We start from the raw sequence: 116,815 nt of genomic DNA on the forward strand, positions 1-116,815 counted from the left end.
TGTATCCAATGATTTCGATGTTCCAAGGCTAACAAAGGCCATCATTGAGTCTCTTACTCTAAGTTCATGTAATCTTACACAACTAAGCACACTTCAAGGTACTCTTAAGAAAGTGGCGAGGGTGCAGAGAGTGTTGCTCGTGCTCGACGACGTCTGGAATGATCAGCAAAGCCGTTGGGAGTCCCTAAGAAGCCCCTTCGTTGGTGCAAAAATGGTGAGAATTATCATGACCTGTAGGAATGATTCGATCGCTGAGATCATGCAGACAGTGTGTCCTTATCATCCTGGCTGCTTGTCTCCAGAGCAGTCTTGGTCATTATTCAGACATTATGCATTCGGTGGTCGAGACCCTGAAGAACAACCACGCTTGGCGGATATGGGTAAGCAGATTGTCAGGAAGTGTTCCGGTTTACCATTGGCTGTGAAGACAATAGGAAGCCTTCTGAGATACACGGCAGATGAAGATAGCTGGATGGATGTCATACAAAGTGATATATGGGAAGTCGACGAGAATATTAATGAGATTTTGCCAGCTCTTAGATTAAGCTATAGCCGCATGCCAGCACATCTAAAACCTTGTTTCGTTTATTGTTCTATGTTTCCAAAGGATTATGAGTTTGACAAAGATGAATTAGTCCGATTGTGGATGGCGCAAGGTTACATCCAAACATCTCGAGGTACAAGAAGACTGGAAGACATTGGCAATGAATACTTCATTGACTTACAGAGAAGATCGTTCTTCGATTCTCATTGGTCTAATTTTAAGATGCATGATATGATACATGATCTAGCGAAATCTATTGCAGGAAATGAGTGCTGGGCAATTGTGGATAAGAAGCTACCTGGTGTCCCCGATGAGGTTCGCCATTTATTCACGAATGATGCAGAGGAATTTGTGAAATCACTACACTCGTATAATTTCAGCACCTTACGGAGCTTGTTAATATGGCATCCTTCGTCTGGATTTCCAACAGCAATTTCAGAAATAATCAAGAATCTGCCGCTACTACGGACTCTACAGTTTTGTTGGGAAAGAAAAGATGAGATCCCAGATTTACTCGATAATCTGAAGCACCTGTGCTACTTACGAATCACATCCAACGAAATTGAGAAGCTCTCTAAATCAATATGCCTCCTTTATCACCCACAGATATTGGTACTTGATTGCGAGAATCTTGCAGAGTTACCAAATGGCCTAGGCAACCTTACCAACCTACGAAACTTACATATCACATCCAAGAAAATTGACAAGTTGCCTAAATCAATATACCTCCTTTATCACCTACAGACATTGGTACTTGATGGTTGGAATCTTGCAGAGTTACCAGATAGCCTAGGCAACCTTACCAACCTACGATACTTACGTATCACATCCGACAATATTAGAAAGGTCCCTGAATCAGTATGCCTCCTTTATCATCTACAGACATTGGTACTTGATGGTTGGAATCTTGCAGAGTTACCAGATAGCCTAGGCAACCTTACCAACCTATGATACTTTGAACTACACACATATTGTATTAAAAGGCTGCCTGGAACAGTTTGTCAGCTCCGCAATCTGCAGATGTTGGTTATTGAAGGGTGCACAAGGCTTCAAGAGTTTCCCAGTGGCATAGGAAGCCTTACTAGCCTCCACCACCTACAAATTGCGAACCGGCAAATTCTCTGCTTGCCAGCTGGGATCGGAAAACTAACAAATCTTCGGAGCTTTCTTGGATGTTATAAGGTGCAAGGTGGGATAGGAGGAGTGCTAAAGGGCTTGGTGAACCTCCAAACTCTCATCATCTCAGGGCTCAGGAACGTGGTCAACATAGAGGATGCCAGGGATGCCGGTCTTAAACATAAGCATAAACTTAAGGAGTTGTTTCTATATTGGAATGCGATCGATTGCAAAAATGATCCACATCATGACAAATTACTACATCTAGAAGCTTTTTCAGAGAAAAATAAGGATGTCCCAATGGATGAAAAAAGGGAGGAAGCCATGCTCGAGTATCTCCAACCTCACGCCAACCTCCAAATTTTGTCTATACAAGGGTATGGTGGTTCCAAGTTTCCAGAATGGGTGGAAGATCCTTTCTCCTTTGCATCACTTAAAGAAATCACTGTAAGGAATTGTGAAAAAATAAGATCTCTTGCTCTATACATTCATGAATCTTTTGGACATCTGGACACACCCATATCAAAATCCATGCTTAAGAGGGTGCACATTTCTGGTTGTCGGCAACTCACATCCATAGCAGGGCTGCATCATCTCCACTCGCTTAAAGATCTGAAGATATACAATTGTCCTCAACTCCGGCTCTTATCAGAGGAAGGACTACTAACCCAATGTTCGATATGTGCATATTGAGGAGTGCCAGCAGTTGACATCATTGAGGGGGATGCAATACCTTGCTTCTCTCAATAAATTAAGTATAAGAGATTGTGCTAGACTTCAGATCATGGCAGAAGATCCGCTCTCATCAATGCCTGACGAAGTGGAAATTGTTGATTGCCCTCGATTGAGTAACTGGTGCCAAATACAAAGAATCAACTGCATTGAGGTACCCTCCATCCTAAATTTGAAGTGCTCCAATTGATCACTTGAAGACTTAAACAATCGCACATTCTCAAATTGTTTGTTTTAAATCTTCTATATAAAACTCATGCACCAACAGAGTTCTCTTATTCTCTTTTGCTAATGTACCAGGTTGCTTCAGGCAACAAGCTCACTACATCGAACACATGGGAGAACGTAATGCATGGGTTTGACGATTTGACATCCATTGAGCATCTTTATTTCGGTAATCATTGGAGATTCTTTCTGCGAAGAGACTCCATACCCATACTTGAAGAGCTGACCATATGGGGTTGCACGGACATCCCACCACTAATTTCCCTGCCACGGCTCACATCTCTTCGAAGCTTGGTCATAAAGGACTGTCCTAGAATCCATTGTCTGCCATCTTATCTGCTCCCATCCACGCTCAAGTCTTTGGTGGTTGATAATTGTGAGGATCTAACATTTTTGCGATTGGCACAGGAGAACCTAGATGCATTTGAGGAGCTGCAGCTTATGAATTGCCCTAAGCTCGAACGGGTGGAAGGGGTGAATTGCCTTTTCTTCACAAAAATCTTAAGAATAGAACGATGCCCTCAACTCCAGCTTCCACAAGATGATCGACAGCCATCTATTTCTCCACATGTTGAAATTGCAGGTAGCTATACTTGCATTTTGGCTAATTGCCAAATTAATAATTGTACTGGCACCGACCGCTTTATTTCTTTATCTGTCTTTGCAGAGGAAGTAGAGAACAAAGAGACAATTGATGATGGAACCCAGGAGAAACAAGTGCCAAACTTATACTCTCTCTTCCTTTCCGTAAGAAGCCCTCCTCAATTGGTCAATCTTGTGAGCAATCCACCTCGGCAATTCAAAGATCGATATAAGGTGGGAAGGCAATGCCAAGAGCACCACATTAATCAAAGCGATCCATCCAGCCCAAGAGGGTAGTTTTCCTTTCCAAGTTGCAAGCCTAGTACTCAATTTTTCGAGTAACGGCATCCAACAGTGCTTAGGTAGCTTTTTATCAAACAAAGAAAAGCCCAAATAGGTGAACGGAAGAGAACAAATCTTGCAGTTCATTATCAAAGCAAAATTAGTAGCCTCCTCATCTCCCATATTAAGACAAAGGATCATGCTTTTGCTGAAATTAACTTTCAACCCCGAAGCTCTTTCAAACGCCAGAAGTATAGCTTTAACCGCAAGAAGGCTTGCCAACCATCCAGAGCAAAATGGAAGCTGATGAGATCAAGGAAGATCGGCCTCCGGCCCGCGCATCCAGCACTACGGGGAGATCGGCCGCCCTCCGACCTCGTCCCCACCGGTCTCAGACAGCGGAGAACACAGCTTCTCCTCAGAGGTATTGTCCGCTTTGAAGGGGGTTTCATAGTTTCTTCCCAACGCACGGTTTTGCCCCACAAAAGGCACCTTTAAGGCTTTTCGACCATCTAGAGCAAAATAGAAGCGTATCATCAGCACAATCGAGGCTTTTGATACCACTGAAGCAAGGCTTGCCACCAATACCTTCAATAAGGCTCAAACTGCCCCCTTGTTCAAGAGCCTATACATTGTCCATCTCCTAGCTGAAATCTTGTGCAATTCCAAAACTCAGATTGATTTTTGCCAATGTCTCTCCAAATTATAGCGTGTCAACATTTCGTGTGCGAAGAGGAAGTTCTCAATTATGGATCGGCCTTTAACAAAAGTTGACTGGGACTCATCGATCAGAAGGGGGAGAAAAGGTGCAAGCCTTCTTGCAAGCATCTTAGAAATGAGTTTATACAGGCTGTTTAGGAGGCTGATAGGTCTATAGTCTCTTTCCATGAGAGTGAGTGCCTTCTTTCTTCGAAACAAGGGTGATAAAGGCAGAGGTCAAGTTTCTTATTGTGAAAATCCTGGAGAAGGACCAGTTCTTGATTTGGAATGATAAAACTTGCTGCCAAAGAGCTACCTTGTGGAAGTGTGCAGTGTTACGATCACCCTACTTGAGCCAGTGCACCTTGGATCTCCTGATACCAGAAAATCTCTTCCTTTTCATATAAGTCATCAAGACAAGATCTCAGATATCTCCTAGAATCTATTTGACTGGGGTGAGGTCAACATATTCTTCTTTCCTGTTCAGAATCAGAACATCAAGTTCATAAAGCAGCTTCAATGTCAATTCTCGATTCCTGATTTTTTTTTGAAGAAGCCGCCCACTTTGAGTGCAGCTCTCATCCTCCGTAAGTTCTCCACCTATTTTGCCGCAGGAGGCGTTTGCAACAATCTCCCAGCTGCAAGAAACCACATCATCCAAATCCATTTCTTTCAGCCACCAATTCTTGAATCTAAAAAATTCTTGATGGACTGAACTGTAAGAGGCAGTTAAAAGTAATGGGAAGTAAGTGCATTCTGCATGGTGGCTGGGAACAAATCTTCCCACTCCTGAGACATCAGAAAACGGTCCTGTCAGGCAAGCGCCGGCTGTTCTCTACCATTACTCCAGCTAAAATTTCTACCCTTCAACTCGAGATCGATGAGCTCGAAGGAAATCCAAAAAGGATAATCCGTATCTAACACTTTTGAGTTTTTTCTTAAAAAAAAGAAATAGTCAAAGAAAAGATTGTTTAGATAAGTGATAGAGCTAAATGAAAGTTTGACACAACAAGATAAATTGGATATGTTAAGGGGGAGACCATGTAGAGAATTTCCAATGTACTTCCCCACCAGTGTCATACTTGTAAGTTCTAATACGCTGAGTTCCTCTTCCTTAAAAACCGTGTCGTTTCTTTCTAATCAAGCAATCAGAGGAATGCCAGCAACAGCCAAGAAGGGAAACGGACGAAACCACCGACTCTATTGCGATAACTTCCATACCAATCAAGCCAGAGGCAAAGCGGAGGCCATCACCGAAGTCGAATCGGGATTGGGCAATATTAGCTTATCAGCATGGTTAAACGGTTCAGACGCTTTCAATTAAATTTAACGGATCCGATTTTTTTTAACAGATATAACTCAATAAACAGGCTACGGGCTCAAATCCACCTGTCCTCGCTGGATCTCAAGATTCAAGAAAAGCGACGGCCGAATCCAATGATTTTGTTAAATCAAAAGAATTTAATGGCTCGGATTTCATCTTGATAAAAGTTATTGGTGCTTTTGTATATAAAATAGATAATGGAAACTCCATTTCTTTTTTTTTCCAATATATAAAGAGAGAGGGAGGTCAAGCCCCAGGAAAAAAACAGAGGCCTAATAAAAGTTGAACCGGCTACAATCAGCCATCAAGAAAAATTTTGTGCATTTTAAAAATGGCAACAATGATTTTATATTCCATATCCATCATCTGTTTTATAACAATTTTTAAGATATTTAGTTGGTCATTCATTGTTTTATTATTTGTGGCAAAGAGGCTATGCCATCCAAAGCTGCAACTCAAAGGATTGCGCCTTATTATTTGGCATGTGGTGCATTGCCAAGCATGTCATAAATTTACAATAACTAGAAGTTCAAATCCACATCAGTTCTAGAATGTCAACTTAGGATATTAGTTCAAATCTACGTCAGCTTAGGACACCAATTATATATTAATTTAAGCTGATTATTGTAGAAATACTAGTTTAACTCTAAATCAGTTTATTCTGTTATATATATTTTTTGTAACCCCATGGGAAGATAGCAATTGGGCATCCTAGAAATCGAGTGAATTGGGAATTAGAGTTTGTAAGGTAATCTTGTACTATATAATCTCCATTTTTATGTTTTTATAGTGAAGCTTTTATATTCTCTATCTATGGATATAGGTCAAAAGATTGAACCACATAAATATTGTGTGCTCTCGTTATTTTTTTCTTTTTTTTTATTTTGTTATTCTTCCTACTTATTACGGGATGCATTACTTGAGCAAAAAAGATATTTGATGGTAAGGATGTTTGACAATACTATGTGAATCTCATTAAGCCTCACCTTTGAAATTGTGTTATAGGAGTAAAAATGTGAGGAGAACTTTCAGTATGAAGAGAAAAAGATTGTAGATCCTCTGATAAGTATGTTTTTTCTTTTTCCAAAAGAAAAGAAGAGACCTAATTACACTATAATTATCTAAGTCAAGATTAGCAAAGATGCATCTCCTAAGAATCAATGCAAGAACTTCTAGTTGCTAAGCAAAAGATGTTACCAATAAGACAGGCTTCAGTTCACTTGCATTAGTAAATATTTTAGTTGGTTGTTATTGATGATATTGGTATCAATAGCTTAGCAACATGGCCTCTTCTTCAAAACCTTCCATCTTAATAACAAGAATGGACTTCTAATAATACCTTATTCATAAGAGAAGTACTAGATTCCAACTGGTAGGTTTTGCTTTTACATATGATGCATGATCCCAAAAGGGCAGAGTCTCCATGTAGTTTGCAAGGGTCCTTGGATTTCATGAAGTTTAGTAGATTTTTGGATCTTTTAGGAAGATGCTAAGTAATCTTGAAGGAAACTAATCCATCCTCAAACACTACAAATTTGAAATTATTAAACCAAGCCAATATGCAACTTCATTAATCCATTGTGAAATTTTAATCTTCAAAAAAAAGACTTTCATAGGCACCTAATTTGCCTCCTATTTAACTAACAACTACACTAATTTCACAAAATAGAAAAATTACAAAATCATTAAAACATTATCACACTATACCTTAATCACATAACTAAACTGGCCCAACTTGATTTAAATGAATAAACTGGTTATTAAACCAGTTCAAAGTGGATCGGGTCCGACGGATTAGCTTTATCAAATTGGCCACGGAGGCTCATTGTGCCAAACGTACTGCATTCGTGTAGTAGCTTGAAAAGAGGAGAAACTTGAGAGAGAGAGAGAGAGAGAGAGAGAGAGAGAGAGAGAGAGAGAGAGAGAGAGAGAGAGGAAAATTATCCTAAATTTTGACAAATTTCCTCGTATCCTTCCCCAATCGCCCCTAAATCTTCCCACTAAATTCTGATCCCGTTTTTTTCCCTCGATTTCAAAGCATTGTAACACTAATCTAGAATTCCGAAATGCTAATCATCTATCTAGGGTTTTCTAGGGTCTCTCGAGGTTCGGATCTATGGCTATGGCCATTGCCACTGAGGGTGGCAATCGGGTCGGGTCAGATATAAATGAGTCAGGTCAGATGTTAAACGGGTCAGAAAAGTATAAACCTGAACCTGACCTGTTTATTAAACTGGTAATCCGACCTGACTCATTTAAATTGTTTAAGAAACAGGTGGATGAAACAGGTCGGGTTTGCTTTTCTGACCCGTTTAACCAAATGGAGAGAGAGGTTCCTTCCGGTAAGAGAGAGAGATGGGATCATGGGAGGGTGGGATTCCTTCTAGCAAGAGAGAGAGAGAGGTGGGGGGTTCGACGGAGAGAGAGAGAAGTGGGGGGGTTGGGGACCTTGGGGTTTCTTTCGGCAAGAGAGAAATGTGGAGAGGTTGGGAGAATTCGATGGAGAGAGAGAGAGGTGGGAGGGTTCAATGGAGAGAGAGAGAGAGAGAGGTGGGAGGGTTCGACGGAGAGAGAGAGAGGTGGGGGGTTAGGGACCTTGGGTTCCTTTCGGCAAAAGAGAGATGTCGAGAGGTTGGGGCTTTGGCAAGAGAGAGAGAGGGTGCCTGCTTCGATAGATTAGGCCTGGCTCAAGGCTTAAGGCTTGAGGGGGATGGACTAGTAGTGGTGGCGCTGGAGGAGGGTTTGGTGGTGGGGTTTGTGGGGTGGGAAAGGATAGAGGGAGTGAGGCATACCGATTGAGAGGGCGCCTCTGAAGTCAACAACGACGAGGTCAGGGGCGGCAATCCTTGGATCTCAGTGGAGAGGGTGAGGCCGAGATCAACGACAGCGGAGATGGAAAGATCGAGTTCGGCAAGGAAGTGATTCGAGAGCAAGATCGGCTGCCGCCACCGCTGGAGCCATGGCCTTTTTTTCCTGTCTCTTTTTCTCTCCACTCCCTTGACATGCGGTCCCTAACCTTCCGAGGACCTAAGTGAGGCTGCGAGGGTCTTGAATCTCTTGATGTAGCCGTCGATGATCTCGTCCCGGGTGAGACTGGGATCGGGAGGCTCAATGACGATAGCCAGTGCTCGAAGTCACATTGAGGGAAGAGAGCTCGGGCGGCGCCAGGCGAAGAATCCGAAGGAGAGCTAGAGAGGAGAGGGGAGAGGGACACTGAGGGAAGCCCTAAGGAGTAAGGACAAGTCGCTCGTGCCCTCGAGGTGAAATCAGGCCAAGGGGCCGAGGCGAAGTGCGATGCGGGATGCGGTGGGGAGTTGGGCCGGCCCTGGGCCTTGTCTTGTAAGCCTTGTTTTGTGGCACTTATCTATCAGCCCAACAGTTAAACAGGTTATACGGGTTAAACGGATCAGACATCTAAAATATGTATCCGACTCAATTAATAAATAGGTTAAACGGGCCAACCTGTTTATGACCCAAATCTGTTTAGGCCAAACCCAAACCTGTTTATGCCGGGTCGAACATAAGTCGGGTTGGCGGGTCGGGTCATATTTTGCTACCCCTAATTGCCATAGTGGCCATGTCAATAGAGAGTAGCAACAATGCTGAGGGTGAAAGTGGGACCCACCACCACCACCCTATCTTGCTGATTGCACCGTGACAATTGCACAAATCTCAAAGCACAATGGGGATGATCCAACGGCCGCAAGCATGTAGGAAGATATATTCTTCTTCTGGGCAAAGATACAACCAAGCTCCTTGGAGAAGATGAGATTGGATCAGGGTTAGGTTTGTATTCAGATTATCATTTTGGGCTTTCCCTATCAACTAAAACTTTACTGGGTGATCAATTAAAACCTTTTTCTTTTTTTTTTTTCTTGCAGGCCAATGGAACCAACTTATATAAAAGAGATTCGGCAGCTGTCTTTATTTTTTTTCTTTTATATTTTTTTTAATATTTAAAAGGCTTATCTGTAGCTGTATTTTTTTTCTTCTTTTTATCGCACTATGTGCGGGATCTAAATGATCTTTTAATCTGCCAAAAAAGGCAAGGGTCCGAGTTCCAACTCGAGCGAAGAAAGTCCGAAAGTTTAGGCCCGCGGCCACGCCATTACCATCGAGAGTGCGAGTACTGGTTCGCTTACGTTGTGGCCTTGGGTGGAATTTGAACCGCTGTCCTACAAATTGAATGCGGATGAAGCAAACCCACCAAATGGTATTGGGAATTTGTAACACTATTTTGGCACGATGATCGGACCAAGACGGCTAATACGAGCTGTCAAAAGGACGGAATCGTCGAAAGCGAACTTGGTCTCTGCTATCCTCCCCGTTTGACTTGACTCCGGTTCGCTCTTTCTGAGAAGGGGACGAGAAGAAAAGCCAAAGCCCTCTTTCCTCTTTGCCGTGTCTTATCCGAGCAGAGCAAGGAGGAAACCGAGGTTGTGCGATGGCGAGCGCTTTCCTCTCTTCCATCCTATCAAAAACCAGCCAAGTGTTCGGCTGTGTTCGCAGTTGGGCAGTCTCGCCGTCTTCATCATCGGATCCACGCAGCAGTGTCTTGGAAGATCTGAAGGAACTGGGGAGAACATTGAGGAGGATCAAGGCAGTGCTCCATGACGCGGAGGAGAGGGAGATACGAGACGAATCCGTCAAGATCTGGCTGAAGGAGCTTAAAGAAGTCGCTTATGAAGCAGACGACGTGCTGGACGAGTACCAGTACGAGGTACTGCGAGCCCAAGTGGAAGGCCGAGCTTCCCGCAAGAGGAAGCGAGAGGAAGGGGACGATGAGGAAGAGGTAAGTGGTTCTCTTTCCACCATAGTGGTTTCAATTCCGGACGGCATGGGGGATAGAAGCGTCTGAAAAAATAAATATTTTAAAGTATTTAAATCATCTAAAATTCAGGGGGTAGGGCTGATTTATTTTTTAAAACAAAATTAAATCGTTTTATAAATTTAAAACTCCAACAGGTTTCAATTCCGGACGGCATGGGGGATAGAATCAGGAAGATCAGGGAGAGGTTTGATTATATCTCGGAGGATCGGGATCGCCTCCGTTTAAGAGAGGAAGATGGAGAGCGACGGGTTCTCGAAGCTCCGTGCCCAGCACCAACCAGCCACATGGTGGATGAGTTGAGTATTTATGGAAGGGAACGCGACAAGCAGGAGGTAATTAATTTGCTGTTTTCCGAGGGTGTGGGAAATGGTGTTTCTGTCATTCCGATTGTCGGCAAGGGGGGACTGGGAAAAACCACCATCGCCCAGCTGGTCTACAATGACCCCAAGGTAAAAGAATATTTCAATCTAACTGGATGGATTTGTGTATCCGATGATTTCGATGTTCCAAGGCTAACAAAGGCCATCCTTGAGTCTCTTACTCGAAGTTCTTGTGATCTTGCACAACTAAGCACACTTCAAGATACTCTCAAGGAAAAGCTGAAGAGGAAGAGAGTGTTGCTCGTGCTCGACGACGTCTGGAATGATCAGCAAAGCTGTTGGGAATGCTTAAGAAAACCCTTCGTTGGCGCAGAAACAGTAAGAATTATCGTGACCTGTAGGAATGATTCGGTTGCCGAGATCATGCAGACAGTTCGTCCTTATCATCCTGGCTACTTGTCTCCAGAGCAGTCTTGGTCATTATTCAGACATTATGCATTCGGTGGTCGAGACCCTGAAGAACAACCACGCTTGGCAGATATCGGTAAGCAGATTGTCAAGAAATGTTCCGGTTTACCATTGGCTGTGAAGTCAATAGGAAGCCTTCTAAGATACATGGCAGATGAAGATAGCTGGATGGATGTCATACAAAGTGATGTATGGGAAGTCGACGAGAATGTTAATGAGATTTTGCCAGCTCTTAGATTAAGCTATAGCCGCATGCCAGCACGTCTAAAACCTTGTCTCATTTATTGTTCCATGTTTCCGAAGGATTATGAGTTTGACAAAGATGAATTAGTCCGATTGTGGATGGCACAAGGTTACATCCAAACATCTGGAGGTAGAAGAAGAATGGCAGACATTGGCAATGAATACTTCAATGACTTGGAAAGAAGATCATTCTTTGATTCCTATTGGTCTAAGTTTAAGATGCATGATATGATACATGATCTAGCAAAATCTATTGCAGGAAATGAGTGTTGGGCAATTGTGGATAAGAAGCTACCCAGTCTCTCCGATGAGGTTCGCCATTTATATGTGGAAGATGAAAAGGAATTTGGGAAATCACTGTGCTCGTATAATCTTAGGGCCTTACGGACCTTGTTAATACAACATCAGTTTAGATTTCCAACAGCAATCCAAAAATTAATCAAGTTTCTGCTGCTACTAAGATGTTTACGGGCTCTAGAATTTTGTTGGGAAAGGGAAGATGAGATCCCAGATTTACTCGGTAACCTGAAGCACTTGCGCTACTTACATATTACATCCAACAAAATTGAGAAGCTCCCTGAATCAATATGTCCCCTTTATCACCTACAGACGTTGGTACTTGAGTGCCCGCATCTTGCAGAGTTACCAGATGGTCTAGGCAACCTTGCTAACCTCCACCACCTACAAATTGTGAGCAGAGTAATTCTCTACCTGCCAGCTAGGATCGGAAAACTAACAAATCTTCAGAGCTTGCTTGGATGTTATAAAGTGCAGGGTGGGATAGGAGGAGTGCTGAAGGATTTGGTGAACCTCGAAACTCTCATCATCTCAGGGCTTATGAACATGGTCAACATAGAGGATGCCAGAGATGCCGGTCTTAAATATAAGCATGAACTCGAGGGGTTGATGCTAGCTTGGAATGCGGTCGACTGCAAAAATGATCCGTATCATGAGGAAAATAAGGATTACTACGGATTACTACATCTAGAAGCTTTTTCAGAGGAACATAAGGATGTCCCAGCCGATGAAAAAAGGGAGGAAGCCATGCTTGAGTATCTCCAACCTCACGCCAACCTCGAAAAGTTGCTTATAGAAGGATATGGTGGTTCCAAGTTTCCAAAATGGGTGGGAGATCCTTTCTCCTTTGCATCACTTCAAGAAATCCGTATAATTAATTGTAAAAAAATACGGTCTCTTCCTCTATACATTCATGAGACTCTTGGAAAATTGGATGCACCCATATCAAAATCCATGCTTGAGAGGGTGTCCATTTTTGGTTGCTGGCAACTCACATCCATAACAGGGCTGCATTATCTCCACTCGCTTAAAGTACTGGAGATATCCTTTTGTCCTCAACTCCTGATATTATCAGAGGAAGGACTGCCTTCCAATCTTCAAGATCTACATATTGAGGAGTGCCAGCAGTTGACATCCCTACCGGGGATGCAAAAAATTATTTCTCTTGAAAAATTAACTATAAAAAATTGTCCTCAACTCCAACTCTTATCAGAGGAAAGACTGCCATCCAAGCTTAAATGTCTGCATATTGAGGAGTGCCAGCAATTGACATCACTGTCAGGGATGCAAAATCTTACTTCTCTCAAAGCATTATTTATACAAAATTGTCCTAAACTTCAGATCATGGCAGAAGATCAGCTCTCATCTATGCCTGACGAAGTGAAAATTGCTGATTGCCCTGGATCGATTAACTGGTGTCAAATACAAAATATCAACTGCATTCAGGTACCCTCCATCCTAAATTTGAAGTGCTCCAATTGATTACTCGAAGACTTACACAATCGTACATTCTCTAATTGTTTGTTTTAAAGCTTCTGTATGAAACTCATGCACCAACAGAGTTCTTTGATTCTCTTTTGCTAATATACCAGGTCACTTCGGGCAACAAACTGACTATATCGAACAAATGGGAGAACATAATGCATGGATTTGGTGATTTGACATCCATTGAGCATCTTTATTTCAGTAGTTCTTGGAAATTCTTTCGGAAAACAAACTCCATATCTGTACTTGAAGAGCTGACAATATGGAGTTGCACGCACATCCTACCACTAGAGTACCTGCCCGAGCTCACATCTCTTCGAAGCTTGGTTATAAAGGACTGTCCTGGTGTCCGACTCCTGCGAGATGAACTGCTCCCATCCATGCTCAAGACCTTGGTAGTTGATAGTTGTGAGAACCTAAGGTGTTTGCAGTTGGTGCAGCAGAATCGAGATGCACTTGAGGAGCTGCAGATTGTGAATTGCCCAAAGATCACTATGGTGCAAGGGCTGAATCGCCCTTTCTTCCCAAAATTCTTAACAATAGAACAATGCCCTCAACTTCCGCTTTCACAAGATGATCGGCGGCCATTTATTCCTCCACGTGTCAAAATTGCAGGAGTATTGGAGACAAAATTCTATCCTCCACATTCAGGTAGTACATATGGGTACAAGAGTATTAGAGATGAAATTGCTACTTTGGTTCTCTTTTAAGTGAGCTATATTTGCATTTTAGCTAATTGCCCAATTAATAATTGTACTGGCACCAACTGCTCTGTTTCTTTCTCTCTCTTTGCGGAAACAGAGAACAAAGAAACAATTGATGATGGAACCCAGGAGAAACAAGTGTTGGATTGTGTGAAGATTGAGCATGCTAACAGTGCTGTATCTTCAATATTTGATGCAGCAGATGATTGTAACATGGGTCAATTCCTACAGCTCGGGCTTCCTTCTAGTTGCAGCTCACAGTCCCCGGTACAATCATTGCAAAACCATCGGTATGGATCAGCACAGCCCTATTAAATCTATTCTTAATTTTTTATCCAAAGAAAATTTTAATTTTTTTATTTCTTTTTTGCTTCGAAACAAAATTAAAAATGTGCTGGCATGGCACACAGACATAATGTGTCAGCAGGTGTTTGGCATGAGTATGGGATATTTAAATCCTTGGTCAACATTAACCAAGTTTGATTGCTGTCATCTTCCTTGGATGTATAATCTATTAAATATAAAAATCAGTTTCTTGTCCACTTTGATTGTTTATTTGTTGGCGTTATCCTGGCATCTTCTTTTTTATTTTTCGGGAAATGATCTTGGCATCAATTCCTAAATGATCTTAACTGGTAGCACCATGCAAAGGGAGTGGTTTCACAAACAGTCAACAGTATCACAATGGGTGCAGGTTGTGGTTGTGTTTGCTGAGAACTAAGGTTTATAAAAAAGCACTTGTACCTTCTGATTTCTGCTTGCATTGTTTTATAGCTTGCAATTGATGATACCACAGGCGATCTGTTTTTTTGGGTCATGACACACATATATAAGGCATGAGTAGGCCTAGATTTTTACATGCTTATATAAAGGTCAGAAATTTTAAGCATTCTTTTGAACCCATTCATGAGGAACTATTAGTAGTTTAAGCACAACTGGCACCAAATCCAATTTGAGCAGCTAGTTGTTCATAGTAAGTGACAGAATCTACCAATCAGTAATTGGATTCTAAGTTATGGGTAGTTCATGTGCCTGGCAAGAAATGGAGAAACTTGGAATAACTTCAGAGATAGTCCTAAATTAGGATATCCTAAATTAGAGATATTCTAAATTAGGATATGAATGAGGATCCATAAAGCCAACTCTAAATAGTTGGGAAAAGGCTTGATGATTTTAATGATTATGACATCTGGATGTTTGCAATAATCAATGCTACATGTATCTAGAACCTATCAAAATTTGTTAACAGACATCTACAAGTATACATTTGACAAGCATGGATTTTAGGATTGGTCTTAGAATAACTGACATTATAGGTGTCAACATGTCATGTGTGTGCATTGATCTTTTCTTTTCTTTTCTTTTTCCCCAGCATTTTGCACACCAAATACAACGGTCAGGAGAGGTGAGACTTGTCTTATACTTATATTGACTAAACTTATGTGAGTACCAAACCTCTCTTCAAGATTCCTTATAAACACCGGAAGAACTTAGGTTAAAAGAAGAAATCAACATTGATACCAAGGACTACTACCTTCTCTGAAATCCATGAAAAACAAGATAGAAAGGCAGGCATATGATGCCAACTTTGAATTGGCAAAAGATGCACTGCCAATTACATTCTAGGCAGAATATCACAGATAATGTTTTCCAATCTTGAACCCATCCATGGTTTCCTGCAAATCATTTTGCTCTAGGGAGGATGATTGACTCCTCAAGGATAGGGGCGAACAGCAACATTATGCTGCTTCTCTTCTGAACATGGAAGATGTATACTTTCTTGTCCCATTCTGTAACAATATGTATATTTTTCCTATGACATAATAACATGCACCACTCATCCTAACTTAGTTAAATACATGCCATAGATTAACTGGCCCAGTTGCATAGCAAATCTCAAGTTGATAAGACAAGGCATTCTATTTGCAGGAAGAAGTCTCTTTTCTTTTGGAAGAAATTTCAAAAACAGGAATCCATTTTTCAAGGACAGGTAGACTTAGCAAGACTTGTCCAAGTCACATGGACAAGAGAAACGAGAAACAACTTATAGCCCTTTTAGCCATTTCATAATGTTAGCTTCAGCTTGACCTCTCAATAAGTGATGTAATAGGACCTAACGCATCAACAGTACTACTAATTTTTTTCGCTGAGCAAAAGAGTACTACTAAATTCTTTTTCTGCATTTGCTCAAACTATCGTATTTTCTTCTTTAGAAATTAACCCAAATCTTTTCTAGTTGCTATACCTGAGACACAAGATGTGATCAGAAAAACTTATTTTGATAATATGAGGCAGTCCAGTTTTTTATATAATCTATGGTGTTTAACCATAACATTGTACAGACAATCTCCAGAAATAAAGATGAGGATTTACACATGACATGTGGTCAAATAAAAGGTTGCATAGCCTACTGATTTAGCTAACTGGCCTTTTGATATAGCATTGTCACAATTTTTTATTACTCAAATATCCAATATGGTCACTGAAAAAATAGATTATATTTGATCAGCAGGGTTGTAATGAAAATATGAATTGATGCTTCATGTCTTATATCCTAGGATTAAGAACCAATGCAAATAAGATGAGCATCACTTCGAGGAAAAAATGTTGATATGGATGCATGTTAAATAGTAGAATAATATGACTTGAATTGTTTGCAGTGTTGGGTACGAAGATTTATCAAATGAGAAACATTGTTGGAGTATATGCTTAAACAATGTAGAGCGCATAATAAAATTTTGAGAATAGCATGGTAACAAGAGGAGGTGAGGCAACTTTGAGAGATCAACTACTAAAGAGTCGTATGACGGAGCGCTTTCTTTGATGGCATCACATCTTGCAACTTGAGCTTGAGGTCAAGGGTTTGATTTCAGTTGGAGATATCCCCCAAGATGGGGTGGGTATATGTTAGGAAAGGTGGGAGTTAGGCCCTCCTAGTGTCAAAAAAAAAACAATCATGCCATCTTAGCAAACATATATGAAAGGCTCCAATAATGTAAAAGATCAAAATGTTTGTCTCCTCTTAAGAAAGAAAAAATATATGTATAAGATACACTGTAATGTAGGGCTGAAAATGAATGAGGTACGGATCGGATATTGGTATATCCATATTTGTATCCATATTTTTCGATGAATATGTATACGGATATTAAATGGATTCCAAAATTAGTATCCATATTTCTTCTAAATAGATACGGATACAATTTAGAGTTAAGTGTATATATAGTCATTCTGAACAGATATGGATATATGTCGGATATTATTCGTATCCATGTTTTGATATCTAAATATAAATGTAAGTCAAATAATATTTGGTTGTAAGTCAAATTTGTAGCAGAATTCAGTGATTAAAAGTAATATTAATTTGTATAATCATAAGGACACGAATAGAATTTACGATGTAGATTGCAACGATACATAGGTAAACAAGGATTTAAGGCATGGTTATCTATAAACATGCACGGTGACCAGCCTTATTAAGTGTTTGGATCATGAATTATCTATTTTTAAAGAGCTTGTGACAAATATTATATATAGATATAGAAAATATATTAAAGTTATTAATATTGACATTTTAAACAAATTAGCTTTGAAAATATCATAAAAATAAAATATATTTATTTTTTATTTTTTATCAAAGAGAAGGGTTTTTATAAAAAAATAGAGAATATATATCAAATGATACTTAAGGATAGAAAAATAAACTACTTATATAAAGCAAGAATCATGTTGTAGACTAGTGGTTGAAAGCATAGTCTGTTGTGTCGGTACCGGGCACCAGACCAGTTGCCCAACGGCACAAGTCGGTACAGGCCCGCGCCATGCCGTGCCAGGCTTGTACCGACATGGCAGAGGAGGTGGGAGAGGAAAAGAGAAGGGGCAGAGGGAGGGAGAGAGGGTGGCGGAGGCCGGCGGAGGCCGGCGGAGGTCGGCAGAGGGTCGTCGAAGGCCAGCGACCGGGCAGGAGTCCGAGGAAGGTTTCGCGGTTAGGTCTCCTATTTCGTTTGAAACAGGGATCCGACCGCTTTTTAATTTCATGATTTTTAAGTAAAGTTTTGTCCTCCGCGCAGCTCGCCGGCCTCCACCTTCCTATCTCTTCCTTCCTTTCCCTCTCCCTCCCTCCCCCGCTCGCTCTCTTTTCTTCTCTTTCCTTCTCCTCCAGTAATAGAGTTCGTTTCCATTGTCGGATCCGTCCCAGTCCGTCACCGGGATGGCTCGATACGACCGGAACTGCCCGGTTCGGGACGGTTCCGCTGATCCTGGTTGAAGGCTTACCATTCAAACCAAAGAACGTTGGCTTGAATCTTTGGTTATACAATTTATTTTATTATATTTTTTGCCAAATACTTGGATCTAGATTGGAAAAATATTTAAAATCAAAATCTATAAATAGATTTCCAAATTTGGATCTGGATATGTTTTGATCTCAGAATTTCTAATCTGATCTAATTTGGATACGGAAATGGTTGCTGTCAGGTTATATCGGACCTGCTTTCTGCCCTACTCTAAAGCTTGTGTCCGGGATATTGCTTCTTGAAGAAGGAAGTCTAGTCTCACTGCTCTTTTCCTAACTTCCTGGGCAACCTTGAAATGGTTCTCTAACTTTTTATTAATTTTTTCCCTTGTATGAAGTTTTTTTTTCTAGGTGTTAGAAATTTTTTCTAGCTGCTTATTTTGAGTAAGAGCATATAATTAGTCATATACAGAGTTAAGCACATAAAAAGAAAGAGAAACCAATGAAGGGCTTATACCTGTGGTTCTAATTCTACAATCTTACTATTCTAGAGGGCAGACAACGGTGCTGTATCGCCAATATTTGATGTTGCAACTGATTGCAGCATGGGTCGATTCCTAAAGCTTGGGCTCCCTTCTGGTTGCAGCTTGCAGTCTCTGGTACATAACAATGCAGACCCATTAGTATAGATTGGCACAACCCTATTAAATCTATTTTTAATTTTTTAACTAAGAAAGAATTTTAAGTTTTATATTCTTTTTAGTTTTGATACGGAATTGAACATGTGCTGGCGGTAGGTGTCTGGCAAGGGTATGGGCACTGATATCTAAATCCCTGTCAACATTAACCAAATTATTGTCATCTTTTTAGAATGTATAATGTGTTAAATACAAAATTAGTTTCTTCTCCAACTTGATTGTTCATTTATTGGAATTATCTTGGAATTAATTTTTTTTTTTTTTTGGGAAAATGGTCTTGGCATCAATTCCTAAATGATCTTACTAAGCAGCACCTGTAATGCAAGCGGGTTCAGACCAGAAGCATCTTCAGGTACAGTTTTTCCACTATTGTGGCTGTTTTTGTTGAAAAGTAAGGTTTATAAGGTAAGAGTGGTAGCTTCTGATTGCTACTTGCTATGTTTTATAGCTTGCAAATTGATGATAATGCAAGCAATCTGTTTTTTCGGTCATGACACATACAATCGTATGCATAGACCTTAATTTTAACATGCTTATATAAAGGACTGGAATTTTAAGCGATCTTTGAACCCATTCATGAGGAACTAGTAGTAGTTCAAAACACCGCAAGCACCTAATCCAATCTGAGCAGCTAGTTGTTCATGGTAAGTGATAGAATCTACCAATCATTAATGTGATATGATATATTGATTTAGCCGAGTTTCACTGGCTTAAGAACATTGTACAACCATGGTGAGGATTCTCAATTATGGGCAAGACATGAGTTTATTAGGATGCGGAGAAACTTCTAATCTTAACCACACATTGAATTGAAAAAAGATGCAATGGCAATTATATTCTAGGCAAAACGTCACAGATGAATGCTTTCTAATCTTAACCCCATCTAATGATTCCTGCAGATCATGCTGTTCTAGGGAGGACATAATGTGATTATTCTGCTTCTCTTATGAACTTGCAGGATCTTTACTTAGCGGGTCCAATTCTGTAGCAAAATTTGTATTCTTCTTAGAACATAATGAGATGCACCATTCATCCTAACATGATTACATAGATGCCATGAAGCTATTGGCTCAGTTGCATATTGGATCTCAAGTTGATTGGACAAGGCATTCTGTTTGTAAGAAGGAGCCATTTTACTTCTGGAACAATTTTCAGAAACAAAATCCGATTTTTGAAGGACATAGATTTAGCCAGACTTATCCAATGTAGATGGACAAGAGATAAGAGAAACAACTTATTTCCCTTTTATCCATTTCATAATTTTTTCTTCAGCTTGACCTTTCAATAAGTTATATAATAGGACCTAACGCATCAAGAGCTGCTAATTTTTTCCTAGGCAATTGAGCACTACTAAATTCTTTTAAGTATTTGCTCAAACTACTATATTTTTGGCTTTAGAAGCCAACCCGAATCTTTTATAGTAGCTGTAGCTGAGACACAAGATGTGATCACAAAAACTTATTTTGATAATATAAGGATCCAGTTTCTCATATATTCTATGATGTTTAAGCAGAACAATGAACCGGCAAACTCCAGAAATAAAGATAAGAGGATATAAACATGTGGTCAAATAAAAGGTTCTATATATAGCCAACTGATTTAGCTAAGTGGCTGTTTGATATATCATGGTTTCAATTTTTGGTTACCCATATATTAGATACAGTCACTACAAAATAGATCATATTTGATCAGGAGGGTCATAACCAAAATATGACATGATGCTTCATGTCCTATACCACAGGACAAAGAGCCAAAGGAAATAAGATGAGCATCTCTTAGGGAAAAAATGTGAAATGGATGGATGTTAAATTGTAGAATAACATGAACTGTATGCAGTGTTGGGTATATAATTTAAGAGAAACATTGTTAGAGTTTCTGCATAAACAATGCAAAGGAGCATTAAAAAAATTTGAGGATAGCATGGTAAGAAGAAGAGCTGACACAAGTTTGAAGGATCAATTACTAAACAATCGTACTGCCGAGTAGTTACTCGGATAGCATCATCTCTTGCCATTTGCGCAAGAAGTCGGCAGTTCGGTTCTGGTTAGAGTGAGCCCCTAAGGTTGTATAGAGTAGAAAAGGTGGGGTGTTAGCCCCTACTTGTCTTGGGGGAAAATAATAAATAAATAATCATGCCATCTAAACAAAAATAAATGGAAGGCTCCAGTGATGTAAATGACAAAAATGAATGCCTTCTCTCTCTCAAAAAAAAAAAGATACAAATAAATGTATGAGATACCCTTGAAAGTTTGTGTCCGGGATATTGCTTCTTGAAGATGAAATTCTAGTCTCCATACCCTTTTCCCTGCCAGTTATGCAAGAAATGGTTGGCAATTTCCTTACAGTCGTGTTATTGTTATGTTAGTTGTGTTGGATATTTGCATGCACTCTGGAGTTTTTATTAAGTAAATCTAAATCCCTAGGAGTCTATATATTCTATGATCTTCCAAATGTAACTGCTGCACTTTATGATCTTAGAATACTAGAGTATGGCATCCATGATGCATGTGGTCTCGCATATGCAGAGACATGGAGCTTCATAATTGCACTCCAACTATGGAGCTTGCAAAACTACTCAATGAGATCCTTTTATCATTCCATTAACAGTGGTGGTGTTCTCTGCCCATGTTATAGTGCCATGTGGAAAGTGAATGCACCTGAAAAATCAAAATCTTCTCTTGGTTGGCGCTAAAAAATTGATACATACAGTAGACTTTCTGAGAAGAAAGGGATGGCAAGTTTTTTACTTGTGATCCCTCTATGGTGTAGCTGATGAGTCAGGGAGCCATTTGTTCTTGCATTGCTCTTACAGCAAGAGTATCTGGTTCGTGGTCAAGATTTGTCTGAAAATTAAAGATCACCCTCCATCCCTACTTTTTTTGTGGATGTCATGTAGATGGATGAGAATCAAAAAAGATGCTTCAGGAGAGGATGGATCTTGACCATTTAGTGGAATTTATGGAATGAACAAAATGCAAGAATTTTTCTGAAGAGAAGCCATCCTGTGACTCAGGTGCTCAGGAATGTAGTGGTGGATTCATGGATTGGGTCGCCTTATGTTCCTCTAGATCTCAGCAGGCGCATGATTTGGTGTGAAGAAAGTTCTCTTCTCTGCTTCAGCACCCTATTTAAGTCCCTTTTCTTCCATGTATTTCTTGTTTATTCCTTGTGCTTTATACTCTCTTCTCTCCCTGTAATTGAATGGTGGGAGGGAACTTATGTGATTGAATAAGAGTTCCTTATCAACAGATGTTATATGGCTGCTAGAGCGCTCTTATATGTATTATATGCAGAAACAACCAAGAAATTGATTCCAGACAATATTCGGGCAATGCAGATATCTATAGCTTCTATTTGGCAAACTGAAATATGTACAACAATGGAAAGGCCGAATATAAAATGTAGCAAACATGGAGAAACTCAATTCAAATGAATCCAAGGCAGCCTTTATCCAGAATAAAGGCAGGATATGTCAATGGAAATTCTGATAATCTTGATGCAGAACCCAAACACAGTGTGCAACAGCCAAATCAGATGTCTCTGCCAAGTATTTCAAGTTGTGAAGCACAGGGCAATACCCAGTTGAATCATACAGGGGCCTGATCCTCCTTCCCCGACACAACGCCTCACAAAAAACACCGAGTGGAGCCTGATAGGCTTTGGAAATGTGCCAACATTATGGATGGTAATGTCAAGCATCCAAAAGCTACATGTGATGCAGTTCAGAAATGTCTATCTTCAAGTGAGGGACGTTCTGCAATAATGGCATCCCAGTGCAGGCACAAACTGCTGCTCAGTGGTGTGTATTCTGCTGTTACCATTTGTTGTTAATGCCGCTTATTGCTTGTTTACAGGTATCAAGCTGCAATTATATTAAAGAAATCATGTTCGAATCATCTTGGTCTGGATGATATACTTTAGATTTTGCTTGCAGTAATAAATGTGAAGAAGTGGATTGTCGTGCCATTATCTTCTGGTTGGCAGCCATAATCTTTTAAAGCATCATCTTTTCTCCACTTCTATGATGTGAAATTCACTCATAATTTTTAGTTAGCAAGAAGTCATAGGCTTGGTCGTTTCCTTATTTCCTATATCTGTATCTACTGGGAGTTCCTTGACAAGTAAACTTTATGCTACATGGATACATGCGGTGGAAACTGGAACCGAAATCAGTAATGATCCATTTTGATTTTGGCCCTCGATGTTCTAGCTGTCATCACCATTCACCTCTTAGAGGGACTGCAGCTTTTTTTCTTCCTCTCTGTAAATACCTGTTGTCTTCTGAGTCGGCCAATTTTACAGTATATGGTGCATGCTGTGTCAAGTAATTAAATTATTACCATCTCTGTTTTAAGTAATGACCTTTCTCAAAGTAGATGATATATTAGCGACCTTTTATCTTCAACATACAGCAAACACACTGAAAGTTGGGTTATGAAGATGCTACCTATAGGCTCAATTTTGAGGTCAAAGCACACAAGGAGGATGTGCTAAGAGCGGTGAAGCTGCAATATCTCCCAATTGACCATCTAAAACAGAAAAAGATACGAAGACAGTGACAGGCACAGATACTTCAATTTATTTTGATGAATATTTTACTTTTTTACTCACAAATTACATGACAAATTACATCAGCGGACTCATTTGCAGAACAATTAAAACAAGCAAAAACTGGTTCCTCGAAGCTTTTCTTCTAAGACAATTAATTTACAACTAATAACTGGTTACTGTGAAGCTCCTTTTCTAAGACAATTCATTTAGAAGTAATGAGCCAAAAACATTGACTAATCACTCAAATCATCCTCCAGGAAATCAAGATCAGCATCATCTTCATCAGCTGTAGCACCCATAGTGGCAGGATGAACCTCTAATGGCTCAACTATTTTGGTTAATGCTGCAATTTCTGTATGAGCTTTCCTTGACGCTATATCTGACTCCTCATTCTCATTCACCTCATTTTCATATGCCTCTCCTTGCTCCGCCTCATTATAAAGAATCTCCTATATTCACAAGAGAGCAACTTGATTCAGTTAATAATCAAGCGAAAAAAATAAGCACAGCAAAAGGTAAAAGATAAATATAACTGGTACCTCATCTTCTTGCAAAGATGGCTTCTCAGACTCAACAACCCAATTATCTAGTAAGCTCTCTAGCATGCCGCTGTCAAGAGATATGGAGTCATCAGTAGTTCTCTTTAATTGCCGCTCTCGAAGACGCAAGTTGTAATGGACATAAGCAAAATCATTTAATCTTTTCTGAGCCAAGCGGTTATGCCTTGTACTATGAATTTGATCAAATATACTCCAATGGTGCTCACAACCAAAGGACGTGCATGTCTGGCTCAATATCCGAATGGCAATTCGTTGCAATTCAAGACAATTTATCCCATGTTGTTGCCACCATGCAGCTGTCAATAAAAGGAAGAAAAAGAACAAAGAAGCAATGGTTCAACACTCCATTCTACCATCAACAATAAGACAACAGCGGCATCTGACAAAGCATGCACAAGGCTATACAGTTTATAAGCCATATAGTTTCGGGTGCTGATCATAGGAATTATCACCTGGATGCAGCTCCATTCTTGTACTCAAAGCCAGTTCAGTTCCAAAATCAACTTTAGCAAAATCAAAATCAGAAATCTAGGATGAACAACATGAGATCACAGGAAATATTAAGAAAAGAATATGTTAGAAAATTTACAGGTTATCATGATATAACGATTAAAAACTGATTTAAGTCGGACAGAGAGTACCTGCGAAGCAGCAGAAACTCTTCTTCCATTATCTGGTTCCAGTCGAGTAATGCATTCATTTAGACCTCGGATCACCTCTGGTTGCTACAATTAGAAAATAACAATTCAAAATTAGAATACAAACATTGTACTCATAGGATTTAAACATGCAATGCTACAATCTTACCGCCATGAAATCTGGACGATAATGGTATGATGGATTAAGGAAGTAAGCTGCAACATATAGAGGATGGTGAAAAACAGCACTCCAGTGGTTGTCTATTACACTCCAGAAGGGACCATATTTTCGTTCATCATCACCATGGATGGCTTTAATAGCAAGCTTAGCTCGGTAGATGTCATTATAAATAGATGGCATGGACAAGCCTTCATTGCTATCAACTTTTTTAAGCATCTGTACAACAGGATCAACAGATTTTTTTACATATTGCATCTTCTTCCAGAATGTGGAGTTGAAGACAATTTTTTCAACTTCTTTGCCCTCATCTGATTTTCCTAATTGGGACGAAATCCATTTATTCGATTGGAACATTCTTCTGAGAGCAGCCCTATGATCCAGCAAGCTTTGTAAAGTAAGAAAGCTGGTTGCGAACTTTGTAACAGCTGGTCTAAGAAGTTCCTTTCCAGCTGTAAATTCCTTTTTCATGAGGTTCAACAACCACATGCGGTTATAAATAAATTTAGCAATTTGTTGGGCTTTGTCAATGCACTCTCTGACCCATTTTATCTCCACAAAATCCTCAAGAATTTGATCAATGCAGTAGGCAGCACAGGGCGTCCAAAATAAACTTCTCTTCTTCTCCTCTAGCATCTTCCCAGCAGCTTTATAGTTTGCAGTATTTTCTGTGATTACCTGCAACATACATGCTACCAAGTAATTACCATCAAAGTTTAATGAATTATTCAAAAAAAAAAGCTCAAATTTGGAATAAAGATTTCACTCTATAATGTACGTGATCGGCCAAAAACTTAAGAAATTGAAAGAAAACGAGTTGAGTACCTGTACAACATTGCCCTCGCCTACCTCCCCCACAACTTTGTCCAAGAGGCTAAAAAGACTTGTAACATCTTTGATTATATCAGATGCATCAATCGAGGAAATGAAGTATGTCCCTCTAGGGCAAGATACCAAGAAATTGATTATTGTCTTTCCGTGCACATCTTTCCAACTATCTGCGATAATTGTACACCCAGTTGTAGCCCAAGAAGCCTTGATTTCTACAAGATATTCTTTAATACTTCCAACTTCATCCTGCAGGCATCGACCAGAAATTAATCTGGTTGTAGGGCTTTTTAATCCATGTCCATATTGACCAACCAAATCGAGCATCTTGTGAAAGTATGGAGAATCTGCGACATTGAAAGGTATTGCAGCATAATAGAAAAATTTGCAGATTGCGGAGATTACTTCTTTACGGCTCTTTTTTTCAGACCCTGCCTTTTGTTTTGATTGCTTGTACAATAATGGGACCTGGCTTTTCTGTGTCTTTGCAATTACAGCATCCAAATTCATCTGTTTCTGTTGTCGCTCAGTATCACTTGTACCACTTTCCAGTGACCTCCCTTTAGATCTTTTTCTTATGGTTTTACTACAAGAAACATCTTGATCACCAATCATACGATTTGCTTTGTTTTTACCATTTGCAATCCCTTCTTCCACATCATTGTCTGGATGCATATAGAACACCGCAAGTTCTTTGGCTTCAGGCCTTCTTCTCCTTCCTGTGCGATGCCATTTCATATTTTCTTTCATTTTAAGATATACTTCCTCAGGAGCCATCTTACAGTATGCAACTTCCCCAGGAATTCTAGCTAAATGCTGTTTGAACCGGTTTATACCCCCACTAACTATTTTCTCACAATAATTGCATTTTACCTTCTTTTTCTTCTCATCTTGAGCAACACCATGTTCCCATCCTGGGTCAACATACCCTAATGACCGTAGTGGGGTTATAAATGTGACCAAGCTTTGATCATTTCCGATCTGCCTTCCCTTGCGTCTATAACCAACAGGTTCTTCATCCTGTTCGTTGTTATCATTTGAATGTAAATCAAAAGATTGCTCTTCATCCTCTGATTGTCGTTTTTTGCTAGCCCTGTATCCTTCAAGATTTTCTTTCATTTTCATATACACCTCTTCAGGAGCCTTTTTACAGTATGTAACTTCACCAGAAATTCTAGCCAAATGCTGCTTCAATCTGTATATTCCCCCGCTTACTATTTTCCCACAGTAATTGCACTTTACCTTTTTCTTCCTCTCATCTTGAGCAACACCATGTTCCCATCCAGGGTCGGTAAGCCCTGTTGAACGAAGCGGAACCATCTCTTCAACCATTAAGCATGTAGCACAACAGCTTCAGCCTTTTGCACCCTATGATCTAGCTTCTACAAAATTGGAAAAAAGAGTACATCTACGATAAAACTTGAATCAAGAAGAGATGTTTTCCTGACATCACTAGTAATGTTTGAGAAATTTGTCATTAACAGCATCCTCATAAAGATCTTGGCAGCAAGCCAGGAGAAAAAAGAATAGAAAACATTTTTCCTACTCATGAGTTATTGTAAGACTAAAAAGAAGGAAGAAGAATGTTGAGACATTGTGTATTCGGGCCAGCACACACACATATATAGTATTAAGTACCATGAAATATATATGTTTTGATTATGTGAAACATCCATCCACGACTCTCACTGTAACTCTTCTGATGCTACTAACATTTAATTCATGTATGGTTTGTCAAGGAATATGCAACTGTGTATACTGAAAAGTATCTGGATTGCTAAACAGAGAGGAAAGAGCTATACTACATGGACTCGGGTTCATGTGCTGGGTGCGGCTGCATGTTCGTGTCTGATCCTTTCAATACCTATGAATTTCTCCTCGTGGAGCCATATCTGAGTGTCATACCAGTGTCCATCTCCATGTCTGAGCGTCATACCAGTGTTCATGTGTTGGGTATTACATTGGGGACTAGAAATAAAACTTAGATATTATGATTTTTGGTTTATAAATGTCATTTGCATCCTAAAAGTGAGAAGCAAAACATGAAACAGAAGTAAGAGAAGAAGCTCCATTGCTTGATGTACAAATTTAGCCACCTTTAATTGGTTGGTTAAATTCTGCATATCATAATTAGTGAAAGTAAATTTATGCAAGAAAACATGATACAAAAGTTTACCTGCTCCAGTTCATGCCAACTTTCTGCCAGATTAATCCATCACAAATATTATGTAGTGTTGTGGAGATTTTAAGATGAGCGTAATATTGTTTTGACATTGACTTCACAAGTGAAATGTCCAGGTGAACCATGCCCTGACCTGAAGCCATCCAGCAATATATATACTAAGATCTCTAAGGTGGAGATATCCACAAAAAGACCTCAATATAGTGGAAGTTGAAAAAAATTCATACAGCCTGAAAAATCACCAGTTCCTTGCTTCTTGTGTATTGTACTTTGCTTGGTTGATATTCTGGTATTTCTACTATTGCAGATTCCTTGATGAATAACACCTCCACTTTGCAAATCCGGGAGCCAAGAAACAGGTATATTCTCCAAACAAAACCCTTGAGCAAAGCTGAAAACTCTCACTTAAACCTGCTTTAACTGACAAACATAATCAATCCAAAATGTGCCAAAAGAAACACAAGTCCTCGGCAGAAACAACGGAAGATAACAAAGGATAAAAATGGAACATGTTGAACAGCATGGAAATTTACAGCCTCCTGACAAACTGCAATTTCAAAAAAGTCAAAAACTAAATTAATATAGTCCATTAATGTTCTTATATTCACTGCTTCAGGTCAGTAATTCATATGCGATCGATTTTCTATTAAGCATGTATAAAACATAAAGGAACCAAAGAACCTTATTAAGTCCATTTGAGTGTAACTTAAAAACAGAAGAACGTAAAGTAACTATTGCAGATACCTACCAACAAGAATATTTCTGTGCAAGTACATAACTAGCTGACATTGTATAATCATTATACAGCTGAACTGGAATTTATTTATATTTTGATTGGAAGCGGACTAAGTGAAACATTCTTACAAAGCTGAAAACCCTTGAGCAAAGCTGAAAACTCTCACTTAAACCTGTTTTAACTGACAGACATAATCAATGTGAAATGTGCCAAAAGAAACACAAGTCCTCAGTAGAAACAATGGAAGATAACAAAGGATAAAAATGGAACATGTTGAACAGCATGGAAATTTACAGCCTTCTGACAAACTGCAATTTCAAAAAAGTCGAAAACTAAATTAATATAGTCCATTAATGTTCTTATGTTCACTGCTTCAGGTCAGTAATTCAGATGTGATCGATTTTCTATTAAGCATGCATAAAACACAAAGGAACCAAAGAGCCTTATTAAGTCCATTTGAGTGTAACTTAAAAACTCAGAGGAACGTAAAGTAACTATTGTAGATACCTACCAACAAGAATATTTCTGTGCAAGTACATAACTAGCTGACATTGTATAATCATTATACAGCTGAACTGGAATTTATTTATTTTTTTATTGGAAGCAGACTGAGTGAAACATTCTTACAAAAGACTGCTGCCAATTATGACCATTATGAAGAACGCACCATTCATTGAGTGAGATGATGATGGAGGCAAACCAAATTACACTCAAGACATTAATATGATCAACAAATACAGTTATTAAAATTGATAATGCAAATCTGGAAAAGAATGATCATGCACCGGTAAACCATTAGCATCATATAGCTTTGCTTTCAAAGGCTTCAGCTATTTTCGGAGGACAAATATTGATGAGTTAACGTGCAAATCTCTTTCCAAGGGAGTGTATCCCTCTTAACTATTCTTCCTAGGGCAAATTGTGGTGGTAGTTCAGTTTAATGGAGAAGCATACACTTTGGAGAATGGTGGTTGCAAATATCATAACTTTTCAATTTGTTCATGCATTAAGGTCTAATTTACATAGCATGATCTTTACCGGTCGTCCATTAAATTCTTAAATTTCCAGGCCCATCCACTTTCCTACTCTAGCACTCCATAAAATATGTTTTTGGTCCAAAAAAGAATTTAAAAAAGGCCATCCCGATGGACAAGGCTCCTTCCTCTGCCGAGTTTGAGGAGAGTTAAATGTATGAAGCCTTGCATCCCTTCTGCCCCCCCACCCCCCGGCCGCGCGCAAATAGGCTATTTTTGTGCCTTGAACCCATGACACATAGGTCACAATGGCGTAACCTTACCATTATGCCAATGCCCACCCTAGTTTCATCCAAATAAGAATTTGTGAACCTTTATTCTCTAAAATTCTATTCATAATTCAAGTCCATATGCACTTCTTCCAATACTCTCATCAACCAATAGTAAATCATTCTCAAATAACCTTAACCAAAGAGTCTCCTCTAGCATTTGAGCTGTTAGTGCACTGAAAAAGTCAAAAATTATATGGATTTAAAGTTTATCACTAGCAGAGGCTTGTTCCCATGACAAAGTCCCTATCCTAGGTATCCTGTATGATTATTGTCACTCCTATTCACGTATCTTTAACTCTGGCAATATGTATCCATTTGAAATTTGTCATTCCATGACCCACCAAACAAGACATCCACATCTTGTATAAGTATAAATTCCATTACATGGTGATCTTATCCTGCAAGCTTGAGCTCAAGCTCTCGTCATATACTCCTTTATCTAGCTACACTGTTACAACTCAACTGCAGCTAGATATTAAAAGTGTTGCTTTATTCTTATAAATTGAATATCTGGATTTCCCAAATTCTGACCCACAAGAGCTGATTGGGCCAGGTAGGTGTTCTCCCAACACTGAATACAGTTATTTCGATAACACTATAAGAAGACCCAGTCATGTGCTCCAATTTGCAGCAGGTCTTAAATCCCCAATTTGTACTATGATCTGCACAACCCTTTATTTATATGAATTGGACTCTAAGAGAAGCTTTAAATTATACATTTCCCTTAAAATTTAAACCTTTGAGAAAATTTTCGTTACGGAATTCAGAACAACAAAACCCTAATCGCAAATCCGACTAAACTGTGATCGAATCTATGGTGATGACAGTCCACAAAGCCACTTGCAAGCCCCGATCTTTAATAGACAAATCCTCAACTGGTGCTACCAACAAAATCCCACTGCAACTCTCCACCCATGCCATCTAGATCCACTAGCACCAAAAGTAGCTTCCAATCCTTCAAATCTCTCCCAGAAATCCAAACCTCCGACAAAACCATCATTCCTAAATTCCAAAACTGGAGACCCCTGATCCCCAATTCAACGAAAGCAAAACCTAAACCAAGAACATCAAGTAAAACGAAACCCTAGAAGAAAAAAGAGATGGAAACTACTCCCAAAACCGAACCAAATTAAACGAAAGGAAGAAGAAGCGGACTACTCAAAGATCATAGAAATTCTCAAAAAGATGAGATTTTTGTAACTACCTGAGAGAAGATTTGGCTCAGAATCGGAGGTTTTCTTGCCCTACCGCGCTCCATCCCCTCGGGGGGCCTCCATCTCGATCGCCGCTGATTCTCGTTCTCGCGCGTTGACTCGGAAGGGGATATAGGCTGAGTCAATACTAGAGATTGTGGACTCGGATCTCATCCGAACCCGGTCCAAGACTGGACCATCCGGTTCGACCCGCCCGATTTAATAACGAGTTAGCGAGTTTAGCGTTGCCTCTAGCCCATGGCTAATAATTTAACAGAAAGAAGTATATATAAGAGAATTGGTTCAAAAAAAACAGATGGAGTCGCGTTGAACTTGATTGGTTGACCGGAAATAGAATACATATCCAATGCTTTTGGATGATTTTTACTGTTTAAATCATGTGTTCTTGTTGTTCTTTTTTATAGGTTTTTGCTAGATGAATATTTTTGGATGGATTTCTTTCATCCTTTCCATATTAAAATAAAAAATTAATTAAAAAAACCCAAACAACCTATGAAGATAGCAACAAGGAAAAAGAGCAAACCCAAACCCAAACCTATAAAGATCAAAACAATCATGAAGAGAACTAGTGCATATTTATGGCAGCAATTTTAGAAATGTCTCTTTAAACAGACACAAATGATAGTTATCTGAAAAGACATGATTCTTCAAGCTAAAAGGAGGTGACTTTACCGTCTGAAAAGTGATGACTATTCCAACAAGTATTGTGACTGTTTGAAGAGACACCAAGAACCCTAAAAAAGGGCCTCTTTACTGCAAAAAATGGATGGCAACACATTCATTCTTTCTTTCTCAAATTTTGTCTCTTTTTAGTCTTGTCATCATAGCCAAATTCTTAGAGTTTTCTGGTTTGATATTGATAGTGCAAGATGCTATCAAACAAACAAATTTTTCTGAGCTCCATCGTATCCTGGAGACAAATTTGCTGTTCCCTTTTACACACAAGTCGTGGGAGTAAATATTGTCTTAAGAAAAATGACTGTCATATTCCTTCCTTACTTTTTCATTCTCTAGTTCCTACAATCTTAAGACAATATTTTGAGCAATGACACCACAAACTTTGAAGGAGTTGACTGTGGATTTCGTAAAATTGGTGATTTTTTTTATGATTATGATTTTAAGATGATTGTTCAGAATTGCAATACAAGAAACAAAGGAAGGAAATGAAGAAGAAATGCAGGCATCAAGAAATGATCATTTTGGTGGCAATGCACAATTTTTTTATGCCCATGTAGTTGGAGCACCAATACACCATTTACAGTAAAGAAAAGCAAGTGAAGCTGGAGACTCTGAAGAGAGGATCTGCATGGAAAATGAGCGGTCCAGTTCAGCTTTCAACTCTAGCCCCTTTTTCTCATCCATACTCTCTCATTTCGATGAGAGAAGCTCACCGAGATGGCTTCAAAGATCCCACCTTTCGTCTTCTCTACAGGGCATATTTTTGGTGTTTTGTGATATTGAACAATCTTAGGATATAAATAAAGATTATTTTTTGAGAAGCTATTCAAATTTTACATCTTTTTTAGTTCCAGGATGATCAAGGTCACAAATTTTACTCTTCTTCGATCTATATGTGCCTCATATGCTCGATCTTTTGATATCTGAAATTAATAGAATGAGCAACAAGCTGTTCTTCTTTAAATAGGGATCTATCTCATGTTGGGTGTCGAATGGCCATTTAGTTTTGTTGTAAACTCAAATAATTTTTCCATTCCTATTAGTAAACTAGCATACCAAATATCCAGTGAGACAAATATTGGAAGAGTTGCAACTTGAGATGCACGGAAAGCTTTACATCAATGGAGATGGAAATCCAATTTCTATTTTCTATTACCTTCATTCCTTTATTTGTGGTGTTATTTTGTTTTTCCTGAATCAACTGACTAGTCTTGGTCACCTAGTATATATACTGGTTTTCTTGGCAGTATTCTTAGCTTCCTTGGCTTCTTGGCTCCTTGGTTCTACGGATGGGAGTAATCACTAATTATTGAAGTCGATTCTAGGGCTATAACAGGATTGGATACAGATCAGATATCATTATATCTATATCAATATCCATTTTGTTTGATGAATATGGATACGGATATGATGTTAATTAAATACAAAAATTTATATTTATATTTGCTTTAAATGAATAAGGATACAAATCAGATATTTAGAAATACAGTTATAACTTGAATAGTTAAAAGATTTATGAATACCAAATCAAAAATATCACTGGGTGGAAGGTAAATTAAGTTCATATCATATTAATATAGTCAATTATTTTCTTTAAAAGTTTATAAGTGCTCTACATACAAATAGAATCAGGTATTCAAATTGGATAAGTATCTACCTATATTTATATCTATTTATCTTTGATATATATAAAAATATGGATATTAAGCAGATGTTTAAATTTATATCCGTATCAACATTGATTTGAATATAAAAATAGATTCAAATGGATCTGGTTGATTTAATTGCTAATAAGTGGATTTAGTCCCATGAAGAGGCCTTGGGCTTACAAATAAAGCGGGTGAGCTTGCAGCCCTTATTGCTGTTGGGGAATGAATGGACATCATAATTTGTGGCAGCCCCCAAAAAAAATGAAGATAAAAACTTTACATGCATACTTGACAAAGTATATAATAAACCATTTTCAGTTTTTTTTTAAGAAAATCATATAGGACATTCTATCAAATTTGTATGAGGATTTTTCCTTGGCCATATGCATACATGGATTCACTTTTGACACTTTTAAAAGTTTTATATCAGATATCTCATACATCCTTCACTTCTGGAAGTATCTAAAACACCCATTATTTACAGGATTTAACTCCAATCCACTCACAAATGCACGGGAATCATATCAAGGTTCAAATATCAGCTAAAAATCATCAAGTTGGGTATTTTGAATAGTTGACCTAATTTGTATATTTAATTTGAAATGCCAATTGATATAAATCAATCAATTTATGGTACAGCTTAATAATATTAAAAGGTGGCATAGTATAAATTTCACTAATTCCTAAATATAGTAAATTTCTAATATCAGTCCACCTAAATTTGCTTCCATATTATATATTTAATTTATTAAATTATATAATATATACACACACACACACACAAACACATATAAAGGAAGAGAAAGGGAGGGAGGTCAAGCCACATGAGGATAAAACATAGGCCTAATAAAACTTAGGGTCGCTACTATCAACCATCACGTATGAGTAACATTGTAAACATTTCAAGACAAGATTTTGACTAATCTTCTAGATTGGATGGTTGCTAAAGCTTTGGATGAAATTCTTGCAGCGGATGCTTATGGAGTTGTATTTACTCAAGCTTAGGCTTAGTTTTCTCTCTTCGATATCCATCATCTATTCGATAACAATTTTGAAAAATATTTAGTTTGTCATTCAATCTATCTTATTATTCATGGCTGTCCTGCCCAAAGTTGCAACTCAAATGATTGTACCTTTTTATTATTTGGCATATGGGGTGCATTGTGACCTACTCAAGCAAAGAATATTTGATAGTCTGACAATAATATATGAAATTCGTTGAGCCTCATTCTTTTGAATTTGTGTTATATAGCAAAAATGATAGGAGACCTTTGAGTCTGAAAAGAAAAAGATAGTGTACTCTCGATCCTTTGATGAGTATTTTTTTTTCCAAAAAAGAGAGGAGACCTATTTAAACTATAATTATCCACATCTATATATTTAGAAGAGATACATCTCTTAAGTGTCAACACCGAAACTTCTATTTGATAAGCAAAAAAGTATCACCAAAAAGACATGCTTTCATCCAAGCCATGACTAGTCACAGTGTGGTGTTTCAGTCCAAGCATATTTATAGAGAGGCTAGCAGGACTACAGACTGAGTAGCCTCGTATGTGGTTAATCATTTTGGGGGTGCCCTGTGAGTTTGAAAAAGAAAGTTGCCTGAAGTACTCCATGATTTGCCATTTTCTAACTTTTTTTTAGATATGTCCGTACTAGAATGGCATGAATCATTCGTTTTGGCAAAAAAAAAAAAAGGCATGCTTCCATGCACCTACATTAGTACATTTTTGTCTTGGCTGTTATGATATAGGTATTGGCAGCTTCGCAATATAGTTATTACTCAAAACATGATATCTTTGGATAACAAGATGTGACTCTAAAAACTCCTTGTTCTTATGATAAGTACTAGATTCCACTTTATAGGTTTTGCTTTTTCGTATGATCGCTGATCTCAAAAGGGCAAAGTCCCCAAATAGTTTGCAAGATCCTTGGACCTCATTAATTTTAGAGATTTTTGCATCCTTATAGAAGATTAATTGTTTGATTTTGAAGGAAACCTATAAAAAAAAACAGCTGCTTGCTACTTTTGTAAACTAGAGTTGAGCTTATGCAATGTATGTGAGTAGTAGATTGGATGGTTATGACATCCTTATGGCACGAGATTTTCATATTAGATTGTGGATCTATTACCAATTTTCAGGGGTAGAACCTCCCCTGTTTGTCTCAAGAAAAAGTCCTAAGTTGGAAGAGAGCTTAAGTAATGTATGTTCATAAGAATTCATGTGAAAAAAACACATGCATATGAGAGGAGATGAGCATAAGATTTTTGACTGATATCATGATAATTTGTCCTCAAACACCACAAATTTGAAACAATTAAACCAATCCAACAAGTAACTTCATTGATCCATTTTGAAAATTTTAATCTCCAAAAAAAAAAAAAAACATTCATAGGCACCTAATCTGCTATTTGTAAACTAACACCTACATTAATTTCACAGGACTGGAATATTACAGAATCATTGCGGAAGAATTAAAATATTATCACTCTAGACCCCACTTAGCTAACTGAACCGGCCCAACCAGTTTCAAATAAATAAACCGGTTATTAAAATTTCAAAGTGGACGGATCCGACGGACCAGCTTTATCATATCGGCCGCGGAGGCCCACCGTACCAAACCCTCCGCATTCGAGCGGCAGATCGCATAGAGGACAAACCCGAGAGAGAGAGAGAGGCGTTTGAGACGAGAAAACCCAAACCCTAAAAGGACGATTTTTTTCTTGGAGGGAAAGGGAAAAAGAGAGAGGAAATCTCCCAAATTTCGACAAATTCCCCCCATTTCTTTCCCCCCATCGCCCCTCCAAATCTTCCCACTAGCTCCCGATCCCGCTTCTTTCTCTCGATTTCGAATCCTTATAACACTGATCTCGAATTTCGAAACGCTAATCGTCCATCTAGGGTTTTCTAGGGTTGCCCAAGGTCCGGCTCCACGGCTTCGGCCAATGCCGCGGCGGCCATGACGACGGAGGTGGCAGCAACGACGCTGAGGCTGGATCCACCGCCGCCGCCGCCCCGCCCCGCCGGTTGCGGCGGCGACCGCTGCGACGCCCAGGGCCCCTGGCCGCTCCACCATGTCCGCCACCGCACCGTGTTCTGCCGCCTCTGCACCTCCTGCGTCCTCAAGTACCACGCTGGATCCTTCTGCGTCGCCTGCTTCGAGCTCCTCGACGCCCTCCCACCGCCGCCGGCGGCGGCTCCGCCCGCCCTTGTCCGCTGCTCTAGGTGCCCGTCCATCGCCCACTCCGCCTGCCTCCCGGAAGCCGAGCGCGCATCCACCTACCTCTGCCCTAGCTGCGCCGACCCCGACGGCTTCTCTTACTTTCGCGTCAGCAAGGATGGACGGCAGCGATCGTTTGATCTCACGTCGGCGAAGGTGCTCCTCGCCGCCACCCGGCTGTCTGTGGCCTCCATGAGCAGGGCAGCGGTGGCTGCGAGGGCCGAAGCAGAGAGGAAGGTCAGGGAGGCGGCACTGTCGAGGAAGAGAGCGAGGGAGATGCTGGAGAGGGTCTTCACGCTCTCGAAGATGGAGAAGGAGAAGAAGATGAAGGAAGCTAATGAGGCCGTGGTGGTTCCCGTGCCGGAGGTGACGGAGCCAAAGAAGAAGATGCCAAAATTGAGCAGCACGGTGTTCACCATGGTGGGGCAGAAGAGCGTGCAGAACAGGGATACTGATAGGTGGATGAAGTTCCAGGAGCCTGTGGCAATGGCACCGAAGCCAGTTCAATGTCTTGTAGATGATAAAAGCAAGGTGGCTTCTTTAACTGGGATGCACAACCATGCTAATAATGGTGACATGAAAGGCAATTCAGGGAGTGTGCCGCATGCTGGAAATAATGTTGGCCAAATGGAGAGCAAGGAAAGGGGAGTTCTTTCTGGTACTCAGGGTGCTTTTGTTAAGGAGGAGGATGGTGCTGTGGGTAGATGCTGATAGTGGTCCTAGGTTCCCTCAACCAACTCAAGGTGAAGACTTTGGCATCTTATATTGCACTATTTTGTGCTTCAAATATTAGTATCTTGTGAATACTAAGAAATAGTATAATTATTATTTCATTGTTAGTTTACTAGTTCATTATTATTGGGGGAAAAATGTGTTCTTCTCCTTTACAAAGCTCTTGTTTGTGTCTATGCAAGTAATTGGTATGTTTTGCAAATATGTGAAGTCATATAGAAGTTTGACTTCGTGTCAGCATCATTTTTTTTTATTGATTATCTGAGAGATTGTTCAATTTTTAATTGTTTACACTTGCTGCAGATGCATCAATCTCTTGGACCAACTTCAGAGATATATTCATGGGTTCGCCGAACAACGTGACTCTGCATTCATGAGTGGGTTTTGTGGGTCTTTATATGTTTTGATTTTAGTCCCTGATGGATGCCTGCAATCGTTTGGAGATTGGTGAGAACATTTTGTATGTACTCCATTTTTTCTTTTTCGTAGTCAAGTGTCAAAATTTGATCCAATTGCATCTTTCAATTGAACTAGAGTTTCCTAATTGTGCTGCCATTTTTCATTAGTTAATGCTTTGAACTTCAAAATATATTTCTTATGTTTGGTAGTTCGTTAAAATCATTTTCTTTTTCCATGTTTTAGTTTCTTTTTTCATACTAGGGCATGGATTTAGTATCATGAATTCTAAAACAAAGGGACTCATTTTATTGTTACTTCTATGAGTCTCCCCATGCCCTATTCTCTTTTCTGTACTTGATGGCCGCATCTATAAAACTATTCTGGTGCAATAATGCAGGAGCATTTATGTACATAGCTGGAAGTGATTTATTCTCTTAGGATTATTATTTTTTCTTTTCTATTTTCTATATCATTTTGTAATGCACTACTGAAATGAACTAGAGCACTGTTCCTAGGAAACATCAATTTTGTAATTGTATCTCTCTAATGTTTGTGACAGTTTATAATATTTTTGGAATCATGTTGGTTTCTATGATTGAAAACTAGTATTCTCTAACATCTACCAATATTTTGTTAATCATCTCTAACTATAATCTTACGAATATTAACACCCATTTTTATTGTCAGAGATGGTTGATGAATGTGTTTACTTGTTGCAATGCATCCCACTGTATCTGTATGGATCGTATTCTGTTTTAATATAGGTATGCACTATGTTAGCCGGGCCCAATTAGTTTGGGATAATGTTTAGTTATGTACCATGTATACACTATATAGGCTTGTAGCATAGATTAATATGCAGCATGGACATGAGATTTATCCTGATTCTTTATCTTTACTGTAAAACACTAAGAATAGTCTCAAAGAGGGAACCTCAGTAGTAGAAGTCTTCACGTAGGATACTGCACCTGCTTCTTGATATCCTTTGGAAACTTGTCCCTCCATCTTCTTATCATTTTTTTTATAAAAGACCTGCTTCCCCACATTTGAACCTGAATCTGCTCCCACACCTGCACTTTTGGTAAGTAAAGAGGGAATTGAATCCTAACATTTTAACCTCTCTCCCTTGGCTTCACTACTCATAGGAGTGGTCAAGAGTATTCCTAGGAACTTAACGCAAGATTTGTTGCCTATGTATGGCCCACCTAGTTTGCTTAGTTATATATTAAGTGATGTGATATGAGTATATTAATATTCACTTAAAGGCCAAGGTTTTACCCAATATCATTACCATCACAAGGTTGGCCATAAAGCACAACTATAAATTGTGAAGGTTCTACATAGAAATACTAGGCAGATCCTATGATTAACTGTCAATTTGATGCCCAACCTCTAGAAATTGGTGCTAAGTTCCTAACAAGGGGCAAGATTAGACCAGAAAGGCCAGATGGTAGGGAAGGAGATTTACCTGTTTGTTCACAGTTAAATCTCATGCCACCAAGGAACAACCGTCTGAAATTCGCCTAGATTTGAGAATCTGCAAAACAGGGAAGAGTGATGAATCTTGATTAAAAAAAAAGGGATATTTTTCACATTTCTGAGACACTCTCATCAGAAGTCAGTGTTGACAGGTTCGATGGCATTTGAGTATTTACTTCTGTTTCCATATGCAGATTTTGTGATTTTTCTTTAATGTAATGAAGACGTATTATGGTTCCTCCTTGAGATAGAATTCTTCCTTATCCTTCTGTACGTACATATGATAAGAAAATATAAAGAATAAGATATAATTGGGCTTGAAGATTATGCTGCAGTAATTTTCTTACGGATTAAAATAGAAATGCAGTAGATTGCATAATCTGTGAAGACAGAATTTGCATACAGCTTAAATTTCCCAATTGCTCAGCTGAACATCATCAAATCTTCAAATCCTTCATTCTGACATAGCATGAAGCACTATACGTACTGTCAATGATTAGATACTATATAGTTACTGTTGCTGGAAATTGGACCCGGGGGTGGTCGTCGGTCGAGGAGGGGGAGCGGCAGGGGGACACAGGGGAGTGGCGGTCCGTCGGCGGGCGGCGTCCTCCGTCGGGGTGCCTGCAGAAAAACCGGTGGCCGGGTTTTCCGGCGCCGGCCCTCCGATGCTTAAGTCAGAGGAGGGCAATCTGTGTTTAAAGGAGAAAGAGGAGAACAGTGTCTCTTGAGTTTTCTGTGTCCAACCCCCCTTTGAGAAGCAAGAGTTCCCTTTTATAGGGGGGTCGGTTTACCTGCGATGTGATGGGGCGAGACCGTCGTACGGCTCAGCATGTTGCTTGGACCGGCACACGATCAGGTGAATCATTACATTGATGTCGGAGATGAAGCCGTCGTACGACCCGAGCTGGCACGTGATCAGGTGAATCATTGCATTGATGTCGGAGGTAAGGCCGAGATCAGAGACTTATCACGGTTGACTGGACTCCGCTGAGTTGATTTGCCGTGGAGAGCCGTGGGTTCGTAGATACCATGCGCATTAATTGTTGAGTAGGCCGGAGGTGCGCATTAATTGTTGAGTGGGCCGGAGATTCATATTAATTGTTGAGTGGGCCGGAGATTCATATTAATTGTTGAGTGAACCGGGGTTTGCAGAGGTCATGCGCAATAAATGCTGGGACAGTGGCAGGATATGGCCCTCGGCCGGACCTCGGAGGGGTACGGCCGTAGTAGGTGGTCGACAAGGACAGACCTTTGGGGTCGGAAATTTTTCAGGTCGGAGGTTCTGAGGTCGGACGTTCCGAGGTCGGACGCCGACCTCAGTCGTCCAAGGTCGGCGGCTATGCGGCTTCTTAGGGGCAGGGTTACTATATTGCTGGGGAAAAACCGTATTCCCCCAACAGTTACCATTCTGCATGTTGCCGGAACTTTTGGTAAGTTTTAATAGATGATTGATGGGTTCACCAGGCTCGTTTTTCTTCGATGTTGATTGAAGCATTTCTGTTCCCCAAGGACGAGCGTACGCTTGCTATTCCTTTTTGTGATCAGTATTTCAACGTTTTTAATCTTATTTGGGAAGGGATTCCAATCTTTATTTTGTACAGCAGGAGTTGAATCCTGGAGCACCCTGTTATTTGTTTGGACATGGCAAATGTTATCATAGTAATAAATCCAAGTCGTGCAGTGCCAAGCAAATTCTGAAGGGAGAGACTTGGTGAACAGCTTAACCGGTTAAGCTTTTTCATATCAGGATAACATCAATTTGTGGGCTCAATGCATGAGCTCATTGTGTGCTCCATAATGCAGCCGATCGCAGCGGAAAAAAAAAAAGAAAAAGAAAAATGTACAAGCTCAGATGATATCATACTGATGGACATATGAGCTGTCTCTTTGACATGGGCTGCAGTTGATGTTCCACCATCCCCAATTAATCGCCATATTAAATGGTCTATATGCCCTAATCTACTCTATCTATGGGAAAACTGTTGTGCCTCTTGTTAGTGCACAAAGTTTCTGCCGCTGCAGGATTTTGAAAGCGTAGATGTACAAAGCTTTATCCCTGTTTCATTGGATCGACTTCTTTGTGCAAAATAAAAGAAAAAAAAAAAAGCAACCAAAGAGTCCAATATGTGCATACGCATCTCTTGATTTTCACGGTATTGATTTTATTTCTTACTTTTATTTTTAAGAATAAAAATATGAAAATCAAGGCAAAAATATTTACGTGTAGTGTGAGGAGCCGGTGTACTAAAAAAAAAAAAGATAAATATATATTTTGTGCTATTATTTTTATTTTTATATTTTTAAAAGACATTTTTATTATTTTTAGAAAAATAAAAGTAAATTTTTTTTTTCTTTTTATTATTTTTAAAATAAGAAATTTATCTTTTATCACTATTAATGACACCAGCACTATCATCGTTATCATTCTTCACCACCATTATTGCTGTAACTATTATTGTCTATACTATCATAACTATTGTCATTGCCATTTTGGTTTTTGTAACATCATTATTATCATTACCACTGTCACCATATTATTGGTGCCCTTCTGCTATTGCCATCACCATATTGCTAGTATATCCTCCTAACATATTCTCTTCACCATCATTGCCACAACCATCATTATAGCCTCTACTATTATATCTAAAGTAATTGACTGTGCTAAATATATTTATATTTTTAAAAGTATAAAATAAAATTGAATTAAAATTTTAATTTTATTTGTAAAAATAAAAATAGAAAATGGTACCAAATAGCCATGATCTGTGAGTATGTGCACGGGCATGCGTGCAGGGTGTTAGAGACAGGTACTAGAGAAGAAATATATATATATATATATCCTAAGAAAGTGATTTTAATGTCTAGAATGATAAAAAGGATACTAAATAGTGCTTCAATTATTTAATTTTTTATGCCATTAAAAATTATTATTGTAATGTATTCTTAATGAATATTTTTATTTAATATCTAATTTAAATAATATAATACATAATAGTTGTTAAATTTATTATGAATATAATTATATTTTATAATAGAATTATAAAATATAGTAATATGATATTACTTTTTAGTTTATTATGGAAGTACTGTATCATAATATTATTATGGTATAATAGTGTTGTATTATTATAATATGATTATTATAATATAATAGTGATGACGATAATAATACTTACATTATTATAATATAATATATATTATTTGATTATTACATTATTGTATTAAAAATTATTATTATTAAGTATTGTTAATTTATTTTTTTAAATTATTTTTTTTTAAAAAAAATTATTGCCAGGATTCAAACTCAATTTTCCATATGAGAAAAAAAGTTTTGCAGCATTCCTCCAATTGAGCTTTTATCTGCACAACGCAAGATTTTCCTAGCAGATTTTTTTTTAATTTTTGGAAGAGCCAAAATGTTGTTTTAGAATACTTATTAAACATTTTAAAATTATCCAAAAAAATTCTAATCCTCCAAAATATATTTTTTAATCCTCCAAATGCAATGCCCAATAAAGCCTTCCAAACTTCAAAAAGACATGCTTCCATAGAGTGGAACCTGGCCAAATGAATTTACTTGTAACTCATATGAGTTAAATTATCTTGGTTTAAAGAAAATATAAAGTTGGTTAACAAAAGATTCTACCCACCAACGATTAGAATAGGTAGAAAAGAATATATCAGAAGTTGACACAGAAATTAGTAGCAAGAGATTCGTCTAACCACCATGCTGCTACCCATTAAAGCCTCTTTCCTAGCATTAGCAGCAACTGCTGCTATACAATGGACACCCTCTTTTTAAATAGCATCTCAGTTTTATAATGATTCATAACCAAGCCTCAAAAGACAAATACTTAGTACAAGGAGACACAGGAGAAAATCGGGCCAACGTTGCTACATCTTTGAGAGCATCTAAAACACCTTCCATGAGCATCACTGGCTGGTCACGAGATCTTTCTCGAGAGATTCTTCATTCCAGATCCAACACATTTGAGTATGACGGTGTCTGTGGTTGGGTCGGGCTTGATTACAAACTTGACACCAAGAAAATCTCTAATATTTCTAAGTGTTTCTATACCGTATGGTGTGAGCTTTCCCACACGAACCTTGGATACATCCGGTGGGCATAGTGCGCAAAGAAGAAATAGCAAGCCCTGCAAACAAGATCAAAACACACATTAATTAAAAAGAAAATTTCCAATGCTTTATGTCCAAACATACATGCCTTCTGATAAACTTTAACCTTGGTAACCAGATCTCACATAAAGCTCAGGCTAATCAAGCAATATAATCAGAGATAATAACTATTTGTTATTAGGTAAACCTGACAAAGACGAATGTCTAAATATGAAACCACTAACAGACTATGAACTTCGTGTCTGCACTTTTTTCAGATTGTACTTTCATTTCTCAATTTAATCATGAGACGCCTTAAACATCATTTTTATATTTGACTTCCTATTACTGAACACAATCTAAAAGGATATCATCCATCAGACCGTGTATAGAATATCATGTTTGCATTCCTGAATTTCTGATGAACTGTTGATTCCCTAATCATGAAAAGTTTCACTACATGAAAAAATCGTTGGAACTTTATGCAACAATATGATGCTTATTACAAGGGGCAGAAGAGCATATTGCAGACCTGGTGTGTTGAATCTACCACCCCTCCTTGCTCTATCGCCCCAAGCAGCATTGAAGCAACTTGAACGCCAACATCTTCTGGCGGCATCAGCTCTGGTTTCTCATCAGAATCTTCAAATTCTTCCATTTCATCAGCTTTTGGATAACTTACTGTAGTATCTGCAGAGATCAAGCAGCCTGAAGTAGTCTCCGCAACTACAGATATGCCATAGCCTGGAGACCTGTCATATAATGGAGCTACTTGTCAACGTTGAATTAATTTAAGAACCAAGCAAGCATGGGGCATAGATAAATTTACATTTCAACTAAAACTGGAGATTTCACTCTAAGGTTAAACAACAAATAATTAGTATCAAATAATCAGCTGGCGTGAAGGGCAGAAACAGTGATAGTTACTTGGATCAATTTATGTGGGGGAAAGATTTACTTGTCTGGCATATCTTATTTGTTAGTGAAGCATCATGAATAATGATAACATTGACCTCAAACAGGCGTAAAATGTTGTGAACTCAAACCTCATTTTTCAGATGCTGTATCAATGCCATAATCGGATAGTCATTAGACCAAAAAATCCAACAAAAATGTTGTGAGGTCAAGACAAACAGCCATTTATTTGGTGATGGAACTTTAACAACTCACATGATATTCATTCCCCTTAGAAAAGATCCATCTAAATTGCTCTTAAAGGGATACACAACATCAACATCTTTTCTCTACCTTCAATATCATGCTTTTACACATTATTATAGCAATTAAACAAATACCAGAGCTACTTGAAACTAAAACAGTAATAAAAAATATATAATATAAATCACATTGGGAGGAAATGACAAAACAAGCCTTCTTTTCCATATAGGAAGAATATTGGCCAAAAAGCAGGGCATTAACCTCAAGTAATATTAGCCATAACCTTCTAGCAAGATGGCGAATCTTCAAACCCACCTCCAAAAGGAAACCCTTGGGCTAAAGAAATGGGGATCATGATATGCATTTGCAAAATGAGTTGCTAAGAGAGAGACGGAGAGGGTGGCGAGACGTATATGTGGAAAATACTCAATGCCATTTAGGTAAGAAATATCGAAGGCTAAGCCAATATATGATAAGCTAAGCTCTCCACCATGAGTTAAAGTTTGACATAGTCCCTTGACTGTTTAATTTGGGATGGTGTTAGTCACAAAGTTATCTCGTGACTTTTAGGTGGAGAATACTTGCACGAATTTAGGTGATCTGATTTATCAAGAAAGGTTTGTTTATGACCACTTCTCCAAATGGTTGGATAAGGTTCCAAATAACAAATTTTGCAGGCATTTGGAATACAGTAAGGAAATGGACCCTGATTTATTTAGGTTGCCAATACAAAGTTATCAGGGGAAAATCAGATGGACAGACAAACAACACAGACACAGACTCATATAGATATATGTCAGGAAGCTTCAAAGGGCTTTTGTATTATGGTGAGCCATGCACCCAGTGGTCCTGCCCTTGGTTGTCATGTCCTTGCAGCAGGAGGCTCAGATTCAAGACTAGTGGATGACAAGCATTCCTAAAAACCTCTATAGCCCGATACAATAGCCTAAGAATGCTCTTAATGATACACGTGTCAAAGAAAGCTTATGTGGTGAGGGAGAACTATTAAGTACCCCACTATACCCTTTCTTGTAGAAAGAAGGACCAAACTAGAGAAGAAGAAAGAATTAGTATGAAAGAAACTCAAGCATTACGTATTTACTGAAAGCATGAAATATATCAAATTATCAATACATGAACTACTTATGCATAATAAACATAAAACTGATATTTTGTTTCCAAAATATGTTGGTGAATCATGAATCTAATGATTTGGCAATCACCTTAACCTTTTGAATATTGAAATCTTGTCTCTTTTGGTAATGGCAACTATAGGTACAACTACACATATTGAACATAATGTTAATAACTATAAACATATTTATGAATTCTGATGCCTTTTCAGCTCTATCTAAATTTTTCCTGCTTATGACAAGTGATTGTTATTACACCATGCATATTCAGGTGCCATCTGATTGATGAGCTAGACATATAAAAACTTCAGTATGAAAATAATGATGAGGGAAATTTTTGATTCATAATTGGTATTTATATCTCATCATCATGATGTAACAACAAGTTAGACCTGGATGTTATACCACTTTTCTAAGAGAACTTTAACACGTGTTAATAAAAGAACATAGCTGAATTGGTTATCATTCTCAAAGTATATATAGATGAAAAAATGCTATTTGTCATGTAATTCCAAGAATTATAGGACCATCCAGTAACTTAAAAGACATTTAAATTGGCATCAGCTATGTTAAATGAAAAGGTTAACAGACAGGGGACTTGCTGGGACGTTCTCAAAGTATATTTAGATGAAAAAATGCTTTTTGTCATGTAATTCCAAGAATTATAGGACCATCCAGTAACTTAAGAGACATTTAAATTGGCATCAGCTATGATAAATGAAAAGGTTAACAGACAGGGGACTTGCTGGTATAGGACACGAACCTCCCTGCAGATGGACCAGATCTATGGTCAGTAAATATATGAACATCTGGAATAAAGCGATTAAAGACTCCACGAGCAGCATATATCATACGATTCCCAATCTGAGGAGACACCCTGGTAGAGAATGTTACTCCCCTAATGCTCTTTACCATTCCTTCATCTACCCAATGGGCTGCCTGTCAGCAGTTCATTTGAAAGCAAACAATAAATCAAAAGAACAAACAAAACAACTTTTAACATATGTTTAAACAGAGACTATACTCACCGATAGAGTATTAGGTACAATAGGAACTCCAAGAATAACCTCTCCACCACCAAGAGGAGGAGCACCCCGGCTTTCAATTTTCAACTCCAATCCTTCTAAAGGAACACCAAAACGCTTGAGCATGTGCAATGTGGTTGTCCTAAAAGTATCAACACTTGGATCCTTTGAATCATTTGTAATTCCTGCAAGTAAAGCATAATGTTTCAGTTTTTCTCTCTCTTTTTTTTTGAAAAATCGGCAACACTGGTAGTTACTGGTAGAAAATAAATCATATGCATTAGGCAGAAGTAAACTATCTACAAAAATAGATTCACCAATATTCCAATTTTCATGACTGGTGATGTATGAGGCAGTTAAATAGTAGGAGAAACCAGAAGTGAAAATTTAATTTCCTCAACTTTTAATTCCAGAATTACAGGATGCACTACAACCTGGTTGCTATTAAACAAAACCACTACCACTCAAAAGTAAACTGTTTATATTGGTGAATAATTGATCAAATAAACACGGGAAGTGAAAAAGATTCAGATAAGTCTTTGAATCCAACAATTTACCGCAGATTGGGGAGAAAAGCTGACATTTTTGAGACTCATGATATATTTAGATAACATTAAACTTAGCTATAAACACATTCCAAGAAGAGATTACTTGGATATTCTGCGGTAAGTAATCAACTAGCCAGGCACATGTAGTAATCCAGGACTGAAATAACTTGATGAATTCAATTTTTTGTGATATGAAAGCAAAAATTTGGAGGAAAAAATGTGTTCCAACCTTTGAGCCTTATGGAAAGGGGCTTCTTCCCGAACAAGCCCAGCAGAATCAGTGGCTCGAGAAAGTACCCAATGGAACGGCTCAGGCCGCAGTCATGCACCAAATGTTTTCCTCCAATCAAAACTCCCGGCTTGTACCTAAGCTTCGTTCCTGGTGCACCCAGAGATCCCCAAGACAATTTAGATATTGAAAAATCTTTATAGAGGGAAAGAGGTTTTATTACGGACCGGTCTCGTTAATCTCGACGGTGCAGTCGTCGGAGACCATCTCAACGAGGCGGAGGAGGGAGACCTCGTGCGAGCGGAGCCCCGGCGAGGAGTCGTCGGCCCGGATCTCCTCGACAACGATCGGGGTGGCGGAAAGCGTAGCCAGGACCAGCCGCTGCCGGAGGTGCTGGCTCCCCTTCAATCTCATATACACCGTCTTCCCCATCTCTTCTTCTTCGTCGTCTCTCTCTCTCTCCCTTTCTCGTCTTTAAACCCTAATAAGAAAAACCCTAACTTCGATAGAGCCATCGAAGCTTATTTAACGCTAACGCGTGCAAGCACGTGATTCTCGATTCGGGCTAATTGAACGGTCGAGATTGATGGATCTTCTGGGATGATGATATTTTGACGCCATTTTAGATAATAATCACGCTATCAGTATTAGAATGGAAGAGGGACTCTTTGGGTTTTCCGTCTCTTTCCCTCCTCTCTCTCTTCCCCGGCGAAAAAGGCAGGAAGGCCTCCGCGAGGACCGGCCATGTCGACGCTGGAGATCGAAGCTCGGGAGTAAGTCCTCCTCCTCCTGCTGCTTTTCGTATCTTCAACCCTAAGCCCATATCTACTTTCTCTCTCTCTTTCTATCTCTGTCCGTCTTGATGGATGATAGTTTGGGGTCGAATGAAGCTTGGTATTTGGTCGTTTAAGAGAGAAGATTCTTTAATTTTACCGTTGGTGGAGGTGTATTGCGTGGATTTGGAGTTGGGTGGAAAGAACGATGGATGAGATGTGGGAAAGCTAGGGTTTTAATTGCATTATGGAATAGGATTTGGCATTAACTCTGGGGCGGAGAGTGGTTGTTTCTAAGAGGTGACTGAAGCGACGGATTTGGAAAAGAGAACTGGTTTTTCAATTCTACTTTTAGTGAAGAGTATAAGGTGTGAAATGTGGACTCGGAGTTGGTTAGAGGGAAAATGTCGGCTTGATGCGGAAAAGCTAGGGTTTTTATTGCAGTGGAGAATAGAATTCAGAGAAAAAAACTCTATGGGAACGAGGGAAGGTTTCAGCCAGCGGTTACATTTCTAAATAATCTTGAATTCTCAGATAGACAAAAATGGGCTATTTGTTTTGATTATTTTATCAATCATATGCTTTTGTTTATCTGACATGTTTTTCTTTTTCTGTGCTGGTTATGAGCTAAAAATTTGACATGAGTTAATTTACCTAGGATCCTTGGGAATGCTTTTGTTTTTCTTTTTTTACTCAAATTGTTGGATTAAAGTAAATTGTCTAATCATATATTTCATTTGCAGCGTTATCAAAATAGTCCTGCAGTTCTGCAAAGAGAACTCATTGCACCAGACCTTCCAGACGCTACAGAGTGAGTGCCAAGTCTCATTGAATACAGTGGACAGCCTTGAAACGTTTGTTGCAGATATCAACAGTGGAAGGTGGGATGCAATATTGCCTCAAGTGGCGCAGCTTAAGCTTCCTAGGAAGAAATTAGAAGACCTATACGAACAGGTCTGTAGCACAAATTTCATATACTGCATGCTTCTTTCTGCCTGATTATGTTAAGCAGTGAATTCTTTGCTTTCTTGTAGATTAGGTTCTTTTAGAGTGCTTACTTAATTTTATCACATTTTAACAAAAGTTTCCTGAATTGACTATTACTGATTAAATTCTGCACCCCCCCCCCCCCCCCCCCCCCAACCCACCCCAAACAATATATTTTTAATCGGGTCTCCTACATCATAAAAAATCATGCACTGTTGCTTGGACTATATAGGCTAGAATACTGGTTTCTTTTCTGCCTTTCGACTGTATTCATTGTTTGCAAAATTGAACTACTTAAGTTGTTGGCTTTTATTAAACACCCATTCCATTCTTCCTCGTTTTCCTTTTGATGGGTTTGAGTGACGATTGATTATATATATCTTTTATGGCAGATTGTTTTAGAAATGATTGAGCTTCGTGAGCTAGACACAGCACGTGCTATTCTTAGACAAACTCAGGTCATGGGTGTTATGAAACAAGAGCAACCTGAGAGATATTTACGTCTTGAGCATCTCTTGGTCCGAACATACTTTGACCCCAATGAGGTGTGCATATCTATTCTTATTATTAGCTGTTCTCTGTTCTATGCTGACCTTTCACATGTTTTATATACTGTTTCTTTCCCATATAGATTACCTGGATCTGGAACTTCCAGAATTGTACATATGCTGATTTTTTGAACCTTGGATTTCACTGAATGCATTATATATAATATATATAACTTCTCATGATGCTCTTGACTACTCAGTCCTCTAATGTTTATTCTCTCATCTAGTTATCTGAAATCCATGTATATATTAGTGCATAATTACACTTGCCAGGTTACTTTTGCCCAGATACTTTTGACTTCTGCTAAATTGCTATTTTATGATGGTAACATACATAACATTGTGCAGAAGTTTGCATACTAGCAGGGATATACAAAATGTTTTGTCAATATGCCTAACTTGTCCAATTCATGTTGAGTAGAGGAAATAGTTCATCTATTAGGGATTAACTATTACAAGCCATGGATTGTCAATACAGTATACATGACTTCTACAATTGATGAGAATATAGAATCTGGTTAGTATTGATGAAGTACATGATGCCTGTGGCATGTGCATGATAGTTGCTTGCCTCTGTTAAATATATATAAATATATATTCATGGTAAGCGTCTATGTTTAATGTGGATTGATATATTGTTTAAAGAAGATGATTTTGTTGTAAAATCATGAAGCATATTGTTAGAGATGACTATATTAAGTGTACAAAACACCCCAAGTAATAGTATAATGGAAAGTCTATTAAGCTGTCATGTGGATGTGCAACAGAGATCAGAAAAGACTGCTATAAGGAAAGGGACTAGATTTGTCGTTTTAAAGATCTAAGAAGACAAATGGACATGCTAAGTGACCTAGTTAGATGTTGGGTGGATATATTGTTCCAGGAAATGTGCTAGCCATTAGTAGGCATAGATGGCAACAGAGGCTTCAATAAGTCAATGCCATTTTGTTCACGGTGACATGTCATGGTAATATCTATGGTTATAATATGAAATTTCTGTTTTAATTCTTCAAAGCCGGATAATCAGTAGTATTCCTCTCGCTAGCTATCCTGAGTAAGAGGGGGAGGATCTAAACAGGTCCTCAACTTCTTTGGTTTAATATTCAGCAGTATATTTGTCTGATATAGTTTGGCTCTTGTGCTGGTTTCCAGTTTCTGTCAATTGTTCTAGCTACCTAAACTTCCTATTTATGATAAATTTTATCCAACTTTATTGCATCTTCTTTTGGTTAATAGAAACGATTGATTAAACCGTAAATGAAATTATCTATACTAATTTATTTTTTAAAAAACTTTTTTGGGAATAACTTTTTTCTAAGTATCCTTCTGTCATCATGCAATGGCACATGACAGGCATACCAAGAGTCAACTAAGGAGAAGCGGCGGGCACAAATTGCTCAAGGTTTGTTTTGAATCAAACCTCCTATATACTTGTGGAACTGCTTCCTCAATAAACATGCATTTGCTATGTTTTTGATTGTTGAATTGCTTTCTCTACTTTACTTTTTTGTTAACTGTGTTTGCCGTAATTATGTAGAGGGGCTGGCTATTACTGATTCATCTACTAATCTAACCAGAAATTTGTCAACCAGGATTTATTTGGCTAGCAGTTAAAAGGGCAACAGTGGCCTCTTTCTTCCTTGCTTAAAAAGTGAATCTTGACTATTAGTTGCTTCTGGACAAGCACAAGATGATGAGGCAATTTTGGAAAAATAATTTTTGATCTAAATGTTCTATTTCTCTTCAATCTCATGTTTTATCTATAAGCCATACTTTTGCCCGTCATCAAATTTTGCTGTTATAATATATCATACTCCACCGACATGCTTATGGTCATTGAAATCAATAGTCATAGTTTGTCGTATATGCTTCTTCCATCTAAATCCTTTATGCTTCCTCAACCAAATTTGATTTTTTGTTCACTCATGTTCCAGCTATTGCTGCTGAAGTTTCTGTGGTACCGCCATCTCGACTAATGGCATTGATTGGTCAGGCTCTGAAGTGGCAGCAACACCAAGGTTATTGGACTTTGATAACCACCTTTGCCTGATTGAATATTATCATAATGACCTGGGGCTAAGTTGTACCCACTCTCATTGCTGACGTGTGCTTTTTTCTTATCTTTTACTGTTTTTAGGATTGCTGCCCCCAGGCACACAATTTGATTTGTTTCGAGGAACAGCTGCAATGAAGCAAGATGAAGATGATATGTACCCGACAACCCTAGCGCATCAAATAAAGGTAAAGTTCAACCTAATATCTTCTTTTCCTTGCCAGTTAGTCTGAATAGGTGCAACTATTTGTATTTTTTTCAGGGTTGCATTATTCTTTCTAGGGCTTTACTTTGTTATCTGGCTTGTTGCAGTTTGGAAAGAGAAGTCACCCAGAATGTTCTCGATTCTCTCCAGATGGTCAGTACTTAGTTTCATGTTCGGTTGATGGATTTGTAGAGGTGAGGTGTCTAATGAATATTTTAGTTTTTGATAAGGTCATACAAGAGGATATGTGGACCTTTTCTGAATTAGGGACTCTTTTGCAGGTTTGGGATTACATAAGTGGGAAGCTTAAGAAGGATCTGCAGTATCAGGCTGATGTAACTTTTTAAACTTGTCAACTGTCACAGCTTAGAAGAACATAACTCTTCGATTCACATATAGTTGTTGTGTGCATTCATGAATAGCAAATTAGCCCTAATAAGATTTCATCAAGTGTCTGAGTGCTGGAATTGTGAGATTATTGACGTACACATACCATTATATTAGCTACATCAAAAGAAGCAATGTTTTAATATAGTAAAATAATTTAGTTGTACCAGATCCAATATGTTATTGTAGGTTCAAGCAAGTGGGTGTTGTCTTGACCGGCGCCTTACATTTATTGTTCTGTATACCACATCCAAGGCATGTAAAAATGGATGCTGGCAATCTTTTTTTCTTTCATCATTTGTTCATATATGTCAATGATAGTAAAATTTTTAAATAGTTTCAAAATTTTATATCATGGTTATGCGATACATAATGATGCTTTTTTTCACCTGGCTTTCTTAAAACCATGCAGGATGCTTTCATGATGCATGATGATGCTGTGCTTTGTGTTGATTTTAGCAGAGACTCGGAGATGCTGGCATCTGGATCACAAGATGGAAAGATTAAGGTATCATCTATGTTGATTTTGTTAGATGTATGCCCTAGAAGCCAATTTGGCTGACACATTGTTGATTCTAGGAACATAATTTTGTACTTGACTATTTATTATTGAATAAATAAAAGGCATCTTTTCATTCATATTGTTTATGTGTCTATGAATCGTCCAAGAAATTAATAAGATGATGATACATATTCTCAAGAGTTGAGAATTTGAGCCATGTATCATTGGTGATTAATTTCTAAATGCTCCTGATCAATGGATCATCACGAGGACGGTGATCGATCCGATCAGTGCACAGATCACTTTCCTTCTGGATGGAGGAGACTTGAGTCCACAGTGTAGGGACACTGAAGTGATAGTGCAGGTGCTTGTTAGAGAACAAGGGTACTGAGCGTGACCAAGACAAGAAGTCACTTGGATGTCTATCCACTCGTCAGTGACTTGCTTGATGTTGCAGTAGTGTGACTGGTCCTTTGACCTGCGGTGCTTCGGCTGCTCACAGTGAGGTTATTGTAGTTTGACTGCACACATACATGGTCTCTAGCCATATGGGTCCATGCAGTGTAGATTGGCTGCAGTAAGTTCACTGTAGGAGTAGGGTATGCGCCTATAAGGAATCTATCGACCTTGATAGAAGAGGAGTGATCCTATGTGATTTGTTAGACTGAGTTCTAAGACCTTGGCCAGGGCAGTAATATAAAGTGGAAAAAGAGTTTTCCACTATCGAACTCAAGTCGAATGAATCTTGACATATGACAGACGATGGGGTTTGACGAGTTGTCCATGACCTCTGTCCTGTAGGGATCCACGATAGTAGGACTGTATCACATGTTAACTGCACCTAGAGGTTCATCATTCCATTCTGCTGGGTAGCCACTACATGCTGCTAGGTGTCACTGGTGGATGGTGGGACTCATAGGGATTATCTTGATGATCGATAAACCCTAACCAGTTGAGTTGGAATCGTTCCAACCCATTGAAAGGAGTTTTCAATGATATTGAGATAGAGATCACAATATATCTCACTACCAGTCAGAATAGAACCTATGGGGTCACACACACTAGAAGTATTGACCGATCCGATGGTTGAATAGTGATTATGAATCACGAGTAATCAATTCGATTGATATTCGGTTGAAGAAGGAACAAAGGGAATTAATCAATTGGACTTAAACACAAATCCTACTTCGGGTAGAATTTCTAGAGTCCTAATTGGATTAGGACTGGGAATCCTAGTTGGAGTAGGACTGGGATTCCTACTTGGAATAGGATTCCTACAATCCTAATGAGATTAGGAATTTTGAATTAAAATAGGATTCCTACTTGGAGTAGGATTCCTAGAAATCCTAATTGGATTAGGACTTCGGATTCAAATAGAGTCCTAATTGGATTAGGACTAAAATTAAATACATCCTAATTGGATTAGGATTCCTTAAGTTAAAATTAATTATTAATCTAATGAATCAACATGACTCCTAATTGGATTAGGATTGAAGAGTTCAATTGAGTCATGGTTCATTCAAGTCCTAATTGGATTAGGACTAGCATAGATTGAACCCAATTTGGCTAATCCTAATTAGATTAGGATTAAACCATGAGAGAGGCACCTAATCCTCTTTGGAAGAGGATTAGGTTAACCAAGTAAGAGGGGCATCAGCCCCTCTCCACATGGCTAGGGCGACATGAAGAGAGGGGGCCGGCGCCCCCTCTTTGGTAAGTTATCATGGAGCTCCTAATTGTTAGGAGCTCCACTCCCTTTAAAAGGAGGACTAGGGCCGGCCCCCCTTAAGGTAGAATCCCTCTTCCTCCAAGCCGTGGCCCTCTCCTTTCCCTTGGGGTTCAGCCGCAAGCAAGGTGCAAGCAAAGGAGAGCTTGGCGACATCCCTTCTTCCTCCTTTTGGCTTCAACGTGTGTGAAGAGAAGAAGGCTGCGAAGGGCTTTGATCTTCTTCCTCTTCTTCATCCTTCTTCTTCCTCCTCTCAAGTGCAATCAAGAGTTGATTGAAAGAGAGGACATCAGCCATCAAAGCTATCTCTGCAAGGGAGCTAGCACCCCGGTGAGATAGAGAGCTTGGATCGGATCCTGCTTCGTGTGGATACCCGTAGAGGCCGGACGTTTGAACGGCTTCAAGCGAACCCTCTTCCAAAAACCACGAATTCAGATTTGCGGTGATCATCTACCCGCGCAAGGTGAAGATCTGATCTTCCTAATAGTTTTAAAAGTTTTAATTCTTACCTAATTACGAAAGGTCTCGAAACAACGTTCATGCGATGAACGTCGAACCCGCACATGCCCCCCTTTCCGCTGCCATCTGATTTTTGTTTTGAAATATCAGCGGCATGGGCGGGTTCCCAACAGTGGTATCAGAGCCTAGGCTTCGTAGATTAAGGTAGGAATTAAATATCTAAAGGCTTATTAGATCTGAAAATTGAATGATCATGCATGCTGAAAAATTCTGCATGCAGATTTTTCAGGGGTGCTGATTTTTTTTTCATGCTGATTTTTATGTGATAAAAAGATGATTCTAATTGTATTGTTAATGGGATTACAAAGTTTAAAATCATGATTAGCATGATCAGCGACCTATGTCATGATATAATCAGTTAGTTTTCAGATCTGAAATTTATAATTGTTGCATACGGTGATGATCATAGGATTCAAACCCTTTTGGTATCAAATGTAATGACCTGCGATGTGATCTGCGATGTCATGTAATTTTTCAGATGCTTGCATGCATCTTATTTGATGTTTTGAGAGGCCTGCGTGCCTCCTAAAAGGAGATGTAATTTATTTTTATTTTTATTATACATCTCGTTGTATTTCTGTGATGTGATGTACATCAACGATCAAGTTGAAGCAAAGGCATGAGATGAAAGGTGATCTAAGCGGTTGATGGCGATGGGATCAAGAGTTGATCAAGGATCGAATTAAGGAGGCTTAGAACCAATTCAAGAGTTGAAGACCACTTGATCGATTGATGTGCATGTGCTGGTAATATGACCTAATTAGAATCCATGATCATCACCTAGTTAAAGTTTAGCTTTATTAGATGCTGCGATTATAACTACCTGTGATGTGCCGTTTGCATGTGATGTGAATGCGAGTTGGGTAGATAGATTTACATGTGATGTAGCAAACCCAATTGAGACCTAAATTAAAACCTCCTCAATCAAGTCGAGAGTGAACCGACATGAGCAAGTCATATTAGATTAATTGATCTAATTGGTGTCTAGGAAAGCATGAAAGGTGGTTACTTAATTAGGACCTTACTCTCTGAGTAAGGGGAGCCTCCCACCTGCTTACCTGGCCAATTGTTCGATTACCTCTTATGAAGGGCTCAAGTTGCAAACACTAAGACCTGATTAACCAATATTAAGTCAATAGGTCTTCCACTATAGTAGAGCTGCTAAGACCTTTCTGATGTTGATTTGTCTCGGCTGGACACAGTGGTCAAGTTGCATCGGGGGGCTGGACCTCTCTATAGACATGAGATGTTGTAGGGTAAAGGTGGGGTTGGGCACCAATAACTGTTAGGTGAGGACCCAATGACGACTTTATTCCTACGGTTATACGGTGGGTCTGACTTAACTAAGAAATGGGACCAATAACTGTTAGGTGAGGTCTTCATGGCTTAGAGACCAAGTTACACTGCAACATGCTTGAGAAGCATTGTACAAGAGTTGTACACTCATCCATCTATGTGTCACCAATAACTGTTAGGTGAGGTGGCATGTAAATCGGTGGGACCGCAGTACCCACTAGAAACCCTAGTCGTGTGGAATTTTCGTTTCCCTACCAGGGGAGTGTGAGGGATTCGAGAAAATAGTGGGAGTTACATTTGTTCTAAAAGACCTTAGAACAGATTAGGATCAAGTACAAAAGTCTAACTAGAATCTTTACTCTCTGCAGATACAATGTCGGCTTCAAACCCTTTGACCCGTATTCTTGAGACCAACCGACTGACCGGAACCAATTACAAAGACTGGCTTAGAAATCTCAAAGGGCTCGTTTGGTTCGCGGGAAGCATTTTTCTTTCTAGGAATATGATTCCTGGAAAACAAATTCCTAGGAAGAGGATGCCTAGGAAAGTACTTTTGGCATGTTTGGTTGACCATGGGAAAGTGACAAATTTCCAAGGTGCTTATGTTTGGTTGGCCATCCACTTTCCTAGGAAAGTTATATATAATTCCTATTATGCCCTTAATAAAAATTAGGTTTTTAATGCCTCTTTAATGCTTCTTTAATGCTGAATGGACTTTTTGGGGAAAAAGTAAAAATGGAGTGATTCCCGCCTCATGGGAAAGTAACTTTCCCATGTTTCTCATGGGAAAGACTTTCCCATAAAATGTGGGAATCACATTCCCATGGGAATACAACTTTCCCTTCTCTCTCCTTTGAAAACTCCAACCAAACAAGAGGCATCTCATTACTTTTCCGTTGACCATACTTTCCCCCCTTCTTTTCCCGCGAACCAAACGAGCCCAAAATTGTTTTGGACTGTGAGAAAATAGGCTACATACTCGATTCAGATATCCCCACACTACCAGCACGTCCTACTGACGTTCAGCGTGAGATGCATAAAAAGTAGTTGGATGATGACATTAGAGTAAAGTGCTATATGATGGCATCCATGTCTAATGAACTCCAATGCCAGCATGAGAATCTCAAGACTGCCAGGGACATACTAGCACACCTGCAAGAGTTGTATGGTGAGCAGAGTCGCACAGCTCGTTTTGAAGTGTCCAAGAGGCTCTTCAAGACAAAGATGCGCGAAGGGCAGTCTGTCCATGATCACGGTCTGACCATGATCAAGGACCTAGAGGAGCTTGAGAAGCTCGGTATGGACATGCACAAGGAATTGCAAGTAGATCTGATCCTTCAATCCCTTCCTGATTCATTTGGTCAGTTTATAGTAAACTACCACATGAATAAGATTGAATGCACTAAGACTGAACTCATAAACATGTTGGTAACTGCTGAGGGAGCCTTGAAAGGTTCAAGGGGCAATGTCCTTGCTGCTGAGTTGACTTCTGGTTCCAAGAGAAAGTCTACTTGGAAGAAAAAGAAGCCTGCTAAGAAGCAGAAGAAAGACAAGAAGCCAAAGAAGAAAGTTCAAAAGAAAAAGGCTGACGACAAAGAAAAATGTTTCCACTGCAATGTCGAAGGCCACTGGAAGAGAAACTGTCCTTCATACCTCGAGAGCCTGAAGAACAAGAAAGGTGACACACCTTCAGAAGGTATAGACTTGCTCATAATTGAAACTAATCTAACGGTTTCTTCTACTTCTAGTTGGATTATAGATTCTGGTTCTAGTGCTCATTTGTGGACTACCATGCAGGGTCTAAAGGAAAGTAGAAGGCTGGCGGAAGGTGCAGTAACCCTTAGGGTTGGCAACGGAGCAAAAGTTGCTGCTGTGGCTGTGGGCACCTACCATCTGCGACTACCGTCTGGATTTAGTTTAATACTTAGAGACTGCTATTATGTACCTGTTGCTAGCAGAAATTTGATTTCTGTTTCATGTCTAGCACAGGAAGGTCATGTTTTTACATTTGACAAAGACTGCTGTTCTATTTATTTAAGAAATAAAATAGTCGCACGTGGTTTTATGATTGACAGTCTCTATCATTTACATATGGATGTATCTGTGAATGTTACCGAGCAAGAAGTGAATGCCAAAGGATCCAAAAGATCCAGAGATGAGATAAACCAAAGATATATGTGGCACCTCAGACTTGGCCATATTGGAGAAGACAGAATGAACAAAATGGATAAAGATGGGCTTCTCGGCTCATTGACTTCCGAGTCATATCCAACTTGCGAGTCCTGTCTTCAAGGAAAAATGGCTAGACTGCCCTTTGTAGGACATGGGGAGAGGACCACTGAAATACTTACCCTAATACATACAGATGTATGTGGCCCATTCGATGTGCTAGCCAGGGGACGTTATTCTTACTTCATTACCTTTACCGATGATTATTCACGGTATGGGTATGTGTATCTTATGAGACACAAGTCTGAGTCTTTTGAAAAGTTCAAAGAGTTCAAGAATGAAGTAGAAAAACAAACTGGAAAACCTCTTAAGGCTCTTCGATCAGATCGAGGAGGAGAATACCTTAGTGGGGAATTTCGGGACTATCTCAAAGAAAACGGCATAGTCTCACAATGGACACCTCCGGGTACACCTCAACTCAACGGGGTGTCAGAGAGGAGGAATCGGACCCTATTGGATATGGTCAGGTCCATGATGAGCTTCACTGATTTACCTGTGTTCCTTTGGGGAGATGCCTTACTCACAGTGATTTATTTATTGAATAGAGTTTCCTCTAAATCCGTTTCCACCACACCATATAAGATATGGCATGGTAAGAAACCAAGTCTTGGTCATCTCAAGATTTGGGGGTGTCCGGCCCACGTCAAGAGACTACAGGCAGACAAGTTAGAGGCTAGGACCATAAGTGCTCGTTTTATAGGATATCCTAAAGAGTCATTAGGATACAATTTTTACGTCTCAGAGGATCACAATGTGTTTGTGAGCCGTCATGCCATCTTCTTGGAAAATCAGTTTATCCTTGATAGAGGCAGTGGGAGGAAAATTGAGCTTGAAGAGAAAGTCTCTGAAAAGCAACGAGTCATGGATCCTATAGAACCCATTCATAAAGAGCCAGTACACGATGTCCCTCGACCACCTCGTAGATCTAGTAGGGTCTCCCATCCTCCCGATAGATACTTAGGTATACTAGAAGAGGATACCGAGAAAATGTTCCTAATGGGAGATAGGGATCACATACAGGATCCCAAAACCTACAACGAGGCGATATCTGATATCGATTCCGAGAAATGGCTGGAAGCTATGAAGTCAGAGTTAGACTCCATGCATTCCAACCAAGTCTGGACCTTAGTAGACCCACCAGAAGGTATTGTACCTATTGGATGCAAATGGATCTACAAAAGGAAGATAGGTTCAGATGGAAAGGTAGAGACCTATAAGGCAAGGCTTGTGGCGAAAGGATATAGTCAGCGCGAAGGCATTGACTATCAGAAGACCTTTTCACCTGTAGCCATGCTAAAATCCATCCGAACACTGCTTGCCATTGCAGCATTTCATGATTATGAAATCTGGCAGATGGATGTGAAAACTGCTTTCCTGAATGGATATCTTAATGAAGACATCTATATGGAACAGCCTTTGGGTTTCACTTCCAGTGATGGAGATCATAAGGTCTGCAAGCTGCAAAGGTCCATCTATGGACTTAAGCAAGCATCTCGGAGTTGGAACACTCGTTTCGATGACGCAATCAAAACGTTTGATTTCATCAAAAATGAAGAGGAATCGTGTGTTTACAAAAAGGTTAGTGGGAGTGCTGTCGTTTTTCTCGTACTGTACGTAGATGACATTCTCCTGATAGGGAATGATATTCCCATGCTAACCTCGGTCAAGGTCTGGTTGTCAAAAGAATTCTCCATGAAAGACCTTGGGGAAGCATCCTAAATTTTGGGAATAAAGATCTATAGAGATAGATCTAAAAGGATGCTTGGCATTTCACAGAAGATGTGCATAGAGGAGGTGCTGAAAAGGTTCAGCATGGAAAACTCCAAGAGGGGTCTCTTACCCCTAAGGCATGGAATTCATCTCTCCAAGAAGATGTGCCCCAACACATCTGAAGAGATTCAACGCATGAGCAAGATTCCCTATGCATCGGCAATAGGAAGCCTCATGTATGCCATGCTGTGTACACGACCTGATATAGCTCTTGCTGTGAGTGTCACAAGCAGATATCAGTCGGATCCAGGCAAGAAGCACTGGATAGCTGTGAAGAACAGTCTTAAGTACTTGAGAAGAACTAAGGACATGTTCTTGGTCTTTGGGAGAAGATCAGAGTTGAAGGTAGAAGGATGCACACATATTGATGATAGAAAGTCTACATCAGAATATGTGCAATTGTGATTCAGTAAATTGGAAGAGTTCCAAACAACCGATCATTATAGATTTTACCTTAGAAGCTGAATGTTAAGCCGTATCTAAGGGTGCAGTAGAAACCTTCTGATTAAAAGTTAATTGCAGAGTTAGGTGTAATGTCATCAGATGCCATAACACTTTACTGCGATAACATTGGCACCATAGCACTAGCTATGGAGCCATGGTCTCATCAGAAGTCCAAGCACATAGAGCGGCGCTTCCATTTCATACGCGACTATGATGTAGAGGTGCAGAGAGTAGACTCCGCGGATAACGTGGCAGACCCGTTCACTAAGCAGCTGAGTCAGCAAAAGACTGAAGCCCACCTTGAGAAGATGGGCCTAAGATATATGACCAATTGGCTTTAGTGCAAGTGGGAGATTGTTAGATGTATGCCCTAGAAGCCAATTTGGCTGACACATTGTTGATTCTAGGAACATAATTTTGTACTTGACTATTTATTATTGAATAAATAAAAGGCATCTTTTCATTCATATTGTTTATGTGTCTATGAATCGTCCAAGAAATTAATAAGATGATGATACATATTCTCAAGAGTTGAGAATTTGAGCCATGTATCATTGGTGATTAATTTCTAAATGCTCCTGATCAATGGATCATCACGAGGACGGTGATCGATCCGATCAGTGCACAGATCACTTTCCTTCTGGATGGAGGAGACTTGAGTCCACAGTGTAGGGACACTGAAGTGATAGTGCAGGTGCTTGTTAGAGAACAAGGGTACTGAGCGTGACCAAGACAAGAAGTCACTTGGATGTCTATCCACTCGTCAGTGACTTGCTTGATGTTGCAGTAGTGTGACTGGTCCTTTGACCTGCGGTGCTTCGGCTGCTCACAGTGAGGTTATTGTAGTTTGACTGCACACATACATGGTCTCTAGCCATATGGGTCCATGCAGTGTAGATTGGCTGCAGTAAGTTCACTGTAGGAGTAGGGTATGCGCCTATAAGGAATCTATCGACCTTGATAGAAGAGGAGTGATCCTATGTGATTTGTTAGACTGAGTTCTAAGACCTTGGCCAGGGCAGTAATATAAAGTGGAAAAAGAGTTTTCCACTATCGAACTCAAGTCGAATGAATCTTGACATATGACAGACGATGGGGTTTGACGAGTTGTCCATGACCTCCGTCCTGTAGGGATCCACGATAGTAGGACTGTATCACATGTTAACTGCACCTAGAGGTTCATCATTCCATTCTGCTGGGTAGCCACTACATGCTGCTAGGTGTCACTGGTGGATGGTGGGACTCATAGGGATTATCTTGATGATCGATAAACCCTAACCAGTTGAGTTGGAATCGTTCCAACCCATTGAAAGGAGTTTTCAAAGATATTGAGATAGAGATCACAATATATCTCACTACCAGTCAGAATAGAACCTATGGGGTCACACACACTAGAAGTATTGACCGATCTGATGGTTGAATAGTGATTATGAATCACGAGTAATCAATTCGATTGATATTCGGTTGAAGAAGGAACAAAGGGAATTAATCAATTGGACTTAAACACAAATCCTACTTCGGGTAGAATTTCTAGAGTCCTAATTGGATTAGGACTGGGAATCCTAGTTGGAGTAGGACTGGGATTCCTACTTGGAATAGGATTCCTACAATCCTAATGAGATTAGGAATTTTGAATTAAAATAGAATTCCTACTTGGAGTAGGATTCCTAGAAATCCTAATTGGATTAGGACTTCGGATTCAAATAGAGTCCTAATTGGATTAGGACTAAAATTAAATACATCCTAATTGGATTAGAATTCCTTAAGTTAAAATTAATTATTAATCTAATGAATCAACATGACTCCTAATTGGATTAGGATTGAAGAGTTCAATTGAGTCATGGTTCATTCAAGTCCTAATTGGATTAGGACTAGCATAGATTGAATCCAATTTGGCTAATCCTAATTAGATTAGGATTAAACCATGAGAGAGGAACCTAATCCTCTTTGGAAGAGGATTAGGTTAACCAAGTAAGAGGGGCATCAGCCCCTCTCCACATGGCTAGGGCGACATGAAGAGAGGGGGCCGGCGCCCCCTCTTTGGTAAGTTATCATGGAGCTCCTAATTGTTAGGAGCTCCACTCCCTTTAAAAGGAGGACTAGGGCCGGCCCCCCTTAAGGTAGAATCCCTCTTCCTCCAAGCCGTGGCCCTCTCCTTTCCCTTGGGGTTCAGCCGCAAGCAAGGTGCAAGCAAAGGAGAGCTTGGCGACATCCCTTCTTCCTCCTTTTGGCTTCAACGCGTGTGAAGAGAAGAAGGCTGCGAAGGGCTTTGATCTTCTTCCTCTTCTTCATCCTTCTTCTTCCTCCTCTCAAGTGCAATCAAGAGTTGATTGAAAGAGAGGACATCAGCCATCAAAGCTATCTCTGCAAGGGAGCTAGCACCCCGGTGAGATAGAGAGCTTGGATCGGATCCTGCTTCGTGTGGATATCCGTAGAGGCCGGACGTTTGAACGGCTTCAAGCGAACCCTCTTCCAAAAACCACGAATTCAGATTTGTGGTGATCATCTACCCGCGCAAGGTGAAGATCTGATCTTCCTAATAGTTTTAAAAGTTTTAATTCTTACCTAATTACGAAAGGTCTCGAAACAACGTTCATGCGATGAACGTCGAACCCACACATGCCCCCCTTTCCGCTGCCATCTGATTTTTGTTTTGAAATATCAGCGGCATGGGCGGGTTCCCAACAGATTTGTGTATGCCTGTGTGAGTCAATTATTATCTTGTGCTTCCAGCACTACTATTCATGTTGTTTTCGACAGGTTAGGCTCATAACATTGCTGCCTGCAATTAGTTATGGAGTCAATAACCGTCATCTTCCTATCATTGTTTTCTCTCTATTGTCGGAATTTCTTGTTGTTAGTCTTCTTTTTTCATAGACTCAAACTCTGCAGTTTAGTATCAAATTACTTATTTATTTTGGTTTCTGAATACAGAGATCCTTCTTTATGATTATGCTATGCTCAGATGCAAGTGGGCAATGCATCTTCCTAGATGCAGTCAAGTGAATGGTACCGTATAAGTGATTAAAAAGCTATAATAATTTGAGATTTTTTTGAAAACAAAGCGTCGGTGCAAGTACTGCTGTTTTATTGATTAGCTTGAATCCTGTTACTCTAGGTGTGAGATCAATACCAAGATGAAACAAGGTGTTGGTTTATCACAGTTGAGTTTGAATGCTGGACATCTTTTAAATCGACTGCAATCTCTGATAATTAAAGCAATATACAAGGCCCCAGACTTTGGGAAGACATATTATTGGTCGTTTTTTTTCTCCTCCTCCATGGGACCTTTTTACTCTTCCTTCAGTTTCCCCTTCTCTTCCCCCTTTTCCAAAACAACCTTCCATCCCATCAACCAGCCATGGGGACTTGCAGTCCTTTATCACCACAGCTGTTGGTATCCTACCTATCTTCACCTTTTCATCACCTTCAAACCTTCCCTTCCCTCCAGCCATAATGTTTTCCTTCGCTGACACCACAACGCTGTCCACCAACCACCATGTCTACTTTATCCTCTTTAAGGGTAGTCTTCTCCTCGACCACCTACATAGTAGTGGTCGTCCCTCCACCATCTATCCTCCTTATCCACCTCACATTCCGAAGGCATCGCTAGATCTGACCATTGGCTTCCCAGATCCTAATGCCCAATTATATTCACTGGTGCTTCAACGAAGAGAATGTCATCTTCAAGCTCTCTATTTTTGCCAGTTCCCTTTAGCCTCAACCTGCTCATTTCTGATGGCTCTGAAGCCATCCTTAGGGAGCACTTAGTCTTTGTGATGATCATTAGAAAATATCACCCCATATGTGAGCATATGTCCATACATTGTATTAGTAGAAATTTTGGGATATCTCTTTTGCTAATAGCTGAGATTGTGAGGGCTGATATTTTAAGTATCTTGGCTCTGAGTGCCTGATATCAAGACAAAAACTGATATCTTGGCCAAGGCAAAAGTTTTGATCTAGGTGCACTAAATATGACAGGTGCAAGTAAGGTAAGCCTTGAAAAATATTCCAGCCACTTTTATCGAACAAGGAAAATGTTCTGGCAACTCAAACTATCACTTTGACCAATTATTCTGGATAATTTCGCATCTAAGTAATGGGGGTGAGGTAGTTCAGAAATAGTACCTTATAGTATCTATCAGCTTGTACTTTGCTTTGTGTTTTCATTTACCAAGAGAATAGCATAGTTTCAGTTTGTTTCACATGAAACAAGAAGGGTAATGAAATGTTTGGTCATTCATTATCAGGTTCATAACATACAGTTGACTGATCCCATGACATTCTTTTGTTATTACTTTTTAAGTGCTTGGCATCGAACCTCTTGAGTGATGGAGTAACTTAAAAATAAGTAGCTTAGAAAGGTTTAGAAAATTTGCTATTTTACTCAGAATATGTGTGCATTGAAGATATTGCATATGGCTGAAACTTTGAGCTCAAGGCGAAAAGTGATTTTTGCCTTCTGGTTAGATATTTTTCTTGTCATTGCTGCATAAGGATTTAGTGTCTCTATATAATAATATGCTTGATGTATTTTCTTTAATTTGGGGCTCGTTTGGTTCGCGGGAAGCATTTTCCTTCCTAGGAATATGATTCCTGGGAAACAAATTCCTAGGAAGAGGATGCCTAGGAAAGTACTTTTGGCATGTTTGGTTGACCATGGGAAAGTGACAAATTTCCAAGATACTTATGTTTGGTTGGCCATCCACTTTCCTAGGAAAGTTATATATAATTCCTATTATGCCCTTAATAAAAATTAGGTTTTTAATGCCTCTTTAATGCTTCTTTAATGCTGAAGGGACTTTTTGAGAAAAAGTAAAAATGGAGTGATTCCCGCCTCATGGGAAAGTAACTTTCCCATGTTTCTCATGGGAAAGACTTTCCCATGAAATGTGGGAATTACATTCCCATGGGAATACAACTTTCCCTTCTCTCTCCTTTGAAAACTCCAACCAAACAAGAGGCATCTCATTACTTTCCCGTTGACCACACTTTCCCCCCCTTCTTTTCCCGCGAACCAAACGAGCCCTTGGTGTTCTCTTGCCTAATCTAACCTCTTGAAAGGCCACTTAAATAACTCTAGAGTCGTGAAGAGAGGTATTACACTATATGTTGTGATGGTCAAACATTCTTTTGGATGGTTTTCTTTGGCTCCTGATCATACTATGCTTACTATCTAACTGTTTTTAATCAATTTGGTTGTAAATACACATAATTTCCTGGGAGATAATTTGTTAACCATTTATCAAAAGCTTTTTGGTTCGCTTTGGTTTATATATCTTGACCTGGTTAATGTTGTAGCTTCTGGAAATTTTTGTTGTTCTGATTTTGAACTTCCCTTCGTTTACAATCCATAATTTTGTTATTTATTTCCAGGTTTGGCGTATTAGAACAGGTCAATGCTTGCGACGTCTTGAGCGAGCGCATTCTCAAGGTGTTACTAGTCTTACATTTTCTCGTGATGGAAGCCAGCTATTAAGTACATCCTTTGACAGTACTGCCAGGTTTTCTTTTAATCAAGAGCACTCTTCAGTAGTTCTTATTAACTTGGCACAGCAATGGTGCCAAGTGTCAGCAGTTCATATTACCATATGACTTCAATGGAATATACTTTGAATTTGTTTTTTAATTTTCTGCTAAAAACCAATTTGGATCTAAGCCAAAGGTAAACCATGTTCCTTTCTTAGACAATTTTGGAAAGAAAGGAACCTATAAACCATTTCTATTTTCTTATGGACCCTTGAGAAGACAAATGATAGTGTCATGGGTATTTTTTTTGATGGGGGTATCAAGGAATGAAGTTTAATGAGCAATACTTTGAAATTAAGGACAAGCATTAATCATTGCGGATAGAATTATGAGTTTAAGCATGCACAAGTGTCAGGCTGTCTCTCGTTATGTTAGTGGTGGATTGATGAGTGCAAACTTAGTATTGCTTACATCAGTATATTCATAATGTCTTACAATTTCGTTTTATCATAAATGGCAGAATCCATGGCCTCAAGTCGGGAAAACTACTGAAAGAGTTTCGAGGACACACTTCTTATGTTAATGATGCGATCTTTACAAATGATGGTAGCCGTGTTATTACTGCTTCCAGTGACTGTACTGTAAAGGTATAAACCTTCTTATTCCTTTTAAAATTTGTTTTTTCTCTTACATTATATCTGACTGCTGTCACAATCTCTTCCATACTTTATTGCTTGCTTTAGGTGTGGGATATGAAAACTACAGATTGTCTACAGACTTTCAAGCCACCACCTCCTTTGAGGGTATTGTTTTGTATCTCATACGTGCACCTTGTTTTCTGCTACTCTGCTTTCTATCCAAATATGTATTTTCCTATTTCTGTTTTCCTTGATCGGTATAACTGATTCTTATCTGTAACTTGTTCGATCTTCTTTTTCAGGGGGGTGATGCATCTGTGAACTCTGTCCATTTGTTTCCAAAAAATACTGAGCACATAATAGTGTGCAACAAAACATCATCAATATACATCATGACTCTCCAAGGACAGGTATTTGATGCTCTTAAAACAATGGAATGTGACTAATCTAAGAATGCACTTTCCCTTTGTTTGCATGCTACGCATCATTTGTTGACGTATGGGAAACTTTTGCTGGAATTTTTATAGTTATGAGCTTTCCTGCCACAAAATGGTTTCTTTGGTGGTCACTAGATGGTATTAGGGCAGTATAATTACTTGAAGAATTAATGCTTACAAAATAAACACACTTAACTTAATGAATACTGTAAAAATTTACGTTATAAATAGATTTATATGATCTTTGCAAATATACAATGCAAACTTGGAAGTTTGTGTGTGGTCAGCTGAATGAAACTGGTGCAATGTCTACAAGGAAAAAAACTGATAGGAAACTGCTTGAAGGGCATGATATTCTCTTCACCAATAACATGGAGAATAGTTTGTGTTTAGAGAGCCTGTCCTAATCCTCTAACTTCTTGTGCTTAGATAGTCAAAGAAAGAGTATAACCGAACCAGCTGACCATTCGTTGTGGGTACAGGATTCCACAGGGTGGTGGTAATTTTAGCAATAACCCCTTCTGTTTATTTTCTGTGCATTCTAAACAAGTTCACTTCCTCCTTTAATTCTTCTTGACCACTTACAAATCACACCATACCTATAGAAGCTCCTGTGTTAGTTCATCTGAAAATTACAAACTTACCTATTGAACAAGGGTAGGCGACTGAAGGATGCTACCTGTCTTAGCCTTAGCAATTTAACTTGTGATTGGTCACTTTGGTGCTATACATGTTAATTGGAGGTTCAACTAGTGTAAAGAAATTTGCTTAACTGTGTTATGTATGGGAAAGTGCATTGGCTTCCCTTTTTTTATCTGTGTTCACTAACCTATCCGATACTTTTGTGCTCTATAGATGAAAAGATTTGGCACATGTATATAAGCTTTTATTTTGCTATTTGGATTAAACATGGTTTTTCATTTATTGTTATTTTGAACCTAATTATGGATTCAGCAAAATCAATGGAGATAATTGCTTGCAGGTATTTGTATGTTTTTTATTTTACAAAGCTATACAGAGATGTGGTCATGTTCTATTGGCCAATTTCTATTTTGAAGTGGATATCTTCTTTTTCCAATTTTATGTAACAACATAATCTGTTCTCTGTTTTATATTTATTTCTTTTTATTTTAATTTTGGTTTTTATTGTCTATATTAATACATAAGAAGGAGATTTTTTTCCTTAATTCTAATTTCTCAAAGAGAGAAATTCACTTTTTCATCCTTTTGTAAGAGGGTTTGTGATTACTAATCATGAATAGAGGTAGGATAGAAAAATAGATCTGGAGGAAAAAATAATAAGTAACTACCTGAACCTTCTAAACAAGCATGTGTTGGAATGAATGCTTTATTTTTATCAAGACAAATCAAATATAAAAGGAATTGCACAAAGTCAACAAACCATGACGCATTGAGTGTTTGATATTTACCAGCTCAGTATACGTAACGGCATTTTAGCATGACAAAACCGTCATGGCTAAATCAACTAAATCGATTTAAAAAATATGACTTTATCTTTCAATGAGTGTTCGGCTTCGTTCAGCACCATTACCTTGTTCTGGGGGCAGGAAGATTGCTGTCACGTAACGATTTGACACGGAAACAGAATCTAGAGCATATACTACAATGATGTTTAAACAGTAGGTGGCTATTTTACTGTCTGAAACAACTCACATCGTTCTCACAAATAAATATTTCTCCGACATAGAATTCTTGTAATCATTTTCTTAGTGGATTGAAGGCTCGTATGTCATTATGTCATGCTTCTTAAAATAAAAATATGATGCAGGTTGTAAAGAGTTTCTCCTCTGGTAAGCGGGAGGGAGGAGATTTTGTTGCAGCCTGTGTATCTCCTAAAGGAGAATGGATCTACTGCGTTGGTGAAGATATGTATGACGCTGACACTGCCTCGTTCTCTTTGGTCAATTCAGAGTTTGCAGTCATGCATAAGATTATTGTTTACATTTATTCTACATGTATTTTATGTATATCATTATAGATGTTATTCTGCGAGATGATTTCCCAGGCAGATTTGTATGATAGACATTTGGTGATCTCTGTTTCAATTGTTTTTCACCTCTCTCTCTCTCCCCCCCGCAACACCACAACCCCCCCCCCCCCCCCCCCCCCCAGCTCCCTGTATGTGTTTGTCTTTTTAGTCTTGGTTCATGCATTGATCTATTTGGGGCATGAGTTATTTTTGCTTACTAAATTTCTTTCAATAATGTGCAGGAATTTGTATTGTTTTAGCCATCAGTCTGGTAAGCTGGAACATCTTATGAAGGTATGCATCGTCTATCTGATTTTTCCAGTTGATTGGGATCTTAATTTTGTTGCTGTCACTTACTTGCATACCTTGAAGTCTGTTTTTTCACTATTAAATGTATTTATTCATGTGAAAACAACTTGAAAAGTGATGTTTTTGCAGCCAAATTCCTAGTCACGGCCACTTTTTTTAGTCTGTTCACTTTAGAAAAGAATTTTTTCAGAAATTTTTATACGTTTGTTGGACATAGCTACCTTCTTTAGAAAGATAACATAGAATCCAATTAGTTGTACAGAATAGGTTGACTGTTCCAAATACTTCTTGGTACTGACAGACAGCAGGCCAATCTTTGAGACAACCAATTTTTTCCTATACAGCAAATTGATCTGTGATTATGCCAAAACATTTTTTGCACCATTCCATGTATGTTAGTCCTCAAACAGAGTTAGGCTAGAGGTCATGTTTTACTGCAATTATATGGTATATGGTGATAGATGTTAAATTCACGATCCCTTGCCTGATTTCTCTCTCTTTTGGTGTTCTGTGTAGGTTCATGACAAAGATGTGATTGGTGTTACCCATCATCCTCATAGAAATATGGTTGTTACATATGGTGAAGACTGTGCCATGAAAATATGGAAGCCTTGAGTGTTGACGGCAATTCTATGCCTATGCAGTCTGAAAAGTTCACCTAATTTGTATCTGTAATTGTATGAAATTTTGCTAGTCTCTTTCACTTGGTAGGGTCACCCGAATTTGCAGCATCCTGTGAATCATTTAGGTGTTCTTGATGCACTCTATTCATTGCCCTCCTGTAATGGAAAGGAACGTCTAGATGATTTGTGAGACACATTGGAGAAGATAGAGCTCATGTAAAACATGATACTCCATAAATTTAAAAAGCTGGGGGGCAAATTGTTGGGACAATTTGTTATTAAAATGAGCAATCATATGCTATTCATGGTCTGTCTTGCTCCTGGGGCTTTATCATATCCTAACAGAGGATGAATAGATCGGAAAAATTCGTCTGATGGGAATTTGCCTCGTCTTATTGGTTTATGTCGATCCTATATCATGTATCTACAAATCATTAGTCTATGGGGCCGACAGCAAAAACAAAGAAAATCTATGGAATCATATGGGATTAAGATACAAGAAGGAAATACAACATAATTGTTCAATTTCTTAGGAGTGGCTGTGTTATTAACTTTTGTTGAGAAATATACATCAAAAATTCTACTGCTTTATTTGTTCAATGTTACAAAGATGAATCTTAATGTCGTTTGCCTCCCAAAAAAGTTGGTAAGCAGATTGTCGTATTAAATTACGGTGTGACATGTACAAATTTTGGAAAGGATGAATTGTTTTGTTCTGCCCCAGAATTTATTATATATCTAAATATTTTTGTGAGAATGTCCATCTGCTTCAGTGAGGATCAGATGAAGCAAAGTGAGCAATGTATCTCATGAACTTGTAGATAGCGATTGGCATCACTCTGATACTCAAAGGACGACCCACCTGTTGATCCTGCAGTTCAGTCGTTTGTATATGTAGCACAGGTAACGTTGCTTTTATCTGATAAAAAACAATGCACTTGTTGAGCGAAAGAAGGGCTTATGCAACAAGATGCTAAGTATAAACTTGATGTCTGTCCCATCTTAAATATAAGCATTTGTACAAGATTGCTGTGCTTGTACCGAAGTCTGTATCGGTTGGCCAATGGCATGGTTTGGTATAGCTCTGTGCTGTTTCATGCCATACTAACATAGCAGAGAGGGCGAGAGAGAGGGAGAATGGAAAAGAGGAAAAGAGAGAGAGGAGGGAGAGAAAAGAATGGAGGAAGAGAGAGTTTCTCAAGACTCCGAAGGGTGCCGGAGGACTGTAGAGGGTTAGAGGAGGAGTTCTGCCCTTTGGACCTTTTTTTTGTTTGCAGCTCTTTTTAATATTTTGGCAGCCCTCCCTCCCTCTTCCTTCCCTACCCCTCCCTCTCTCTCTCTCTCTCTCTCTTTCCTTCTCTCTCTTCTCCGTTCATCAGTCAAAACGCCGGAACTGTCCTGATCTACCACCGATATAATTTGGTATGCTCCGAATCAGACGGTTTGGGATGGTTTTGCATTTCTTACATTTGTACGCTGCCATTTTCTGAAGATTTTATGGTCAAGTTATATACAAATTCCTCCATATTGAGAGTTCTAAACTTAAGGTCACACCAAGCTAGCATGTTGTTTTACTTGGAGGGTCTCAACTTCTTAGGTTTGTAACCTGCAATTTGCTTCCAATGAATTGGGTTAACTAGGGACAAATTTAGAAAATCTAACATTGAATTTTCATCTAGTATTGAAATTTATTTTAATAAGATAATTCCTTGTATGACTTCCTAATTCACTCATCTTGTCATATTATTACAAACCATTGCTCACCAGTTCAACTCCTACCAATCTTTCAGTGGCTTACAATTCAACAAATTAGGCAACATGCTCAACAACTAGATATGGTTGGATAGTTCTATTGCTGCTAGGTTTTGGCAAGCACTGTAAACATTTCAGGCACCAGTTGGAAGGGATCTTCATCATCGAAAACTGAAACAAGTATTAAACAATGCGTGGTTTAACTTTTAGATGTGTACATTTATTTATACTTTGATATTTGAATCCACCTCAACCTGATGGATGAATTTCACAATTTACATGTTAGTATATCAGTGTTGCCTAAACAAGTGTCAAGGATATGTAATGAATGAAGTGCCAAGCTTGAGCTTTGAGCAAAATTACTTGTATACAGTAAATCAGTGATCGGCTTTTGCAATTGAGAAGAGCAGCAAAGTTGAGTTTCTGGCTGCAGTTGATCATTTTATATTCAGTTGAGCAAGCATCCTGCAGGAAAAAACCAGTGATATATCAGCCTGATAGTTGAGGAAGACCGTCGAAATAAGGGAAGATGATGCAACATTCAATAGGAACTTAGGATCATCTTAGATTTTTAAGAAACAAATGTTAAGATGTGTTTGATTGGCATTAGATTTTTTTGGGTGCAGATCTTAATTTAATAAGCGGTAGGTATTATTTGATCTGCTTTTATATAATAAATACTACCTTCTCTGATTGTCCACTTACGCACATTATCAAATGGGAGGGGAAAAGAGTTTTCTCCTCTCTCTTTTATCTTTAAGAACAAACTGGAGATAGTGCAGGTCTCCTCGAAGGATAAATGTCTAGTTTCTTAACTTATATAGAGCTATGTGCCATTGTCCAAATGTAAGTCTACCAGATAAATAAGTGGAACATATATCCTGCTAAATATAACAAATTAAAAAAAAAAATATTTTACTTGACATCCGTCCTAATTAGTGGTCTTGGTGAAACAAGCATTATGAGTTCATACATAGGTTGCATGAGACACTTTATAGAGGCTACCGTGATTTATTAAAAGGACACTGATGATGAACTTGTTTTGAAAACATAGAAGTCCAAAAAACTACAATGATTTTTACAAGATATGGACAAAAAAGTTCTCTTTTCTTTGGACAGAAAAGATTTCAGTTTGACAGGTGAAGTGCATATGTAGACATGGTTTCGTAACACATAAGAATGTTAAGTGTGAAACAAGTTCGATGAGAAACACAAACTAGTCTCACATGAAGGAATGAATGGGATATAGGCAGGCATTAGAGGAGGAGGTCAAACCTCACGCTGAGGTCATTGAGAAATTTTTTCAGAGCCACGAATGCTCATACTGCCATTTCCATGCGCCTCTAAAAACAGTTTGTCTTAACACAGAAACTGAGAAGTATTTGAAGAAACAGGAACAGCATACAGAGGATGCCTCTACATGACAAGAATACATGTTATACGCTTGCTCATAAAACTGTGAGTAAATCTTGATAAAGAGATTTTTGAAAGCACATCCTAGAAATGGCTCACAAGGCTGACAAACCTGGGGGTTTAGGATAGTGAGTCACACATAAGGAAAAGAATAGAAGTATTTGAGAAATAGAATGAGTCTTTGCTGATCAAACTAGAATTTAGTACACTGTTGATAGCATCATTGCATATAGAGCTTTTTTTCATGACAAACAAAGAGGTGAATCATGTAGATGTTAGATGGCAATTACATATTATTTCAAGTTCAGAATAGGATACGAGCCTGCCCATGACTGAATTATGAAGCAAAGCAAATTAAAGTGGAAAATCATGATAAGGATGAAGTAAAGGTTATGAATGGAAGAAGAACATAGAGAACTGAGTCAACTGATGTCGTCATTCTCGAGATACGAGAAAGCAGTCGGCGAAGGCTAAGCAATAGATAATGTAAGATCAATTCGTACCATTTTGGATAACTTCATCAAGGATCTAGTGAGAAAATAATGCTCAAGAGAAGATGTATGACGGAACTTATAAAGAATAAACATATATCTAGATGGAATAAGGAGCTGCCACAAATGAAAATGGCTTGTTAAAGATGCATAGCAAAATAAAGGATATAGAGCAGCAGTTAGCACATTCTAGGAGGGTACCTCTTCATAATCCCAGCCTTACATGAAAGGAAGGGCAGTTCCTATAGGACATATCAAGTGAAGAACTATCAGGTACTCTTAGAAGAATTGCAATCAGAGGTAGTGCATAGAGAATTATTCTTGGGGGAGAACAAGAACAATACAGGGGATAACAAAGAGATATGCTATAACTGAAGCAACACCATGCAGACTATGACGATAAATTTTTGTTTTTGCACCTTTCCTAATAAGAAGTACTACAAATGTTACTACAAGCTTTTCCCAGATTCGTGAAAATCTGAAGTATGAAATTGTTATGCGATGCTCTAGCAATAAAGAAGCATCAAGCTTACGAGTGGCTGAGAACATGAAAAGCAGAAAACTTCCAATTCAAGTATTTAACCTATATTTAAGGCAGATATTCTGTTAGATACATGCTGGGGCATAGGTTAAGAGAACGAGGTCCAAAGTAGCAAGGCAGCGACAAAGTGTTGACAGCAAGAATAACTTATGTGCATATGTACCATCCAACATAAAAATTGTTCAGTGCATGAATCTTGAATTCCATAAGAGAAAATTTTGTTTTGTTGGAAGCCTGATTAGATGCATGACATAGTCAAAAAAGGGCAAAGGGCATACGAAAAGCAAAAAAGAATAATTCGTGATCTTCTTCTTGAAATCGCTTGGATCGTCATCAAGACAACCAAGCAAATTATAGCTTGAAAGGTAGTTTCAGTTATGATTGTCAGAAAGAGGATTAACACAAAATGAATGGTGGAAAAGTATATGTAAAGAGGAATAACTAAAAAGGGCATATTATGGTGGCCAGGATACTGCAGAGCAGAATCGAAGTTCTTTTGATTTATTTAGATGAAATAAGAAAAACCAGCCAACAAATCATGCAAACATGCTTAAGCTTTGAATTTGACAAAAAATACAGCAACTAAATTAATGCTCAGTTTCTTTCCTTTTTTTTCCCTTGAAGTGTAGTACTTACTCTTGGTCTTCATCTGTCCAACAGGCATCTTGTGTGTCATTGAGCACTGCACTGACTGCATGATCCAATCTACCAGATTCAATGATATCCAAATCCTCTACAAGGACCTCATAATGCCTCTTCACCTCCTCTGCACTCTTCCTGCCTCCAATAATGGATGCAACTGCCTCCCACCTATCAGGATTTCCTTCATCGACCGCCGCCAGCGCTAACTCAAACAACTTGTTGTCTTCCCAACTCCAGCTAGAAGGAACATTCCCACTTTCATCAGTATCTTCCATAGCCAACTTCCTTAGCTTTCTCCAGTAGGAAACTATATATAAAAAATAACAAGAAAAGAAAGAACAAAAGGATTAAATTTCGAAACCCATATTTAAATTGGATTGAAGGAGAACACTGAGGAACTATGAATAGAAATCAAGAGAGCTTCCTTTCAGCACAGCAAAGAACTTTTCCCTTTCTGTATTTACATACAAATTTTTGTGGGTGAGATTGCTCTTGTTATCACCTTCAAACCATAAGTCCACACATAAAAAACACAATGATACACAAACTGCTGTATGTAGGAAAAAATATCTCATCTTATGCAACACCATAAATGTTAGAACTTGTTTTTCTATTTGTCTCACATCACAAACATGAAGGCAAAGGGAATAAGATAACCCCAATGGATAACTACCAGTATCAAACGCCCCTGGCTGGGTCAAAACTAGTACAGTTAAACGACACTAGATGCATCATTCACTAATTATATCCAGGCTTATTGATCCCAATTCCATGTGGCCAAGACCACACAAACGAAGCAAAAAGCATCAACACTCAACACCATGTATCTCACCTACTCCATTATATTAAAACAATACGATTTGTGACAAGAAATAGTATGATTCCGAGATACCCGTTACATCATATACTAATTCAAAGACCAAGTATCCCATTTATTTATGTAATTTTAAAGCGTATCAAATTAGCTAGAATCCTAACACTAAGAGCTTAGCCACTTGGATTCCGATTCGAATATGACAAAGACTTCAAACAGCCTCCTTTCCTCGATGATAACGTGGAGAAGCTGCTTTTCTTGATGTTGACTGAATATTCTAGAGAGAGGATTGGAGATTCTCTTCTCCTATTGGTGCGATATATATAGAGAAGAATATTTCATCTATTTGGGCTTGGAACCTCACAAGGTTCGTTTTCTATGTGAAGATGAATATTTCTAATTCAGGACTTCTGGAGTCATTTTTTTTTCCTCTGACGTAAGACCTCTTTGTTCTATTGCTTCTTTAAAGAATAAACAAAAGGGACGAGGTCCTTAAAATAGTATTCGGAGAGTAAGATATTGAGGACTCTAGATGTAAGTTTATTATCTTACTTAAAAGTAATTCGTAGTCAATTTAGGGGGTTTCGGTGATAAGGTAGGCCTAGCGATTACTTTTTGGGTACTGGTTCGACTTCACAATATCTGGTTTGATTGGTGGACCAAACAATAATTTATGTGCACTTAGGGATGCTTTGTAATTTAATCCTTGCAAAACCAGTCCCGTCAACCTGATTGCCGGAACTAGTTTAACTTTTGTGGCAGTTGCTTGGTTACTATACTTAGCTGCAATTTAAGTTAAAAGAAGGAGGTTATTTGTAATTTTTCCCTGTGATAAAAATGAATTGACCTGGCCATCTGGTGTGCTGAAACTAGTTCAACCCTTAGCCAGGCAGTTTGGTACCGGACTTCAAAATAGTTTGAGGTCCATTTTTTGACTTGAAAGTTTAACCCCGCAAGAAAGATAAACCAATCTCGGCACCGTCACTGACAAGACTAGTTCTTATTTTAACGCAAACCGGCGAGTTGGTAGGGACAAACATAGCCAAGAAGTTGCATGTAATTTTATTGCAACTAGTCCATATTACTGAACTCCAGAAAAGGCTCGTGGAATAGAAAGTTCAACCATAGTGGATTAGGGTTAGGGTTAGGGTTTACTCTATTGAAAAGAAGATGGATTCTCAAGTATTGGAGCTGTATGCCTTGTGCGAACTGACCATTGTTGCTTCAATCTTCGTGCACTGAGTGGAGTGTTTCATCGAACAACTTCTAGCCGTCGGCGATGGCGAGCGGGATGGAAGCGAGGGCTAAAGAGGAGGCCGGCGAGGGTCGGGATGAGCGGGCAAGCAAGAGGCCGCTTGGTAGCGGAGCAAGGCTGGTGCCGAGAGTGGCCGAGACCACCCCTTTATGGTCGAACATGGCGCAGGCCCCTCCTCTGCTATCGGTTTGGACCAGCCATCGCATCTCGAAGGAGGAACTTGAGGTGCTCCAGCGCCACTTCACCGAGGTGCTGGAGCTGCCGTCGGAGCGTGTGAAGAGGGCCCGGAGCGCTTGGGCGACGATGACAGTGGTGATCCGGAGCTTGGGGCAGAGGGTGCCGGCGGACTAGGTGGCCCGAGAGCTATGGGCCAAGGGGAAGTTGGAGTACGAAGTGATGTCTTCCCAATAGCAACGAAGCTTCCTACCGTTCACTTCAGGTGTCGGGAGGATTGGGATGCCGCTCTCCGGAATGGGCCATGGCTGGTGGTGGGCCAGCTGCTGGCCATAGAAGAGTCGAAGGCCGATTTTATGACAGGGGTCAACACAATCAGTAATGGTCTGGATCCGGGTGTCATGTTTTGCTTCCAGAATACTGAGAGCTGAAGTCCATCTTGGACATTGCGGGCCAGCCGCTGCCCATCGACGACTGCACCGCCCAACTCAGAAAGTTGGGATACACCCGAGTGAAGGTCAAGATCAACGCACTCGACCCTCTAAAGCCGTAGATTTTCATCCAAGGGGAGGAGCAACGGTTTTGGCAGGTGTTTGTGTATGAAAACTTGTCGGCCTTCTGCTTCTCCTGTGCTTGGATTGACCACTTGGAGAGTAGTTGCCAACAGCCCGCCCTACTGCCGGAGGCAAGGGAGGAAGCAGATCTGTCCCCTCCGGCCAATGATAAAGGAGGCACCAATTGGAGAATTGGCGTAACCGGAGGGAGGGTGGGAGCTGAGCGAGGGCAACGGGCGGTATTTGGCCCCTAGCTAGCCACCAACCATTTCCGCCAGCCGAGGATGGTCAACGTCATGGCAAAGTTGAGGAAGGAGGCGGCCCCCTCCTCCCAGTCGACCTCGGGGCTGGCCTTCTCCCAGTCGAAACCAAGTTCCTTGAGGAATCAACCAAGCTCCCCCGAGTCACCGCCGGATTCTGACGGCTGGAAGAAGCCGAAGAAAGTGGCTCGGAGGAGCTCGTCGGAGAAAGGGTTTTTAGTCGGTGAGTCGAGGTCGTCTATAGAGGAGACGAGTCAGGCCCATCCAAACTCGGAGTCCCATCCAAGTTAGCTGAGTAGGGAGGCCGTCGCAAGTTGGGCCACAGGCGAGCAAGCACTGGGCCAAGCTGAGCTAAGGTGGGTTGACGAGGTTATGGCGGATGCTATTGCAGGCTGGGGCCCATGGAAGCAAGCCAGAAGCCCACCGAAGGAACAACGAGCTTGTGGGCTAGTGGGATCGGGATTGAGCCCACAGAGGCCCGCATCCTCCGAGCCGAGAGAGAGGACAAGGGCACTTGGGGACGATCGGCCTCGTCTTTGGAGCCAAAGCCCCTGACGGTAAGCCAAGGGGTGGACCGCGAGAAGCGAGGGGAGAGGCGACTAGTGGCATGAACGTCAAGCAAGGCGAGAAGGCTAGCCTCCCTCCTCAGCCTCAGTCAAAGAAATTTAGGACGGACACCGAGGGGGCTCCTCCCCTGGAGGGTGTGATTGGCCTCGGTCCCGAACTAGGGGGGGTCAGCTGCTGTGGAGAGCCGGTGCGCATCAGCCTAGTTGAAACCAGCCACCGAGGGGACCCTTGAAGGCGGGTGCTCGTTGTAGGGACCCATGGTTGTGTATGGGGACCCTATTCATCCTCGAGCCGAAATGGGCCCAAGTGGGCCTAGTTATGAACAGGTGGTTCAGGTGCTACAGTGGGCCCTACAGGGGCCAACCAAGAGCTTGGGACCGCAGAGGTGCGACGAAGGCTGCAGAGCAGTTGGGGCCGAAGGACAAGGTGCAACACCCCCTTACCACCTACTCTGAATGAAGATCTTACTTTGGAATTGTCAAAGAGCTAGAAAACCTTCTTTCAGCCCAGCCTTTAGAAGACTGGTCCAATTGCGTGATCCTGAGGTATGTGTGTTGTTTGAGACCCGCCTATCCGAGGGTAGTCTCCAATGTGCGAGGCAGGTCATTCCTAGATCCTGGGGGTTCTATGCTTTGGAGTTCCAGTGATTATCTGGTGGCATAATCGTAACGTGGAGAGTGGGCTCCTGTAACCTTGATGCCTTCCACAACTGCAACCAGCAGGTCACATTGGTCATTTTTGAAGGATGTGAGCCCCCGTGGGTCCTGTCTGCTGTCTACGCTAGCATGGACTACAGGGAGAGGAGGGTGTTGTGGGTTGAGGTAACAAATTTGATCCAGCAGGGGTACCCATCCTTGGTCGTTGGGGATTTCAACTGCATTGACGGCCTTGAGGAGAACGTGGGTGAAGGCCTTCTCCAACAAAGCTGAAGTCAGGGAGTTCCAAGACTTTCTCCTATGGTGTGGGTTGGCCGACCTTGGCTTCTTTGGACCGCAATTCACCTGGTGCAACAACATGGCCGGTCGAGCACGCATTTGGGAGAGGATCAATCGGTCCTTTGCCACGACTAGTTGGGTTTAGTGCTACCCGAATTTTTGGGTGAGTCACCTATTCCGAATTGCATCGGACCACTGTCCAATCTTGGTGAGTACCTTAACCCCTACTATGCATCATAGTCCTTTTTGTTTTGAAAAGATTTGGCTCTCCTATTGTCGATCGTGGGATGTCGTTCGGGAGGTCTAGAAGCTGCCTCTGTGGGGTGATCCTATGCATAGAGTGACCTGCAAGTTAGCTATGACCAGGCATAGGCTGCATAGGTAGAGCCGAGAGGAGGTGAGCAATATTTTTAGGAGGGTGGAGGAGATAGAAGCTTCCATTGCATATCTCCAGGTTCATGAAGAACGCAGGGGGGCCTAACCGAGGGAGAGCAAAGGGAGCTCAGGATGCAGTTGGCCAGGCACCACTCTCTTCTCATGCAGCAGGAGGTACTGTGGAGGCAAAAGTCCAAGATACAATGGATTGTGGAGGAGGATTAGAACACTAGATTCTTCCACCAGTTGACTATCATCTGAAGACAAAGGAACAAAATCAGCAGCATTAGGGATGCTAGCAGTCAAGTGATAAAGGATTCGGACGCCATTAGGAGGATACTAGAATAGTTCTTTAGATCCACGTGGACAGATCAGAAGGGTGATGGAGGAGTAATGAGTGAGCCGGCACCTGTGGTGGAAATTTCGGAGGAGAATGAAGCCTTGGTCAGAGCATTGGAAGTCCAGGAGGCTCTCTAGTCCCTGGGTGAGGATAAAGCCCTGGGGCCAGATAGTTTTCTCCCTATCTTTTTTAGAAGGTATTGGCACATAATCAGGCAGGATGTGACGGCGGCAGTTCTGCATCTCTTCACCACCTCCAAGATGCCTCGGGACTAAAAGCAAACATTCATCAGTCTGATCTTGAAGAGACAGGGTCCTATAGAGCCGAGCCACTTTCGTCTGATTAGTTTTTGTAATACTCTGTATAAGGCCATTGGGAAGTTCCTGGTGCACAGGCTGAGGGGTATCCTACCCAGAATCATCAACCCTCAACAAGGGGCCTTTGTTGGGGGGCACTGCATCTCCGACAATGTGATGATTGCCCACGAGTTTGTGGTCGACCTCCAACGAGCCCCGAGGGAAGGAGTCTGATGGGAGTCAAGCTGGATGTGGATAAAGCTTATGACAGGATAAGATGGAGCTTTGTGGTCCACTCTCTAGAGTCCTTCAGTTTTTATCCGGTGTGGATCAAATAGATCTTAGGCTGCATCCAGCTCTCATCTTTTGCCATCCTTGTGAAGGGCTCCCCCATCCTTGAGATAGGGGTGCCCGCTTTCACCACTACTATTTTTTATCTGTACAAATGCACTATCGAGAGTGCTCTGGTATGCTATGGAGACTCAGACAATGGAGGCGTATAGCCCAGCACCAAGATCGACTCAGATCTCACACTTACTCTTTGTTGATGGCTGCATGCTGCTGGCCCGTGCGACGAGATGCTCGGCGCAGGCGATTCGGAGGATTCTTGTGGAGTATTGTGCGGCATCTGGAAAGCAGGTCAACTTGGCCAAGTCGCCTATTTGCTTCAGCTCCAAGAGCAAGCCAAAGGTGAAGTCTTCCATTATGGAGATCCTGGGGCTAGGGGAGTAGGAGGTCACCTTGGTGTATTTTGGGGTGCCGATTACTGAGCGTTGATTTTGCAGGAGAGAGTGTGCCTCCTGAGAGCAGGGCATTAGGCACGGGTTGGAGGGGTGGCAGGAAAGCTCCCTGTCTATGATGGTCAGAGTTACCTTGGTGCGGTCGGTCCTCAATTTGATCTCGATATATCTCCTCTCCAACACTATTGTACCTCTTGCACCACTGAGGGCCATGGAGCGGCTATTTAGAAGCTTCATCTGAAGTCGTCGAGGGGAAGGGAGAGGTGTTCATTTGCTAGCTTGGGACATGATCTGTCTATCAACCAGTGGTGGTGGTCTGGGGTTCACTCGTTGTTGGAGTAGCGGGAGGTTATTGCTACCAAACATGTGCCCAGGTTCCTCCTTGAGCTTGACAGCCTTTGGGGTTCTTTGAAGAGGGCCAAGTACGAGACTCCAGTCGAAGCATCCACCTTCCGCATTGGGCGCTATAGCTCGTTTATCTGGAGAGAGATTTGTGCTTGGGGCCCTTCTATCCTCGTTGCGATCAGGTGGGAGATTGGAGACGGGCTGGCGATTGATATTCTTGAGGACAGTTGGTTAGTTGAGATGCCGCTAAGTGGTTGGCCCACTTTTTTTGATCCGGGGTGTTTGGCAGGGCGTAGAGTCTGTGATCTCTTCGTTCCAGAAGAGCGGAGGTAGGATGAGGGTCTCATTCGGCAAGCCTTTAGGGAGGCCCTGGCTGAGAGAGTCTTGGCTCTATCGATAGCGGTGGAGATGAGAGCGGATAGGAGGGTCTAGAGTGGCTCTGGAAGGTCAAGAGTAAACGCTCTAGACCTCCAGGGCTTGGTGGCTAGGGCCCCAACTTGATAGTTAGAGGGGACCTAAATCTAGAGGCTGTGCATCCACCCCCGTGTAGCCATGTTCATCTGGAAGGTAGCTTGGAGATGTCTGCCGACCAGGAGTGTATTGGCCAGTGAAGGGGTAAGGGTCTCCCCAGCCTATGAAGCCTGTCTGAAGGTGGAGGAGTCCATTCAGTCATGTCCTTTTTTGTTGCTTGCAAGCGACCTAGATTTGGCGGTACGTGGGGATCGCACCGAACTTCGGGCACTTCTTGGCTTTGTTGACGGCATCTTTGAGGAGGCCAAGCAAGGTGGAGTGGGGGGTCAGATGTACCTATCTGGCCTGTCATACATGGCTGGATAGGAACATCCGAATCTTCGAGAACAGGTGGGTCCATTCGAGGGTTGTGGCGGATAGAGCTCTTATTCACGTGTCCGAGGTCATCAGTACTGCATCATTTTGTTCCTTTAAGACAGCTAGGGATATCTGGGTCTCCCACTCAGCTGAGTCAGCGACCAGGTTTGTCTTTATTTCTTGGGAGCTCTCACCTCCTAGCTTTTTTAAAGTAAATTTCGACGACAATGTTGCTGAGAGAGGAGAAAGTAGGGGTGTGGGCTTTATTATTAGAGACTACCACTCCAGACTTGTGGTGGCCGGTGGACGACGAATCTATAACACCTCTATCATTGGAGCTAAGCTGAGAGCGGCATGCAAGGCATACTCTGGGTGTGGATTGCATCCACCACGAAAAGGATTCAGCTACGGTGATCGAGTGGGTTCGAGGTCGGCATACTGCATCGGACGGGCAGCTTCTGCTCCACGACATCCAGAGGCTCGCAGGAGACTATGGCTCCTTTTGGGTGACCCATATTTATCGAAAGGAGAACAATGCAGCTGGCTGGGTAGCCTCCTATATGACGCATCACTCTGGTGGGTTCCTCTGGGTGAACCAAGCAGATGTTCTTTATTCTCTTTCCGAGCTTCTTTTTTCTGATTTTTCTTAGCTGCTCTCATATGTGTGTCGTGTGAAGCGTTGGTGTACCCAAAAAAAAGAGAAGAAAGTATTGGAGATGCAGTCTACCCCTAATCCTTCTTCCTTCCACTAGGTGTTCATAAAATTTGAGAGAGTTGTTCAGATAATTGCAGTGTTATTTAGGAAAGGTTTCATCTTTTCATCTTTTTATTCCAATCCATTCTTTCCCCCTATCTTGTAGAATTCTTTTGGGATCTGTCTGACACGGTCTTATTTCATATTTAATTGTAAAAATTTTTCATGATAGCATCATGCCAGAGGTCAGATTTTGGAAATTCCACAAAAATGTCTAGTTTCTTATAATCATTCAGAAGATGAAATTTTGTGTTATGATCCATCACTCAGAAGAAATTGTATTATAATGATTTTAGGTAGCTGCAGTCTTTTGATCTTTCCACCACAACATCAGCAAAAGCAACTGAGATTTAATTGTATAATTCCTTATACCAAATGCTTGCAATGAATCATGATGAAGTGAAAAGGTGAAATTTTACATGGGGATGAATTATAATTCAGCATATAGTTGACATGTTTTTTTTCTCTGAGTAGCTTCCAGTTCAGCATCAATCCCAAATAATTTGCAACAAGAATTGATGGCTATATGTATGATAGAAAAAAGGGATGGAGTATCTGATGTGGTACAATAAGAGCAGAATATCTCTTAAATGTTCAGAATCAAACTGACGGCAGGTGCATGAGCATCTTTTAATCAAATACATTGCCAAATTGGAGCTTTAAACAAGCAGAAAGCTTAAAGAAAAGATCAGGAATGTTAGGTAAAGTAGCCCCAAAATGCAAAAGAGATCAAAAGGGGTCACAGTACGCTCTTTCAATCCAATAGAATGAATAACTTATGGAAGTTTACAAATGACAGCTCTGTATATAATCTATCGCCTTGAGGCAGTCTCCCAAGCTCCATTCAGACTTGCTTTCAGTTCTTGAAATCAATGCTTGTCCCCCCAGCATCTTCTCATTCTACTTTTGGAAGAAGAGAACTGTTAGAAAGAACATATTCAGCTGAATTATTGCCTTGATCTGCTCAAGCAATCAGGTATGGGTTTTCTGGTTCTAACATGCATCAATTAACAATGTATGATCCATTGCTTGTTCTTCATTGAGCTCAATGAACTGCCTTATTTTGTAAGTTGCTTCAATACAAATTACTGTTACCACAATGGAGGAAAACTTTTAAGAGTTTTCAATTGTGACTGTATATTTGACCTCATATTAAACATACTATGATCTCTGATACATTTAATTATTGGGGTAATAACATTATTCAAGAGATTTGGATTACCTTATTGAAGAAGACCTGATCTGCATGTTCTAATGGTTCAATGCAGCTGAGCCTTTAGGTTCCTCTCTTCAGTAAAAGATTAAAGAAGGATAGAAACACAAAATAAACCCTTCTTCCTGCAACTATTCAAGATGGCTGCTCTGCAATTTCACTGTCATTTCAACTGTCATAAATTTGTAAGCAGGATATAGCAGCATCAATGATAAAATTAACATGGGCTAGTCTTACAGCCAGAAGCTCTGTTTTTTTCTGAAAGAAGTCTAAGCTCCTAAAATCCACATGAGGATTTGCGAGTTTCAAACAACAACAACAACAACAAAAAAAAAACTTGTGTAAAATAGATCCCAAAATTTATGGGAAAACTTTCTTTTTTCAAGTTCTTTTGACTTGTCTGAAAAGCTACCTAATGGGCACTAAAAAGAGTTCTATTTGTACCAACCAAACAACCAAGAAATCACGAAGTTAGTAAACTCAGACACAACAACATATGAAAACAAACATAGTGAAGAGAGAGAGAGAGAGAGAGAGAGAGAGAGAGAGAGAGAGAGAGAGAGCCAGGGAAGAGGCAGTGCATGGGAAGAGCAGCAACAACCAAAGATCTCTCTCGCTCTCCTCCTCCTCTCCTGAATGCTTGATGCTTTGAGTTGGGAGTGTATGTGTGTGTGTTGATGACCCCATCCCATGCTCCACCTCGTCCCTGTCTTTTGCCCTCCCTGCTCTCTCTACTGACCTCAACACCTATTCATACACGTACATCTCTCTCCATCTTTCTCTCTCTCTTTTGCAAGCTTCGTTTTTGGCTCCATTACTGCCTCTTTCTTCTGCAGTCAAGAACCATGCGACCTTGGAGCTTATATAAATTTACCCATATCGAAAGATAGAGATGCAGCTCAAAGCGATGGAAGGGGCTGTCGTACTTTCTCCCACCAGTTTGGTGGTCACGTACCGGTTGGAACTTTGGAAGTACAAAGTGACGCCATTTCAAACTCGTTAGACTAGTACGCCAAACGCACCTGCAGTACATCGAATTGCTCTGTTTTGTACTACGTTTCTTCGTTGATGGTGCTGAATTGTCCTACGAGTACTACGTATATAAAATTAGAGGAAATCATATGATAGGGAGCTGCTATAGTGATTGATCACATTTGTGGGAATATTTTTCTTTTCTTTTGGTAGACTTTGACTATTTTTTCTTAGGGGAATGCATATGCCTGGAATATCAACCGTGTTTTCTTTATTTTTTCTAAAAACCATTAGGCACAGGGACTGATAAATTATTATTATGGATAATTGCTAATTTGTCATTTCGTTTTTTTTCTCTTTACTTAAATAGTATTTGCAGCAAAAAAAAAAAATTACGGCCCACCAAACTTTTTGAGACTTTACTTTTGAATCTAAAAAGCAGGTTGAACCAGTGGTACCGATTCGATACTAGTTTGAACCGGTCCGAACCAATACCGAATCGGTTTAGTGGCCGAAGGCGATCCTTGATTTATACATTAATTAGATTGTGAGGTAACTATTGCAAAACCTCTGCATCCCAGATAGATTCAAATCCTTTTTCCTTTGTTTAGCCATTACTGGTGTGATCCTCCGCTTCTTTAGAAACTTCAACAAGATAGAAACCGAAATGGAGCTCCAAGCTTCAGCTAAGCAAGAAGCCTTTCTTTTGGGTACTATTCATTTGAATGCTTTAAAATTCACGCCTCCTGCTCTTATACCAGAAATTGCATTTTCCAAATCTAAGCATGAATAAAACTTCAGCAAGTCTCTTTTATGCCACAAGAAGGGGAAGATATTCATCCAGGTTTTTTTATGCGAGATGTCGAATGGTTGAAGCTTGGTGTGCCGCAAAATGATAATAGTTTAATGAGGGCAAACAATGTATGTTATCATAATTTTAAACACATCTAACATGGGGATTACAGCTTTTTTTCTCCCCATAAATCCACCTTGACTCAAAATGATACGCATTCACATTGCAACAACGGGCATTTCCTTTTCAAATCCAGTGAGCTCTGGCATCAAGGACTGCTTTGTCAAGAATTGTTGGCTGCTGCTACTACAAACCCCCAAATCATCTGATAACTTTGCACACAGCTGCAAGAACATAGGAGAATGAAGTATAATTTTACAGAAAACATTTAAAGATAAATAAACGTTTACACGATTGGCAACAAAAGATGGAGTTCTACCTGTCTATATAATGAAGAATCTCCATATGATTTTCTCAATTCCACAACATACAATGATGGGCTAAGCTCGAAAACCTGAAATTTTTAGATATCAAGCAATATTCTCAAGGCAGGCAGGCTTGTAAAATACCAGAACATGGGGCATAGTGATAGGCAGGAAATTTACCTCTGCAGCAGCTGAAAGGGACTGCGGGGTCATTGAGCCCTTGCATTGTTGCATAACTTTCAACTGCAAACAGGCATGATAGAACTTCAATGTCTCTTAGAAACAGATAAACATTCATGTAAAAAAGTTAAGAAAAAAATTCTTTCCATTGGCAACCTTGTATGATAAAACAAAGAAGATTTGCAATGAAGCACATATCCAACATTGAAATTTGAGGAATTGGTTCGGACATGCTAACCTTGCCATGGCATTTGTGAACTTGAAATCCCATTCCAGTGACAATGTCCTCAATCCTCTCAAACAAATCCTTCGGTGAGTAAGTTGAGGTGAATCTGATCTTCCTTTCGGAAACATCCTAAATTTGCAAGGCAGTTATGAGAAAAATAGTTATAATCATCTGAACCTTTTCGCATCTCTATGAATTATAGCAGAATTGGTTGTAAGACTGAGAGGTTATAAAAGAAACATCAAAGAACTTCCAAAGGATTTGTGACGTTAAAAAAAATGAACAGATCCACTCTCTCTCTCTCTCTTGAAAGGAGGGCAAAAGGAGCTATGCAGTCTTACTTTTCCAAGATCTAGAAAGATCTAGGCAGCTTTTTTATGCCTTTAAGCAAGCAAGAATTTTACATTGTCTAATTGAGTATCTAAACATGTCAACTGATATATTATACTGGGAATACAAACAAAGTGAAAAAACATGCCTAGGAGAGGAAAAATGAACAAGAGTTTACCTCTTTCTCAAAAAACCCAGAAAGATCAAGGGATGAAGACATTCCAATTAGCTCAAAAGCATTGATGTGAGTGTATATATTTCCATGTTCGTTGGTCTCCGCAACCTTCAGCAATAGCCAATCATTTATTCAGTTTCAATGACAAACTGCAGTTAATATTAAAGGAACTAGAACCAGAGGTTTTTGGCCTTTTCCTCTCTTTTGAAACAAAGAACTGCATGCGTGCATGTGTCCGTGCATGCATGCATGTGTGTGTGTGTGCGCGCGCGTGTGTTAGCATCATCCATGCTACCTCTTTGATTGAGAAGGCTTCATCATCAGAGCTTTTATCCTCTTCTTCCTCTTCCTCTTCAGGCATGGCAGGAACATAATCTTGCTTGAACCAACCATCTTCCTTGATTTGAGCCACATTAATCCGGGTATGCGGATTTGGATCAAGTATCCTCCTTATCATATTTCGAGCTCCAGGGGAAAGCCATTTAGGAATTTGAAATTCACCCTTGAATATCTAAATCAATCGAGGAAATTAGGGTAAAAAAAACTAATCTATATTGATATAAGCGTTGGATCAAAGCACACAAACTTAAATCTAAATAATATCAAAACTTGGCACATTTTCCAGTTGAAGTTTGCTAAGCATAAAATATTCATCACAAATAGCTCTGCGATAGGAAAGAATTTTTTCTTTTTTTTTTTTGTCATTGGTGGGGGTGTAGGTGGGGTGGTAAAATTCTTTGTTACCTTTTGATAAAGGACAGCAAGGTTTCTATCATCAAAGGGAAGATATCCAGTAAGAATAACATATAAGATGACGCCGCAAGACCATATGTCTGACTTAGCACCATCATATCCTCGGTTGGCAAGAACCTATATACATAATCACACGAAGTCATTTGCCTGCAGCTTGGTAGAAACAAATGGGAATTTCAAATCAGAGATAAAATACACATAATTTCTCACCTCAGGGGCAACATAGTTGGGACTGCCACAGGTCGTATGCAATAACCCATCATTCTGACACAGAAGATAGAAAAGATAAAGCATAAAGACTTGCAACACCTAAAGTATATTTACAGAGAAGCTGACTCTGGAACAAGCTTGTGAAGACATACCCCAAATTGTTGAGGTAAAGCACTAAGGCCAAAATCAGATATCTTAATGTTCCCTTCTGCATCAAGAAGCACATTCTCTGGCTGTAACCAAAGCAAGCAACATTAACATCTACAATCAAATTTTATCATCTTTGGATTTAAAGGAAATAAGTTTAACAGTAAAACAAATAACATGACACTGTCATTTAATTCAGTGTAGAATAATGGTCATATACAGCATGTAGAATTTTCATGATTTTTAATACTTAAAGTTCAATGAGTACTATTTACCTTCAAGTCCCTGTGGAAGACACCTTTGTCATGACAATAGCTCACAGCATCAATCAGCTGCTGGAAAAGCTTTCGTCCTTCACGTTCTGGAAGTCTCCCCTTCAATGCCTTCAATATCAATGGTTCATTACCATATTGCAATGGAAGGCATTCTCTAGCCGATATAAGAGGACAGTAATAGAGACAAAATTAATGGCCATAGATATAGGAAGCGAAGCTGCTTACAATTTTGTCAAATAGCTCACCCCCAGTTACGTATTCAAGGACCATGTAAATCTTGGTTTTGCTTGCCAAGACCTGCCAAAATGGAGATAAGGATATGCAAAAATGTCAGGATCTACGCCAAGGATTTCAAACAGATTAGATTTCATCAACAAAGAAAACTTTTTAAGCAAATCTGCAACTTAAGCGCTTCAAACTTCAAAAATAAAGCATGATAATTAGCCATTGGCATATGTAGAAATAATTGTGAGATAGACAGAAAAATTTTAAAAGAACTAGAATGGTTTGCATGAAATGGAGGGTGTTTCTAGGTTGTTGAGTCACGAGTGATTGTTCCTTTTTTTTGATAAGAATATGTTTAGCCCATATTAACTGAAGAGAAATGCAACAATGGTTACGGATAAGGAATCAGCATTATTATGTCACAAAATGGTAAATGGTGAAGAGTCTCCAAGCACATAAATTTGAATGTCACTAAGATGAGTATATCGAGGGGGTTTTGTGAAAACCCAACAAGACTAAAATCAGAAAAATGAGAACATGGGAGATAGCGGAACTATCAAATGGTAACCGTGAAGGAGAACTCGGTACAAGACAAAGTGATATGTCTTAAAAGGGCAAGAAAACCACGAGTAGGAAAACAGGTTAGGTTCAGAGTTGGAAAAGTGCATGAAACACCTAATACAACACGGTTGAAAGCTATGAGATAAGAGTGCAGCATTGTTTTGGCTTAACTAGCTGGTAAAATAATTAATGCAAACCACCAAGTTAAATAAACTTATCAATGAATAACGGCACGCAATATCATCAAATGACCCTAAACAAAAGCAATCATCTGAATGCACTATCTTCAAATGCATCTACAGAGAGCTCATATCTGTACACATAAAAGATTTAACCATTTGGTATCTTCAAATAGACTCCAGCTACCTTGCACTACGCTTCAATCAGCTAGTGCATGCCTAATCCTTAGAACCATGTTAACCAACGGCAAATGGTCTTGATGGGTCTCAGAACCGACCACAGCTCAAGACGAAAGACCGGCCAAAGCTCACCACAAAGCCTCCGGATTCCAATAAAAAGCCTACCATGTGGCAAGCCCAAAAGTGCGCGGCTGATTTTAAATTTCAAAGACCCCCTATAGTTGGCGACACCTCGGCTAAAATCTCGAACGGCCTTTGAGATCGCGCCAGCTAAACGGGCAGGATGCGATCCGCGTATGAAACCCCCGCGTTTGATTCTTGGAACGTGCGAGAGCCTGCCAATCCCCGCCGACCCGTATGTCCGAATTCTAAGGCGCCAGGCTCCTGCCTCCGCTTATACAATCCACTCCCAAAAGACCTTTCAGGTAAGTGCTCACATGCCGTGATAGACCACCGAGAACCTCCTCTGTTCTCTGAGCATCATCTTGATTTAGGCATCGGAGGGTCCTCCGTCGGATGCACTCTAGCAAAAGAAATTTCTTTATCTTTGTTATTTCATGTTGGAGCTTGAAGCCAAGATCCTGACAACTCTCCACCCCAATTGCATCCTTGCACGACAGAAATAGCCCGTCACCTGCAATAGGTTCAATCCATCTGCTACCTTGGAAAAGTGAATGAGAGCTATAATTTGAAAGGATAGGTATGGCAAAGGGGAATTATTATTGGCCGGATCACATGGCACTGGGCCTACACCACATGGTCCAGACCAGACGCAACCAAACAAAACAAGGGCCCACCATACTGCACCACACCTTTAGTCACCTTTAAAACTAGAATCCTGATTCCTGTATCAAAAAGTCCAATCCCGAACAACGAATTACGGCCAAGAGTATTGATTTCGCTTTGAACCGTTGGAAGTAGGCGCCCAAAAGAAACAGCAACAGTTAAATGGACGCCAGAGATTGGTCTAACCAAAGACCGAGCTGATCCACGCACTCGTAGCGGGCCCATGCGCGCGGGGACCAACCGAGAGCCACTTGCAGGGAGGACAAATGCAACGCGTCGCGCGTGGCAGCACGCACGGGAGGAGTCGGACCACCCTCTCCATATAAGGTGTAGACGGGCCCCACTAATCTGACGGCCGACGTTGATGACTGTGGCGACGCTAATCATAAAAGAAGGCAAAAAGACGAATGCCTCCGTCCAAAATTTCAGCATCAATATATACGTTTTAATTATTATTATATATTAAGAAGGCAAAAAAATCGCTATCATCGTTGATTTACGTCAGCTAACATATCCAACGGCCGAAAGTGCAAGATGAAACGAGTGGCCACCTTCGGCGATGAAAATTCCCTAACCAGGCCTCCAAAGGGGAGGTTGTATAAATGTAGTTATGACATCATTATTTTATATTATTTTTTTTGGTACATCGATTGTTCACACTATTCTCGTATGAGCACTACCATCTAAATTAAAAAAAAAGATACGATACAAAGATGGAGGAACGAATACAAGATACTAATCTTTCTAAAATGGTGAACAGCGAATGAGGCAATCCAATCAACAAGTCTGCTCACCTCTTAGTGTATATGCACAAGGAAGGCACCATACTTTCTCAATTGCCTTCATATGTCTAGAAACAGGATATTTGATATTATCACTGTTCAGATAACACACTATTTTAAATTATTTAAAAATTTTATCTATATAAAAAAAAAAAGGCCTACTTATCTTATGCACTGCAACACAGTAAATGTTAAAACTGATAACAGTGAAAATAACGGCGTCAATAAGATGAGGATAATAGCCAATGATTGTTTTATCAGGGAAAGAAAAAAGGAAAACCAAATATGGTAAACGTTAATTAAACCTTGTCGCAGAGAGCAAGGATGCCTAACGTCGCATATAATACATACTTACGGTTACTTACGGTGTTCCCAAAATAGCCCTCCCACACAAAAGTTCCCAAACTAACCTCCACAGAGAGAGAGAGAGAGAGAGAGAGAGAGAGAGAGAGAGAGAGAGAACGGACCTCGTATAAGCGGACAACGTTTGGATGCCGGAGAAGCTTCAGCGTACCGATTTCTCTCTTAATCTGCCACATTCGCAACCGAATTTACTACCCAAAGGCCCCCAGTTTCGAAGAGGAGAGAGAAGAAAATGGACGAAATTGGTGTCCGGAAAGGGCCTGCATGATACCTGGTCGCGAATCTGGAGGTCGATGACCCGCTTCCGTTCGAGAATCTTAACGGCGTAGCTCTGGCCGGAGTCGATCCTCCGCGCGTGCTTCACCTTCCCAAAATTGCCCTCCCCCAGCGTCCGCCCGATCTCGTACTTCCCCAGCCGTACAATCTCCCCGCCCTTCGTCATCCGCCGGGCGCCGGTCTCCGGACACCGATTACCGTCGGCTGCGGAGGACGAGAACACCCTTCTGAGCTTCGAAAGCCGGAGGCCGGTGGAGACACCGGGGACTTCCTCTGCGAGAGAGAAATAGAGGGAGGTGCAGGAGAGCCCAGAGTGACGTTTATAGCGTTGGGAATTGGGATGCTAAAGTCGAGAGTCCCGTCACCGCTTGTTGTTATGACTGAGAAAGATTCGTTTGGCGACGCGGGCAGCTGGCCACAAGGAGCGGTTGGGTTAGCCAGCTTGGGGAGTGGATCCCGACCGGGGGGTGACGAGATCTTGAAAAGTATAAAATAAGGGTGGGGGCCTCGGTTTCTGCTTCAAGTGTGTAATTACTGAAATAACCTTTTAGTGTAGAGAAAAGACCGTTGCTGTTACGTATAACCGCGGGAACAGCTCACCGGGAAGACCGTATGAGAGTGGTGGCAGCGCGCCATGTTGTCACCGTATCATTACGAGGTTATGAGATCTTATTATTGGCATATAAAAATAGTTATTCTACTCATTACAGAATACAGTGTTTATTGTTATAGCATATGGATAGCATTTGTACTCATTACAGTGTTTGGTATGGCTTGATCCATCCTAGATGAATCATGACCTGGGTGAAGAAGATGAGATTATTGTGCTTAGTTTCGCCCCAGTGATTATACATACAATGATCTTAGATTATCCTCACTTCTCAAATTACCACCCAACCTGGTGATGAAAAAATAGTCCTTGAAGACGAGTGTCCATGATCACCCAATTATGGTGATCTTGGGATAACATTTTGGGACAATCATGCCCCTCGATCTAACGGTTGAGTATTGTCCAATTTTGAGCATTGGACATGAGAGACTTCAAGAAAAAGTTGCTTGAGAAAGAGCATCCGCGAAGAATTTGGATTCCCATCTTGTTTTCTTCCTCTCCCCTTTCTTTTAGCTGTAATGATTTTTTGATTTTGTGAGGTATTAATTTCTTTATTTTTTGATTTCTTAATATTTTAATTCTTTGATTTCTTATGTTTGATTGAGTCCCTCTTGTTTATCTAAATATTGGTATCCATGCCAAATGTTTTTTGTCCTATAGATCTGTCTGTATATTTAAGATGCATAGATTTTTTTTTTGTATAGGATCTGAGATACATAGATTTTTTTCTATAAATCTATGTTGCAGATCTATATGTTTCCTAAGATGCTTGATCATAATTTTTTGAGAACAAATTTCTTGGAGCTATGTCTACGCACGGGATGTTGGCATGGAGTATAATAGGATAAAAAATATTTTCAAAAAAAAGAAGAGCAAGGATGCCTTAGTTCAATCTACACACATGTCATGTCTTTGTACGATATATAACGCAATTAAAATATTTACCTTATGCTCAATGTGAAATATTTTTTCTTCTATTCTTTTTTTTTTTTTTTGGTACAACGGTGGCTCACACACAATAGGTGTGAGTACAGCCCATGAAATCAGAAAAAAGAAAATAATGCAAGGAAGATGGGATAGACACATGGTTCTCTCAAATAAGTTCTTCAAAGTACTGAGCTGCATAGGCTGCTACCCAATCCGCAGCATTGTTTGTCTACAGACATGGATAGCTCGGTAGGAGGCACACTCACCCGAAAGGTTACAGATCTCATGGAGCAGGCGCATCTCACCGGTAGCACATTCGATCACCGTGGCTGTGTCCTCCTCAAAGAGGATACGGCCCGCGCCCAACACTCTCCTCGCATAGGTGACGCCCTACTAACAATAGAATAACAAGAAACTTGGGTACCAAAAGGGGAAATATGCTATGAAATTATATTGAAGAACTACTTAGAAAAATTTCTGGCTTCTATTTGCAGATCAACATTGATTTTGACATATTTGCTCCCCACTTTGTGAAAATACCAGCAACAGAATAAATGGTTGAATCCACGATACAAGTGTATTGAGAGCCTTTTTTTTTCTTTTCTAGGTTAACTATAAAGCCTTTTATCTTTGGCGAGCTGACGATGACTCTGCATTACAACATAGTGATTTGCTTAACTGCTTTATTTATTTGAAAATAACTACTACCTAAAGGTTGCTTTACCTTATACAAAGCCTACCAGTTGGGCTTTGGAGCAATGGACATCATCTCTTATTCGTGCCACGCAAATTTTCAAGTTTGCAACGTTTTTTGGTTGGGTCGGAAAAAATGGTTTCTCAATTCTCTTGTATAACAGCTTGACTCCTTCACAATAGGTTTTTTTCTGAAAATTTTGTTGCTATATGGTTTTCTCTTGGCTTCTTTGGGCAGCGGGTTCTTTTCTTGGTTTTTAATCCTTTATGTTAGCAGATCATTTGAAAGTCTGTTACTGTGTTATCTTCTTTCATTTGGACAGGAGGCCAATACATCCCTACTGTTTCATGTACATAATCACTTGTATATAAGCTTCATTTAATAATAAAAGTTGGGTGGCATCTTGCCTTCCTTATTATGATATGCTTGTTATTGCCATACAAATTGCTGAAAATTATAAGTGTATTAAGAACGAAGAGCCATAGTGAGCCCTCCAGTGGGTAGAACAATTAACGAAAGGTCGAAAATTGCAGTAGAGATCTTGAAGTTGGTTGCCGTGATAGCTCTAAATTTATATGCAGAAAGAAATAATAGAATAAAAAGAACATGATGCAAATTAAATGGTTGATATTGCGTGGATTTAATATTGTTTCAATTTATTCAAACTTGTTGTCAAGGATAGCATTTTTATCTATCCATTCCCACCCTGTGTGGGTTGAGCTTAGTTTTTCTTTTTATCTATCGGTGTAGCACTATAGTACGTGGTATTTGGGTCAAGAGAGATATTATCATTTGCACTTCATTATATCTGAGATATGTCATATCCAAAACTAGAATATTATCTAATTTTCTAGAAGTAGTTCCTTAGTGGCCGTTAAAAGTAGAGCCTATGATAAAATAATTAGGCCACTATAAGAATTAGTATATTTGCTTATATTCTTAATTTATAAAAATTAAGAATATATAAAAAATTCTTCGGACATATATCAGAGATAGTTTTGGTATTCTATGGCTCATGATCCTGGATTTCTATGGCATACTAAATAGGTTACTTGTGGATACCTGAAGATCTTTAGTTACTGGACTATGATATACCAAACATGGTGATCTTAGATCACTAGAGATCAGATTATCTAAAGATGAGGATCGCCGGTGATCTTAAATCACCATGGTGATCCCATTTGAGTCACCAAATACTTCTATTTATGCCACACTTTTGTAGATATTTTGTTAAAAAAATTACTTGACAAACTAATATTACGGTCTTGAAATAATAATTGCTAATATCCAGAATATAAAGACCATGGTTGATGGATGTATTATTATAACAAACATAATGTCCATATGGAAGACATATGTTGATTGTCAAAGAAGTTAGTGAGTTAACATAGAATAAATATAAAACTAATTAACAATGGCCATCATATATTGTTTTACAAAATCATGAATAAATCATTATCATGATGGCATTTGAAAAGTCTAAGGCCAAAATATCATATGAAGAACAATATAGCGAGGTTGAATATACTCTATCACAAATCTATGGTCAAGATGAAGCCAGAATCTACTTTGTTATCATAACATATAATCTATCTAAGTTTTTACAAATTATATTGAAAAACTATCATGTAAATGATTCATGTAAAATACATGTATCAATATTATGGCAATTATTTCCCAAAAGAATGTTATGACCACTATTATCCTCAAAAAAAGAGAAGATTTACGACCATTATAGCAGTTGTGTGGTCCTCATAGAAACCGTTGAGGATAAGTTAGTGTAATGAATACTTGGTCGTGGACCTTTTCAAAAAAGAATCCTTGGTCATGGTCAGCAGCGTGGAAGGTAGAAGTGTATGCAGTTCCTTCTCTTCCGTGTCATTTTAGATTTCTAAGCCATGAAAGTCGTGCCTTTCAAGAGAGTAGGTTTTTGGTCCACTTGCTCCATGGAAAGAGGCATTGATATTGACCCCAAAGCGTGCATAACAATCACGCTAGCGTGGCACGAGAGCAAGATAAGAGGAAGAACAAAGCGGCTGATGCTTGTGACAAGGGCATTAGTATATTTCTCCACATTAAAAAGAGCATCAATCATCTCTATTATAAGCACATGTTAGAGATATGTTTGCCGGGCGAGTATTTATTAGCATGAAAGCCTATTGCTCCACAAAATTAGGAAGGCTAATATAAAAGCACCCAAATGAGAACGAATCCTCTACGGTGACGGCTGACATCAAGAGATAGATAGTCATCAACTAAGTTCGTCCATCACCGCATGCCGTGTCATATATGCGTGTTTTGTTTGACTGCCATCCATCTTCTAATTGGTTGCCATCCAAGGATGTATAGTAATTTACGGGTGTATAGGCTGCACCGTAGAGGATCCTAGTTGGGATCGAATAGTTGATGATGTGGGGGCACCTATTTTGACCTACTTTAAGCAATAATGCACTTCTACTATAGTTTTCCTCTCTATTTTGAAAAGGAAGAAACTGAAGGGGCAGCAATTACAATCGATTTTTATAGCCTTGCTTTAGAAACTACGCTTAGACATGATGTGATAGTATCTTTGAATCAAGGTAAGCAACTGATTAAATGGCTTTACAAATAAGATGAATTAGATCCTGTAATCCTAGATTACTAGGTGCATGCGCCTCCTACAAGTGTGAAATGTGGTGCATCCGGCGAGGACACTGTTCATCTCAGTGGTCTACCTCTCCACTTGTTTTATAGACAAATGAGGTAATGTGGGTTCCAAGATCAGCAATCAATGGAAGCACCCAAGACCTTACATGCCTTTTTTTTTTTCTTCATCTTACTGTGCAATTCAATTCCCTAATGATGGGAAAACTTGTAATTAAATGGATTTAAAGAAGGAGAAGCTGATGCTTCAATGCCATCACTTATGTCAAAACCTTAATTTTCAATGGCCAAACATGACACCATAACTAATCAATGTAATGCAAGAAAATTAATTGTGATCAAGGCAAAATGGCATCATTAGGCTCCTTCTTTTATTTGGTTCAATTGACAAAATCTGCAAATTAAACTACATATAATGCTTATTGAAAGACCACCATCATTTATGTGGAGCAATCAGTAAATATCACAGAACACCATCACCAACCTATTCCCCAAGAGTTTAGTATATCGGAACCACTTATTTCCCCTTTAGGGCTCGTTTAGTTCGCGAGAAGCATTTTTTCTCTTAGAAATATGATTCCTAGGAAGTAGATTTCTAGGAAGAGAATGTTTGAGAAAATACTTTTGGTATGTTTGGTTGACCATGGAAAAGTGACAGATTTTCAAAATGCTTATGTTTGATTGACTATCTACTTTGCTAGGAAAGTTATGTATAATTCATATTATATTCTTAATAAAAATTAGATTTTTAATGCCTCTTTAATGCTGAAGGGCCTTTTTGGAAAAAAATAAAAATAGAGTAATTTTCGGTTCATGGAAAAGTAAGTTTCTCATGTTTCTCATGGAAAAGACTTTTCCATGAATTGTGGGAATCATATTCCCATGGGAATACAGCTTTCGCATCTTTCTCCTTTAAAAACTCCAACCAAATAAGAGGCATCTCATTACTTTCCTATTGACCATACTTTTTTTCCTTTTTTCCCGCGAGCCAAATGAGCTCTTAAATGCAGTACTTTGCTTCCAGGGGAAGTTGTTAAAGGTTAAATTGCATCGCTCTCCTTGTCTACACAAGCATGTACATTTTACAATTTTTCAGTGAATAACGTGAGAGTTGAGGGAATGAAATGGCTACGTTGCCTTGCAAGTCCTCAAGTTGTTTGAGCATGTAATAACCTATAAGTATTGCATCATTTATGTCAAGGAGGATATTTATTGGAAATCAAAGTAATGATGCACCTAAAATTACTATTTACGATCTGAAATAATAAATTTAAATAAAACTCTATATCTAGATTTTTTTACAAAAATTAATTAGTAGAAAGTTTATCTGAATCGAGACATATGATGCACACTGCCCTGAGAATATGATTCACCCTCTATATACGGGTCTACGGCGATCTCGTTCTAAAGGTATAACAACCCGACTCAGCCCGATCCTCACCTAAATGACTCCATCTGTTGTCCAAAAAAAAAAAGAAGATAGAAAGCAAAAAATTAAAGAGTGAAAAAACTATATGTGGAAGAAACTCTCGAGATAATGTTTCGGAAATATCATATATTTTTGGAAACAAACGTTCTCTTCCAAAAAGTCACAATTCTTCTGAAAGATGTGTCGGATAGAAAATTTTTTTAAACTATTTTAAACCAACTAAAATTTAAGGGATAAAAAAATTGTTTTTTTAAATTAAAACTCCAACAAATATCCATCTTATACCTATGAAAAGTTCCTGTTCTCACGTTGTATAAAAATATGGGCATAACCAGTGAGAATTGATGCGGCCTACACGAGGTTGGTTGAACATAGAATTGTCAAGGTGACGTTCTGTATGATGTTGTGTGCTTGAGGAGCTTTTCTTGTGCTCCAAAGGGCGTGCCCAAGCATTTCATCGTCCATGGAGCTACATGCCCCGTGCCCAAGCGTTTCACGTGTCCATGGAGCTATGTGGTCGTTGATGCTGGCTTTTCCCCGTTTGGGCAGCCACGACATCCAGAAATTATTACAAGAACCAGATCCAATGGACCAGCCCAAATCTTACCTTAGGGTACATGTACAGTAGATGTTTAAATATAAAAAAATTAGACAACGAGTGACTATTGAATTAGTCTATTGGTATTGTACCGCTCTCTCGTGATATTTATTTTAATCAAACAAAAGCTACTATAAAAAATGAATCAAGCTGCTGATTGGATAGTCTTCTTTACTGCTTATCATTTTAGAAAAATTTTCTTGACCTACTTTATATCTGTTTCTCCATCTCTATATAGTATTTTGTTTCTTGGCTCTAATGGTAATGCTCACATGAGATTAGCATAAGTTGTCGATGTATAGGAAGAAAAACATGACGACGACGACGACGATGAAAGAGGCAAGCGGTGAAATAAAAATGAAACGAGTGATGCAAGACAAATTTGATTCCTAAGTGGAAGTGCTTCGAAAAAATCAACAGGTGCATGGAGCTAGCCCGGCAAGCTTATCTGCCGGCCGAATGTTCGTCCACTCGAGTTTTGATCCTTGGACGCTTGCATGAGTCACGCGGGACCCTACCGTTGGCGAGAGCGTGTGGCGTTGGGGGTTGGCCAAGCAAAACACGCCTCCCCACTCAGAACCCTTTGCCATGTGGCAGAAGAGTGCTGCGATCTACGAGTTGAGCCAATGTTCGAATGCCACGTTGGACGGGGACGTGTAGCTCCATGGACCATAAGACTGCTGTTGGATCACGTGACGATGACGTCTTCGCGGGACTCCGTTACGTGGACGTCTCCGCGCTCGGTGGATTTAAGAAAAAAAAAAGAAACGTGCGAAAACACCGCAACGCAGGCCGTAGAATCAACAGACGGCGGATATCGGCCATCGCGGGCACGACGTTTCATCCGTGCCGCAGACGGAGCCCGTTGGAGCTTCCAATTGACCTCCGCCGTCCAATTAACGAAAACTAACACGTAAAAATGGCTGATATCAGCCATCAGGCGGACAAGAGGGAGCCTAGCTGTCACCAACCGATCGAGGGCTTTCACACGCTATCAAACCGGCGAGTGTGCAAAAACGGGGCGCTGGTCGAGGAGATACCTGACGGCCAGTAAGGCTGCAAACGGATCAAATTAACCCATTTCGAACCCAACCTGATCTGGCGAGATCCGATCCAGACCTATTGTAAGAATTCGTAAGGCCAGGTTGAGTTTTAAATTGAGATACATTTCAAATTTTGGTTTGGATCTAGATTTATTGAGTTTTGTTCCGATCCGATTCGATTGTTATATTGGTATAATTTTGGTCTCTTAACCTACTACTTGACCTGATTCAATATAAGTTATGTGGTTTTTGTGTTAGTATATAATTAAACCATTAAGTTGTTTAACAAAAAAAAAGTAGATTAAAAACTAAAAATTATAAATGATGGGATCTTGAATTACTTTTGTTGTTAGGTTCTTTGACTTTGTTCCTTACTAATTTATAAGGCACTAATTATAAAACAGGTTGTGCAAATTTATTTTAATTGATGGTTTAACCCACATAAATCTTAGCATGTAGAAAAGATTTAAACTATATTCATAAACTTTATCCATGCACAATACGGTAGAAATGAAAGTATTATGCTTGGAAGCACTAGGAATTGTGTGCCAAAATTTATAGAACCATTTAATGGTGGTATCCTTCATCAATTTATTAGTTTGAAATAAACAATGTCACCATCCCACCATTCCAAGCTTCTTGATCTGATTTTATTCGCATTGCATAAGGAATGTTGAGGCAAACTAGATAGCTGAATGCTACTTTTGGATAGGAAGTGTTGCTGGAAATTGGACCCGGGGGCCGCCGCGAAGCCGGGGAAGGAGGAGCTCCGCCGCGGGGAGGGCGGACGGCGGTGCGCCGGCCGGCTGCGTCCTCCTGTGCCCTCCTGGGGGGTGTGAGAGAGCGGAGAGGAGAGTGCGTCCCGTCCGGTCCCGTCCTGCAAAAAAGAAGCCGGTGGCCGGGCTCCCCGGCGCCGGCCCTCCGATGCTTAAGTCAGAGGGGGCAAATATGTGGAGAGAGCAAGCCAGAGGGTGAAGAGGATGAAGAGGATATTGGTGCTTAATTGTCTGTGCTGTTGTGTTTCGGTCCCTCCTTCTTTCCTCCCAGGCTCCCTTTTATAGAGGGATTTTATGTTGCCCGGGAGGTGACAGGGGAGTTTGTCCTCTTTTGTAATAATTGGGCGCGATTTGGCCCATTAATGGCGTAGTGGAATATGAGGCCGAATCAGACCGGAACCAGGGAGTTGTCACGGTCGATCGGACTTGTTGGAGTGGTTGAACCGCCGGCCGTGGTAGGCCCGGGGTCCATGGATGGTAAGCGCATTTATTACCGAATGAACCGGCGGTCAGGGAGAGCCATACGCTTTGATGGTTCAGTGATCCGGAGATCGTCTTGAGCCGTGTTCATTAAATGACTGGGCGCATCGGAGACTTGAGGGGGTCTCATGCATTAATGGCAGGTCGTGCCAAATACCTGCGGAGATCTTATGCCTTGACGGCTTGGAGATAGCGGCAGGTTGTAGTGGAGTTGTCAAGTCCCTCAGGGGGTTAGGCAGGGGTTGAACATCTGGTCAAGGCAATCGGCTCGGCGGGGGTGCCGAGCCGAGCTGGTCGCCCAATGGGGCGCCCTGTGGCGGGGTCGCTTCTAATGCTTCTAGTCGGTGCCCTTTGGTCGAGCGCCTTTCTGGTCGGCGTCCTCTGGTCGGCTCTTTCTAGCCGAGCATCCCTACTTGGTCGTTGGTTGGTCCGAGCGCCTCTTGGCGCTCCGGTCGGCACTCTTGGGCCGAGCATCTTTTCGGATCGGCGCTCTCTAGCCGAGCACCCCTCTGGTTGGTGCTCTCTGGTCGGCACTCTTTGGCCGAGCGCCTTTCCGGTCGGCGCTTTTTGGCCGAGCGCCTCCGTGGCGGTATGACTTGGGGTTTTTCCCCAACACTACCCCCGACTTCCGAGTTCCAGTTGGCCACCAGCTGGAGCGCGGGAAGTAGCTTTAGTTGGGCCGTTACGAATTCCGAAAATTTTAATTTATTGCGCATTTTGAATTATCGGACGCTTCGAAATGCCTTTAATAGGCGGCGTCTCTTCTTTCCCGAAAATCCTCATTATTGGGACACCTTTTGCGAGGCGTCCTCGCGCCGTGGGCTCATGATGGGGCCGCACGATCCGATGGGGCACTTCGGCGTTCGAAGCGTTAGCCCTAATTAAATACGTCGTTCTGTCTTTTGGACCGACACGTGTGGTCATCTCAACGGGGTGCGTCTTTTCTTTTGCCGATCGAGGCTGTTGGGGAGGTTTATATAAACTCTCCCCTGGCCCTCCGTCCCCTTCCAATTGCCTTCTGCTTCTAGCTTTTCTTCCCCCAGCTTTTCACAGTCCGAAGTTCTTTTCTCCGGCGTCTTCCCCAGGTCCCCCTTTTTTCTTTTTAATCTCTCTCTCTCAATGGGTTCTCTTCCCAGTGAGGTTGCATCTACCATGAGCGTCCTGGAGGTCGAAATGACCGAAGAGTGGTTTTTCCCTCTTCACGGGTTCCGTTTGGAACCCGCCAGGCGTGGGGATCGGGTAACCGATCCTCCGGTAGGCCGGATTGGAGTGTACCTAGAGTCACTCTGGGCCGGTCTCCGATTTCCTCTTCACGGCTTCGTGAATGAGTTGCTGATGGTATGCCGGCTGGTTCCGGCGCAACTCGCTCCGAATGCCTGGAGAACAGTGATCGGTTTCCTGTCACTGTGCTTACTGCACGGGATTCCGACCTCTGTCAACGTTTTTCGGCGACTTTTTATTTTTAAGTCGAATCCGGGAGACGGTGAGTGGCTCTACATTGCCCTTCAGGCGGGTCGGCCACTTTTTCATGGTGCCCCTTCATCCATTCATGGCTGGAAGGAGAAATTCTTCTTCCTTGGTTCTGCACAGTCCTGGGGGTTTGACCCCAGGTGGGGACCGGCTCAGCTCAAGTCCATCAACAAATTCTCCAGACTTTTTGCACGTGAGCAGGGGATCCTCGACGCCATCCGCAGCTTCGGGGACGGCATCTTACTGAACGGCCTCATATGTGAGGACGCTCTGGTGAACGTGGGCTTGAGCTCGGCACGTCCCCATGGTAAGGATAGTTACAGTGTCTCTTTTTATTTCCTTACTGTTCTAATGTTCTAATCCTATTCGCCTTTGCAGATATCGCAAAGATGGTGACTAAAAGCGAAGTCCTCTATGCTCGCTTCCAGAAGAGGGCAGCCGAGCTCTCGGGCGAGCCCGCCGAGCCGAGGAAGAAGCAGAAGGTCTCGGCGACCTCAGCGACCCCGGCGACAGCAGTGGCCGAGGCGGGTCCTTCTCGCCCCGCGCATTCCGATGCGGGTCAGAGGGAGGGCGCGGATTCCAGGGGCTCGGGCTCCCGGGGAGCTTCGGTGGTGCTCCCATGCCCGGTGCCCTTGGCACAAATCCCTGGTCGGCAGGATGCTTCAGTTGCCGACCAGGGAAGGAGTTCCGCGGGTCCCGCGCTTGCGCGCCCCGACTCAGTCGTGCGGCAGTCAGATCAGCCGCTTGTCTGACCCCAGCCCCCTAGCTCCGAGCCGGGGAGCAGTCAGGGAGCCTCGGGGTCGGCTCCGCCGAGGCCAGCCGATGCTGGCCTTCCGGGCCCATCAGGCTCGGGGGAGCGAGTGCCTCTTGCACTCACCTGGTCGGTATTCGAGGGCGATTCAGCCCTCGAAAACCCTCGAGTGGCGCGCGAAATATTCCGGGTCGCGCTGCTCCCGGCCGACCGGGCCATGATACAGTCCATGAGCTTCAATGCCTTCATGGACGCTACCCGCTGCAACGCCGTCCGGGTAAGTAAAATTTTCGTCTGTGTAATTTGTAAAAAATTTTACTCGCAGCACCTTATGTCTTTCTTTTCGTCTCTTTTACAGCACTTGCACGAGACGGAAATGCTGATGCACATAGTCCAAGACTACCGGGAGCGGGCCCGGAGGTGCCAGCGCGGTTACGAGGAGGCCCAGGCGAGGTACCTGGCCGCCGAGGCGAGGTACCAGGCCTCCGAGGCCGAACGTCAGGTGCTCCAAGAGAGAATTGGAGCTTCCGAGGAAAGAAGTCGAGCTCTGACCGCCGAGCTCGATGAAGAGAAGGGCGCGCATACACTAACAAGGTCCGAAGTGCGGGCCGCTGAGGCTCGTTTGGCCACAGCCGAGCTGGCGTTGGCCTCCCGCGAGCAGGAGGTGGGGAATGCCCGCCTCCGACACTTGGAGCTCGAGCGGGAAATAAAAACCCTCGAGCGGAAGGCCACATACCACAAGGCTCGGGAGCTCGAGGCTCGGGAGCAAGCCCAGAACGCGGTAAGGCTCTTCCGCGAGTCGGAGGAGTTTCACGACCTCCTAGCAGAGGAGGGCGTGAACGGGCTAATCCAAGGCTTCCGGAATTTCCGCAATCAATTGCGGCGGCTCCTCCCGGATTTCGATGTAAACCTGCTCCAACCGGGAGCAGGGGTCGAGAGGCCGGAGGCGGAGGCAGAAACTCCGGGGGCCGACCAGGGAGGTCCAGCCGAGGCGACCGAAGCCGCCCCCGAAGCCGCTTCTGAGGCTACTCCCATTGCTGCCGAGGCTACTGAAGCCTCGACTGCTGAGCCTACCGCTCCCGATACTGCCGAAGCCGAAGTGGTCGAGCTCGAGCCTTAGTGTAATTTTTGTTATTTTGTAAAGTCGGGATGGTCCCCCATACTTGTAAGGGCCGAACCCGAATTTTTGTACTCAGCCTACGGGCTTTTTGAAATGAATATACTTTTTTGGAAACTCGTCTGTTGTAGTCCAAGTTTCTCTGTTCGGATCCATTTTAGGTTCCGAGGACATGGGCTCTAGGGCCTCAGCTTTACCCGCCACAGGGTTTGGTTTTAGGTTTGGCTAGCCGAGCTCCATTGCTCAGCCCTTCGACCAGGGGTATAGCAACGCTTGTGCTTAAGGAATTTGGGCTCGGAGAGTCTTTCCGAGCCTAGCCCAGATTTCGACCAAGCCCTAAAGCGGTCACTGGGACAACTTTTTAGCAAAGTTAGTAAACTTTGGGTCCGAGCCCCACATTGCCGGGGCGGGTCGGATTCTTTTCCAGCGAATGGGTCGAATGCTCGTCAGCTCGTGACGGGGATTCAACAGACTGTTTATACCAAGTTTGTTGGTATCGTGAGTGTTTCACGTCGAGGCGATTGAAAATGCTTCTCTGCTCGGTGTCCGTTCTTTGATGACGTCGGCAGAGAGAAATCCAAAAGCAGAATAGATAATGTAAAAATATTAAATAAATGGGTACCTTGTACCGTGTGCGTCCTGGCGCCGAGGCGACTGAAGACGCTTCTCTGCTCGGACTCCGCTTTTTGGGGACGTCGACAGAGAGATCCAAGAATAGAATAGACAATATAGAGACATTAATGTGGAAGCATTAATTAAATGGGTACCTTGTACCGTGTGCGTCCTGGCGCCGAGGCGACTGAAGACGCTTCTCTGCTCGGACTCCGTTTTTTGGGGACGTCGGCAGAGAAATCCAATAATAGAATAGACAATATAGAGACATTAATGAGGAAGCATTAATTAAATGGGTACCTTGTACCGTGTGCGTCCTGGCGCCGAGGCGACTGAAGACGCTTCTCTGCTCGGACTCCGTTTTTTGGGGACGTCGGCAGAGAAATCCAGTGATGGAGAATGAGCCGAGCTTGTTGGTTGAAGCCGGTGGAGAACGAGCCGAGCTCGCCTTGGTCAGTGAAGACCGCATCCCAACATATCGGAGCATTCCGAAGAATCGGGGCATCTCGACGTCTCGAGGCATCCCGGCCTAGGTCGGGGTAGGAGAACGAGCCGAGCTCGTTGGCCGATGGAGCACGAGCCGAGCTCGTCGGTGGAAGTCGATGGAGGACGAGCCGAGCTCGTCGGTCACTTAAGACCGTATCTCGACGTCTCGAGCCATCCTGACGGATCAGGGCATCCCGACGTCTCGGGGCATCCTGACCGTGGTCAGGGTAGGAGAACGAGCCGAGCTCGTTGGCTGATGGAGCACGAGCCGAGCTCGTCGGTGGAAGTCGATGGAGAACGAGCCGAGCTCGTCTGGTCAGAGAGAACCGCAACTCATATCTCGACGTCTCGAGCATCCCTATAGCCAGGGCATCCCGACGGATCGGGGCATCCCGACGTCTCGGGGCATCCTGACCGTGGTCTGGGTAGGAGAACGAGCCGAGCTCGTTGGCCGATGGAGCACGAGCCGAGCTCGCCGGTGGAAGTCGATGGAGGACGAGCCGAGCTCGTCGGTCACTTAAGACCGTATCTCGACGTCTCGAGCCATCCCGACGGATCGGGGCATCCCGTTGTGGCAGGGCATCCCAATATATTGGGGCATCCTGACGTCTCAGGGCATCCCGACGGATCGGGGCATCTCGACGTCTCGGGGCATCCTGACCGTGGTCAGGGTAGGAGAACGAGCCGAGCTCGTTGGCCGATGGAGCACGAGCCGAGCTCGTCGGTGGAAGTCGATGGAGAACGAGCCGAGCTCGTCGTTCACTTAAGACCGTATCTCGACGTCTCGAGCCATCCCGACGGATCGGGGCATCCCGTTGTGACAGGGCATCCTGACCGTGGTCAGGGTAGGAGAACGAGCCGAGCTCGTTGGCCGATGGAGAGCGCATCACGAACTCACGAACCGTCTTTAGGGAGTCCACGTGGGTACTCTATCATCCCGAGATATCGGGGCATCCCAACCGTGGTCAGGGGAGGAGAAATAAACCTGGGATCATGAGATAACCAGGAAAATCGGTGAGCTTGACATGAGTATGCAGATCATAAGTTTATTATGAAATGAAATCCACAGAATGAAATTCAATAGTTGAATAATGAGGGACCCCCTGGGGTTCTACTGGTGGTACACGCGGAGGTTTTCAGAGCTCCAGCTCCGCGGAATGGGAGTCGCATCTAGGGACTCCAATTTGTAAGTTCCGGGTCGGCGGATGCGCGTGACTCGGTATGGTCCTTCCCAGTTTGGGGCCAGCTTTCCTTGCTCAGTTGGTCGGGAGGCCTTAGCTCTTCTGAGGACAAGGTCCCCTGGTCTGAAAGATTTGACTTTGACCCTGGCGTTGTAGTACTGAGCTGTCTTTTGCTGGTACCTCGCCATACGAACTCGGGCGGCCTCCCTTGTTTCCTCGACTAGGTCAAGGTTGCTTCTGAGCTGCAAAGAGTTGGAGCTGGCGTCGTGATGCTCGACTCTTGGAGAAGGAATCCCAATCTCCAGTGGGATAACAGCCTCCGTCCCGTATGTCAGGTTGAAGGGAGTCTCGCCGGTGGGGACGCGGAACGTGGTCCGGTAAGCCCACAGGACATTGTATAGGTCTTCGACCCATTGTCCTTTGGATTTGTCGAGCTTGGCTTTGAGACCCTGCAAAATAGTACGATTAGTTACCTCGGTTTCTCCGTTCGTCTGAGGGTGCGCGACCGAGGTGAAGCGATGGTCAATGCCAAGCTCGGAGCAGAACTCTCTGAAGTGAATGTTGTCGAACTGGCGACCGTTGTCAGAGATAAGGATGTGGGGAAGCCCGAATCTGCAGATAATGGACTTCCAGACGAAATCCCGCATCTTCTGCTCGGTGATCCGGGCGAGGGGCTCAGCTTCCACCCACTTTGTGAAATAGTCAATGGAGACGACCAGGAACTTCCTTTGCCCGGTGGCCAGTGGAAATGGCCCGAGGATGTCAATTCCCCACTGGGCAAAAGGCCAAGGGGAGCTGATAGAAGTCAAAAGAGCCGAGGGCCGGCGCTGAACATTGGCGTTCCTTTGGCACCGGTCACATCTTTGGACGAAGCCCATAGCATCCTTCTGGAGTGTCGGCCAATAGTATCCTTGGCGTAGAATTTTGTGGGCCAATGCTCGCCCTCCCAGATGATTTCTACAGATTCCTTCATGGACTTCGCGCATGGCGTAATCAGCCTCCGTTGGGCGGAGGCATCTGAGGAGGGGAGATGTGAAAGATCTCCGATAGAGCCTTCCCTCATATAGTATGTATCGGGTGGCGGAGCGCTTGATTCGGCGAGCCTCCCGTTCATCGGTGGGGAGGACTTCGTCTTGCAGGTAGCTGGTGAGTTCATCCATTCAGCTTGGCTCGAACTCAGTGCAGAGGGTCTGCTCAGGCTCGTCTGTACTGGGCTTTTGGAGATACTCCAGTACTACCGTTTTGGGAAGCTCGCTCATGCGAGAGGACGCCAGCTTTGATAGCCGGTCGGCCCTGAGATTCTCCGACCTGGTAACATGTTGAATGTGAAAAGAATCCAGGGTCGAGGTGAGATCCCGTACCTTCTGAAGATACTTCTGCATGGTCGGGTCTCTGGCTTCAAAGTCGCCCATAATTTGGTTGACTACGAGCTGAGAATCACTGAAGGCCTTCGAGTCCTTCACTCCTAGCTCTTTGGTTAGCTTGAGCCCGGCGACAAGCGCTTCGTACTCCGCCATATTATTGGAAGCGAAAAACTCGATGCGCAAGGCTTGCTCGGCGACCACCCCCTCCGGGCTGGTGAGGATAAGTCCCGCTCCACTACCCCCCGAGTTTGAAGAGCCATCGACATGCAGAGTCCATGTCAAACTCGGGGTCGGCTCCGTTGGTGGCTCAGGCTCGGGCTCGGCCTCGTCCGGTATGATGCACTCGACTATAAAGTCTGCGAGCGCTTGTGCTTTGATCGCCAGTCTGGATCGGTAATCGAGGTCGAATTCTCCGAGCTCGATGGTCCATTTAGTGATTCGGCCCGCACGGTCTGATCTCTGCAAGATCTGCTTGACCGGCTGATCGGTCAGTACGGCCACTGTGTGGGCTTGGAAGTAGGGTCGGAGCCTTCGAGCTGAGATGACCAGGGCATAGACAGTCTTCTCCAGCTTGGAGTATCGGGTCTCGGCGTCCCTCAAGACCCGGCTGGTGTAATATACTGGCTTTTGGAGTTTACCCTCCTCTCGGACCAAGACCGAGCTTACCGCTACAGGGTAGACAGCTAGATATAGATAGAGAAGCTCTCCCTGTTGAGGCTTTGTGAGCAGGGGAGGGGAAGCCAGTAGATGCTTGAGCTCCTTAAAAGATTGCTGGCACTTGTCCGACCACAAAAAGTTCTTCGGCTTCTTGAGGGCTGCAAAGAATGGAAGGCAGCGCTCGGCCGAGCGGGAGATGAATCTCTCGAGGGCTGCGACTCGGCCTGTGAGCCGTTGTACCTCCTTGACCGTCCTGGGAGGCGCCATCTCTTGGAGGGCTCGGATCTTCTCTGGATTGGCCTCAATTTCTCGTTGTGTAATAATGAAGCCGAGAAATTTGCCGGAGGTGACCCCGAATGCACATTTAGCTGGATTGAGCTTCATCTGGTACTTTCGGAGTGTGGAGAATGCTTCATTGAGGTCGGCTATGTGGTCTTGCGCCACCTTGCTTTTCACCAGCATGTCATCCACGTAGACCTCCATGTTTCGGCCTATTTGGTCTTTGAAGATTCGGCTGACCAGCCTTTGATAAGTTGCCCCGGCATTTTTTAAACCGAACGGCATCACTTTGTAGCAATAAGTTCCCCCGTCGGTGATGAAGGCTGTCTTTTCCTCATCTTCTGGCGCCATGCGGATCTGGTTGTATCCGAAAAAGGCGTCCATGAATGCCAGCAGCTCGTGACCCGAGGTGGAGTCCACGAGCTGGTCGATGCTGGGGAGTGGAAAGCTGTCCTTTGGGCAGGCTTTATTCAGGTCGGTGTAGTCCACGCACATACGCCACTTCCCGCTGGCTTTCTTGACGAGGACCACGTTGGCGAGCCATTCCGGGTAGGATATCTCCCGGATGAAGCCAGCTTCAAAGAGCTTGCCGACCTCCTCGGCTGCTGCTCGTTGTCGTTCAGGGGCAGCGCCTCGTTTCTTTTGTCGCACGGGCTTGCTGGTTGGCTTCACTTGGAGTCGGTGGACCATGATCTCCGGGTCTATCCCCGGCATGTCTGCTAGCGACCATGCGAAGACATCCATATTGTCCCGTAGGAAGTTGACGAGGTGACTCCTCTCGTGTTCGCCGAGGCCAGAGCCGACCTGCACGGTTAGCTCGGAAAAGTTCTCTCGTAAGGGAACTTGAATTAACAACTCACCAGGCTCTACCCGCTCTTTCTGGGGGTTGACCCGTGCCTCCATAACTTCAGTTGAGGGCTGGTCAGTAGTTGGGGCAGGTACCTCGGCTGGTCGTCTTGCCTCGTGGGTCGCTAGGTAGCATCGCCTTGCCACCATTTGGTCTCCTCGAACTTCGCCGACTCCCTGGTTGGTGGGGAATCGCATCAGCAGGTGGTGAGTCGAGACCACCGCTCGGAGGGCGTTGAGTCCTGGCCTTCCGAGGATGGCGTTGTAGACCGAGGGCAGGCATATTACAAGGAAGCTCATACCCACGGTACTTTCACGAGGGGCGAGCCTGGCTGTGACCAGAAGGTCGATCTCGCCCTCTACTGGGACTGAATCCCCAGTAAATCCAACTAACGGAGCATTCATCCTCCGTAGCTGTTCTTTTGTCATCCCCATTTTACAATAAGCACCAAAATACAAAACATTCGCCGAGCTTCCATTATCAACCAGGATGCGCTTTACATCAAATTTGTTTATGATCATGGAGATGACCACGGCATCATCATGGGGAGTTTCGACTCCCTCTAGATCTGAGAAGGAGATGGCTTCAGAGGTGCGCGGGCGCTTCGAGGAGGCTTCTTCCCCTGAGGCCTCTCCAGCCGAGGTCCCGCCTCGGATAGTGTTGATGACGCCGGCGATGGGCCTGTTGGCATTCGAACCTTCAGGCTGTGCTGCTCCTTCGGCGGGCTTCTTCCCTTCACGCCGGCCTTGCACAAACCGATCGAGCACCCCTTGGCGGATGAGTGCTTCGATCTCATTTCGGAGCTGGTAACACTCCTCGGTATCATGGCCGTGATCCCAGTGGAAACGGCAATACTTCCGGAGATCACGTCGGATTCTGGTGTCTGGCTTCGGAGGTGGGAGCCGGATGCGATCCCGACTCTCAATCTCCATGAGGATTTCAGCCCGAGGAGCGTTAAGGGGAGTGTATTTTTCATACCTCTCCTCTGGTGCATGGGCCCGCAGTTGGAACTTCGGGCGGAGTGGTGACCTCTGCTGTGGCGGTCCCCTCAACCGGGGTGGACTCTTCGGGCGGGGCGGATTCTTAGCTCGTCGCGGAGACGGGCTTCTGGGCTGGCCGCGCTCCTCGCGGCGTCTCTTCTTGGGGTTCTGCTCGGTCCTGCCTCGCCTAACTGCCACGGCCTCTTCCGCCTTGGCGTACTTCCGCGCCTGAGCGAACATTTCGGTGAGGTCCGAGGGAAAACTCTTCTCGATTGAGAAGAGGAACCTGTAAGACCGGGATCCAGTCTTTAGTGCTGACATGGCGATTGACTGGTCAAGCTCCCAGACCTCCCATGTTGCGGCGGTGAACCGGTCCAAATACTCCCTGAAGGACTCTCCCTCCTTTTGCTTAATGTCTAGGAGGGAGTCGGACGTCCGTCGCTGGGGCTGGCTGGCGGCAAAGTTGCCGGCAAACTGTCTGCCGAGCTGCTCAAAGGAGGAGACAGTACTTGGCTTCAGCCCGGTAAACCACAGCCAGGCTGGTCCTCGGAGTGTCGCCGGAAAAGCCTTGCACATCATGGCCTCCGAGGCTCCTTGTAGGGCCATTAAGACCCGGTAGCTTTCCAGGTGGTCAAGGGGATCAGCCTTGCCGTTGTAGGGCTCCACCTGGGGCATCTTGAACCGTAGCGGAACCGGTTCATCTTCGATCTCCGGGGAGAAGGGAGACTTCGTAGTGAACTCGAAGTCGTCGTCATGTCCTGATTTTCTCCCGTGGAGTGCCTGGATTTGGCGCTCCAGCCTCTCGACCTTCTTGTCGAGTTCGTCATTCCGGAAGATCGCAACAGCGGTTCGTTCGAGCGCAGGTTGCCCTGGAACCGACTCAGCTTCTGAAGGCTGTGGCCAGCCTCCGCAGCCCCTGGCTGGGTGCTCTCTCCAGAGGGAGGCCTGGACTTGGGAGTCCTGACCTCGAAGGGGAAGTCCGCTTGTAGGGGGCTCCGGTTGAACTGGAGCCGGAGGAGGCGGTGCTGTTGGGATGCCCCTGGGCTGCAGGCTTTGGACAGCGGTAGCCAGGGCCTGCACCTGTTGCACCAGGGCATCAAACTGCTCCGGCCGAACTTGATGAACTGGCTCAGCCGGAGGTGGTGAGTTTCGGACGGAATGCTCAGGGCTGGGTGGAGGACGTCGAGAGGCGTTGGAAGCCCCTTTGCTTCTTAGCTTCATGGCAGCGAACTCGGGCCCTTCCTCTAGCACCAACTGTTGCTGGAAATTGGACCCGGGGGCCGCCGCGAAGCCGGGGAAGGAGGAGCTCCGCCGCGGGGAGGGCGGACGGCGGTGCGCCGGCCGGCTGCGTCCTCCTGTGCCCTCCTGGGGGGTGTGAGAGAGCGGAGAGGAGAGTGCGTCCCGTCCGGTCCCGTTCTGCAAAAAAGAAGCCGGTGGTCGGGCTCCCCGGCGCCGGCCCTCCGATGCTTAAGTCAGAGGGGGCAAATATGTGGAGAGAGCAAGCCAGAGGGTGAAGAGGATGAAGAGGATATTGGTGCTTAATTGTCTGTGCTGTTGTGTTTCGGTCCCTCCTTCTTTCCTCCCAGGCTCCCTTTTATAGAGGGATTTTATGTTGCCCGGGAGGTGACAGGGGAGTTTGTCCTCTTTTGTAATAATTGGGCACGATTTGGCCCATTAATGGCGTAGTGGAATATGAGGCCGAATCAGACCGGAACCAGGAAGTTGTCACGGTCGATCGGACCTGTTGGAGTGGTTGAACCGCCGGCCGTGGTAGGCCCGGGGTCCATGGATGGTAAGCGCATTTATTACCGAATGAACCGGCGGTCAGGGAGAGCCATACGCTTTGATGGTTCAGTGATCCGGAGATCGTCTTGAGCCGTGTTCATTAAATGACTGGGCGCATCGGAGACTTGAGGGGGTCTCATGCATTAATGGCAGGTCGTGCCAAATACCTGCGGAGATCTTATGCCTTGACGGCTTGGAGATAGCAGCAGGTTGTAGTGGAGTTGTCAAGTCCCTCAGGGGGTTAGGCAGGGGTTGAACATCTGGTCAAGGCAATCGGCTCGGCGGGGGTGCCGAGCCGAGCTGGTCGCCCAATGGGGCGCCCTGTGGCGGGGTCGCTTCTAATGCTTCTGGTCGGTGCCCTTTGGTCGAGCGCCTTTCTGGTCGGCGTCCTCTGGTCGGCTCTTTCTAGCCGAGCATCCCTACTTGGTCGTTGGTTGGTCCGAGCGCCTCTTGGCGCTCCGGTCGGCACTCTTGGGCCGAGCATCTTTTCGGATCGGCGCTCTCTAGCCGAGCACCCCTCTGGTTGGTGCTCTCTGGTCGGCACTCTTTGGCCGAGCGCCTTTCCGGTCGGCGCTTTTTGGCCGAGCGCCTCCGTGGCGGTATGACTTGGGGTTTTTCCCCCAACAGGAAGCTTGATGTTTAGATTGTAGATTGATGCTATGATCGACTTGGCATTCGATCTATATTTTGTTTTGATCTATTAAATATCTTTAAATATAATAATTCATATGATCCATAAGGAGTGTCTAACTTTTGGATCTCTTTTGATTGTTTTTTGAGTTTTGTTGGAAAAAAAATGTTATGCTGAATATGTCATAACATGTTTCTAAAAAAAATACCTGTCTTATGATGAAATTAGAATTTTTCTTTCTTTTGTTCAAATTTAATTCTTTTATTTTAGAATTCCAAGTATATGGCCTGGATCTAATCCGAATCCGATCCATATCCAAATTTTTCTGGTTGGAATATGTTTATATATAGATCCAACTTAGGATCCGAACAAGAAATAGGTTGGATTGGGTCCGACAAATACCACCATCCCTTCTGAATCTGCCTCAAATCAGAATCTATCTCAAAGTTGGACCGGACCGATTTAAGCGATACAAGCCCCGTTTTTCGGCGGAACCTGCAATCCTCTTTTTTTAATAAGTAAAAGTAGTAATTTATGAAGCTCTAATATGAGTACATCCTGCCAAATCATAAGAAAGTAACGTTGAGAGTCCTTTGAAGCCTCTCGGACTTCTGGGAGCGGGGGAGAGGTTGTCGTGATAGATCATTGTCCATTAGCTATTGGCTGAGAACCAATGGAGAAACGTGGTCCTGGAAGAGACGGTGGTCAGTTACGGGGCATTCTTGTCATTTCGAAATGTTGAGAAAAAACTCCAAGTGACAAAGATAGATCTCCCTTCCCACTTGTTTCATGTACGTCTCAAACCCGGACCATCATCAGACCCAAAATTAAAAGACCCAACTTGACACCATCCCCATGATGGGTTGGATGGACGCCTAACTCTTGGATCCCTAAGCCAATTTTTAAATCAGATCTAAGCCAAATTGACCCTTTTGAGACCTTATTGCCTTCTCATCTCCTAAATTTGTGATCCCCGGGCTTGACTATCGAGGATAATTTTGCGCTCTCCAAGTGCTAACCAGGAATAATCATTGGATCATACTCCACACAAATCTTAAAGCACTCCAAATCTTTCTGCTCCTCCCTCTGTGTAGCTCTCGAAGCCATCATTGAGCGATGCAATAGTGGATTCGCACGATGGAGGGTGAATCCTACTTTCGCATGAAAGATACAAACCCGTCTCACTCTCACATTCATCGGTCTTTTGAAGATAAATGAGAAGTATAGTTCCTAGGGTTATACGATACACCCGCTCCATAAAAAAAACAAAAAAGAGTATAGTTCAGACATTATCTTCTTGAATTTCTGAGATAAAATACCAGCCAGCCAAATCCAAACAAGCAGATGGGGACCCATAACACGTTGCCTTTGATTTAAGCAAGCACAAGGAAGGTGAAGTCATCGCCACATGCAATTAAAGCATAATGACCACACAAGCCATGGGGTCCTCGTTTCACTGATGTTACATCACTAGCTTTAGCTTTAGTTGGTAAAGGCGAGTCCAGAGGTCCGTTTCGTCGCTATCAACTCCATCTGATGCTCTGTAAAGTTATCATCCAGCCTGTTTTTTTTTTTTTTCCAGACAAAAGGAGGGAGAGGGGAATTAATCTTACCCGCGTAGCAGTCCCCACTGGGCCCCTTTCGATCAGAGAATATCCGATGCGGATAGACAATACACTCATACCCTCTTCGACCCGTGGAAAGCTCCACGAACATGGCAGCTCCTTCCACGTGTGAGTACATCATCCTAGCACTATCTCAGTACCGGCGAACCAGATGGCGACTCCACCGGATAAATCAGGCGGAGGGCATCCGATTCCCACATTTAATCGACGCCTGCGCGTTTTGAACTTGGGCCACTCTGATGGAATTTTAGCCCCATTCCAACTATGCTACCACCTCGGTGGTTATCATCCAGCTTTTAGCCGTTGATTGCTAGATGATACACTGATGCCAATACGACCCTTCAGACAAACACCAAACTTTTATACGACAAAGCATGTCACATAAACCACATGCATTTATAAGGTTATCCATTTTAGCTGATAAACAATGAATGAATGAGATATTGTCAAAAATAATGTGTGTGAGAGAGAGAGATGACATGAAGAACGTGTTACTCATTAAAATACGCCAAAAAGATGGTCTATATTTCCAAGTATGCATGATGACTACCAATCATATACATATATATATCGTGGAATGAAGGATAAATATTTTTTTTCATGTAGGTCAATTATAGTACACCCACACGGTTTAGTAGTTACCAGCGTCGCATATTGCTGATGTCATTTAATTAATTAAAAGTATCATGCTCTCTTGGTGGAGATGGTAGAATGCTTCATTGTAAAGGTTGGCGACCTAGCAATTTGGCAACATGCAGCTTGTGACTTTTAGTTGTCTATCATTGGGATCATCATGTTTCTTCTCTGGTTCAGAGTTGGGCAACTTTGTAACTTTGTTGGTGTTCCATGTCAAAGTTTTCTTGAAAATATTTTGAAGCTTCATTTGCTTGTATCTGTCCTTTTGATTTGTCTTAGTTTAACGCTTTTAATTTACTTGGTCTTTTGAATAATCTAAACAAGCAGCAAGTCAATCAAGGTTTGAAACTACGAAAAGACCCGTGTAAGCACTACGGGAAAAATGAAAATTTCCGACTTTAATATGCCAGCGCTAGATAGAAGCGTCGGTAATTTGACTCGCGCACCAAAATTTTCTAACACTACTAAAAAGCGTCGAGATATTAAGAGCTATGCCGATGCTTTTTGTTGAACGTCGCCGGAAGCCCATAATTACTGAGGCTTATAAGCGTCGAAAGCCCATAATTATGGACACTTATAAGCGTCATCGGAAGCCAATACAAGACGACGCTTATAAGCATCCTCGGGCACCATATATGCGCGACCCCTCACCCCCACCCCCACCCTGATCGAGCACCGGTATCTGATGCAAATCGAGCAAGTTGGCGCCCTTAACAGAATGTATATGACATAATGAAGTAAATCCAATACAATCTATGGCGGCCTAATTGTTGGATTCCATTGTCATGTAGTAATTTTATTTATACGGCTT

General features: G+C 41.6%; 7 protein-coding genes, 1 long non-coding RNA gene and 1 pseudogene across 50 annotated transcripts in view; 4 read left to right on the plus strand and 5 right to left on the minus strand.

The window, feature by feature from the left end:
- LOC120104210 (uncharacterized) overlaps positions 1-4,172 on the plus strand; it is a 15,515-nt pseudogene extending 11,343 nt beyond the window's left edge. Inside the window, exons 8-10 of the transcript XR_016399036.1 lie at positions 1-2,546; positions 2,693-3,200; positions 3,285-4,172. The exon at positions 1-2,546 is cut by the window's left edge and continues 350 nt beyond it. The product of XR_016399036.1 is annotated as an uncharacterized LOC120104210 (transcript). The remainder of the gene's footprint in view (positions 2,547-2,692; positions 3,201-3,284) is intronic.
- A 5,619-nt stretch (positions 4,173-9,791) lies between these two features.
- Positions 9,792-22,787, plus strand: LOC103697003 (putative disease resistance protein RGA4). Of its 18 annotated transcripts, none has more exons than XR_015975902.2 (6): positions 9,817-10,296; positions 10,470-13,109; positions 13,256-13,799; positions 13,950-14,142; positions 18,638-19,136; positions 21,681-22,787. XR_015975902.2 is itself a non-coding variant. In XM_039123822.3 (6 exons), exons 1-6 carry the CDS (start codon positions 9,949-9,951, stop codon positions 21,474-21,476), a joined length of 3,933 nt encoding a protein of 1,310 aa, XP_038979750.3. In that variant the 5' UTR covers positions 9,818-9,948; the 3' UTR covers positions 21,477-22,787. The 18 variants fall into 18 exon arrangements, 16 of the variants coding, with proteins under 16 accessions (XP_038979773.3, XP_088573270.2, XP_088573268.2 ...); XR_016399648.1 differs by having other exon boundaries at positions 22,078-22,146; XM_039123822.3 differs by having other exon boundaries at positions 9,818-10,296; positions 19,096-19,136; positions 21,310-22,787.
- A 574-nt stretch (positions 22,788-23,361) lies between these two features.
- LOC103697008 (hAT dimerization domain-containing protein) lies at positions 23,362-31,211 on the minus strand. 22 transcript variants are annotated; one of them, XM_089929293.1, is made up of 9 exons: positions 30,968-31,211; positions 27,964-28,141; positions 27,716-27,854; positions 25,537-26,921; positions 24,703-25,389; positions 24,537-24,620; positions 24,348-24,423; positions 23,875-24,191; positions 23,362-23,784 (listed from the first exon to the last, which is right to left on the minus strand). In XM_089929293.1, exons 4-9 carry the CDS (start codon positions 26,869-26,871, stop codon positions 23,569-23,571), a joined length of 2,715 nt encoding a protein of 904 aa, XP_089785419.1. In that variant the 5' UTR covers positions 26,872-26,921; positions 27,716-27,854; positions 27,964-28,141; positions 30,968-31,211; the 3' UTR covers positions 23,362-23,568. The 22 variants fall into 22 exon arrangements, with proteins under 22 accessions (XP_089785419.1, XP_089785412.1, XP_089785417.1 ...); XM_089929286.1 differs by having other exon boundaries at positions 23,869-24,191; XM_089929291.1 differs by having other exon boundaries at positions 27,949-28,141.
- Positions 31,212-35,968: 4,757 nt separating this feature from the next.
- Positions 35,969-37,802, plus strand: LOC103718161 (uncharacterized). Its single transcript, XM_008806850.5, has 2 exons — positions 35,969-37,269; positions 37,562-37,802. Exon 1 carries the CDS (start codon positions 36,266-36,268, stop codon positions 37,235-37,237), a length of 972 nt encoding a protein of 323 aa, XP_008805072.4. The 5' UTR covers positions 35,969-36,265; the 3' UTR covers positions 37,238-37,269; positions 37,562-37,802.
- A 5,050-nt stretch (positions 37,803-42,852) lies between these two features.
- Positions 42,853-47,947, minus strand: LOC103718160 (RNA cyclase family protein). The gene is made up of 6 exons (XM_008806849.5): positions 47,576-47,947; positions 47,349-47,498; positions 46,575-46,756; positions 46,310-46,485; positions 43,788-44,007; positions 42,853-43,293 (listed from the first exon to the last, which is right to left on the minus strand). Exons 1-6 carry the CDS (start codon positions 47,778-47,780, stop codon positions 43,084-43,086), a joined length of 1,143 nt encoding a protein of 380 aa, XP_008805071.4. The 5' UTR covers positions 47,781-47,947; the 3' UTR covers positions 42,853-43,083.
- A 38-nt stretch (positions 47,948-47,985) lies between these two features.
- SMU1 (transducin family protein / WD-40 repeat family protein) lies at positions 47,986-72,140 on the plus strand. Of its 2 annotated transcripts, XM_089929296.1 has the most exons (17): positions 47,986-48,121; positions 48,865-49,075; positions 49,501-49,653; positions 51,010-51,058; positions 51,591-51,674; positions 51,794-51,897; positions 52,022-52,108; positions 52,196-52,249; positions 52,714-52,809; positions 66,167-66,294; positions 66,780-66,906; positions 67,003-67,062; positions 67,200-67,307; positions 69,124-69,224; positions 69,567-69,618; positions 71,078-71,159; positions 72,047-72,140. In XM_089929296.1, the coding sequence occupies exons 1-16, from the start codon at positions 48,093-48,095 to the stop codon at positions 71,123-71,125; spliced, it is 1,491 nt and encodes a 496-aa protein (XP_089785422.1). In that variant the 5' UTR covers positions 47,986-48,092; the 3' UTR covers positions 71,126-71,159; positions 72,047-72,140. The 2 variants fall into 2 exon arrangements, with proteins under 2 accessions (XP_089785422.1, XP_008805070.3); XM_008806848.5 differs by lacking the exons at positions 71,078-71,159; positions 72,047-72,140 and adding an exon at positions 70,150-70,566.
- A 169-nt stretch (positions 72,141-72,309) lies between these two features.
- Positions 72,310-75,518, minus strand: LOC113463461 (protein RADIALIS-like 3). The gene is made up of 2 exons (XM_026808876.4): positions 75,090-75,518; positions 72,310-72,473 (listed from the first exon to the last, which is right to left on the minus strand). The coding sequence occupies exons 1-2, from the start codon at positions 75,368-75,370 to the stop codon at positions 72,446-72,448; spliced, it is 309 nt and encodes a 102-aa protein (XP_026664677.1). The 5' UTR covers positions 75,371-75,518; the 3' UTR covers positions 72,310-72,445.
- Positions 75,519-84,192: 8,674 nt separating this feature from the next.
- LOC149768464 (uncharacterized) lies at positions 84,193-84,694 on the minus strand. Its single transcript, XR_016399649.1, has 2 exons — positions 84,555-84,694; positions 84,193-84,252 (listed from the first exon to the last, which is right to left on the minus strand). It is a non-coding gene; the product is annotated as an uncharacterized LOC149768464 (long non-coding RNA).
- Positions 84,695-86,400: 1,706 nt separating this feature from the next.
- On the minus strand, positions 86,401-92,841 carry LOC103718157 (CBL-interacting protein kinase 1-like). Of its 3 annotated transcripts, XM_008806845.6 has the most exons (13): positions 92,379-92,841; positions 92,212-92,274; positions 89,257-89,328; positions 89,032-89,139; positions 88,762-88,842; positions 88,610-88,663; positions 88,391-88,516; positions 87,942-88,157; positions 87,650-87,754; positions 87,154-87,270; positions 86,916-86,978; positions 86,750-86,824; positions 86,401-86,654 (listed from the first exon to the last, which is right to left on the minus strand). In XM_008806845.6, the coding sequence occupies exons 1-13, from the start codon at positions 92,547-92,549 to the stop codon at positions 86,529-86,531; spliced, it is 1,377 nt and encodes a 458-aa protein (XP_008805067.1). In that variant the 5' UTR covers positions 92,550-92,841; the 3' UTR covers positions 86,401-86,528. The 3 variants fall into 3 exon arrangements, with proteins under 3 accessions (XP_008805067.1, XP_038979728.1, XP_088573292.1); XM_039123800.3 differs by lacking the exons at positions 92,212-92,274; positions 92,379-92,841 and adding an exon at positions 90,184-91,067; XM_088717166.2 differs by lacking the exons at positions 92,212-92,274; positions 92,379-92,841 and adding an exon at positions 90,342-90,733.
- Positions 92,842-116,815: the final 23,974 nt, after the last annotated feature.

The sequence above is a fragment of the Phoenix dactylifera genome, chromosome 2 (genome assembly GCF_051530095.1).
Source record: "Phoenix dactylifera cultivar Ajwa chromosome 2, Ajwa_hap1_PhDact_Kaust_v1.1, whole genome shotgun sequence".
Taxonomy (NCBI): Eukaryota; Viridiplantae; Streptophyta; class Magnoliopsida; order Arecales; family Arecaceae; genus Phoenix; species Phoenix dactylifera.

Bases quoted from the DNA above. Each gene is read 5' to 3' on its own strand.
- LOC103718161 (XM_008806850.5), top strand. From the start codon at position 36,266: ATGACGACGGAGGTGGCAGCAACGACGCTGAGGCTGGATCCACCGCCG.
- LOC103718160 (XM_008806849.5), bottom strand. From the start codon at position 47,780: ATGGGGAAGACGGTGTATATGAGATTGAAGGGGAGCCAGCACCTCCGG. The intron at 44,008-46,309 runs GTTCGTGTCCTA...ATTATATGACAG, and splicing joins TCTGGTCCATCTGCAGGGAG to GTCTCCAGGCTATGGCATAT. The intron at 43,294-43,787 runs GTCTGCAATATG...TCTTGTTTGCAG, and splicing joins TGGTAGATTCAACACACCAG to GGCTTGCTATTTCTTCTTTG.
- LOC103697003 (XM_088717139.2), top strand. From the start codon at position 9,949: ATGGCGAGCGCTTTCCTCTCTTCCATCCTATCAAAAACCAGCCAAGTG. The intron at 13,800-13,949 runs GTAGTACATATG...TTGCGGAAACAG, and splicing joins ATTCTATCCTCCACATTCAG to AGAACAAAGAAACAATTGAT. The intron at 14,143-19,095 runs GTATGGATCAGC...CTTACTAAGCAG, and splicing joins CAATCATTGCAAAACCATCG to CACCTGTAATGCAAGCGGGT.
- LOC103697008 (XM_089929286.1), bottom strand. From the start codon at position 26,871: ATGGTTGAAGAGATGGTTCCGCTTCGTTCAACAGGGCTTACCGACCCT. The intron at 24,621-24,702 runs GTAAGATTGTAG...TTCTAATTGTAG, and splicing joins ATCGTCCAGATTTCATGGCG to CAACCAGAGGTGATCCGAGG. The intron at 24,192-24,347 runs GTGATAATTCCT...TTTTATTGACAG, and splicing joins AAGAATGGAGCTGCATCCAG to CTGCATGGTGGCAACAACAT.
- LOC113463461 (XM_026808876.4), bottom strand. From the start codon at position 75,370: ATGGAAGATACTGATGAAAGTGGGAATGTTCCTTCTAGCTGGAGTTGG. The intron at 72,474-75,089 runs GTAAGTACTACA...TTTTTCCTGCAG, and splicing joins TGGACAGATGAAGACCAAGA to GATGCTTGCTCAACTGAATA.
- SMU1 (XM_008806848.5), top strand. From the start codon at position 48,093: ATGTCGACGCTGGAGATCGAAGCTCGGGA. The intron at 49,654-51,009 runs GTGTGCATATCT...GGCACATGACAG, and splicing joins CATACTTTGACCCCAATGAG to GCATACCAAGAGTCAACTAA. The intron at 51,059-51,590 runs GTTTGTTTTGAA...CTCATGTTCCAG, and splicing joins GCGGGCACAAATTGCTCAAG to CTATTGCTGCTGAAGTTTCT.
- LOC103718157 (XM_008806845.6), bottom strand. From the start codon at position 92,549: ATGACGAAGGGCGGGGAGATTGTACGGCTGGGGAAGTACGAGATCGGG. The intron at 92,275-92,378 runs GTATCATGCAGG...CGAATGTGGCAG, and splicing joins ACCTCCAGATTCGCGACCAG to ATTAAGAGAGAAATCGGTAC. The intron at 88,843-89,031 runs GTAAATAGTACT...CTTTGGTTACAG, and splicing joins TCTTCCACAGGGACTTGAAG to CCAGAGAATGTGCTTCTTGA.